Source organism: Phalacrocorax aristotelis, chromosome 4, assembly GCF_949628215.1.
Source record: "Phalacrocorax aristotelis chromosome 4, bGulAri2.1, whole genome shotgun sequence".
Taxonomy (NCBI): domain Eukaryota; kingdom Metazoa; phylum Chordata; class Aves; order Suliformes; family Phalacrocoracidae; genus Phalacrocorax; species Phalacrocorax aristotelis.
Genome location: NC_134279.1, coordinates 12,877,686 through 13,021,864, shown reverse-complemented (window position 1 = coordinate 13,021,864; position 144,179 = coordinate 12,877,686). Strand labels below are relative to the sequence as shown.

Below are 144,179 nucleotides of genomic sequence, written 5' to 3'. Positions count from 1 at the left end.
TGTTAGGTTCTAGGAACTGACTGCTGTGGCCTGAACGCATATACCTATTATGTAGTGTGTAGCTCTAGGAAGCAGAAGGCATGAGACAGGGATGTTACTACTGAGCTCAAACAATGGGGCTTTGTGATGCGTAGGCAAAGATTGTGTCACTTTTTCTGCATCTCATTTTTTCCATGGAAGCTTTCTTCCTGGGGTATTTAGAACTATGTTTCTTCAAATAATACTGAAATTTGTTTGGTTTGTTTCCATATTTATTATTTGCTTTTGAAGAGGTCTACATATCATTCCAAACTATCACAATCTTAAGTGTTAGACTGTATGAAAAAATTGACAAGTATTTCTTTGCCTTGAACTTGATTATTAAAACACATTTGTAAGATAGAGCTAGGGAATTTGAGTACAGTGCCACTGCTGGCACTAGTCAAGACTTCTTCAGAGGGAACTCTACATACTATAGCTTTAACATTAAACGCTGAGATAAGCATTTATGAATCTTTGGAAGATTGTTTTTAAATTGTATATTATCATTAACAATTATTAATTGAGAAATCAGTTTTACTAGCATCTCATATCTGAAACTGATAAAATACCATCCAGATGGCCAATGTGTCTGTCTCTAGGTCAGATTATTTTGTTGTTAAACTTTCTGCTAAAGCCCAATACAAAATATCATTTTAACATCATTTTTGAACAAGAAAGGAACTTTATTTTGTCTGTTAGGCATAGGTCAGGAGTTGCACTCAACAGAGTATGCTGACAGTGTGACTACCTATGGATCCTGCTTGTTCCACCAGTCAAAACTGAATGAAACAAGTCCTGCAGAAATTAGTAGAGTAGGTGTGACTTCTGCAGGCTCCCTTTTGGGGAGGAAGAAAGTTCACCAAGGAGTCAGGAGGGAGTTGTAATAAACTAAATTTTTGCTGAACTGAAGTTGGTGATAACATTGCTTTTTTGACTGACTGCAGAATGGAATTAGTTTGCCAGCCTTGGGTAAATTAACTTGTTGAGACATAATGGGTAATGCTCCTCTTATACCCCAGCAAGAACTAGCTTGGATTTTTCTCCTGCTATGCACAAGGTGCTGAGAGATTCTCATGGTGCTCTTGGCATTTGCTTTCTCATGCTGTGTGTGATGTAAATTACAATACAAAATAAGGAATTTTCCTGACTGTTTGTTATGCTGCTACAAAACCATGAAAATACACATTGGTTTCTACTTCCTGAATATAAGATTTACTTTTAGTATCTTAAGTATTAATAAATAATGTAGTATTTTAGCTACTTACTCAGCACAATAACAAATGGAAAGCTATTCTATGACTAAATAGAAAGTTATGTTGCTGATGAAATATGACGTATGCATCTATTTCACTAATTTGTTATATGGTTATTAAATACATAAGCATTTCCATATAGTTGTAATATCCAGATTAAATAATAAGCTGCTTCTGCTGTGTCCAGTATATCAAATATATTTGTTGTTAATTTTTTACAGTAAATCATGAAAAGCCTATTTTAGAGGCTTTGTAGCTCTTCTCAACAATAGCACCCTGTAGGTGATACTTTTACTACCAGGAATTACTGGGTTAGGAAGTCCCTGGATGTACTTAATATTTCATATGCTAGAAATCTAGGAAAAATCTTCAACTGTTTCAAAAGGCATCCGTTAAAGAAATGTTATCACTTATTATTACTTTTTGGTTCTGTCTACGCTACTTAAATTACTTTTCTTTGAAAGTGCACATTTAAGGAAAGCTCCGAACTTTACTATAAACCCTTCTCTGCTCTCTAACTGTGTGGTGCAGAGCACAATAAATGATTTTGAGCGAGAACAAACACTTAGAGTATCTGTCTACTTATGTGCACTATGCTAACCTGCTAACCAGCCAGTTGATGTGGGTTTGGCTCCCTTGTTTGCATTTGTGTTAGTATGGGCTATAAGAATGCATTGTCCTTTAACAGCTGTTCATTACAGTACTGTTTTTTTCTTGTTCGGGCATTATACAGTTAATGCTGTGAAAGAATGATCTCATTGTAGGCGTACACAAACAAAACTAGATATAACTCAGAAGTACTAGTTGACACAGGCTTCTACAGTATTAAAACTGAATGCTCTTCACTATCACAAAGTTGCAAATATTTCAGATAATTTTAAAATTTCTTATAAATTGCTCTTTTGAACTGTTGTCATGAAGACACTTGTCTTCCACTCATCCAGGAAAAAAACCAAGCAAACCCAAACCAATGCAACTTTACTTCTAGCATTCATTTTCCAAGCTGGCAAGCATTAAATTTAATGCTTATATTTGTCTATTGACCTTACATGGAAATTATGCATTGAATTTTTGGATGAAACTAAGCTCAACAGTTGGGCATATGTTTGCTACCCTTGTCCCTACTGTTAAGAGGCTGAATCTTCGTTTTTCCAAAGATGAATTAAAATAGTACATTCTGCTTGTTAACAGAATTTGTTTGAAACTAGTGTCTTTCAAGGGCATAGAGGTGATAAAGTCAGTCTTCTCTAGAAAACAGCTATAAAATTATGACACCATTTCATAATGATTTGTAATTGTTGTTGTGAAAAGCTTTTGTTTGTTATAGGACACTCAAGTTTAATGTATTCAGTGCTTTCTGTTGAAAGTAACACAATGTGGTAAAATGAAAAATTTTCTAATTCTACATTGGTAGAATATTAGTATATGTAGAATATTGACTAATAGTATACTAAAAATGGCTTGAGTTATTTTTTTTAGTTTTGTGTAAAATAAATACTAATCTTCAGATGATACTTGGTGTTTTCCACTTCGGTCGTTAGTGTTCTGCAGTTTTTTATTTGGGCAATGTGTTATAAGCAGATCCGTATCTCTGATAACCATCTAGTTGCTTAAAGCTAGCTTCTAAAGCAATCAAGTGTTCTGCTCAGCATGCTGTTATGGTGCTGGTGACCTCTTCCTTTAATACTCAGGTCTATGAATAATATGTTCCATATCAGCATGTCTGTGAGTCAACTTCAATGTGCCTTACTTTGAGCTCACTACTGAAGAGAATATAAAGTAAATTTAACAGGGGTTGGCATCACCCAATGGAGTTGCATCAGGTCATAACATATGTTAAAATGCAGACTACTTTCTGGGGGGAGGAATCAAGGAGAAATAAATTTGTGGGCATTTTAAAGCAACGAATAGAGCCAACCTGCTTATTACCATTTCCAACACTTAAAATGAACCATATCTTCACAGGGTGCATATGAAAAAGGTATGTTCTTAGAAGGTATGGAGTAGTAGTATTTTAATCCTACCTGAGCTGGGCACTTCTTGGGTTTTTTGTTCGTGTCCACTTCCAATGTGCAAACCTAGTGGTATAGAAAGTAATGAATTGTATATATTGCCTGCTGATCCTTGAATTTCATCTCATGGTGCGATGAATTTATATATATTTTTGAATTGCTGGTAAACATGGATTTAGGTCTAAACCAACGTTGGTTCATACTTTGCATGCTGTTAGAAAATTATTAAGTTCTGTAGGCCAGGCAAAAGTCTTTATCCAAACTCATTGTCAACATTGTCTATCAAAACAAACCTGTGTTTTTACTTTAATCTTCAGATGTGGAGAAGGAAGAGAAAATTAAAACTTAAACCTTGCCTTTTGTAAGAAAAACTAGTTGTGGTTGATACTAAGGTCTATGAAGAACTGATCTGCAGTCCTACACTCAAGTAGCCTTACTATCCAGCTAGACACATCATGACATACGCTATATTATCTTTGATTCACAAGAAAGAGGAAATTTCTTTCTTTTTTTAACGTAGCAGTTCTAGGATTGCCCAGTTGTGTTTTACTTAGTTTGTAAATATTGAATATTTGTTATGAGATCCTGAAGACTTTCTTTTTGGAGTAATTATGGTATTTCTACAAATACCTTGAAAAGTAGGTCCTTTCTGCATTCTTCTTGACTGCCAAGCTGAATATTTCTGAAATAAGTCTCATCTGTAGTAAGAAACTATAAATATAGAAATGTGTCACAACACTACTTAGTTTCTGGGCCTTCTTATTCAGGTCGTCTCATTTGTAGTGTAGCACAGCATAGACTGATTTTTTTTTTTGTTTCTCCCCTGCCTCTGGAGTAGCGGAATATAGTGCTTGTAATTGGGACCTTGTATCAGAGACAGGTGTACAGTAATTTCTCTTGAAATATAAATAACCCTTTCACTTGTCATAATCAAATGACCGTAAACTTATGTAAGGTCTGTAACATGAGAAGTTAACATTAGTTGACCAATAGTACTAAGGGGACTGGCAACACAAACCTGGAAAAAGCCACAGTTCCTTTCTTGCCTTGCTCCCACTCTCTCAAACACACTTCAGATACAGAACACTTGCAGTTTGTCCTGTTTTGGTCAGTATTTTTACTAGTCTGTGACTGGACCAACTTAAACTTTTGCTTAAATAGTTATAATGCAGGAAGGGCTTCATAAGAGGTTGCTTAAAGGATTTCTTCATGTGAAACTGAAGTGTAAGAGTTCCAACTTGCACTTGGTGACCATGAACACATGTTGCTAAAGGACATACCTGGACCTTTTCCCTTTACCCTCTGTTTTTGCTTTGTGTATCTCCCTAGAGAAGTAGGCGATGTTACTTTGTACATTGATTGATCTAGGTTTGTACTGCAAAATTCTTGGTACTTATTTGGTCAGAAATTGGATTTTTTTTTTTAATAAAGATTGTAACAGCACGGATATCAGCAAAACCCAAGGCAAAATAGTTCGATTTCACTATCAAGTAATTTATTTGACGGAAAGAAGATTAAATGCTTCCTTATTATTGTCATTCCTAAGTAGCTTCAAAATTCTGAGAAGACTAGATCCATGCTTTGTTTTGAAGAGTTGCATGTCTAGTGGTAGCTTTCCTCCTGTTTCTTACATGTTTTCACTGACGCTGCATGGGTGGCTTTCTGCAGGATGCTTATATGCTGTTTCATCATCAAAACACTGGTGTAAGTAAAGATTGCAGTAATTCTTTGTTTAAAGCATTGTTTCAGGTTAGAAAATGTTGTGCTTTGGTATAATATGTTGACAGGTGAGTGTGAGCTCCAAACTGCCTGGAGTGTTTGGTTTGTTTTTTTTTTTTTTCTTTTTGCATGTGGTTTTTCTAAGACAATGATTTCTTTTTCAGCAATTTTAGAAAAGCTTCTTTTGTTTTATAGGAAATTCTTAGAAATTATGAATGCAATAACCAAAAATTATAACTTTCTTATAAATTTTCTTGGGTCCTAGGCATTACTGTGCTTGCTTCAATTTGCTGCAGCCTTCAAAGTGTATATGAAATATGTAATCTATGGAACAGTTATAGGAAGGACATGTAATCTTTGTCCTGACTCAGCTGGTGTTGAGTAGATCCAAAAAATACATCTGATCTCTTCCCCAGCTTGTGCTTCTGATGGGATTTGGTAGTGGGGGGTGGGATCTTGAGATTAATAGTGATTTTCTTTTAAAAGAAGAAAGATATTTTTGATTCTTATCCATTTGCTGTAAAGGTAAATGGAAAAATCTGGATATAGTCTGTGTATCGGACACATAATCCTACCCATTCATATAGTCAAACAAGCTATTAGAAGAGTGTCTCCATAAGGCTGAGATTGAATTCCTGCAAGTTACTGAGCATCTGCATGGGAAATACTCAGTCTTCCTCCATTCCAATTTCAGTGTTACTCAGTATAAGCCTTAAATATATTGGTAAACATGGGAAGCTGGTAAACCTGTAACAAGCTTGTTTTGGACTATATTTCCATGATATGGATTTTATTTAAAAGTTGTATCTTAAAACAATGCAATAAATATACTTTTCATCCTGACAATTAGTGAGTACTTATGCGGTGTATGTATGTAGCAAGTTGCTTATGTTATCTCTATTTTGAAAGTGTATGGTATATATTTTTAAGTTAGCTGATAGAGTAGCTTTTGTGGCAAGAGCAGGCAAATAAGAGTACCTTTTTCTCTTTAAGAAATCTGGAATAGTACCTGAAACAACTATGGTTTAGATCACATCTGCGGTTTTGAGGCTTATGTATTACTACAGGAATCTTGGCAAACACTACACAAACTATGAGCAAGATCTGTGTTTATGTGTATGACTATTAATGGATGTACCTAGCACATGCTCAAGCATGTTAGAAATGCTGCCTCTCAAAATCTGATTTGCAGGTGTATGTAGAGTTTACAAGTTAGACATAAGCAAAAGACCATAAACAGAACAGAAAAGGCTGCTAGTTAGACATAATTATACCTTGGAATAAGGACTGAAGTATATTTGGAGAAGGGAAATATCTGATAAGTAAGGTACTAAATTTGGGCTTTCTTATAATCCTGAATGTGTTGCAGTAAAGTTCTTCACTGAATGAGTAGTATTTTTTTAAGATCACACTTTTTTTAATAATGTGTATCACTAGGAGGTCGTATTTTTCTGTAGAATTTCAGTCTGAGACCTTGGTCTAGACTTAGTTTGGTAGTTTCTACACCTTGAACGTTCTGCTTTTTCCTCTACACCGTTATTGCGCCTCTATTTAGAAGAATAACGATGTATGAAGACACACTTCTGTAAAATACTATCTCTTTATGAAAGACATGTTCACTTAGTATAGTCTTTTCTTTTATCTTAAATGTCCTCTGTCTAGCTCAATCAGTTTCCTAGAAAATGGAAGGCGGCAATGATATTTGAGATAACCTTGTTCTTTGTTCTTGCTATGACAGTCAATAATGGTCACAAAGTTGGGTTTTCTATGTTATCAGTCTAGATGGTGGGCTGTTCAGGATTCAGTTATTTGCTGTTTACATACTTCTTGTGTCTGGATCTTTTTCTTTTTCTGGATGTCATTAAGATCATTGCTATCTGCTATAATTTAGTTTTATGGTATTTTATACAACTAATATGAGCATGCATACATACAAGGAATGATTTGTTTCCTAACTTGATACTTGGTCAATACACTTCTGTAGGCCAGTCAAATGACTGCAGAAACATGTACACATGATAACTGAGCCACATGCATTATTTAAATGCATGCAATGCTAGTGCTTCACTGCAACTAACCATTATAGCTGACTCCAATGTTTAAGAAAAGAAGATATGTGTGTGTTGCTATTAATCTTGATCGTGACTTCTCTGCTGCTACTGCAACTGCTATTTCGGCCATTCAATATGAATTTCTAAGAGCACTGGCCACTAGCAAACTGTTTAAATTGTTCATTGTAATCCTGATATGCCCTTCTAGAGGCTTATTGTTGACTGTGCTTGAAGGTGATTCTAGGAATTTTAAAACAGCTTGCTCTAATTTTGTCTGTTTCTCTGAAACGTTTCAGTTGTCTCATGAAGAAGCAGAAGAAAGAGGAACACAAGTATAGTTTGGTACAGTACCCTCTGATTATGGACTAAGGGCCAGATTTTTATCATGGTGATTTATAGATGGAACGACAGATCTAGCGCTAGATGGAGAGCTCTGAGAGCATGGCATAATAAAGTAGTATATGGTATCTCATTCTGAGAAGTATCCTATGGGGTGTAAGGGTGGAAATTAAAAAAAAACCCAAAACAAACAAAAGTATATGTTTAGTTAAAATTCGTGAAGAGGTAGGGGGTAACTGTGAACAGAATACATCTCTAGAAAGAAGAGGAAGTAACACAGATAACATGCTTGACATTTTTCCTAGCAAAATTCTTCTAAACTACTTTTATATAGTATGCATAAAATGTGCAGTCTAGTATTCCTTCATCCTTGGAGCCTATAGTCTATTCTCGGAATAACAAGCTAGTAGCATTGAACACTGAACATCTTCAAACTGCCCATTTGGACATGCATCATCCTTATGTTTGACTGGTACACCTAGGAATGCAGTGAGTGTTCACTGTTTGAATTTATCTGGCTCTATGAGAGTAAAAGAATATATTTTTACAGGATCAATTCTCACTGCTAGTTGTGGTGATCTAACATTCCTTGTGTCTGTTTCAAGATCATGTCTCTTCTGCTTCCCCACTGTTTACTATCTGTCTGTTTGGCTGTCAGAACTGTAAAATCTTGAAAGGATGTTATGCACAACAACCATTATGCAAATTGATTAAGACTTGTAGCTTTTTGTGGAAATTCTAATTTTTCATTTTTTCCACACGCTTTTGCCTAATAATAAAGTTGTTTCCTCTTTTTGTTTCTGGTATGTTTCTACTTCTGACCCGGGATGGAATCCCACAGAGCAAGCTGCTGAAGACCAAGAGCCAGACAACTTTCATGCAGCCAGATTACTTTTTTTTTTGTAATCCAAGTGGTTAAAGTATTTAGATAAAATTGCAAAAGTATCTTTGCCTCCCTCCCCTTCTCTGCTTATTATCTCCATATTTGTAACTACACACCTTTGGGAGTTTCTGTCAGTATAGTCCACAAATTTCTTGGGTTTCTGTTTTAAGTTCGAGTCAAGAAGATTTGAGGGGTTGTTTCAGAAACAAGTAGACCATCTGAACTGAACGATGAAAAGTCTGGAATTTTTGTTGTGCTAGAGGGAATTGAAAGAACTATTAATCGCTGTTTGAAAGAGCTTATATAAGAAGGGAGAAAGATAGCAAAAGTTCAATATGGAGAACTATGAAGTATACTTCAGTTCTGAGTATGTTCTAGTTTTGACTTAGAAGGCTATATAAATGTAAAGTTAATATTTCTTTGAAACTAATTTAGAGGATAGGCATGCTTTTTGATAAATAACTACATTTAGTGGTCAAAAAAGCAAGACCTTGCTACTAATTTCTTGCAGTTATCTTTTATTTCAGTACTGACCTGGAACAACCTGCTTTTCTATTGCTGGTCTTTGTGATTGGAAAGTGCCAATAAGACAAAACTGTGCCAAATTATGAGGTTTGAGGTTGGTATTTTCTTTTTTCCTGCTGAAAAAATATCCGTGGAATACTGTTTTATAGTTAGATCTAGTGCTTACTGCCACAGGTGGCAAAATGTGCACCTGTTCCTTGTTAGCCAGGGTTCTGCCCTGTGTTCTGCACTACCTGAATTCATTACTACTGCTAAGGCACACTTTCTCATTTCATCTTATGATTATTCCTTCATAAGTCTGTCTAATTCAGCTTTTGACATAAATATGATGGCAGAGGTCAACGTTCAATTAAGATGCATCTCTTGTTAACTAATGGTTGAATTCTGTGTTTTGTAGTCAGGTCTTTAAAGGTTTGAGATGCTTTAGCTGCTCTGTCTTAATTCCAGTCACCACAGCTGTTTCTCTCCTTTGTCTTTAAGCCTTTGCTAAGCCTTTCTTAGTTTCAAGTGCAGTTTTGCCCTTGTGGTTGAAGAGGGGCAGAACATACCCTTGGCAATGTAGATCCTCGTGTCTTTTGCAGTGTCTGTGTCACTGCCTCCTTCAGTGTTTTAATACCACTTTTTCTCACAGGTCTTTGTACCAATGAAGTAACTGGTTTTTCAACAGTTCACCTCTTTTGTAAAGAATGTCAAATATTTTATGTCATGGGAAGTATTGCCCATTGAACAGAGCAATTGGAGGATTTCGGGTTACGACTCATAAAGATTTGAGTGCGTTTTAGATGTGACTTGTTAGTAACTGCACGTACAGGAAGGATGTATGCCTAAAAGAGGAGAACGAGCTGGTGACTTCTTTTGCTGTCTCAAGTTCCTCAGTATGATTATCATTGTAACATCGTATTGGTAAAGTAACCCAAGATTCTTTTGCTGTTCTAATTGCTGTTAAGATTAAGTCTTACTGAACTTCAAAATAATGGGAAGGTGGAGAGAGAGAGGGAGTCTGAATATTTTTGTTAAAAAAAATTTTTATTTTATCTTTTCCTGACTTATTTTAACATCCTGTCAACAGATTGCTCCTGCTGATCCTTACTTTCAGTAAGACTGGACTTCAGTGTCCTATATGGGAAAGTTTCACTAGTTGGAAATTTAAGTTTTAAGTTCATAGAAGTCAAATATTTAACAGCATAGTTGTATTGAAGTTCAAGTTCTGATTTACAATAAATCAATGTAGTGGTGTAACACATTACATGTGCAGCCCTGCCACTTGGACAGATCCTTGTACTTTAGCATAGATTGTAGTTAAAGTTCATTAAGTTTCATATCTTCTCAAATGAAGTGCTCTGTTATGTGTACTAATTATTTTGGATTTTTTGCCTTTTACTATTTAACTTGTATTCTAATACAGTGATGACAGATCTCGGCTTGAGGTATCATACTTAATCAAATGGATCCATTTGATTATGTGGGCACACAACAGTAATGTAGAATTTTCTGTAAGACTGGCTGTAGGTTCTGCTGTCAAGATTTTTCTGTGATGGTGTTAGACTTAATTAAAAACAAACAAACAAAAAACACCCCAAAAAACACCAAACCTATTCTAGGCTCTCTTATAATTAGTGGCTCCAAAAAAAATTTTGGGACTACTTAATTAAAGAAGAATAGGATCAAACTTAAGCAAACTGCTGAGATGTTTTTTAGATGTTTGAGCTATCCATAACTATTTATGTAAACTACAGTTTTTAAGTGTCCATGCTTTCCCGTCTGAAATGCAGCAATCAATAAGGGAAAACGAGTTTTCAATTGAATTAAGGAATAATATATTAAAATGTCTCCCGGATGGTTTTTAAATTCCAAATCTTGTGAGGATTATTTTCCACGGAATAAGAAACACCTCATATCTGACTTTTATTTCCTTCAGATCTATCTCAGTCAAGGCAACTTTTAACATGGGGGAAAAACATGCCTTAAGTTCATGTAAATCATACATAAACACACTTAGAAATTCAAGTTTTACCATTGTTCTCTGAAACATCCAGCTACATTAGTTGTTTGGCTGGGTTAGAGAACTATATTTCTTTCTCTTTTAAATTCTTGCAGTGTAGAAGTCTGTATTTACTGTGAAGCATTTTAGTGAGGGATGAATGGATCATTTCAACTCTGTCAAGTTTTTGTTGTTTGTTTTTAGGTTTGGGCTTCTTTTATCACTCTAAAGTATTCTTTCTTGATCTGTTAGGCTTCCTGATATGGAGTCCTTCGTGTATGAAATTGGGATAGTAAATCGGTTTAGACCTATGTGGAGGCCTGAAACTCTAGTTTGTTGTTATTTGCCTAATAGCCCTAGTTATTTCTTCTCCAGTAATGAGTTAGCACTGGGTAAATGGAAGGAAAGGGTTTTTCTTTCCCTCCCTTCATTCTTTGGGTATTGAGGAGGCACATTTTATGGCCACAGCATTTGTCTTCATGTCTTCACACAACTTCCAGTACCATGCTCAACTATGTGAAACTAAAACCAGCTTACAAAACGCTTTTTCCTTCCATAACGCAAGTGCTCACAACATCATAGTACACATGCCAAAAAGACCCTGTGTGATTGCACTAGTACTGAGCCAGTTCTAACTAAATATGCTTTCTACAAGTTGCAAAATCCCAGGTTGGAAGGGACTTCAGGGATCATCTAGTCCAACCTTCCTAGGAAGAGTACAGACTACAAGATGGCCCAGCACCCTGTCCAGCCAAGTCTTGAAAGTGTCCAGTGTGGCCGAGTCAGCCACTTCCCTGGGGAGATTATTCCAATGGCGACTGTTCTCACTGTGAAAAATTTCCCCCTCATGTCCAATCGGAATATCCCCAAGAGCAACTTGTCTCCATTCCCCCTTGTCCTCTCCATGTGATGCCTTGTAAAAAGGGAGTCTCCATATTTTCTAGGGGATTATTATTATTCCCAGTTAGGTGAACCACAGGCCTTCTTAGGTAGAAAGGCAGGGTTCCAATACTACACTTGAACAATTGGATACTATTGGGTAGAAGAATTATCTAATAAAATGCATTTGTCTCTTGTGGTTTAATATCTATCAGAAATGCTTCTTTGTTTTGTACTTATATGTAATGTATGCCCATTACCTGCTTTTTTCTCCCTAAAAATTTCTATAAAACTTCTGAGAATAATTTTTCTGATTTTTTTCTTTGTTTTAATTGAATTGCTTAGGCATAGGTCTGAAATTTCAAAAGCTGCCTAGGCATTCTGAATGTCCAATTCCCATTAATTTTAAATCCCTTAAGTGGCTTTGAAAAACTTAGCATAAAGTCTAAGTCACCCTAGGATGACATTCCAAGTCAGCTGAAGCTGATGGTAAGATCTAAATTGACTTGAGTGGGACTCCAGTTTCCCTTACATGGTGGTAGGGATAAGGCTCTGAACTAGTCAAAAGTCCATTCATTTGACAAAATACTGAATCACATTCTTAATATTAAAAAAGAGGCTAATCTCATGCTTAAAGGTAAATACTTTACTACTTTCACAGAATGAGAGACTGAAGTAAAGTCAGTTTTGGTCTCAGTGGTAAAATTTGGTTAGATTGTCAAGAGGTACAGTGCTGAAGTTGTGTGAAGCAAACAGGACTTAAAATTCCTCTTTAGATCTGTGGGGTGTTTTTCTCTGAACATAACTTTTAAGAGGTCAAATCATCTCAGAAGTAGATGTCTGTCTTAAGCTAGGTAGGTAGTGGGTGTGGGTGGCATAACCATTTACAGTGCAAACTTTCAGAGAGAAAACCCCATGAAAATTTAAGCATAATTTAATAGGGAATGTATTTTCAGTTGGAAGTGTTTTGGTTTACACAAATGTACTCCCTTTCAAAAAGTTTAGCAGGCATAACCGAAGTAACTTTTGGAGGGAGCTAAACTATGTTATGTAAACCTAAATGCCACTTTTTATAAGCTCCAGTATGGCACGTATTGTTGAGTAGCCATTTTCTGACAAGTATGGATATGCTTTCTTAACATGCTTTCACAAGACCTAAGGGCCACTGAATTTGATTATCTTCTGAAGTATTAAATAGCAAAATCCTTTACTGGATTTCTCCTCTTTTTAAGGGACATCTATTTATTTGGAAGTTTGTATGTAATGATAGGGGGTTTTTTGTGTCATGGTTTTAGCTGGGATAGAGCTAATTTTCTTCACTGCAGCTGGAATGGTGCTGTGCTTTGGACTTAGTATGAAAACAATGTTGATAACACACCGAAGTTTTGGTTGTTGCTGGGTAGTGCTTGTACTAGTCAAGGGCTTTTCCAGCTTCCCATGCTCTGCCGGGTGCACAAGAAGCCCCGAGGGGAGGGGGCGCAGCTGAGAGAGCAGATTCAAACTGACCAAAGGGATATTCCGTATTGTGTAATGTCTTGCCCAGTATGTTAACTGGGAGGGGCTGGCTGGGGGAGGGAAGGGGCAGTCGCAGCTCCTGGAGGGGCTCGACAGGTGGTGAGTGGTTGTATCATTTGTGTTTCTGTTTTTCTCCCTTTTACCCCTTTTCCTTTTTATTATATTATCACTACTATTATTATTTAAATTATTGTTTTATTGTAATTATTGAACCGTTCTTATCTCAACCCACAAGCTTTTTTGTGCTTTTGCTCTTCTGATTCTCTCCCCCGTCCCACAGGGCTAGGGGGAAGTAAGTGAGCGTCTGCTGTTTAGTTGCTGACTGAGGCTGAACCATGATATTTTGTTAAATATTTTTGTGACTTCTGTATCTCAAGATCGTTGAAAAGCTGAATGGATTTACTGTAAAACTGTCACCCTTTATAAGCTTTTCTGGACATGTTTTCAGTGTCTTGATATTAAGAAATAATAATGAAACACAACCTACCCACCCACCCCCCAAAGCTAACACAAAACAAAATGGACCACACATGCAAAATGAAACCTTCAGTCGGTGGATTTATTGAAGCATAATTCTGTGTCTGTAAACTGAAAGAAAGGTAACAGTGAAACTATCTGAAGAAAAAATCCTAGAATGACACTGTGACTAATGAAAGTGCTAATTTACAAAGATCACAGCCTCCATTAGACTTTTGTTCACACTCTACATTTTGTTTGCTCTGCGAATATTACAAAATCCTTTTAAAAAGCAACCACAGCATATCTCTAATTTCTGTGATATATCTTTATAAGTTAGGATATAATATTGGCAGTGTTTCCATGTACCTACCTCTTTATATTTGTAATTTTTAGAGCCCAGTTTCTCTGCCACACTGCCTTTATAATTTATAACAGTTCTGAATCAAATAAATTAGATTGCTAAATAAAATATTTCTGTCGTCTTGGTTTTAATGTTCATGTAATAGTATTGATCAGTGAATATTTTCTTCTCTTTTAGTATATTGGCCTGGTTAGAAACTTAAAAGGTGTGTTGGGAGAAATAGTCTGGTTTCATTCAGAAGCAATATAAAAGCTTAAAAGAAAAAAGTAAATAAGTCCAATTATCTATGTTAAAGAAACCCATCTTATTTTTTTATTGTACTAGAAGAATTTCCTCATTTTAAATAGCTTTCAAGTGCTATAGCCTTTGCTGTGTTAAAAATGAAATCAATACAACCTGAGTTATGTTTTCATGCTAACATAGTTTCATGATTTAGAGCCAAAAAGGGTATAAGAAAACTCTAGAACAACTTTTTTTTGTAAGCACCTATTAGGAAAGTTTTAGCTCAAATCTTCTAGTTAAAGCTGTCTATATATTTTGTTTCAGCTTGCAGCTCAAAGATGAAATTATTGCTTGAAATCTTTTCTAGACAAATATGAGACATTAAGACTAGATGACCAGTACTGAAATTGGTCTTGCCTCTGTCCTTTTTATTTTAGTTTTTTAATGAAGTATCGGTAAAATACATGGACATGCCCAATTTTTAAGGGATTGAGATGTGGGAATGAATACACTAGCCTACAGATTTTAGTTTCATCTGCATCAGTTTTATGGCTGTCATTCACTACTTTTTCTACAAAATAGAAACCCAGGTGGTTTAGAGCTTTGTGTAATTATATTATCTCAGTTCCACAAGCATGAAGACCAGTCACCTGTTAATTCTAGGAGTGTAGATTTCATTCTGGTACCTGCCTGTGAACTAGGATGTTAGGGGTTTTTTGGGGTTGGGGTTTGGTTGTTGGTGGGTTTTTTGTGGTGTGGTGGTTTTTTTGGCCCCTAATTCTACTCTAGTAACAAAATAGTGCTCTGACTTTTAATTCTTCAATTTATTACATAAATTTTCCCTTTACTGTTGACCTTCTTCCTCGGTTTAGCTTATAAATGAGGATGCTATCGATGAATAGAATAAAAGTTCTTAAAAATGATGGCTATCTAATTTTGTATTGAACAGTTTTAGAATTGAATGGAGCCTGAAAACAATTGAAGTTTAGATGGCTATTTGAAATTTGATGGATCAAGACTGAAGGAGAATATATTCCTTAATGACACTAGCAATGCCATTAGTCCATGTGCCAAATATTACTTAAATTTCTTGCTGAGTGTTTTAATAATTAAAATTGAAATGTAACATAATTACAAATAAGTGTGTGTGGTGACAACTTCATTCCTTGTACTTTAGGATTCACCAGAGCACTTCATCTTATTGGATTTCTTGCAGATCTATTATTACTTCTGAATGCAATACTGAATCTTTGAACATGTTCCCTGCTGTGGAATTAAAGTTCAGTCAATGTCTTATAATGAATCTACTGTCTAACAAGTAACACTTTAAAAATGCAATAAGATCTTGAATTTCTTTATTAGAAAATTATAAGTGTGCACTTAATTGTTAGGGAAGTTAAATGTATGACCAAATGGAACATTTACATGTTTCATGCTGATTTAATTAAACATAGTCATTCCCACGGTTCTGCATGTGTTGCACTGAATTTTAAATATTTCAAAATTATGTTAGCAGTGAATTTGAGCACTCTTGCTGAGGATACTTAGAACTGATCTCAAATTACTAAATCAGAGACCTAAGCCAGGGTTCTGACTGCACTGTATAATAACATTATTTTTCTTATCAAACAATTTTAACTATGTCTTTAGATTAAGCAATGCTTACCTCTGCCCTCTTTCCGGCACATGCTTTTTGTTTAGGTAGTTTTGTGACAGAAAACTGAAAAGGCAAAGAACTTTTTACATGAGAAGGCAGATGGTAATCTCGGTGAATAGGAGACAACATGGTACATACTAGATGCAATTTTAACATTTCAAGAGTACAGTGACAAATGTGCAGGTAGTCAAGTAATGGGCTTCTCTTCCAGCTTATGGGATGTATCGTGTATCCTTGGGTAGATCATTCCTATCTGTAAATGTTAAACCCTTTAGAGAGGAGCTGTGGTCCTGAGATAAACACACAGTGATTCACATCTCCTGAGTAGCCTTCATTCTAAATGTAAGAGCTATTAAAAATGAGCAATATTTACAGCTATTTGCCTTTTAAGACCGTAAGCTGTCTGGAAAAATGACCTCACTTCTCGGAATGTTTGTCAGTGCTTAAAAGGCTGGGTTTGTATCTTGCTTTTTCACATCTCCAGTTAGAGTAAGTGAGCTTATAGGGAAAGGCTTACTGGGTAACAAGTCTGGATCTCTTCTCTCATAGAAATTGATGTTGTGTTAACAAAACTTACCTGCCTACTTAATGTAATCCAACACATTTTGATACAGTTTCTCTTGCTGTTCTAGATCCTCTGTCCTAGGACAGTTAGATGTCACCTTCCAACTGCCATCTCTGTTTACTCCTTTCTAGTTCCTACATGCTTTACCCATTGACAAGATTTTCCACTCCCTAAACTTTACCTTTTGAAGGAATTTAGAGAGGCCAAAACTTTCAGTCTAGTTTATTGTTTTGAAATCTTGTAGGCCTTTTTCAGAGCTTTTTGTTACTTTTTAATAATGCTTTTTCATTATATGTACACTTGGCCCTGTTCCAAAAATTTTATTAACAAGATTTGGTTTTCAGTAGAAATTATCTAGAAAGATAACCTGTCAAACTAGTTAAAAACAAAACCCAAAAGCTTAACCCTTTAGATCTGAGACTAAATTTTAAACAGTTTTTTTCCCCAGGTTCATGATTAGTACAGGTATCCTGGAGTCCTTTTGCACTCATCTCATGATTTAATTCTTACCCTGATTAAGTATTTTATAAAATGAGATTTTTGAAATTCAGCTACACAAATGCTTCCTTAGCCTTGTATTTGCATATTGTATATTGACTGGTTCACTGTCCCTTCTGAGAAGTGCTTCCTGCTCATTTCTAGCTCCTGCTATATGTTTTTAGTTTTAGTTTGTCTTTATGGTAATTCATATACTAGATTATTCTGTATGTGATGATACAAGACGTGTCAAATACCAGCAGATTAAAGAATTTGCTGTGCTAAAGACTTTGTGTTCTGCTGAGAACCTGTTCAGATAGGATGCTCATAAGCATAGAATTATGTTCTTTTGGAAATCTCTAACTAAGTATTTTTGGACAGAGGCCAGTAGATTTTTGGGGTGTTTGAATGTGACTGAGATAAGGAGATGCAAGAGAGAAAGACGGAACAAGGGGCTGCAAGTTACACAAAAGCTGTTGGAAGGCTCATGGAAGACAAAAATGGAGGGAAGGAGGCACACAATGGAATTTAAGAAATGGGAAGAAAAGCAGAATAAATGTGTAAGGGAAAAATGAATAGAAATGCTCAACATGAAGATGTGGACCATGTAACATTGCGTTTCAGTGTTGTCTCTTTATTTTTTTTGCCTGGGGAAAAAAAATGCTTTTAAGTGGCCTAAAATGACACTTAAAAAGTATAAAGGTTAAAAATAGGACAAAAAAATGGCAAAACATCACTTCTATGATCTGCAATAGATCAGAATTTGTCTACAAACCCCAAACTTTCGAACAGAAGAGCTGGATTTGTTTGTTGGAAGTTTAAATCTAATTCAAATTATGCCATCCATAATCACAAAAACAGTCAATATACATCAAAGGTTATATTTCTCTACTGGTGTGTATGAATAGCTTCCATCTAAGGGGGGTGGGGGGATATTTATCGTTGGTTTTTTTTTTTTAACCAAATAGAGAAATATAGTTCAACGTAATCAAAGCTTGCTATGTGGTTTGCCATGAAGCTTTTTGCAGTATGTAACTGGAAGTGTATATTCTTTACAAAGCAGTCATGGTAGCTTAGAGAATTTAAAATTCACCTTTTGCTGTTCTGTTTTTTTATGCTTTACCTGGAAGTTAGAAAATATTTTTGTGAGTCTGTAGTATTTCCTTTTTTTATGCTGGTTTCTGTTCTGCGGAACAAATACATTGTCAAGGGACAGGAATGTAGCTGTACGCTTCTACGGGAGAACTTATCTTGGGCCGCATATCTCCAGGACACAGGGCTGTACCCACCCTGGGGACAGTGATGCACAGACATCAATATGATGGATACAAAATGTCCGTTTATTTAGCTGCGTCACATGCTTATAGCTCTTGCGCTTCCTGTTCCTGCCACTCCTATGGGGAGGAGTCTATCTTTCCGTCACATCCCGTGATCTTCCGGTCGCCGATCTCTGTCTATTCCCCTACACAGGAATATTGCAAACAGGAAAAATTATTGCAGGAATATGTTTCCTTCATCGCTACTTCGTCATGGCACAGAAATACTTGGACAGGTTCCTATCCTGTTTGTCCACTTTCTTCAGAGCAGTAAAGGATGATTACTTTGACAACTAACTCCTTCATGTCTCTGCAGAACGCTTAGCAACAGATGTTTTGAAATTCCACAGTGCTGCATTAGGCTGCTAAGTTACAATATGCCTGCAGAAAGGCAGCAATCTACTACAGTGAACAGCTAACATCGTAGCCTCATCACTGCATGAAATTGTAAGGGTCTAAAAATGGGCATATGCATTTTGGTGAATCATGTAAACTCCCAAGCAGGGACTCCTTCAGAATTAACCTGTAAATGTGTTTTCCTTGTAACTCAGTGTGACAAATCAATTGATAATGCATGGTAAATGAAGAACCTCTTTGAGCTTGCTGAAATGAGACAAACGAATTGAAATAACTTTGCTAATGCAATACAATTGGAGCATATTTTCTTGTATTGAAGGTTTAACAATATCTTCTGTTAAGAGTATCTTCTTGCCTTTTATGTGTAACAGTAGTCATGTTTGAGCACAGCAGCGGCTGCTGCTGTTTCTCCAGGAGGTGGTAGCATCACTCTGCTTGTTCAGAGCAGCTGGGTCCTTCAGCTGCAGCTGGTTGATAACCATCTCCTGTATTACTTACAGGCCTTTATTCATACACACCTTATTTATACTCAAGAGCCATACTTCTGTAGTATATTTTACATCCAAACATGTAAAAGATTTTTTTGTAAGTTCAGGGTTTGGTTTTTGGTTTTGTGTGGGGTTTTTTTTAAAGCTTTAGAAGTTGATTTTTATTAATTTTTCTTGCTCTATAAGCCAGTCTACAGGGATTTTGCTCCTGATTTGGCACTGAAACAATGCAACACATATGCAAAATAAATATAGAAAATGCAAAGCCATGGTTCAACAGTAGAAGTAGTCCCAGAGGACTTTCTATTTGGATTTAGGCTCCAGAGAAGTGTTACTGAAGTGAAGTGCAAGTGAAGTAGTGAAGTGAATTGCTTGTAAGAACGTGATGCATATGCACAGTACTGCTTTCAGTCATGGGAGCTGTGCAGGGGACTCCAGGGCTGCGTAAATCCTGGCAAGGCTGGCAAGGACCTTGCTGTGGGAGGGGGAAAAACTGGTGTGATGTCCCTAAGGCTAGGTCTATTTGCTCAGACCACAAAATTTAAGGTGGTGAGGCTGCTCTCCTGTTTGTTTCCTACCATTGGATTCATCAGTGGTAGTGGTTGTACGTGAATATCTGTTAGTCCTGACAGGATATTTTTGTGTGGTAGAAGGCCTTCCCAGTTGGACAAGCTGCAGCAAAGAAAAATGTTTTTCTTCTGTATTTACTTAAACATCACAAACCTGATAATAAGCCTGATATTTTCTTACGTGGAAGGCTTAAAATGAAAGTTACTTATTTATGTTATGAGGAAGTCATACTAAAGTGACAATATGCATGAAGCCTGTCAACTGATATTTCCAGAGAAGAAAATAAAGAAATAAGAGTTAGAACAGGCAAATCAACGCTAGCTTAATATAATCAACAACTATTATAATATGAGGGTAATGCTTCTCTTATTCTTAGGTATAGACAAATTCAAAGCCAGTTACCTTAATTGATGGGGACTATCTAAGGAAGCAGAGCTCCAAGTGGCCTTTTGAAATGCTGTACTTAGAAATGAAACAGTAAAGAAGGTTCTAGGTTGTTATGAGAGCAGTTTATAGATGAAAAAAACTGTCTTTCAGATTCTTGTGCACTATGTACTTGGGGAATATTAATGTGAATGATTCTTTTCCTTTAAAAGGCCTTAAGAAATAAGGTTCCTCCAGACTCACCTGGGAAGTTATCTCAAGGATGGTGAGCAATGACAAAGAGTAGGCATGAGTGGGGAAGGAGTTGGCTTCCAGTCTGGAGCTGAACCTGTGTACCTTGGGTTTGGGCCTGGTGTGGTTCAGCTGTGTGGAAGCTGTTGTAGGCCATTGCAATGATGATGGAAGACTTTGATTTTTAAAAAGAGGTAGTGCTGGCATGATAATGGACTTCAGGCACTGGATTTCTGTCAAGAAGCTATAGAATCTGGCTTCTGTTTCCCTGCCAGAAACCCAGCACTACTAGCATTTCATCATAACACCTTATAGCAAAGAACTGACTTCCTATATCTGCACAGCCAGAGGGTAACTGTAGTGCAGCACTGCATTCCAGAATAAGTAATGTCAGTTCAGTTGCAAGACTGGGCTCATAATGTATTAAACAAAAGTGTCTGGCCTGATTTGCAAGGATTTTAAAAATTATATTGCCATTTAATATTACAAGGTTTAATATGTCTTGAAATTTAGGCTAGGTGTTTAGTATGTGTGGGATTTTGTCTGCCTGCACACCTTACTACCTACAAATAATAATTGATCAGTCTGTAAATGTTGTTTTCTATACTGTGCAACTGTGATAGCTGTGAATGTTACTTTTTTCACCCACCTCTGTGGCTAAAACTGAAAAATATGTTCAGTTTCTAAATTTTGAACACAGTAAGAGTAACCGCCATGAGGACATGCACACCTGGGACCTCTTTAAAATATAAAATAACATTTTTCCTTGGAGTCTTCATTCTCTTAAACTGTTAAATGATCTGTTACACTGAAACTAATAAATGCTCCAGCAGTTGTTGAAGTATACACCAGATTTTCTTAGTTTTTCCTCTTTTTTTGCCATTTTATTGTTCCCTTGCAGCATGGGTTCAATAGCACCAGAGTCTCAGGTTTTCTATCTAATGGGGCAGTCCACAGAAACAGTTGAAAAACCAAAGCAGGGCTAGGCTGGATTGCATTGTATTTCTACATCACGCTTTCTTGGAAAAGTTTCGAGTCTCTACTGATTGCTGAATCAGTCTTGCCTGCTGAGCACCCCCTACTACTTTTAAGAATTTAAAGATTAAATGAATTCTAACTAATTGTCCTTTCTGTGTCTAAATAGATGTAATGCATTGTAAACATAGGAGCCGGGTGATGTGGAAATCTATTTGATAACATTAATTGTAGCCATTTTATTACTAATGGCTTTAAGACAGACTTTGGTTTGTTTCTATTATCTCTCAAAGTTGGAATGCAAAAACAGATTGAGGCAAATTCTTCATGCATAAAAATCTAAGGGTATCAATTAAACTTTAAAATTTTCATGGAAAAGTGTCTTCAAAAGAACTCAATCTTTTATTGTTCCTCTCCCTCCCCAGTGGATTCCACAGGGCTGCTGAATGCTCCTCTGAATGCCTCCTCTGAGGAGGTAATTCTTTTCTGAAGCTGTATGGCCAATTTTCCTCTAGATGGTGGGACCACTTTAGGCTTCACAGTAGTAACTGAGTTATTGCTGGCCCCTGGTCCCCAGGGTGGTAGTGCCAGTTTAGTCACTGGGAGAACTTTGTGATGAATAACTAGGGAAGGGGTAGGTGAGAAATAGCTTATGAGTCGCTCATATCGAGTATTTACTGAGTAGTATATCTGCTGCTGTGGCGTTTTTCTCTATCTCTAAGCTACTCTTAAGAGATGTTATTTACCGTGGAAGAATACACTGTATCTCTCTTAAGCTTCTCCCTTACATGTTCACAGAGCATGAAAGACAAATTTAATGTGAAATAGAAATTAAATATCTACTATAATCTTTGTGTTACTATGTTTCAAGAAGACCAGGCTACATCAAGGAGTTCTAGCCATCAACAACACATTTCTCATGAGCAAAAACAGCAGTAGTTGCATGTTGTTGGCATATCAAGACATGTCCCTGCTGTTTGCTTATCTTGTACTGTAACAATTCCATACAAGCAGGATCAGAATCACTGCACTGACACAACCTCTTTTTTACCGTAATGACTGCTTGCTTCTATCTTGTGTAAAGAATTAACCTGCTGAGACAGCCCTGGGATTCTGTTGTGAAAGTGGGATTTAAACCTTTTGCCGTTCAACACCAGTTAAAAGATTTAACCAAGAATCTAGTCCTGTTTATTTTCCTTTTATGTGGTGTTATTTTCTATGTGTAAAATGGTGGCAAACAGCATCATCATCTGAGATGCTCTATTTACTCAATACAGTAAATTGGAAGGATTCATTCAGAGTGATAACTACAGTAGCATCCCCATTTTATAACTGTAGGTGTCCTAGTTACCATTGAAGGAGTCCTTTTTTTTTAAAAAAAAAAAAAAATTCTGGAATTATTAGAAGTAGTAACACTATTTGTAATAGCATTACTGCAGGCTGTACCTAAAATAACTACCATTATAATCTGTTTTGAAAAACAAAACAGATGAAATTAAGAAATTCAGTAAAACAATCTGTGAAAGTGGCACAGGAATGCTGAAGTGATTTTGCTAATGTGCTGTTACTAGGCATGAGAAACTCTGAGATTATTTAAATGTTATCCAGGAATTGGAACTCTGCTTTGATTATGGTCATGTATTTGTATATTTGGACCAAATAATGAACTCATTTTCAGCTGATACTTTACTGTCCTTACTAGGATTAAGTTAACATTGACTTTCCTGATGATTGGGCCAGAAGTAATGTTCTGCTTGTTTCTATTTAGCATGAGTTTAGCAGTGGGAGCTTTGTGGAAATTGATAAACTTTTTCCTCAGAGATAGAGTTGAGAAAGTCAGTTTTCCCCTTCCTGACACAGAGAAGTCTATGAAGCATAGAAGTACTTAGGTCTGCATAATTTATAGCTCAGTATATTCTTAAAAGCTTTCCTGAAGCTCATATTTATAGGTATTTCCTGACAACACAAACTGAAAACTATAGTTCCAGTTTCAGTCTAAACCCCCTTCCTGGTATCTTAAACAACAAAATCATGGCTTTATGAAGCCAATTTTCCATGCCACACAGAAAGAAATACTTGTTGCTTCCATAATATAACAGTGGTAGAAGGACCATTTCTGAAACTTTTGTTGCAGTGACTTGCAAGTGTGATCTCATTGACTAGCAAAAAAATATTATTAAAGAATGGCATTAATATTGTTTGAAGTTGTGAATTGATTAATGCAAGGAGGATGAAGATAAGCCTATGTAAAGAAGACAGTTTCAGAACTTTCACATTCATTGTTCAGATAATATTATCACTATTTACTCTTTGCTTATCAACTAAATTAGTGTTTAAGTTGTTTAAAAATGGTTTGTTTTTTATGAGGCCCTGAATAAAATCTGAAAGTAATATGAAGAAAATAGAAAACAATTGTAAAGAAAACTTGCTAAGTCCTCAAAGATGGATGTACATGAAGCACTGTCTTTGGCAAGTCCATGGAAACTCAGCCGTAGCCCTTTGTAATAAATATTTCATACCTGAGGTTGTGCTATGAAAAGCCTTTCTGAAATTACTATTCTTTAAACTCAATGAAAAATCAGACATGAACATCTGTGAAATGTTTCTTATCAAATTCTCTTGTACACCTTTTAAATGCTTACAAATAATATCTGAGACCCTTTTTAAATGGTACCACATAATACAGTATATTTTTTAGTCTTACGCGTTTAATCTATCTTAATAACAAGAAGGGGAGAGGGCTCAAGCATTTAAAGTGGTGTTAATAAAAAAAATTACAAGTTGTTTGGGCTGTGAATTTTAATAATTTAAAGGACAAAATTGTTTCATGGATCTCAAGTAACTGACTAGTCTTCTCTTAGACAATAATTAATAAATCAACTTTTATATCAACATTTAGACTAGCACCAGAGTACTCAATTTGAACAGTACTGTAAGGCTTTATTTCTAACTGATCTATTTAGAAATGGTTGATTGTACAGACAATACCATACCAATGTGGTAGGCTATGACCATGCAAAGAGCCTTGCAAGTGTAAAGCTGTGACATTATTTGTTGAAGTCACAAACTTACATTATAGAATAAGTTTTAATTTTATTTCTTCAGCTAATTACTTTGTAAAGGCAAAGATGTTCCCAGGTGGGTCTGAAAACTGTATGTCCAGCTTTGCAGCTTGCAAGAGACAGTATTGGCAATGACAACAGAAAAATATTTCCCTAAGTTTTCAGAATCACAGTACTTATCCAAAATGTCTGAGACAACACAAGAAAGGATAATCACACTAGTAGCTCACTACCAGGCTGGAGGTGACATGGAGGAGCTCTGTCCTGCTGACACCTCTATTCACTGTATGTATGTTTCTGTTAAATGCCAGCTGAATGTCACTGCTGCTCACCAGCCAAGCCAGCAGAATAAGGGAAAACCTCTGTCCCCAAAGTGTAGCAGGAAGGGCAGACAGCTCCTCAGTGAGCTGCAAGGTTCTAAAGCACAACATGATTGACACCTTGTCACTGGTCATGCTGTGTGTGCCTTTAGTACCAACAGTTACAGGATGTGCTGCGTTTACTTACTGCTGATACACAGAACTTCAGTGAGACTGATGAGAACTTGTGTAGCTTTTTTCACACCTGTGTCTTAGGATTTCTTTCAGGCAGGACTTTCCCTCCTGTTTTCTCCTCCACCCTGACCCCCATCTGTCAAACTCTTTAAGGCTGCAAGCTGCTATGTAGATCCAATTTCCTCCATGGAGTCAGTGGCCATCCCTAGTGTGCGATGAAGCCTATGTTTGTTCTGTTCTTTCAAGTTGAAGTTATTTTACTGCCCTTATTCAGTTTAACTTGTCACCGAGGCAGTTTATGTTCAGGTTACACCATCTTCATTGTTCCAAGGTGCTTTTTCTTAATTTCTTTTTTGGTAAATATCTGCCTGGGTTGCTTTGGGGGCTACAGTAATGTTTGGGAGATGATACTTCCCATGGATTACTTACGCTGCTTTTACAAAGTAAAACATACTGGAAAAGACTCTTGTGGGTCCAAAGCAAATAACACCAAGATGTAGTATCAGTGGGAGGGACAACACCTGGGTCCCAGCTTTGATCCAGTGTTTGCCAAAAGTAGGACAGTATCAATAGGAGAGATAGAACAACTTACAACCTTCACCTTGTACTGTTGGGGGAAATGGGGTGGAGGAGGGAGATGTGAAAAATTATTGCTGTTTTGTGCCACAGGCAGGGTTTGAGATAGAGTTCAGTGCTGTGGCCTTATCTGGCAGGAGCAAATGATCACTGAAACAAGGTCCTTCTTGAGGAAGAGGAATGGCTTCCAGTGGATCTGAAGCAAAGTGTTGCCTTCAGTCAGTGAAACTCAGTATATTTTGGAGGATGGAAATACGTGGCGAACATCTAATGTTTTTTAGACCTTCTAAGCTCATGGGATTTTAATAAAATTGGGCAAATTAAACTTAGTTATTTGATGAAATGTAGCTAAATGATTTAGAAATTAAAATCTTTTTTCAGTTTGATATGATAAAATAACACTGTAAAGGTGATGAGAAAAGAATCTGAGTATTAACCACTCCTAGTTTAAATAATTCTGTTCTTGTTCTCACCATTTCTCTAAGAAAAGTCACAGAAGCGTGACACACAATCTGCGTATCTTTTGGATGGATCAAACAAATTCCTACAAAGTGATTGTTAGGTTCTATTCAATAAGCACAGCTGTTTATTTGTGGTACCTGATTAAAAAATACAAAAGTACAGTTACCAAGTCCTTCTACACATTCTTCTGCACAGTATCTGTTCTGACTGGTGTCACAGAAGTCACTGAAACAGTAGTTGTGGACTTACAGGGTAACATTTTGTTTCCTTCACAGATAGTTTGATTTCTGCAGTCTTTCCTCAAACCAAACAAACCTCAAAGTAATTTTCCTTATTTGTCATGGTTAGAATTTCATACCTTTCTACTCTTCCAGGAATTATAATGAAAATACGAGGTGAAAATGTTGTGGTAGGTTTGTTGTTTTTTTTTAAATCTAAACATTGGCAGGGTGTTGTGGGTTTTTGTTCTGATGATCAGGGAATGATTTCAATGTATGTACCAAGACCTAAATTTGAGTAGAGTTTAGATACCAGTTGTAAGGGAAAATAGCTTAACTGATGCTTAAAATATGCTACTGTAGTCATATTGAAAGCAATGACTTTGGGGGAAAAAATCTTCAGTTTAATATTTTTAGCTCGCCTTTTTATAGAGTTGACTGTAGAACTGCATTAGATGCTTTAAACAGTTCTCTAAAGCTTCTAAAAACTACATTCAAGGACTAAACTCTGCATTTATGAGTGATGCCTTGCTGAAACAAAATCTTGTTCTTGTGTTTCGACAGCCTTCACTGTCCTGTTGGTTTTGGTGTCAGCTGAAGGTATTGGCGTTGATCTATGAGTTGTTAGACTCTTGCAGGCCTGCTTCCTTGTAAATCATGTTCGCAACTTTGGGAAAAGCAGAAAAGTTCAATTTTACTGTTTTGTTGAAAAGATGAAGGCAAAATATTTTCAGTATAGTAACGTAAACTCTAATCCATTCAAAAGGTTTATGATCTTCTGAAGTCTTTGAGAAAGTCTTGAAGGTGAGATGGGAATTATATATTTCAAGAGAAATTAAGTTCAAAGTTAATTTTTAAGTTTGTCTTTACATCCTGAAAGCCTTTAGCTGAATGCATTTTGCATGTTATAGGAGTGTTATAATTAAGAATGTCATATAAACTATTCCATATAATCCTGGATTTAAGAAGCCTCCAATTATTAAAATAAGAGGTTTTTCAGTCCTTCAGATCCCATAAAACATTAGGAGCACAGTAGCTTCTAGGCTATTACAAAATGGTCTGGTGACAATGGTTACCCACTTCAGTATGTTAAGTATGATTTTACTATGTTATGTCATGTATGCTAGAAAGAAGTTAAATATGTAATGACTGAAATGTTTTGAAATACTCTAATAAAGAAACAAACATGTGGGACTCTAGATTAGTAATTGCCAGGTTCTTCTTGTCAGTACTGACTGGATGCCAAACTGTGCCAGAGGTGCATAATGGAAATCAAACAAACTGAACTTTTAATCTGCATTTCAATCACAGGGGAACTTGGAGGCAGTCTCACTGAAAATTATCAGTGTTGCATATGTGTTATATTCTGGGGAAGAATATTGTCAATAGTATGAAGCATGGCACCAAAAGCAAGTAATTTAACTTCCTAATTACCTGCTACCTACCTACAAATATTGTTATACATCTACTATGAATATAATGGAAAATATTTGTGAAGAAATACTTTGTTTAGACAGTGAGGAACTGTTTGTGGAAGTAAGTATCCATGTTGACCAAAGATTCTTATTCCGAGAAGCATGGGGTGAGTGCAAAACTTGTACGTAAAGTTCGGAGCTCTAAATGATGGTCTTTGATTTAAACTGAGTGCAAACATGAACTTGATTGTAATGAACATGTGATTAAATAATGGCCTAGGAACTAAAAAGAGAGATTAGCCTTTATTCTAAAACTCAGTTCCATTTTCAAGGATTTGTTGTTGTTTAAGGGGCACGTCACAAGATGGTTAACATGCTGAACTGAGAGTTACCTTTTAAGTGTAAATCATTGGTCGTTTCGCACCTTGAATATGTGTGTTAGAACAGTAATCCATTTTTCTCGAGCCATTTTTTCTCATCCATTAGTATTGTGATTAGCTAATATACAAATAATAAATTATATTAGAGTAAAATACTTGAGATTAAATTAAGTAGTATGAGCTATGGAATAATTGTATTAATATTTAAATATCTGGTATGGCATTCTTGCTGACAAAATTGTGCTTCCTTAAATCCCCAACCAGTTTGTTTTAAGAGATGAGCCATGATTAGTAGTTCAGATTTTTCTAGAAATCTGCTCTGGATCTTGACTAGTAATAATGGTTTCAGGAAGACCAGAGGCAACAGGAGTGAATGTAGCTTGATGGCTAAATTGTAGAGCCTTTGACAAGAAAGTGCATAGCAAGTGTGTGCTGGTTTTGGCCGAGAAGGGGTTAATTCCTCCTCGCTGTGCGGGGTGTCGGCTACCTTTCCAGCTTCCCGGGCTCTGCCGCGTCGGCGGGAGGCTGGGAGGGGCGGGGCCACGGCGGGGGCGGCTGACCCCGACTCGCCAATGGGATGTTCATTCCATACAGTGTGGTGCCATGACCAGTATATTGAGGGGGGCAGGTTGCGGCTCGGGGGAGGTGTGTCGGCGGGCGGCGAGGGGCTGCGTCGCGTGCAGTTTGTTTCGGCGGTTGTTCATTCCCCTCCGCCCGCCCTTCCACCCCGCCCGGGTTTCGCGCCTCTCGTTGTTCTCCTTTACATTGCATTTTTGTTGTTATTTCTTTTAATTTTAATAATTAAACTTCCTTATCCCAACCCACGAGCGTTACCCTTCTGATTCTCTTCCCCATCTACCGGTGGGGGAGTGAGCGAGCGGCTGTGTGGGGCTGAGCTGCCGGCTAAACCACACCAGTGTCAGCATGCACTCTCTTTACAACTTTAAACAGGTATATGAATACTTTTGTATTTTCTGGGGGTCTGTATAGTTAAAACCACTTGCCTTCTGAGAATCCAAGCGGCCTTCGAGGCAACTTTGATCAGCTGAAATAGTAAGTCGGTTCCAGTCACTGCTATAGATAAGTGCAATAATGTGTCTTAAGTTTTTAGAGACAATGAGGATTTCTGTGCTGAGGTCTGACCTATTTGCTGACCAGATCTTGGTTCTGATCTATTGCTCTCTATTGAAACACGTTTATAAATGCTGGGTGTATACTGAGCAACAGATATCACCATTTTCTGCTTGCATATGTTGACTGGGATAAGCATGGAATGGAGTTGGAAGTGGTGAAAATAAATGCTCAAATGATAATCTTTATTAAATAAAGGGGTGTGTATAGAAATGAAGTTATTACCTGAATGTAGTTGATAGAATGAATATTGCATATCTTTCTGATCTGCTTTATGGAAAACTGTGGCTTAGTAATTTTTAGTAGTTTCACTGGTATGACTGTGCAAACAACTTTGACTATAAAGTTGTCCACAAGCCTGTTGCTTTCTTTAGTCTTGCTTATTTACATTCTAATTGATTAAAAATTGAAGTCTGACCTAAGGTTTCATAATCGAACCCTTAGGATGATATGAATATATAAAGTTTATCACTCTTTCTAACTTTGAGTATGGTTTGACTACTTTAATATACTTTGATATTATATCTTAAATGTTAATAGGTGTTTTCTTCAAAGTGGGAAGTTACTTGGGTCTGTTTCACGTCTTTTTGTGTATAATATTTTGCTGTATTTAAGTCACTTTGTATTTAGCTGTTAGTCATGTGTTTTGATGTTAAGGTACTTGTAAACTATAAGCTGCAATATAACTTCCAAACTATTATTTTAGTAACATTCAGTAATGTTTAAAAGTAACATAAGCATGTAAAATCAGTGGGTTTAATTTTTTTGAGCCAAATGTTCTAGAACATATTAGTATTTTGTAAAAAGAGAGACAACAGTCCTTCAAAATAATTTTTTTTAGTAAATAAATTATGTAGGATCCTTCCAAGGGAACAAATGGGAAATAATTTTTGATAGCGCTTTTTTGTAAGAAAAATATGTACTTAAAGCCGTAGTTCTTCAGTGTATCTGACGGATAACATATATGAAAGAATTAAGAAGTATTTCCTGATCAGATTGTCTTGCTCTCACATAGTGCTACGTAACTTTTTTTAAACATTTGAAGGAATTTTTTTCTTATTTTTGATATATAGTTAGAAATCTTTAGCTATGTAACTGGGAGCCTTATCTAGCTTACATTTATTCATATAGTTTTCCTGTTCAAAGATTCCCAATATACAAAAGCTCATGTTCTAAACTTCATGGAAGTTTGGTTATAATTAGAACTGGCTTCATTTTTGTACAAGAATGTGTTGTGAAATCATGTGTTTTTCTTGTGTAATCACTTAAGATGGATTTTTTGTTTAAATTGTTCTTGTTTATATTCGCATTTTGTAAATATTCAAACAGAATGGCTGTTAAAAATAACAATACCCTCCCTCCAAAAAAAAACTCAAACAGAAAAACCCCACCAAAACAAACACTAAAATTGAACAAAGAGAACGCTTTCTTTGATACATAATACAGTTTGCCTTGGTTTTTCACATCAAAGAGAACACAAAATTAATTTAGGTTAGTTTAACTCTCTTCAAATTGCCTAGAGACTAGGAAATCAATGCTATCTATGTAAGAGAACACAGGAATAGGGCAAAGTGTGTATGATGGTTTCTCCCCGCTTTCCTTCCAGTCTCCAGCTGGTTGCTTCTCAGGGCAGTCTTGACAGGTTTGTGTTTTCAATAAGCTCAGCTGTGTATTTTTTTCCTCAAACATGTTTACATAAAGTTTAAGAGAGACTGGCCTTTTAGCATCAACAAGGCAAACTTTACCTTGGTTTAATTACGCATTACATGAACTCTTTCGGTGTTTCTGGTATTGTTTCCTGATGGCTTGTTTTGGTGCCTTACTTATATTGGAAAAGAGTAAATTACTGATGCTTGGTGAGCCTCTGTGCTACTTGTGATTTTACAGACGTCGTTATATGTGATTGGGTCTTCCTCTGTTTTAATATAGTACTCTACCTATGTTTAACAAAGTGATAACAATCCTCTCTCTTCATTAATTCCAACAGGCAAATGGTGATAGACAAAGGTAGACACCTTTGCAGATGGAGGAGGAGGAGGGGACAAAAGAAATCCCTTTAGGCTCTGCTAATGGGCGTGTGTATAACTAGTGTGTGTGGAGGGAACCCCCAAAACAATCTAACCTGTGACTGTTTTTGTGGAAGCTTAACAGGGAATGAATGAATATTGAACTTCTTCCAGCTGTAACTTCATATATTTTAAGACTAATGTTAATAGCTTTCTTTAATTAAGTAAAGAAGCAAATGTGTTCGTGTGATAGTAATTCTGGGAATAAAATGAGAAGGATTTGAAATCAAGGATACTTGAGGATATTAAAGTGCAAGATATATATTTTTAAAAGAAAGTTTCATATAAATGGTTGTCATTATCTTTTCAGTATGATCCAGTAATTCTGTTCAAGATTATAATGCTAATGTCCTAAAATATGCTTAGCAGCAGCAATTCAGTTCTTGACTTATTTCTCTTCATTCTGGTTTTCTTGCCTTACGAGCAATGTGTAATAGTAGAGCAGTATTACACTTGACCTGAACTTGTGTTCATTTTGTGCGTATGTCCACGCAGCAGCAAAGTAAACTTGACAGCTTAATTCTATGTTAGGGGAATGTTTGCAGGGATAATCCTATTCACACTGCAGGATAAGGATGCCCTGTCTAGTGGCTTTGGCCTATAAAACTATTAGCTTTAAATTGTGTGCTGGCATTGAGATCTTAGCTTGTAAACTAGCTTTTTATTAGCAGTTTATTGGTGAGAGTGGGTAATTTTATGATAAATTTTCGTAGCCTATGCCCGCTTTTTTAAGCATAGTTGACAAATACATCAAAAGCTACAAAATACTTCATATGGATTATCTGATAGAAGACACATGATACTATGTTTTAAAGCTTTAAATGAATTGGATTAAGCGATATGTAATTACAAACAGATCAGCTTGGTGTGGAGGCCTAAACATAATATTTAACAGGTCTCCATGAGTGAAGACAGAGAGAAATAAGGAGACAGAATATATTTTAAGTTTTTTTTGTGGTGGTTTTTTTCCTACCTCTTTCTGATAACTGGCCTACTGAAAGTTAGTTATAAATCCTGCATATGTACAAAATTCACTTCTGGAGTTAAGTTTTTCGTTTGACTTCTGTTTTTCATTATGCTTTCCTGGGGATTCTGGTTGTCAATGGATCTCGTAGAGTAGCTTGATTTTTGTATACTAACCTTAATACAAAGAAATTAGTCTTAAGAATCAACAAGAGTCTGTATTTCATAGATAGAGGTATAGAAAAAAGAATAGCATGACTCTTCCACGTATATTGATACTGTGTGTTCAAATAGATCTACTTTTGTTTTGCTCCAGGATTTATAAATCCTTATTTGGAAGAGCAAGTGGTAATAGTATATTGTCTTTATATAATCAAAAGCTGAAATGCATTGCTTCATAAACACCAATGATATAACTGAAATCTTATAGTAGTATGTACCTTCTTAACATCTGGCATGCAGTATGGCTGCATTTAATCTTATCTAGAGGCCATTGTTCCAGTTTTCCAGATGTGGAAGTAACAATAAGAAAGGTTGACAGACTTTTCAGAGTCAAGCAGTAGATGGGGAATCATCCTCATGTCTCTTCAGTATTAAACACTGAGCAAGTAGATGCATGCTAAAGGTTAGATGTTACTTCACTTGGTCTCCAAATGATAGAGGTGAATATGCTGCACCCATGACTACATTTGGCCAGAATGCCCAGTCTGGCCCTGTTTGCACATGTGTGCAATCTCTGACAGTAGAGGGAAGATACTAATAAAGCTTGAGTCTTTTGTGGCCACAGCTCATGGCATACAGTATGTTGCATGTTTTATTGTATTTATTAACCAGTCTAGCTTGTACAGCTATGATCCTTGTATATAGACCCACCACAGACCCTGTTTTTCCTAGTGTAGCTGCAAATTATAATAAAGAATTAAATTTAATTTGAGCCTCCCAGTCAATCTGAATTCCATTTAGGTGTTCAGTGAAAGTGTAAATTAAACCTTCGGCTTCTACCCAAAGTCCAGGCTTCAGTGCTCTGAATCTCACAAGCTCAACAGGAGATTAAACTCTGCAGATCTTATGTACTTTGTGTTAAAAGTAAAGATTCAATTGTCTACTGCATTTCCAAGTGCTTTCTGCATGCTAAGACTGAAGGTTTTTTACCCAGACCTATATTCAAGAGTTAGTTGCATTTATTGGAACAGAAGGTCTGTTGTGGTTTCATGGTGTTGCATGGTAAAAGCCTCTCTGGCATAACGGAAGCTTGAAGAATTGGTAATTAACACAAGAACCAGTTAAGAAATAATCAGTATTTTGCTACTAATTGATAGAAAACCACTGAACTGTGATCAGAGTTAAGTTTTGCCTTGGGATTAACAATTGCCCAATGTCTAGGAAGCTTTGGGGAGTGGAGTGCATTCTAAGATTATTTTCAGATACCCTGCACTAGATAATTCTTTCTTTTGTCTATTCACAGGACAACTGCTGTGGAAATTGGAACTTTCTGCATTGCCAATCTGGTAGTATATGAGAGAAGAAACAGTTATTTCATTAGTAATTCAGCAAAAGTTAGATAAAGGAAGCAGAATTGAGAGATAAGGAGGGGAAAATGGTATGGCTGTAGTGCATGAAATTAAAAACCTAAACAACAAAAAAAAGCCTTTCTAAGAAAAGCATTATGTTTTTTAAGGTCCCCGACAACTAGTTGGTGATGTGCTGCAGGCTAACACTTGCTGGAGTCCTTTTTCCAGTGTGCAGAAACTTTTTATTGTAGTAGTACTGGGATACTTCCTTGGTTTGTGTATAACAAATGTAACCTTTTTCACACTTGCTTTTGTTAAATTTATCAAAGTATCATTCAATATCATGAGTGGAAACTCCTTTCCTGTTTGTGATAGCACAGTATTTTTAAACCTCATGGATTTATGTGGAATTATCACTATGTTGAATAGTTTTGTCAAAGAGTTAATGGCAAAACTGTTTTTTGTTCTTTTGCCAGGAAAAGAATAGTACCTACTTATTTTATGATGCATATACAGAAGTTGTTAAACAAGTGTAGTCCAAACCCAAAATAACTTGGGTTTGCCATGTGGCCTGTTTCAAAATAAAGGTTAGGTGGCAGGTTGGTGTGATTTATCCTGGTTTACAGTGCATAATAATGCTCATTATGGTAGATGGCGAACTATAAGCATGGTACACAAACTTTCAGTGAAGTGCTTATTTTTATTCAAATATTTCAGAAGGCTAACTTGCCTCCCCTCAGCTCAAATTTTTTATAAGGTCAAATAAAATTAACGATATTCAGCAAGCATTGCCAAATAATACTGTAAGAGTAAAAACCAGAAACATTTAAAGTTGCATATTAAGATAATTGACATTATAGTATAAGACAAAAGCTCTAATTGGGTGACATGCCTTCTATTTTATGTTTTATGGAAAGTGTGGGAAAATGTGCTTGTGAAAATAAAGGGAGGAACAATGAATCATGCTTAAAGTACGGAAGCAATTTTTTCTAAATATGAAAATAAGGCAAAGACTTTGTTAACACGAAGTAAGAAATAGCTGAGAAGAAATATAACCTTTTGTGCTAAGGACCCAGACTTTGTTTGGGCCTTGTGGACATGAAGAAGGTCCTAAGGAGTCATCTGCCAGTGTTAGATCCACATGTGAATGAGGTAGTATAAGAGAAAAAGAGGTGGCAAAGATGATGCAGTTTTTCCTCCTTTTGTACGAACTTGCATATCTGGTGCATGTAAGATTCTTCTCCCTTGAATAACTTAGCAAACAGTTGCAGAATCCTTTAAAATATGTTTCCAGCTCTCATTGTTTCAAAGTCAAAATCAAATGTCAATTAAGAGCTAACTGAGTGTAAATCAATACTGTGATGAGTGGTTTGCTGATAGGTGTTCTGTGCAATATGCTAGCCCTAATGGAGTCAGTAGAAGACCCAGATAATCTAGTTAAGTATGTCTGAAGTCAGTGCAGAGCCCATAATGTCCATTTCCCTTAATTATTTGTTCAACAGAATGGCAGTGCCTAAGAAGTCACCAATGTCTAGGAATAAAGAACATACTTTCTTGGATGAAAGTCAACCTGTACTTGAGCCAGCCATAGCAAACATAATCAGAAGAGGGTAGGTTTTCAGAACCTGGGGTTAATGACAAATATATTTGAAAACTTTGTAAGCTACACAAATTTTGGACATGAATGTGACTCTAAATGTTGCACAAACTCTTGTGTAACTTAAAAATGAAAGTGTATAGTGCACAATGGGTAATATGGATATACTAATTTAATACTCCCCATTCTCTTTCTGTAGTTTTGTAAGTAATCAGAAATAACCGCGATAGCTTCTGAGAGGCTGGCATCAGTTTAGTGGCTTTGGAGGTATAATCCTTTTGCTGGTGAGGTTATATGTTTGGTAGACCAGTTTTGTAATCCTACCTCCAGTAAATCAGTTGCACTTCTATGGATTTTAGAGCACTTGTGTCCAATTTGTTTTATATGGGAGGAAGATCTGCAAAAATCTGAATGGTATAAAGATGAACTATCGAAGCATTTTGGAGAAATTTGAATTTTCTCTAGACAACTGATTTTCCTTGTCTAGTACTATGAGTCCCAAAGTGAGACTGATTATACTGCTGATGGTCTCCTGTAGATGTATAACTTCCACCTTTTTTTCTTGTTTTGAAAACAAAATGTGTCCACAGCTGTGCTGTTTCTGATTGCAGTACCTAAGGATGAATTAGGTTTATGTTGATCTGCTGGCTTGCTTTCTGCTTTGGCTGGGTGCTCTCACTGTTTACCCAGCATCAGGTCTGGCATTTGCCAGAGTCTTATGATCTGATTCAGCAGGCTAAGCTGGGAGTGCAAGGAAAGGCAAAAATAAGATGTACCACGCTCTGGCAGAAATGACTGGAGTAATTTGAGCAGGAAGTATTAAGCTGCTCTTGAGGAAGAAAGCAAAACTCTACAGCTCGGACTGAAGGAGTAGAGCAGAAGCAAGATGTCCTGTGGCTGTGATCTGTTGATTACCTCAATGGTCCTGGAGGACCTTGCCTCAGAAATGCCATTTCGTTTGGCAGGGGCTGCTGAACATCAATCTGTCGGTATACCACTGCACCTCTCCTCTTATCAGTATGGGTTACTCACCTTGTCTCACAGAGAGCAAGTGCAGAGAGAAAGTTAGAGAAGGGTTAAGTACTTAAAGTTATATTCAATTTTGACTTTCAATGTTGGTATACATACACAGTAGTTTGACAACTGAATTAAGCAGTAACAACCAAAGAAATGAACAGTTTGGGGGAACAGAGTGATGCCTCTGTGGTTCAGAAGCGTCTAAAAGATGTCTTGGCATGAAATGGCTAAAGGGGAAGAGGCTATTACTCCTGTATATAAATCATACTGCTGGATGAAGGGTTTTTTTTTGTGTGTTAGCTTTGGTTAAACTACGGGCCATATGGGTGAAAATAGTTACTTGATAGAAATCTCTCTGAAACAACGGCTGCTGCCTTGTGGGTAACACTAATTGTGTGTGCCTAGTATTTTCTTTGATCTCAGTCAAGGCACCCAGGCATTTGAGGCAGCATGTGTACAAAATGAAGGTGAAATGTATTTACTGACCAGAAGGCATATGGTGGAGTGGTCTGACAAAGGTGCTCTTCTCGATTGCAGTAACATGTTTGTGACAAAAAATTCTAGTCTCCAGATGCTGATTAGAAACTTACTACTTAAGGGTATCTTACTAGTTAGAAACAAAAACACCCTGAAAAAGTGAGATTTCAACAAAAATAATGTTTTGATTCTAGCTCCTGAAAAGGGCCATTAAGACCTTTGGTGTGTTACCTCTTGCTCCTTTATGAAGGATTCTGACTTCTCCTATCACAGTACATTAAAATGCCACAGCCTGGTACTGGCAACCAGGCATCAGCAGCTGTTTGTGGCAATGTATTGTGTAGATTACACAGTTTAAAGCTTTTTAAAATGTTATGCAGTGGTATGATTTCATAATGATTTTTTTCCCTGTCAGCTAAATAGGAGTGGGTCACAGTCAGATTTGCTTGTTAGTCCCTAACCCACTGAAAATAGCCTAAGGAGTACAGACATCACTGATTGTGAGTTGGATTGAAGGAAAACTGTAGGTAGAATTTTCACAGCTGCAGATCTAAAAACATATTTGTTACTGAAGTAATCTCAACTACGCTATTAACCTAGTAGCTCCTAATTCCAGGATATTTGTCTAACATGAAAAAAACAGTACACAACATATGCACCAGGGCTGTTCATGATTGAAAGAAATACTGACTTTTATTTTGCCCCTTTCTTCTTCCACATGCTGAGGGGGAAAGACATCTTGTACTGCAGTACTCCATTTATGACTGAAGTGAAACAACTTTGGGGAAGTATGAGATGGCACCACTTTGGGAAGTTTCAGTTCATCTTAATAGCCAAACCCTCTTCTGTTCAGTTCTGCGAATGAGTTTGTTGTTAACCTGGTGCTGGTCAGGTCAGAGCTTCCTGTGGCAGGGAGCCTTACTGTGCCCTAAGGAGTGACTGAGAACTTTTTAGTTTTAACACTTTCTCTTCAAGGTTATTTGATGGTTGGTTTTCATTTGCTTTGGTTGTGTATTTCTGCTGCTGGCTGTTGGGTTTAAAAAAAAAACAACACAACCCAACAAACAACCCCAGCCAACCTCTCTTTCTGTATTCTCCCTAAAATCCTACACATGGTATAAATGGTGCTTTTATTATATGGAGGTGGTATTTTTTTTTTCTTACCAAAAAATAAATCTTTTTAATTACTGTTGTGGGCATGTAATTATGTGTAAATGAACTTGCCAGTAAACCTAGCTGCTTTTAAGGCATAGTCTGTGAAATGTTTGGGATTTTTTAGGGTAAAACCATAATTAAAAGGGTATTACTATCTGTTAGTTTTAACTTTAACTTCACTTGTGCTAACTCTATTTCTTGTGAAATACCACTTTTTCACAGTACATGGATGGTATTTAATGACAATGTTTTTGAAGACTGTTTTGTCCACCCCATGATAATTTCTTGTGGCTTGGTTTCTAGTATGTTCCCACACATAGTTGTATCAGCACAACTGCAGGTGTGAGTGATCAGGACAAGGAAAGTCTTTAGCAATCTTCACTGCTCAGCAACAACAAAACAATCTTAAGAGTATTATATGGTTCTAAAGTGTGATGTCAAAAAAAAAAATAATGTAACAAATCTGAATTAAAATCTGAACATGAAAGAAGACAGTGATACTGCAAGGTTGGAAACGAGGTCACTTCAAAACATTCCAGAAGAGCTGCAAAATATAGTTCTGAACTAAAGCTCCTTAACGGCTCCTGGATTGAGGACTTGTGTAAAGTGTCAAGCAAGATTAAACGTTTTCCTACAGTAGACTGAAATCTTGCAGATTTATTTGTTAATGCCTATAATCAGACAGATTCAAGAAACCCAAAGAGTGGACTGAGATGACTTAAGACCCAGGGTGAAGATAAAGATTATGAGGGAGGCAAAATCTGCTTGTCTTGTGGTGTTCGAGTCCTAGGTAATGTAATTTTAAAGGGAACATCTAATCAATATACTGTTTTTAAATCACCCACTTAAAAAGTTACCTGTAGCTAAATTGTTAAGAGGGTAGGGAGGGGGAAGGCTGGAAGGGGAAAAGAATCATATTTGGATGCCTTTTTTGACACCTACAATAACTGCTTTTTAATGATTAACACTACTCATCAGATCTTTTCCTTTCTGAAAAAAGTATCATAAAGATCTCCTGCTGTTCCCAGCAGTGCCCCACTAATTCAGCTCACTAGCAAAATTAGCAGCAGGAAACAAGCCTTTGAAATTTTCATCGTTTATGAATAGCATTGTTCATTCGGTAAAGGATATGGGCTCCTGCTGTAATTGTTCCTGTGTTAAGAAGGCTGCAAGTTATTTTCTCTCCATCAGTCTTTAAATAAAAAAAAAATATCAATAGAAATAAATACACATACAATTAAATAGTGGATTAAACAGCCAACGGAGTGACTAAGAACTTTCACTTTTGAACTCTTCCGATTTTTTTTTTTCTCTCTGAGGGAGAACTATTGTGCTGCCATTCCTTCGCAAACACTTGATAACGCTAAAGTACTTTGAAGTTGCCATTGGAGAAAATAGAACAGCAGATGGAGCATGAATAAACCCACACTACTGCCTTTTTAATCTGAACAAAAGCATTTTTTCTTGGCAAAAATAGTTAATATTTAATTCCATTTACTTATAGAAGTTTGATCCCAGATGAGAACACAAAAACTGAGGCAGAGCTGTATATAGAGCAGCTCGGTGCATCTATATCCTGGCTTTTTATTGGGAAGATAAAAGAAAACCTTAATCTAGCATGCATTATAATAGCTGTGATCTTGTTCAACACTGATCTGGAGGCCGCTGAACCCAAAGGAATCTATGATTCGGAATCTCAGTAAGATGCTATTACTTTGTGGTTTCCATGGTGCAAAGCAAAAAAACTCTGGACCTCTCATTTAGTATGACTTTTCTCATGTGTAACTGTTACTAGTGGTTATAACTGAGGTTGCCATGCTGGCAGTAAAAGTAGTATTTGAACCTCAGGTGTATTCCCACCATAAAGAAAACAGCTGCGTACTCTTATTACCTCTTTCGGAGTTTCTTTTTCTTTTAGTATACTGTTAAAGATGAGATTTTAATGCCTTGTCTTAGGACATGTTTTTCCACACAGCAAATTTTCTAATAATCTTTATCTGAACAGTTAAAACAGGCTGTTCCTGTTTTGTTGATCACTTTGGTTAAGACCTGGGGACACTTATCTCCTCTTCTTCCTCCTGCAGTGTTAACCAAGATGGATATTACAAATATTTTTGGGGGAAAGCTAGTGCAAAACAAGCTTTTTATGTTTTCTGTTGTAGACAATATAGGATTTCCTAGTGAAATGGCAGCTACTTTCATGCAGTAGCTGGTCCTTATTAACACTCAATAGTTGTGTATCTTCCTTATAAAATTCTACGCTGCCATGTTTTCACTGTGGATTTGCTACTTGGTTCTGACTGAGGGCTTCATGATTGAGTTGCACAGTCTGGTCACTGTTGCTCTTAAGAAATGACTGCAAAGATACATGATGAATTAAGCCCTACAGATTCTGGTGATCATACTTTTTCTCGAACTTGTGTAATGCTCAGGGTTTGAAGGGCATTCCTTCCTAGTTAGCCCTTGCAGTCACGGAGGGCATGCTTGACCTGACTTCTTTAAACTTGGTTAGAGACAAGATGTGGGGGAAAATCAACAGTCGGAAGAGGTAAAACATGAACAGCATGTGCAAGCTAAATGAGTTTGGATGAAGACACTGATGGTTCATAAAAGAAATGTAGCAGGGCAGCATGAATAAAAATAATTTCTGTTTACATAGGGTTTGTTAGACATTGCAGTACCTAATCATAGGAGCAAATGAAACGGGTTGCCAGCCTGTAACAAGTCTCTATGGCTAGACCTACTTTCCAACATACTTATTCAAGTGTCATCACATCAGCACTTATCCAAGTTCTGCACTGGTGTCACTGTTGATAGAAACAAAGGAAAATAGTCTGTTATAGAGCAAGTTCTTTTGAGAGAACCATAGCATGTGGGTTTTTTGCTGAAGGAAATGGCTTTATTGCTAATGATGCAGTTCACGCTAACTGGAAGTGGAGGACACAGCTGCATGCATGTTGTGTGTGTTAGCTATGCTGCTACAAAACTGACATCCAAGTCTTTTATAAGTAGTTACAGACTAGCTTAGGCAGAGCACTAGTCTTCTGGAATGGGAGGCAATATGTTCAAACTTGTGTTACTACTTTCTTCCTTAATTTAAGCCTTGAAAAGCAGCTACAGAAGCACTTCCAACTTTGGAGAGAGATTGTTTTAGGCTTTTTTCTAGCTAGTAGTTGTAACTTTTTTTATATTTAAACTATGCATGGATTATAGTTGCTTACTCAAACCATCTTCACATTCTTCCCATACTTTGAGAGATTTGGTGACCTTTTGAGTCTTTTCTGCTCTGCCTTTTGAATCCAAATATTCCTTTATTGCTCCATTTTGCCGGGGTGGGGGAACCATCAACCCACCCAAAACTCTAATTACTGCATTAAATCAAAATTTAAAAAATGCAAGACAGGAGAGGTGCAATCGTGACCTGACAGACTAAACCTCTGGCTGGTCTGCCAGCTCAGGAACTGGCCTCAGTATCTGAATGGACACCTGTTTCAGATAGCCTGGATTTGTTGACATGCAATGGGACACTGACACTGGGACAAGGACGTTGGCACAATGCCAGCGCAAATAACCCTTAAGGATGTGGTGCATGCCCAAGGTATTCCAGATTGTTACATATACTATGAGTGCATGTTAAGAGGGAAAAATAATGCTACTGAATCAAGCCCTCAAAGGAGAAGTCGTCTTTTTGATATACTGTCATGTGAAGAGGGGAAAGATATTTCAACTGGAGTTGGACTAGATGATCCTTGTAGGTCCCTTCCAACTGAACTGCTCAATTCTGTTTCACTAGCTTAACAGAAATTCAATGCACATTTATTGCACCCACCTTTCTGGTAAGTCTTCAGAATTCAATTAAATACGATATAGTCCTGCTGTGCCAAGATAAGAATATCAGAAATTTGAGGAACATGAAAATGTTATCTACACAGCATGTGTCTTGTTGTTGTTGTTGCTGATCTTAATCCATTTTCAGCTTTCTAACCATTCTTTCAATCATTTCCCCTAGAAATACATCTAGATCGCTCTTCAGCTAATTTATGTGCTTTGCAGCCACTGCCTTCCTCTAAAATTTACTGTTTCTGCAATAAACAATTTTGTTTTGACCAAATATATGACTTACTCTCAGCTTTCTTAAAGCCATTGTTAATTAATGGTAAATTTCAAAAATTTTCTTTAACATTTAATGAAAATCTAACTTAATTTGAGGTTTATTACTGCCTCTTAAGTATCTTGGTCATGTCAAAATTTGCCCCTTTAGAGAAAATGTATTTTTATCCTGGTGCTAAGACTTGGATTATAATAGGATCTTGTCAGATGTTTGAAATATGAAGCTATATTTTTCTAGCTTCCCACTGAAGGAAAACTAAACACATATATGCACTGAAACAGCATGGTGAAACTAATCTAAACAAGGCTCTCGTTCACACTTGCTTACAAGTGACCTCAATATTAAACATACGATCAAGGCAGCATCTTCAAGGAATATTTGTTCTTTAATGGACTCATAATTTAGGTCCCCAGTGTTACCCCCCTCTTTCTAAAGATTTTGGAAATCAGTCAGTAAGTCTGAGTAAAGTCAGACATTTAGATATTTAGAAGTACGAATCTTATTGAAAGTCAGTGGAACTTTTAATGTCCTGCATGCCAAAACTGTATGCAAAGAAACTTCAGAATCCAAAGTAATTTTAATTACTTGGAGATTTTGTTCAAGGCCTGTAGCACAACTCTAAAGCTGAGATGTGATTGCATTGTAAAATGCTGTAAAGATAGTTTGATATTACTTAAAAATTAAGTTCAGGTTCTAGGCTCAGACTGCAGTGTTTTTCAAATTGAGGGTTATAATTCACTTTTTGTGGAGTGAAAAAAAAACCTGGATAATCTGTTTGTGGTACTGTCTGCCTTATATAGGAATCTCCATCACAAATTCTAGTTGCTCCAAAAAGCAGAAAATAATTGTATTATTCCCTAAAAAATAAAACCTACTCAAAGTATTAATGTTGAGTAAGAAAAGTTTTTTAAAGTTTTCTTTTAAAAGGTAATCAAGAAATGAGGCATCTAGGAATTATGTTTCTTTTTAATTTCTGAATATTGGAGCATGGTTTTGTATCAAAGTAAATGGCAAAATATCCTTGTGGATACAGATATATCGTGAAATAAAGTACCAGACAGGTACTTTCTATAGAGCCAGGACTGAAAGAAAAGGTTCCCATTACACAGTTTCTCATACTATTGATTCCAAAATGTTCACGCCTTGTTGCTTTCACTGTGACTGTAAATTATGATCTTATGACTATTTGCAGGTTACATCAATGAAATAGATTTTCTTCCATCTTTGATAGTAAATGTTCCTTTGGGAAATACTTTTTTGTTGCACTGAATGTTAGGTAATCTTCTGTAAACTGAGTGTAGAACAGCACTCTGAATTGTTTAAATTGCTGAAAGGCCTTAAAATGGCAAAAATTATTTCGAAATTAGGAAGTCACAACTGAGAAAATTCTGGAAATCATACCAGTAAAAAAGAACAACTTGCACTTAAAATGAGTTATATTCAGCTTAATTTGAATAATTATTTTGAGGTTATAAGTTGCATTAAAAATTTCAAAAAGACTAATACTAACAAGGAATCTTTATATTACAATTCATTTATTATAAGACCGGAAGCTTTTTTAGCTTATTTAAAAGCTTTACAAAAGTACAGTAAATAAAACTTTCCATTTATGTGCTGCATTACACACACGAGTGTAAATTCAGAGAAAATAAACTGGTCTTTTGCCATTGCCTATTGGTGGAATATCCATAAATAAATAGAGGCTTTTCTTAGACCAACATCTTTTATCGATATTGAAGCAGAAATTACAAGGAGACAAACAGAATATCATTTCAAGGTGTTCATAATAATAATGTTCTTGATGTTGAGTATACTTACAGGAGAAAGCTTTTAGAGTTATGAAACGTGAGTTTCACTTTGCTTAATAGTACTTTATTTTTTTCTTGTGCTCTTAACTCTGAATTATTCTTTAAATAACTGTTATTAAGTTTTAAGATCTCCTTTATTTTAAGACAATACTCTATGCAACTTAAAAACCAGTGAGTTATTGGAAACATATTTATCTGAGTACATACAGGTGAGCCACTAAAAGATAATCTGGTTGCTAAAGAATTGTAATCTCAGACTGAATTTTTTTTAGTCAAATTGAAGAAAAGAAAAAGAAAATAGGGACGGGGGAAGAACCTAAGGGAGTAAATCAGGTGTGGAAGATGCAGGGGAAAGGAGGGATTCTTTCCTAAAAAAAACCCAAAACAAAACCAACCCAAACAAAAAACCAAACAATCCAACCACATAAAACTCCAAACAACCCTCCCCTGAAACCTCTATCTTTCCTTCCCTTTTCATTGCTTCTTGAAAAATCATAAAATAGTAAATAATGTAAAAAATTATCTTACGCCTTAAGATTCAGTTTAGATGCCTTAAGTTCTTAAGGATAGTTTCCTGGTTACACAAACTTCCAGTGATGAGTCGTGGCTTTTTCTCATGAGAAAGGAAGGAGAAAAAAAACCACACTGGCTATAACGTTTTAGAGGTAGAAATTACTTAGTTTGGACTGTGGGGTTTAGTAGTCACAATCCTCTGATAGATACAAGGTCAGCATGTTAAGAAAAGCACAGGGGTTTGTTAGAGGTTGTATGCAAGGTAAGTATATCTGGTAAACACGGGGCACTCTTCTATTTCAACTGTATTCCCATCGCCTTTCTTGAGGGTTAAATCACCTGTAGGAGAAATGATCCTACCTGGCTGTGTAATGGAATTTAATTTATCACAAAGTATAACATGCCTTACTTCAATATGGAAGTGCAGTTATCCTTTGATTTGGCCATTTTAGTTGCCTTTCATGCTTAAGCTTAACTTTGAGTCCTAAATCATGATGTGACTGCAAAGTTCAGCTGTCAGTTTTAAGCTTTTCTTCCAACGCAAGAGGGTCGTAGGTTCCTAGATACAAATCCAGAGAAGATTTTTACAAAGAAGAGATGAAGTTCTGGATGAAGCCATGGGGTATAAATTTTTTTAGGAGGTTATTGCAGTACTCTCAAATTTGGTAACATCTCAGATTACCCTTGAGTTTACTTAAAAACAGATTCTTATACTAAACAGAGCACAACTGTAGAAAATAATGTATGGAGGGATTTGAGTTTTTGTCTTCCTCCTCCATTTTTTCCTAATGAAAAACAATTTTATTGTTAAGAATCCCCACATAAATATTACATAACTTTCTTGTAACCTAACTTTGTATCTTAAACAGGGTTTTTATTGTATTGACTTTTTTGTAATGAACCTGTCTAGAAAGAACTATATCCTCAATACGTGTATATCTTAATTCAGAGAATTTTTTTGGTCTGTCTTTTGATGCATGCTGTTCATTCCAGTGCACTATATATGCTTTAGAATAGCTTTGAAGCAGCACTTTACATTCATAAAGTATGATATTATGGGTCCTCTGAACCTGAGGATTGCAGAAGTTGGTTTTCCATTTTAATTTCCCCTTTAGGAGGAGTAAACTTCCAATATTTCACAACTGTGAATTCTATATTAATAATTAAGGAACCAGAAAATTTCAGTTAACTCAGTGTCAGTGACTAGTATTTGTCTCCTGTGATGCTCTGCTGTTCATCTGCAACAGTACCTGCAACAGTCAGTGCTGCTAGAGCCACCCAGTGTGGCCCAGGGGACTGGGAAGATTTTGGGAATCCTTTCACAGGTAATGGAGAAGCGTGCCTTCAGGTCTTGGTTCCTCCAAAACTAAAGTGCCTCGGCTTCCTTGAATATACAGGAGAACAAGACTAAGCCAATTGCTTTCCAAACACTTTCTTCAAAACAGGAGTAAAAGTCCTGCATAGCCCCACTGCTACTTACTGGGTGTTACTCTTTGTGTGGGTGCATGTGGTTGATGCTTGGCCTCTTTCAGAGCAACATGGAGTAGGGGGAAGTTCACTGATGCTTAGTAAATCTGGAACAAAGCTTGTATATGAATGAAACAGTTTTGTCTCTTACAGTACTCATGCTTAAGAGTTTGCAGATACATTTAGACATGCTTTAGGCCTTTCTTCATTGTACAAACTGCAGTGTGTTTTTGTTTACATGTCTAATATGAAAAATTATATAAATGGACAACAGATTCCGGTTTCAAATTTCAGTAGCTCAAAGGAAAATAATTTTACACCCATAGAGTAACTGTTTAATTTTTTAAAAGTTTTGTTTATTCAAGTGTTAACTAGCAAACAAAAGTATTGTTTTACTTAAAACCACAAAAACATGAATATGCTAATATTGATTTGAGATCTACATTTTATCTCTGCATATAATTGTGTAATAGTCACTCATTTCCCTTTAAGCTTTTGTTGTGAATATTAAGGAAAAAAACCAAACCACAACCTGAAAACTGAACGTTGAATGAATGAAATGTATTTACACATCAGTCATTTCCCTAAAGAAAAATCTCATAATTTTCCAGTAATACAAACTATTGTTTTTGTCAGTGTTTTTCTTGTAATATCCTTTCTAGAAAGAGTCAGCACTTTTGCTGCAACACCAATTCTACAAATATGATCAATTGAGTTTGAAGCGATACCCTTTTTTTCATTTCTCCAGTTGTAGTCGACAAATATTTACCAAGTGGTGTCACCATTAAGTGCAGTTACATTGTCATGTTGCTGGAATGTGTGCTCAGTCGCTAGGAAAATCTTGTATACTTTGGATCCACTGTTCTTTATTTGCTTTTCACATAAGAGTGAGCACTCTCTGCTGGCTCTACAACTTTATTTTTAACTGACTGGTAAAAAGGACTATTTCTGGGTCATCTAAATATGTAGCCAATTATATTATTTTTTTGTTAATAGATTTTTCTGGCTAGCAGTTGGAATTATGACAGGTACGTTAAAAATTGAAGAAAAAAGCACAAATTTGGAGATATCAAGACTTTTGGATAACTTTTAAAGACATTTTTAATCTGTCCAAATTTGGTAACTTTTGTAGCTTTAAAATTAAAGAAACAAGTGTTCTGGATGACTGAAATCTAGCCTTTGAAATGAGAGACGAGAAAGTAATAGGAGTGGCTATGTTGTTTTATGAGCTGTTACCTTCAAGAGAAAAAAAAGGCAAAAAATGAATATAAAGACTGACCCACAAGGTGTCCAGAAGCCAGAAAATGGCTGAGTTAGACAAGCAGAAAGCTCAATTTCAAAATTTCTCTAGAAGTTTTTCCTACCTGACTTCTCTTTCCCTCTTGTGGCTCTTTGCTTTTCTTTCCAAACCTCTGTTTCTGTCCTACTGCAAGACTGTTGTTCTGACACACTGGCTTTCAGAGAAAGAGAGAGGAATAAGGCTCAATCAGAGTATTACATAGCTTTAAGGCAATGGATTGAATGACTTGAGTAGAACTCTAAGGCTGTGCTTTACAAGGTCAAATGGTGTTTAAATATGGATTTTAAAATAGATATAAAAAATAGACTTCAGTCACTGCTTGTACAAAAAAAAAGTGCAATGGTTACTTAAATCTAAGTTTTATTAATATTACTTTTTAAGACTTGACCAAGAGACTTGGAACTCTTAGTGTTTTTTTTATTAGAGAAGACTTTAACTTCCTGTGGAAAGTAAAACCAAACTTTAGCCTTCTTCAGAGGGTTGCTTACAAATAACTAATGGTGTCAAATTTATCTTCAAACCAAATGAACTTGCTTTTAGTACCATCAAAGTTCCACAGGAATAAATCTGTTATTTTCAGTTCTTATTAACTAAAATGTAGGATGATAGAGCAGTTTTCACTTGAGTGAAAATGGACTGATTTTTCTACTTTTCTTTTCAAATTATATTCATATAGCTACAACTCATTATTTCTGTTTTTCTTTTCAAATGTGTTGAAAAGCTTTACAATTGCAAAATAAATTCTGACATCTATATCAGGATTTCTGTCTGATATCTATAAGTTCAGGTTCCTTCTTTTAAATAATGGGCATGACATAATGTTTTAATTTGTCTAATAAACACAGAGTAGGAAACATGATTTACTTCTACCAATTGTCCATAACTTACGCATTTATGGCATTGTTTTCTCCTTGGTTTTATACATTTTGCATATGAATACTTGCCAACAATTTTTAAAACTGTTTAAAAGCAGTCAGTCTCATACTGCACACAAACAAGGAGTGACGGGAAAAATAAATTATTTTTTCTGAATATTTCTATAAGCAAAAAAAACTTGTAATGCAATGCTGAATAAACCAAAGTAACCTTCAAATCACCACCTTCTGATGTTCTAGTATGTATTTAGAAATTACTTTTATCAAAACACAAGATGAGTGATAAAACTGCCTGTGTGGCAGTGGTATATATGTCAAATAGCAGTCAAATGTGGCATCTTTAATTCAGGTTTTGCATTGGATTCGATTTAGATTAGTTTTTAAATTGATCTTATAATGCCTGCTTTTTTTTTCCGCCCCCTCCACTTTCTGTTCTGGACTGGTACAGATGGGGAGAACTGTTGTGCTGTGGGCATGCAATAGATGTAGTTTCTGGTCAGCTAGTTTTACTGTAAATGATTTTTGGTTTCACTGAGGTTGTAACTTAGTCTTTTTAAGGGGGAAAAAAAGATAAGACCATGAAACCTTCTTAGATAAATAACAAAAAGAAGGGTAAAGGAAGGAAAGTGGTAAAGAGTTCAGGCTTAGCAAGCACTAGCAAGTGTCTGGCTGGTGTAGTAAATGACCTGAAGTGGTGTTAGTTATAATCCACACAGATTACCTCATTTCTATCATTAGTTCTCTAATGGAAGGTGTAGAAACATACCCATATGTTGAGGCTGTTCATGAGGAAAACAACATAAGATCTGTCTTTGGCTCTGGAAAAATTAAGAGGTCAAAGCCATTAATTTTTTATATTTTCCTGGTTTTATACTTTTTTCTTAACTGGAGCTCAGGCATTAGACTACTGTCTGTAATAATGCCCACAAATTTTTCTTCTTTGATATTTAATGTTGTGGAACGTTTTAGCAGGACCAGGCATGAAATGATTAACAATTCTTAACAAGTGTGTTTATAATTTGGTAAATGTCACCATGTATTAAAAAAAAACGCTGTCTGATTTTATGCACTAAAAAAACTCCAACATGCAATGTGGTTTTTATGACTCTGGATTATGCATTTCAAGACATAAGAAACTGGGTTTTTTTCCCGATCAGCTTTTTAATTAGCCTCATAAAATTCTGTAAAATCAAGTGGAAAATATAGCATGTGTATCTTTTGTCTGAAATAATCCTAATCACTTATTTGCAAAATACAATTGTATCCCAGAAGACCTAAAACTTTCTGTGGCCTCCCACATAACGTGACATTGTTGACTTTAATTAACAATGTTTTTCTTGATTCTTGATTTGAATGATGCGAAAAGATTTTTAGTGATGACAAATTAGTTCTTGTATTGGGTTTGCGTGGCAAGGTTTTGGTGGTGGTGGGTGGTACAGAAGCTGCCGGATGATTCTACCATGTCCAACAGAGCCAGTGCCAGCCAGATCCAAGATAGAGCTGCTGCTGGCCAAGGCCAAGCCCATCAGTGATGGAGGCAGTGTATCTGTGATAACATATGTGAGAAGAGGGAACAAAATAAAAAAAAAAAAAATCTGTGCAACTGAAGCTGGAGAGGGGAGTGAGAATATGTGAGAGTACCTGCAGACACTAAGGACAGTAAAGGAGGGGAGATGAGGTGCCCCCAGGTGTCAGAGCGGCGGTTGCCTTGCAGCCTGTGTTGAAGACTGTGGTGAGGCAGGTTGTGCCCCTGCAGCCCATGGAGGTTAACGGTGGAGCAGATATCCACCTGCAGCCCGTGGAGGACCCCACACTGGAACGGGTGGATGCCCAAAGGGGGCTGTGACCTCATGGGAAGCCCACCCTGGAGCAGGCTCCTGGCAGGACCTGTGGACCCATGGAGGGAGGGCCCCACACTGGAGCAGGTTTGCTGGCAGGACTTGTGACCCCGTGGGGGACTCATGCTGGAGCAGTCTGTTCCTGAAGGGCTGCGCCCCATGGAAGGGACCCACGCTGGAGCAGTTCGTGAAGAACTGCAGCCTGTGGGAAGGACCCACAGTGAAGTTTGTGGAGGACTATCTCCGTCGGAGGGACCCCACGCTGGAGCAGGGGACGAGCGTGAGGAGTCCTCCCCCTGAGGAGGGAGGAGTGGCAAAGACATGGTGTGTGGTGAACTGACCATAACACCTAGTGCCCATCCCCCTATGTCTCTTGGCAGGAGGAGGTAGAGAAATTGGGAGTGAAGTTGAGCCTGGGAAGAAGGGAGGGGTGAGGAAAGGTGTGTTTAAGATTTGGTTTTATTTCTCATTACCTTACTCTAATTTGATTGGTAGTAAATTAAGCTAATTCCCCCAAGTCGAGTCTGTTTTTCCCATGATGGTAACTGGTGAATGATCTCTCCCTGTCCTTATCTTGACCCATGAGCCTTATGTTATATTTTCTCTTTCCTGTCCAGCTGAGGAGGGGAGTGATAGAGTGGCTTGGTGGCATCCAGCCAGGGTCAACCCACCACAGTTCTCTGGAGTAATTTCTTTGAGCAAGTTTGTTTCCAGATTTTCAAATGTTTTATGCAGGTTCCACATACATATTCTGAGTTGACCATCTTAACTTCTCAAATCTTTTAGATCTAATTGCAAATTCCATTAAACATTTTATATTTGTTTTTCACCTGTGTAAACCATTGACGACTAGTATAAAATGGCAATAATTTCAAGTACAGAAGAACAAAACGTGTGAGAAATCTTTTGGTTGTGATCTTAAGAGAGTTACTGCAAAAACCCATTCATGGACTTATTCTTTTAAACATGACAAGCTTCTTAATTTTGTTGCTTGTAGTTTTTGTGATTTTTTTTTTTTTAATTACTATTCACCTGAACCTCCTGAAGTGGCAACATTCCTTCCCTTACCCCTAAATCTTAGGTGTTAGCAGTGATAGATTATACTTGAGAGGTATCAGTTCAAGCTCTTACATGAAAAATGGGTTTTATCCTTGGCAGCAGTGATGAGGCTTTCTGGGTTCAATCTGTAGTCAAAAAATTCTTCTTAAAAAATAAAACAAACAGCTCCCCCACTCAACCCTCAAAACCTGCAGCCTGTAGGTATGCATGAGGGAAGGAATCTGGGTATTGCCTTTAATGGAAGACTTTTTGTTGTTAACTGGTGTAAAACAGATTATGGGTTCATTCCCATTTTCTTTTGTACAATGGAGTGTTTCAAACTGTTACCTGTGCTTTGAAAAAAATAGCTTCACAATATTGTGCTATTTCCTTCTTAGAAAAGCAGATTATAATGCCATAGTCCCTATATTTGTTGTGAAAACAAACAATGCTCTTAAGAGTTTATGCCAATTTAAATGCTGGTATAGCATTTTTATGCCAAGTATTGAAGGCAGCTTTTCTTTGAGAGATAAAGCTTTTCATGGGGGCCTTTTTGTGGGTGTTATTCCTACTTTCTTTTTTACTCTTATTTTGTGTTTTACTATCTCTTCTGTATGTAAATGCTTTGCCCTTAGACAGAACTCAAAGAACTTTTGGATTAAACAGCTGATGACTTTCACTCACAATGTTACAAGTGTGTATTATTTTGCTATCTGGCACTACTTTGATGTCAACTTCCCTCTTTTACCATTTCACATCAATGATAGCTATGGAAGAGGATTTATTTTTCACTGTCCCAAAACACGTTGCAAGGTGTAGAAGTCATTGTCAATTGGGTGAAGTCAATTTTTCTAAAACATTCAGAATTAGGTTCTCAAACAACAAATGCCTTTGCTTAGTCAGGAAAGAGTAATGTTTCTTACCAATGGTGAAAACTTCCTTAGTGACTTTTATGAGAGTCAGTAAAACCTGGTACTGACAGACCTCAGTTGGGACTTGAAGGTAATCTGTCTGTTGTGCCACATATTAAAGACTTAAACAGTCTGCTAAGCTTGAATCCTGGTTGTGATGACACCATTTTCATGATGTGACTGATTCTTGCCAAGGTATGAATCTGTGAAACTCATTCTTTGAGGTCATCAAACTGAGGTAAATAGATGATGTTTCTTCATCTCCCACGGGCTGGACTTTTTCAAACTGGAATTTAGGCGAGGAAGGTTGTCAGTCCCTTTACAAATTTCGGACCCTTTCAGATAGAAATTGTTTTCATTACAAGAAGGGATTAAAGGGAATACTGAAGTCCTGAAAAGTTAGAAGGGTGTAGGGGAAAAGGTAGGTTTCTCTTTGCTTCTGAAATAGTTTTAAAAGGTGTCATTGCAACATAAAGAAATCTTTGACTACTCTAGCAAGCCAGTTTTCCAGCTGCACATAGCTTTATTAGCTGAAGGTTAGATTTCATGGGATTTCCACTTTTAACATAGATATGTTGGTGCTTTCTGCTAGGTGCTAATATGAAAAGATGCTGCCATTGCTTTCAGATTACTGTTCACATTGGTTGATTCAGGGCCTCTGGATCTTATTTTCTGAATATATGTTTGAGTATCTTGTTCAGAAACCATTAGCAGGGCTAATTAGATATTAGCCAATGAATCACCTGAGACCATTTATGTGCCTAAAAACAAATGTCACAGTAGTCCACATATTTTCAGTGGTGGGATTTCATTCTTATCCAAAATACATTCAGAAATTTTCTGCTGATGGTGAGATCTGTAGACAGAGCTGTCCAATAAAATTTTTATTACTTATATTGGCTGAATGCATGTATTTCTGCCAACCTACTCTTTGAATCTTTTAATTTTATATTAAACTGCAAACTGTTGACTTTGTTAACAAAACTTTCCATCTAGAGTATGCCAAGCTTAAACCAAAAAACAAAACACAAACCAAACCAAAGAAAACCCAAAAAAACCTACAACCCAAAAAACCTAAGTAAAAAAATAAAAACCAAAATCCCAAACAAAAAATATCGCACAAAAAACCACAGAACAACTCAATAACAACAACCACAAAACCCATCTTCTGTATGACAGGTACTAATTCAAGCAAGACTTATCAATATATCTGCTAACAGCCTACTAAAAGCTGTTTTCACCTGCAAGTAGTACTAACAATACTTTCTAATTTTATTCAAAATATTTTTTCAATACAGCGTAAGCCATAACTCAAATTTTGTGACTCTCAGAACTTTTTTTTTTTCTGTAAGTTGTTGCTGTTCTTCTGAAATTTATTGCATAAAATTAGCTCCCATCAAGAAGAGATGGCTGCAGTAATAAGTGTGACCTCTATTCCCAGGAGTCTTGCAGTGGATAGAGTTCTTCCACAACCACTTCAGTATTACCCATTGGATAAACCACAAAAGTTAATATATTAATTTTCAGAATGAGTACTGAGCCTGTTGTTTATGCATATAAGACTATCAGTGGATAAAGGGCAGAAATAAAAAAGGACAAAAAAAAAACCACCTTACAAATGGGAGATTGTAAGATTAAATTTCCTGCTCTTTTTTCGGGTAGTAGGAGTTAGGGGGAAAGGAGAAATTTGTCAACTTTGATGGGTAGTATGCCCATGTTAAGGACACTAATGCCCATACTACCCATGAGGTAGTGTGCACATATTAAGTTTTATATAAACTTAATTATAGGTGAAATTGTTGTTAAAGGTATACACCTGAATATACTTAAAGCCTAGGTTGAGTTGTCTAGTATCTCGGAAATTTTACATTTCACCTGGTCATGGAAATATTAAAGTCTGTGCATATTTTATATACCAATTCAAGCTGTGAAAATAATTTTGTGCTTTCCTAGGGTATTGTTTAGGTGTAGGCAAAACTCAAAGCCATCTGAAAAACTGAAAACAATACTAATTTTTAATCAGATAAAACCCCACCATATAATGCACATAGTTTCAGAAAGGTTACCTTTTTTTATAATTGCTCATGGCCAAATGATTGTCCAGTCTGACATACAGTCTACAGTCTATTTTAACTGGTCTGTTTCTTCCTGTATGAAGAAAAAAGGTGGCAGCCTAACTTCAGTTTTGTGGACAGATTAAGTCATTTAGTACAACTTAATTTTAGTCTGTATAATAAATATCTTAAGCTGTTTGGACTCACAGGTTAAGATAGACAGGACATTTCTATTTATGATTCATTTGAATTTATCTTACTACTTTTACTCTGTTTCCCTTCTAGAAATCCATTGTTTTCTCTTCCCTTTCTTGTCTTTGTCTTCCATACTAGTCAAAGTATATATAGAATTGTATAGTGATTTCTTACCATGTCTTTAATTATATACTGCTTATTTGCTGTGCTGTGTTGCTCAGAGTTTTTAATTTAATTTTAATATGGTTTTTTCTTTAAGCATTGGATTCTACAGTACTCGTGTAAGGACAGGGAAGCACAGCTATCTCTTCATGGACTAGGATGATGGTAGTCTTATTATTCAGGACATCTGCATACTAGTAATCAGTGATTGTCTTATGATAATCGCTGGGTTTTTTGGCAAAACTATACAAGAATGAACAAATGGTAAATTCTACTTGAAACAAGAGACTGTAAAAATTGATTTTCAAAACAGAATTTATCTTACATTGCTGACATTGGTAACAAACTAGCACTGGTCAGATATTGTGAAATCCCAAGAATGTCAGTCATTTGCATGTCTGAACTGTCTTGGTTTTATCACTCAAAATATTTATTAAATTCAGAATAAATCACTGTGCTTTTAAAAAAACTGTATATGTGTAATACACGATACTTGCTGTTACTCAGGGTTACAACTATATATTTCATGAGGAAGTTAATCATGTTAATACTGACATAAAATGTATATTTCAGAAACATATTTTGAAAACTCACTTCTGAAATGCTGTCTTTAGTGTACCCTGACAGTTAATATCATTTTAACTATTTGTTAATTTATCTTAGAGGCCAATGTTGCTTTTTATAAGTAGTTTATTCATCCCAGGCTTGGATTGAGAAAAACTTTTTACCTTTATGTCCTTAAGTACTGTTTCCTACAATATCTGTATAGGGCCACTCCTGAAAATGAATGAAGTATTATTAAAAAAAAAAACCAAATAAATATAATCACCTGTGCCATACTATCTCTAGTACATGTGCATAAATATTACAATATGGTTATTTATTACGTGACACAGTGTTACTTCCATGGGATCTTTGCCTCATTTAGTATGCAGATTGAACTGCATACTGTTAATGATGCAGCTGTTCAATATTTATTTTTATTTTCACTGTTTAATGAGTGATACCTCCCTCATTCATTTGCTGCAGTCTCAAAGATCATGGTGAATAGGCTTGGGGAGCACTGGTTCCCTGTCTCATTCACTGCCTATGCTCTTCTGTCTATTGAAGCAGCACTACATTGATGTAAATGTAGATTTCTGATGTTTACAAATTATAAATCAAAGGTGTTCATTTTCATAGTCACAATTTGGCTCAGAGTAAAAGCAGATCAAAAGATCCCATATTAGTTTTATATCCATGTTCTATTATTCGTTGTTGCTCCATTAAGTTTGATTTTGCAAGTTGCTGAGCTCTCTGAAACCAGTCTCACAAGACAGTTATAAGTATCAGAACAATCATGATGCTGTCCTTAATTTTAAGCCAGTGATTATCCCCCCTAGAATCAACAAAAATCTGTGCTACTTTGCAAGGCTGCTCATAAGGGCTGACTATTAACAAACTTGAGAAAATTACATCCTTTGAGTGAAGCTGAGCTTCATGGAAATTGGTAGAAATGATCCTATTACAAACGCTCATGAAGGTTCCTCCTGCAAAATCACCTTTGGACCTGAGGAAGTTCATAACTTTCAGCTCTGAAACTGAACTAGGCTCTTTCTGCAACTTGTATTTGTGTTTACAGAAAAGAAAGAGTAAGATAAACTGTTGAAACAAATTTTTATTTGACTTTGTGAATTAATGGAAAGGGTTTAATACATACGTTTCCATACAAAATACAAAATTTATCTGAAATTACACATTTTCAGAATTTATTATTCCATAAATAATTCTGTTTTCTTCTTCATTAATGAATGTTGGAATTTATTATATGATGACATTATAGAATCAGTTATGATGATATGCCCTTTAGCATAATGCTCGAAGTATTTTTAAAAAATGTTTTTTTATCATACAAAGTTGATTTTATTGATATTGTATTATTCAGGTTTTTAGTGGTCATATACTCGGAAGCAGGAAATATGGTTACCTTGCCTTCATTGCTCTATGTGTGTGACTGTTCTTTGCCAAAAGTGAGAGAAATGTCCTTTAGTTTGAAGAAGAGTTATAGTTTGGGGACTGCAGAATCTGAATTATATCTCCTGTTTTGTTAGGAACATTTTATTAACTCCAAATTGCGATGCGTGTCATGAATGTATTTGTTGATTAAAGTTCATGTTTATGCTTGGGTTGACATTGCACCTGTATTATATACTAATCTGTACATATTCAAGGTGATTTCCATGTTGAAAGAACAAAGAGAAGCAAAAATAATTTCAATTTATCAGCACGCATGCACGTATTTTCTTTAAGAGTGTGTGTGTGGGTTTTCTATATCTTGGTTATCTTTGCTATCACCAGGTAGATGTATCAATACCATCCACAAAGTTTACTTTTTCAGTAAGAGTTTTATATTAGATGTGGCACTCCTATTTGGGATAATTTCCCATGTGTAGCTATTGATTCTGCCAACAGCGAAATTTCTTCAAATCCTATGAATTACTTTTGACATTTTTACACAGGCATAAAATTGTGTTACACTTCTTAAATGTTAAACATCAATTAGTTCCATGTACTCAATCTCCCTGAAGTAATTATACTTGTGTAAGAGAAACTCACAGAACAGCCAAGGGCTGTGCGTACTGTACTGTACAATCCAGAGAATAATTGTCTTACATAGTAGTGTCAGGAAATGTTAAGTGATTCCAAGTTGAATGTGCCTGCTGATGTTATTTTTTTAAGTATTTCTGTAGAGGGTAAGGAAAAGCATAAGGCTGATAGAGAGACAAAAAGAATCTTGGCAGTTCCTGTTTCAGTAGTTAAAAAATAAGTAAATGCTCTCTTCCATAAATATTATCCTTGGAAGTTCAAGCTTACATTTTCTTAGGGTACTTATACATGCTGTTAATACAGATTTAAGATAGTGGCTACCCAAGAAGTCATGCATTGATGTACAGAGTTATATGTAAAGAGCACTGACAGACTCAGGTAAAATAACTCAAATTTTTGGTATTTTCCACTACTTGCAACAAGGTGTGAGAAGAGTTCTTGGTTTTCCAGTTATATTCTTTATGATTTTAGTCTAAGTTGCACATATGCCGCCATAAATACCAACATGTGGGGTTTTTTGCATGTACTTTAATGTGCAAGAGAGCAGGTTCCACAGTTTTTTATTGCCACCCTCACACCTGAGGTTTATGTAACATCACAGTGATATTAGAGCACTGAGCTTGTTGCTTGGGTACATACTTTTCAATAATAATAATTAAAAAATGTATTCTGAATAATTGTCATACTCCAGCTTGATATGATATGACTTTTCTCATAGTTCAATAGACCAAAGAAATAATATTGTATTAACATGGATGTCTGAAGAAATTTAGTGCCAGATGTCAGCTTGGAATATTATGCTGCCAGTAATTTTAATAATGATATGCAGATGCTTCAGACTTTATTATTAATCTTTACTAAAGGTTTGTAGATGTACTACTACTTGGTTTCTGTGAGGACATTGATTTTACCCTTGGTAGTCATAGCCAAAAGGCCTTTCCTTCATAGCAACAGAAACACTGGCGCTGTTAAGAAATAATGTCTTGGGAAGCTCTCTCTGCTTCCTTGGATTTGTAATGGGACTAAGACAGCACTCTAATTGGACAAAAGATGACCACTGCCTTCACTATCTAGTCATCAGAGCTGAAGTAAGGAAATCGTATGTAAATATGCAGAATACTGAAAAAGTTAATTTTAAGGGTAGTTGAATCTCGTGGGCTTTCTTTGACTGCTAGAGAGTCAAAGGTACTCATTAACATAGCCAGCCTGTTGTGCTTCTGCATCTCCAGGCAGGAGCAGGACTGTATTTGCAGCATGTAGGTACAAGCACATATGTGGCTTCACGAGGTAGCGCAGCCTTTCCTGACACCCACATAAAACCACTGACAGCACATGAACAGAACATCCCAGTCCTGGTCCTTCTCACTGGCTAAGAGGATGCTGAAGCTCACTAAGACATGTGTGCATATGCTCACAAACACCTCTCTGACAATCCCTCTCCTGTCCTCTGTAACCTCTTGGACCTTCAGGCTCTCCAGAATTCATAGGCAGATGCTGGCCCTGCTTATTCAGTCTCCAGCTCAAAGTCTGGGTGACTGGCTCAAACCAGATGCTGGTCTCTTTCTGGCTAGTCTGGTTAAAGCTTGCTGTAGTGAATCACATGCACCTGTACAAATAGAGAACAGAGGCAGTTGTGATAGAAATTGGCTAGCATTAAAGCTTAACAGCTGGTATAGACTGAGCTGGCTGGGTGTGGGGCTTGGTCAGGTAACTGTGCTGACCAGCAGCTTTATTAGGTGTAACATTTCACCTTTTATCTTTCTTCTCTCAATTTTCCCATGCTTGTTCCTTACTCATTCACCGCCATTTCTCCTCTCCCTGTCTCTGGCTCTTCTTCTAAACACTCTATAATAAGTTATACACAGCTCTATAATCACCTTAACGTTAGTCTTCCTTATCTCTGGTTTTTGGGATTTCTGTATCTATCTGTGGTTTATTACTTGTCTGTCTCTTGCCTTTGGTTTCTATGATCATAAATAAGATATCCTTATGCCTCAGATATATATGTACCCTTACATTCCCCATATCCTTACAGTTAAACATACAGATGTGTCAGTGAGTGTTCAGAAGAGGAAAATCTATAGTGAGGTAATGAATTAAAATAGTTAGAGTTACAAAGAAAGATTAAAGATAACATCTGCATTGCTTGAATACAGTTCCAACTTTTGAGCTGTCCTTAATGATGTTATTCCCTTCCCAGTAGTACTAATATAAAACTGCATACTTTTTGTGGACTGTAGTCTGAATTTCTATATCTTAACAGTCTCAGAAAGCTCAAGGATTAAGTTTTTACATTAAAATTTATGAAACCAATTAAAATGATGCAGTAATGTATTTTTACCTTCCCTGACCCTTAATGCTATATCAACAGTACCTATTATTTCCCTGTCTTGCCTGTTTTAGGGATCTGTCTAACCATCTACTAAGTGACATGTGCATTTCCTTTAGCTGTCATAATACCACCTGTGGTAACTCTGCAGCCCTAATATTTCATTACTGATTATAATATTGGACTTTCAGTATTGTATGGTTTTACATTTTTAGCATTTCCGTGAGGATGATTGGATGTTCTTGTAGTCTTATAACTTCCTATGAAAAGTAATAAGTTTCAAAAGAGGGTTGAGGAAATTCAGGTGCAATCATCACATTATAATAATATAAATCTAGAAGCCTTACTGGCACCTTAGTTTTTCACAACAGACCTGTCCATTTATTTGAATAACAAGAGCAGAGAGTTATAACATTAAACAACAATTATAAAGAAAACTCTATATATGGATTTTTAGTAGTCATGTAATTCTCCTCTTCTATGGTGCAAACCAGTATTGGCTGAAAGCTGGAATAAAACTTTCCCTCGAGACAAGGTATCTCATAACTGCCTATTGCTTTGTCTTCGCCTGATATTACTGCATACTTCTAAAGTGGTGAGCCCAGGCCACCTGATGTATGTTAATATCCCTAGATTGTTGCCTAAGGCACCCTTAAGACTCTTTCACATTATTGCTATGTCACAAAAGACAGCCAGTAATCAGGCTCTGTTATGATTATGGAAATGACCAGTGCAATAGGTAAAAGTTAAATATAAAATAAGCCAATACCTCTTTTCTTTAAGGAGGAATTATGGGAACTACTTTAGGGAAAATAACTAATGAAGGTCTAGCTCCACTGCTGCAGTCAAAGCACTGCCTGAGGAGCCAGTCAACTATTTTTTCTTTTGTCTTCTGAAAATGGGGCTGGGAGAGGGTAGGCACGGCATCCATCTTCGTAACGGAGAGCATTTAGATAGCTTTGTTTTCTAAAATGTACGTTGCTTTTAATCTTTATTTTTCAAGTGATTAGAAGCTTCTTGTTCTATCAAATTCATTTAATTAAATGTATTTTTCCTCCCATTGTTTTGTAGCATTAAGCCTCTGGAGTTTGTTTTACAGAGTTAATACACTGCAAATTGAATTTTTTGATCATTGCTCCTAGTATGGAGTTTCTTGCCTAGTGGGGAATTGTGTGTATGCAGGTAAGTACGTTGCAAAAGGGCCTTTTGTCATTGAATAGCTTTTCATCAATAATTTTCCCTCGTAAAATGGAATGCTTCTCTACAGTTTTAATTTGGATACTCTTAGAGGTAGAAAGTCTCTTTATTTACTGTCACTTTGTGACGTTTTGTGCAAGAAACAAATATTAAAAGCCTACCTGCTGTTAGATTTTGATAAAAAATGACTAATATAAACACAATTTTCCTTTCTGGTTTTCCTTGCTTGTTTTCCTTATGCACACTTCTATCATCCTATAGAACTTGAACGTAACTCTGAGTATTTATTACCCTAGCGGGCCAGAATTGCCCATACAAAAAAAAAAAAAGTATTTCTGGAAATAAATGATGCAAAGACTTTTTAACACCACAGTGTTTGAAGAATTTGAAGTAAATGCACAAATATCTGATATTTCATTTCTTTTGAAAAGGAAACGTTATAGAAACACAAAAGTAATCGTGGTGCATAGCAAATGCCCAGAATTTTTTCTTGTGTTTGTAAAAGCTCTTATGTGCCCAAACTAACTATTACTTGTCATGTCTTCAGACTTCTCACACGGGAGGCCTACCAGGTACAAAAGGAATTGGAATGTGAACGAAACAGCTTTGTGTGTCTTGATAACATGGGGTAATGACCAAGTGAAGGTATTTGCAATTACAATGGATACCAATAGAAATAGATGATATGAGAATGCTTTAAAGATATATTTTTTAAAAAATTCTCTATGACTCAATATGATTTCTGCAACCTGTGAGTGTATAACTGGTGCCCCATTGCTCTACCACAAAACCTTCCAACTTCTTTTAACCTATTATAAACTAGGTTTGTGCTTTCAGCAGTTATATGTATTTATAATATTATGCTGTTTTGGAACAGTCAATCAAGTAATACAGAAGGTAGTCCAGAAAAATGGGGTGAGTGGTGTTGGAAAAACTGAGAAATTAAATACAAATACGATGCAAAAACATAGTTAGTTAATTCATTAGTTGATTGTAAAGAATAAGTGGCATGCTTTTTTTGAGTGAGAATATTAATAGAATTAATGAGATAATTAGCTGGAGTTTAGGAATGTTAACGTTTGTAAAATTTAGCTGAACATCTTTCAATACATGAAATAGAATGTTACAAAATATTTTTGAAGTTTGATTACAATGTACATCCACCTGACTATGTAGTGATTGGTCTTTTAATATTATTATTGCAAATTTCTGTTTTTATGAAAAAACCAATGTGGTGATGATTGTTTAGGATAAAAGATTTACTTACAAAAGAGTTTGTGGTATATGTAGCATTTAACAAGTTGATAAAGGACTTAAAGTTGTTTTTTTTCTCCTCAGTTTATTAAACATAGGAAGTCCTTTTTCTTCAAAGTTTTGGTTTTTTAATTACTTTCATCAAATACCCGAGCGTGAAATATTAATGTTGTGTGGAATACTTTCTCTCCCATATTTCTGTCTGCACTGCAACAGAAGGTAAGATAGTGATAATTTAGTCCTCATCTTTGGATTCAGGTCAGACTTTGCGTTTGCAAAAGTTTGTTGTATTGCTGTTATAGTGTAATTACAAGAACATTACTGTACCGCATATTGTCTAGACACTAACAAAGACACTGCTTTTGTCCTTAAAGATTTTATCACTCAATAGGTAAAGCACTTTACTCATATGTGTTGCAAAGAACTGGAAAGAACCACCTCGGTCATCAGGTTCAGAATCTTGCTAACAACTATATTTAAAAAAAGTCCACAAGAACTCTTTGCCCCTACACAAAAATAATTCTCTTTAGTACTTGTAACTATTTCACTGGTGGTGCAATGTATTTACCAGTTCTTAGCACTGTTCCATATTTTTCACTGCAGTAAAGGTCAGTATTGTGTTGGAAACAATATTAGTGACTGGCTGAGGGACAAGGTGTCATCTCTCTGACCTGCTTGGAGAGGAAATTCCAGTTTTGCTTTAAAAAAAATGATTTTAGATGTAAATCTCTTAGAATTTGAAAGTTTGAGAACTTGACACACAAATTATTAGATTGGGTGTGACTTATGCATATTTGAAGATGGCTAATCCAAAGAACAAATGGAAAAAAGTAATGGAGTTACAGATCTAGTGATGTTCATTCTACTTAAAAAAGCTTTACTTCTGTAAATCCATAGACATGAGTGGAAAATCAGGCCCTTTTTGTAAAAGGAATAAATGAAGAGGGTACTGAAAACTTATTTTTTTAATTTTTAAAGACCTTCTTAACAGTTTTTTGTATCACATAGTAACCTTCAAGAAAAATACATCATCATGAAGTAGACTGGATTTATTTTATACACATACAAAAATTATTACAGTATGTTATAAATTAATGGAAAAACTACATAAACTTATTTATGTAATATATATTTTTTAGAAGGAACACTTGCACAAAAACAAACTTCATTTTTTACTGCTGTTTTTCTGCCCCTAAAATCCTTAATGCCTTTGTTTGTGCTGCAGAGGGACTTTCAGGTCAATCAGATGGTACAAAAATGTATATCTTTCACATGGAAATTCTGATAAACTCAAAAGAAACTGGGCAGTTTTTATCTGAAATTCTCTCACCAGAATATCAAAAAAGGAAGTTACACAAGGCATTCTTTCTAAGGAAAATGTCAATTTAAGTGCATTCCTGGAGGTGTAGGCGTTCTGTGAAACTTACGGACCAAAGACTTACCGATTCTCTTGTTTCATTAAAAACCTTTCATAAGTCTGTATAGTAACTCCTGAGTGTTCTTCTCCTGCTCATTACTTGCATTTGGAGTTATAAAAAGCCTCTATGATGGGATAAAGCTAGCTTCTACAGTACTATAGAGACGTTTGCTCTGCTTTAGGAAAAACACAAAGGGGTTTTTCAGTTATGTTTTGTAGGCTACAATAGTGCTACTAGTAACATGGCTAATTTTATTTATCCTGAGTCTTCCAGGACCTGTTAAATGTGCCATGCAACAGAAGAAATGAAAGAGTTCAGCAAAAATATTGGCCATCTAATATCCTAATCCAGCAACCTTTCACGTTTATTTGTATTTTTTTATCTTTTTTCAGCTGTGTTTGAGTACTCATATAAACAGTTACACATGTGAATGATCATTCTTATAGCATGCTCCTAAACTTCTTTCAAAGATCTTTCAAGTCAATGGAAATACTATCCAAAAATACCTAGATTAAATCCTTCTTTTCTCTTGCTGCTTCAGACCAGTCACAGGTGAGCCTGGCTGGTGAGAGGTTCTGTCTGGTTCTGGAGAGTCAGTTCTATGCTTTGAGGAGCTTTGGGATGCCTGAAGCTCACATTGGCTTTCATCAAATTGAAGGCATCTTAACTTGTATGACCTTGTTTTAAGGATAATTTCATAAGAATTGGCAAAATATTGGAGATAAACAGAAATGTTCTTGTACATTTCATGAAGAATATAGAAGTCCTTCATAAGGTATAACATCTAGTAATAGTTACTTCCAGTGGCTGCAGTCTGTTGAAATGACTACATCGGTAATAGTCTGTTCACTGTCTTTCAGTGTTACTGCACAGATACCTATGTTTGTTAGAGCAGCAGAATAGAACACTGTTTCAAGCATTATCATTAATGGTACATGTGCTGGTTTTGGCTGGGATAGAGTTTATTTTCTTCATGGTAGCTGTTATGGCCTATGTATTGGTTTTGTGCTGGAAACAGTGTTGATAACACAGGGATGTCTTTTGTCACTGCAGAGCAGGGCTTACACAGAGTCAATGCCTTTTCTGCTTCTCACCCCACCAGCGAGCAGGCTGGGGGGGCACAAGGTGTTGGGAGGGGACACGGCTGGGACAGCTGACCCCAAATGACCCAAGGGATGTCCCACACCATATGATGTCATGCCCAGCATATAAAGCTGGGGGAAGAAGACTGAAAGGGGGCGACATTCCGAGTAATGGTGTTTGTCTTCTTCAAGTAACCGTTACGCCTGATGGAGCCCTGCTTTCCTGGAGATGGCTGAACACATGCCTGCCCATGGGAAGGAGCGAATAAACTCCTTGCTTTGCTTTGCTTGCATGCACAGCTTTTGCTTTACCTATTAAACTGTCTTTATCTCAACCTATGAGTTTTCTCACTTTTACAGTTCCAATTCTCTCCCCCATCTCACCAGGGCAGAGGGAGTGAGCGAGCAGCTGTGTGGGGCTTAGTTGCCAGCTGGGGTTAAACCATGACATTACAACACAAAGTTTTCCAGGATTCAGTAATGAAGTTAATCTGTGAAGTGTCATGCAGACACCAAAAACGGAAATAGATAAGACTGCTATTGCAGGTACCAAAAATGAAACCCTTCTGAAAAGCTTGCTGGCAACTCTGAGCAAATAAAGGACAAAAAGAGAGGAAATGGGAAAGGGGCAAAACTAATCAGTTTATAGTGTTGAAACAGGGAAAGTATGTGTGAATGAAGCTGGGAAATGGGAATTTGACAACATATGGCTTGAAGAATGTAGGTTTGTTTCAGAAATGATTATACGTTATTCAAGATATAGAATAAGTTTTGTCAGAATAGGAGGGTAGATGTAAAAGAATACTGTCAGTCTGCTAGGTAGGGGCTAAGCTATTATCAGGAAGAAGGAAAGGTGTTCAATAGGGAATGCTATGAATGAATAAGCAAACTATCTCTACTGAAACAGTTGAAGATTTATTTCAGAAAATATTTGAAGGTAACCAAATACATACAGCTTCATGAGTTTTTTGTTTGAAAGCATTTCAGGAAACTGAAAGAAGCTTATATGGGGTAGCTGGGAAGAGAAATGCTGTGCAGGACACTCTCTTTTTCAGATGGAGGTTTCTGGCAGTCTACTGCTAACAAGCCTCCTTCAAGTGTGTCTTACCTGTGGAGTGGGGTATCCAAGATGAGAAATGACCACCTCTGAGGGGAGGGGAAGGTGGGTTACTTTTTTTCCCCAATGGTGATATACAATTTATTTATTGACAAAATATTTAAAACAGTAGTAGTTCTATATAAGCCTACCAATGGTGCTCATTTAGGCAGAAAGCCAGCATAAGACATCCTTTTGGTGAAATGCCCATTGAGTAAGGGAAGCTTTTTAATTCATTGAATAGGTATAATCCATTTTGATTTTTAAATAAACTTCAGAATAATACTTTCTGAAGCCGAACAGATCTTAATTTAACAGGAGCTCTCAAAAGTTAAAAAAAAAAAACCAAAACCCAAACAAAAAAATTCCCACCCAGCACTTTGCCAGCAACACTTAGTTTTTCTACAAAAAGCAAAGTAGTTTGTAAATAAATTTCTTTTCTCTAGACTCGAGTGTGCTCTCATTTTATTTGTCTTCAGTAAATTAATTAAATTCCTAGTAGAGGAATGTCTGGGCTTCAGGTTTATGTTTCAGTATGCCAACAGGATATGATTTTTTTTTAGAGAGTATCCCACATAGTTCTATAGCTCTACAGAATCTTCTATTGTTCTAAAGTACTATCCTACTATCCTACAAGTTTGTCCACCAAAATAGATCAGAGTCGCTCTGTCCTAAAAGATTTGAAAGAACTTGACAATAGTTAAAATTTTTAAACAAAAATTTTTGTAGAAACTTGATAACCAGAAAACCTTGCATGTTGTTTTCTTTTCAAGCAAGAGAGACAAAAAAGCACCTGAAAGGAAAAATTCTGTGTACTGGCTTAAAGACGGACAGCAGTGCAGTGCTTCTGTAAGAGGCAAAGGGTTGACTGTAGTCTGAGTTTACCTTCAGTTTGTTGGGCTGTTGTTGAAAACAGTAAGATATTTTTTACTGCTATTGTTTTAAATATTTCAAAACCCGTTGACTCCTTCCTGCTTTGCCCTGAGTAGAGAAGGGGGTGAGCCTCCACTTCCAAAAACAGGAGGAAAGGGCAGAACAGAGTCACACACTGTACTTTATCACAGCTATGTAGGGAAGCAATGAGAAGAACTTTTGTGCCTTTGTGCACGCTTCCCTTCCTCATTTCATCAAGCTTAGAAAAAAATTCTCTTGTCTACTTTCAATTTTCCTTTTTCTACTCTGGTGCCTTTTTTTCATTTGTACCTTCTATTCACCTTTAAAGCAAATAAAAAAGAAAGGGAAGGAAAATGTGAGAAAATGGCAACTGTCATGTTTTAATTCAGAGGAGGTGACAAACTAAAATATTCCTCTCACGTAGGTGCTTTTTGTTTGTGTTAATGTCCTTGTTAAAAACAACTTAGGGTGGGGTGGGGAATTGTTTGTTTTTAAGTTTTCTTGTAGTCCAGTCTAAGACGATGTTCTGGGAAGTTGCGTGTACCGTAGACTCTCTATTTGATATCAGATTAAGTAAAGTGATAAAGGTGAATTCATCTTTTATTTATGCAAATTGAATTTGTTTATTTTATTATTTTTGAAAGTGATGCAACACAACAAATCAGAACTCCATTATGCAACACAGTAGGTTTATTACCTTCTATGTCAGAATTAAAACAATATTGTTGTTTGTATTTTTAAAAAGATTACTGGAAGCAATACATAAATTTGTACATTTTGAAATAGTATCTGAGCAGTTGGGATATTCAGAGATAATGAGTATCATGTAGAAGTGTCTTTGCTTCAGTTCAGTGACTTAACATGTAGGGTTAACTCTTGGTCTTACACTCTTGTCTAGAACTCCTTTTTTTGAGTAATAACACAATACACTTTAGGATGTGGATTCGGATTGTTTTATGAAATGCAATTTTCTAATGGGTGTATTCAAAGGTTTCTTTTTTACTTGTTATTTTGTTTAGATTTTCTTTTAATAAAAAACTCCAGCTCACAATGATTCTCTATCTTGGTGTCTTTTACTGAATTTAGGTTATTTCCTGAAACCTGACACTCTATAGCTGGATGTCTGATGTGCCAGGTGATTCAAAGGATTTTTATAGGAGCTTTGACTCTTTGAATGCTTTTTTGATTGGTTCCTGTCTTGACTTTAGGGCTAAAATGTTTTCTTCATGCTTAATACTGCTGTTCAGTAATGCATTCCACTGCAAAAAAAAAAAGGTTTTAAAATTTTCAAATTTAATAAAGACTGCTTTTGAATGTTCAGTTTACTAATAAGCACAATTAAGACTGTAACCAATGAGCAGCTACTGTTCTTCAAATCATATAGTCAGGTCTCAAAAGACATTCAGCAAGCTCAGGAAAACTTTTTAGATCTTATTTCAGTTTCTTTTTAAAGAATATGCAGCTACAAAGGTCTCCCATGGTGTATGATATCCATGAAGTGTGATAAAAAACCCAACTTATTTACTTACTTTCAACACTAACTTTTAATAAGCTTTTAATCTACATGCTGGAGCAATATGGACCACTAGAAGGAGGGAGAGCTCCAGTTTGTAAGTGGATGCAACACAGAAACCATTATCTTAAATGAAAGTTTTAACTAGATCTTTAACTGTAGGTTAGTAGCCTTTTTGTATTACATCAATTAATATTAAATTATTGCATTGTTATGACATGAAGAGGTTTATTCTATTAGGAGTAGTGAACTCTTTGGTTATTCTGAATGTAGCCCACATAATGGCCATCACCTTTGTTTTAATTCATGTTTCTGTGCTCTCTGTTTACTGCTGATGTTCTCCTGATTTTTGTTTTGTAATGCCATGTGTGTAATTACTGTGAAGACTACATGGGATTTTTTTGAACTTTAAGGAAGAAGTGAGCAGAGGATTTTGTTTGGTTGGTGGTTCTTTGGGGGGTTTTTTGGTTTGGGGTTTTTTTTTGGTGTTTTGGTTTTGTTTGTTTTTTTTTTTTTTAAAAAAGCCTTGGGCATTCTAATGCTGTTAACCACACATCATTGAAAAGTGCATGAAATACACTGTGCTTGCACATGCAAAGCCTTTAGTTCACATTCATAGAGATGTTCATTAAAATAGCAGAGTTATTGCATTTATTGCTTAACAGTATCTCTAGAGAATGTGGTATATGATCGCAGTAGTTGTCATCTTAAATGGTCCTGAAATGGTGGACTTCTTAGCTCAGCACTTTATTGGACAAAAAAAAATGTACAAATTACCTAGGAAACCTGGTTGGGACCCGAGGTGTGAGGTATCATGCTGATCTTACCTGAAAATATTAATGTAAAATGTAGATATAAACAGGACAAATGCATATTATATATTCAAAGCTATTTATATAGCTTTGGCTTAAGTTGCAGGGAGGGGGAAAGCTGTAGACTTGATGCTTGCCATGGTTACAGGAGGATGCTAATTCTCGTTCATTGGAGGAAGAACGGTTATCCTGGGGATTGTATTCTGCTAAGAAAAGTATATTAAGAATTCTAAGGGATTATTTTCTTTCACAGAATTCATGTAATCTCTCTTAATATAAATGGAAATCTTGGCCGTCTGTATTAATGGAAGAGCATATTCCTAAAGCAGGTAATTTGTTTTTCGGTTGTTTTGGTCGTGTGTGTCCGTCTGTCCCCCCCCCCCCATGTCTCAAGGCAAACTAGCCTGAACCATAATTTAAAAATTTATTTGATAGAATTCCCCACACTAATACTAGAGAAGTAAAAGTACAGAGTGGATTATTAAGAAATTTAAATAAAATTCAACTTTGGTTGTATTCTGTATTGCTAATATTACTGCAGTATGACCTTCATCATTGCTTGAATTGGTACTATTTTCATATATGCAAAAAAAAAAAAACAGGCTTTGACTTTGCACTGGTCCAAAAGCCTAAAAATATACCGTGAATGATTTAGAAAAATGGGACACTAAAAGAATGGGAAGGAAGAGGAGACGGGTATATGGGGGTTGGGGTGTAGAAGGGAGTGAGACTACTGTTTGGATAGTCTAAGCAAGCTTGATTATAATGCACTTCTCTATGATAATATATGGCTTTGTGGAGGTGACTTGCTTTAGAATTTTTGCAAATACTTTTTTTGCAACCAACCTTCAAATTAACAATTTTTATGGATTTTAATGCTAGCATGCTTCAAGTTTAACCCTTCTTAGATTACATATTATACAGTAGTCACAGATCATGAAAATATTTCTGGAAATATACACTGGGTCTGAAAGGAAGCATTCCTTTTAAAAAAGCTTGAGAAAGGATTGACCTCAAAGACATTTGGGGAAGATTGGATGTAACTAGAATTCAAGAGCAGGCAGGAGAGTAAACATGGTAGTAGTGCAATTGGAAGCAGAAAAGCAACACAATGTAATGTAATACCCACAGTGGTGGGTATATTACAAAATTTACTTGAAATCAATGTATTTTTAGGCAGAACACACTTTCTTCTTCATATCTTACGTGTGTATAGCAGTATTTTATGCAATTGTAGAAAACTAATGTAGGTAAAAATGTGTAAGAAAACTGCCTAAAAGAACCCTGCTTAATTGTTTTAGGCTGGATCTCATACCAAGTCCAAAGCTGAACCCTGGAAAATACAGATATATACAACAATCCTATTTTGGTAAGACATGAAACTGGCTCTTATTAAGCACCTGATTTGTTTGAAAGTGATAGCATGCCCTGCCTCCTATGGACTAGGGTGTTTTAGTCTCCTGTTGTTACTCTTCAGCCTTATTTTTCCTCTAGTGAAAACCTCCACCTCCCAAGAAAACAATACCAAGTGGAAGCAGAGCACATTAGAATGAATCCCATTAAATATAACCTCAGGTTGTGTGCTTCAAACGAGATGGGTTTTCCAACCCATCATTAACGCATGCTATGACTTAGATCAACATAATGAGTAGCAGTGCCGGAGGCTGTGTCTATCCTAATACAACAGTGTTGGTCTAAATGTTTTTGTAGTGTTCTCATTGAATCTGGCAACTAAAGGAGTATAAATAAGAGGTAATAAGAATTATACATTAATTCTCCTTCTTTGTTTAATGCAAACTAAAGCTAGTTAGGTGATGATTCAAATTAAGTCAGTTTGTATATGTTTGGGAAAAATGTATATTTTTTTTTACCTGTGCAAGTGTGCTTTATCATTCTAGCAGAAGTTCTTTTTGGTATTTGTTATCATGTATTATGAAAATTGTTTGGGGTCTCATTATATAAAACCAGCTTCTATTAAATGGATGTATGTATGCACACGTGTGTGCACATAGATAAACTCATTCTGAGGATGCTTGAAAAATAATCTAGGATTTGATGCAGTGCTACCATTTTGTTCCTCAGTCCAGTTCAGAGCTTACATTGTTTGGGATAAATGGAGAACAAATAATTCTGGTTTAATATTCGTGGTAAGTTATTTGAGTGCAATCAAAATAATAAAACTGATGATGTTTAAACTGTTTTTTAAATCAGTCTGATAAATAGCTTAATTACCAGCAAAGGTAGCATGCAAGGTATGACAATGGAGACTATAAGAAGCCCATCGTCTGTCTAAATTAATCTCTATTCATATATTTCTTAGAGATCAATGAAAAGCAAGTTGTGCCTTTGCTGAACTGAGGAAGCTAATAACAAATAAAAAAAAAAAGCAACCCACAATCCTGACTTTCTGTAAATGTTAAAATCCTTTCTGTCATATCTATTGCATTTATATCACTTCAGCCAGGGTGAAAGTTGGTGGGTTTGTAACCTTTGCTTTTGAAGATTTTGAGTTAAGAAAAAAAACCCTCTAAGTTTTTCAGCAGATGGGTTCTGTTATTGTTTAGTTCAGATGTTGCCAACCAGTATACCTCGGTAAACAATTGCATCTCCTTAAACTATCTTGCTCAGGAGATCTGGCTTCTCCAGATCTTAATGGCAGCCTAACTCACTAACAATAGATATTCAGATTCTTAAAACCACTTGTTTGAGTGAATATTTAATTGTTTTTCATATTAATAGAAATATAAATACTGGTTTTTTTTCTTGTATTTTCCTTATATCAAGTAAATCAAATTCTACTATGATTGCTTAGAATTAACTTAAGAAGGCCCGTAAATGACAGGAGAATTTATGAAATTATAGGTTTATGTATACATATTCATTCAATCAAACACAGTTCTCAAAATATTCATTTGACATGTCATCTACCCAAGAGACTTGTGAAGTATGTGTAAACGTATATACGTGTGTATATATATGCATACACATTACATGCCACAAGAGGGACTATGGGAGGTACAGTTAGGATTTGTAGGAAATACTTTAAGACAGGGTTATTTTGTTTTGCTTATGAAAGGAATAAAATAATGTGGTCCAGCTACTAGCACTCAGCAAGTGAAACTCTTAACTTTCTGGGATGGAGTTGTATTGACTATATACACTATATTGAAAGAAAATGTGATCCAGCCTTTTCCATTATGAGAAAAAATGGAAACTTTTCGAGACTTGCACAGAGATGTGATGCATCCGACAAATAGCATTAAGGTGTGTTTTCATGTTGAGAATACTGTTTTAATCTGCATATAGATAAGTTAAGGTAGTGCCAAGACTGGTGTGGGCCATGATGAATAATAAAGTTATTAGTTAGGTACTCTATCTGATATTAAATGATATTGCAAATGTAGTATGACTTTGTTTTCAGGGGATGAGAGAGATATGGTAGGAATGGACAACAGCTTAAGTTACAAATAAATATATCAATGAAAACTTAGCCAAAATTTCCCAATTTTTTAATGAAGTTATGGATCAGAAAAAGCCTAATTTGGTGTTTATCTTAAAAAACTATGTTGCTTGAGATTTTATAAGAAAATGTGTTTGCTTCATTCAAGTCTAGTAAAATTGTCAACAATATAGGCTGTTACCAAGGTTTCTGGTAGACTTACATATTGGAATTACTATATCTTTTTGTTTGTTTCCTTTAGCTGTTCTGCAGAGGATCATATCTGATGCAGTCCTGATGTGATGTACAGTAAAACTGCTGATTTTGTTTAATAAGGTTGGTCTGTTTCATCTGGAACATCACTGTTCAGATGTTCTATTCTAGATGTACTATTTCTACTTCTTGAACATGGATTTACTCCTGCAGTAGAATCTCCCTAGAAGCTTTGGGAAATATTTTTTTTCTTCTCATTTACACTGTCTGCATAATGTGAACTTTCTGGTATTTATCTTTATTCCTTTGTGTTTATACCAAATGAAGAAGGGATGCCTTAACAAAACCCTTAAAGCCTCTAGTGATAAATTTAAGTACCAATCTTGTGCCAAGACGGCTGGCAGAACTTCTATTGGCTTTTCCCCAGTTGGGTTTTTTTTGCCTTCTGCTCATTAGCAGCTGTGCAAGCCCTATATGTACTCAGCTATATGTAAGTGTAAGAAAATAGCCACTTTAAAAATTATGTCAAAGTCTTGAGATTTTTTCTATAAGTTCTTAGAATTTCATGATTTCTGTTTGGAAAATGGAATAAGAATGGGCTGGATGTGTTGCCACATCTTTTCTTCTCACATTTTTATTGGAAGGGTACTAATTATTTTTTTCTTTGCAGGTTGAGGTCTGCCATAAATTCTGAATGTCCTACTTAATAAGTATGTAAGTTTATACAGCAACTCCCATTGGGGGATGAGAAAAAGAGGCATAGGCTTTATTAGTCTTCTGCATTTTGAATAGCAACTGACATCATCCATGTTTCTGTGAACGCCTTTTCTGTTCAGTAGGCCTGATCTGATTTTTTTTTAACTTCAGAATTTTATGAGAACAAATGATAACCTTAGTGGGATATATGTTTAGTTGTTGTCTTTCTAGGTGTGTTGCTAGAGGAACGGAACCATATTTGATTGGAGAGAGAAAGTTTTTCTTTCATGGCTTCATGATAGTATTCTAAATGTATCTGTCAAATGTTTTAATGTTCCTTCACGGTTTTTCTTCATGCCATTGTAAAACCGTGTACTTCAGATAGCGTATCCTTCTGCTGCTGGAGTAGTTAAAGTCATTGTCTACAATTCTTTTCTTTGTCAGACCACCTGGTAGTTAATATATTGGTCAGATTCTAACAGTAATTGCAATTGGCATCTCTATTTGTTTTTACAATTGCTTGAAATAAGTCACTGTTGAGTCGATAGGGAAGGTATGTTACTTATCAGTAGTGCATTTCATGAAATTCTGAGACTAAATGTAATTTGTCAATGCATCTACAATTGCGGTTTCTTTTATAGTGGTATATTTCCTTGTTTTCCAGCATTCTGTAATTTTTATTTCCAACCTCAGAAGATATGCCCATGTGTGCTTTAATGGAACGGTTTTCTGATCAGTCTTTCAAGTGCTTTATTGTATGACGCACTTTCTCTTAAACTGCAATATTAAACAAAGCCTGAGAACAGGTTACTACAACATATTCCTATCAGGTATCAAAAAAATCTGTCCTTAATTTTATATGAAAACTCATAAGTAACCTAGGGGAGTGCTTTTGTCGGGTGGGGGTGGTGGAAATGGGGAAATGTTGTTATGACAGTTCTTCTGGAACTCCTATCTTCAGAGGTTGAAACAGCACTTTACTGTAGCTTGAAGAGGCTTGAAAAGAACTTAGTGGAGTAATTGAAAATTCCTAGGAATTATTCCAGTCGCTTTATGCTTTCTACTGTAGACATTTGTGTAATAGCTTGCATTTTTGATGCATTTGGCACCATGCCATCTCCAGTGATTACACAGCCAATATAGTTGAGTTTAATTTGCAGCTGGTTTATTGAATTTAAACAATCTCTTCTGATATTTCTACAATCTGTCAGATTTTCAGCAAGGTAATACCATCTATTAGCCAAGTAATATCATCTATCAGTAGTTAGATTCTCTTTATATATTGTATTGTAATTGCGTGTCTTAAATTCTTGTTGTGGTTCTTGACATCTTGTTTACTGCAGCATAGAATGTGATTTGATTATGCTCTACCCATGGCTGGTTTCTTTAAACTATTGCTGTTGTAATACTTCCTATTGTTGATGTCACTTCCAAAAGAAAATGTTATTCTGAGAAATCATTTATCATATATACAGTTTATTTTCACAGTAAATCAGACCTCTGAGAACCATAACATCTTAATAGATGATTCAGGAACTTATTACTAGGTTTTGCCACATTTCTAAAGTGCGCAAAATAAAACAACAAAAAAGTTGTACAGAGAAAATGAGCAGCGGGAACAAAAGTCACATCTTTTTTTGAAAGAAAGTTACAGATGTCAGTAATATCAGTGGTGGTTTCCATAGTAACTAATCTTGAGCAGAGACCTCATTGATAATGACAAGCCATGACTGATGCTGGTGAAAATAGGCCTGATTACTTCTCCAAATAGCCTTCGCTCAAACAAGTATGACATAAACAAGGCAAACTATGAGAAAGAGAACATGGAATGAAAATAGTAATTTATAATTAATCTTGCAATATAGCTTCAAAATTTTCTTTTTAAATTCTTGACATAAATACCTAAAATCAACCAGTAACAATAGGTAACATGAAAATGTTTCCTTCTGGCATTATTGTCAATTATTAAATATCTATTCTGCAATGTGAATGACACCAGTTCAGAAATCCTTTTAGCACCACATTACATTTTTTCCCAGATTTAAAATATATGACAAAAGCACATTTTAAAATGGGTAACACAAACAAAACGTTTTTAATAGAAAAACTATGGCATATAGCTATGTGTATGTCCAGCTCAGTACAGAAGGGAATTTTGCAATAATTTCCTCAAACTGGAAAACTTAATCCTGTCTGAAGAAGTGATCTCACAAATTTTGTTGCCATCAGTATTGGAGTAATTATGTTTTGCATGCATTTATTATCTGTTTTTGTATCCAAAACCAGAATGTTATTCTTCACCAAGAGAAAAGAAATTTCCCTTCAAACTAATTCTTCAAATTTCATTTTTTTTTAATCTTAGAAATATAATTTTAATTGGCAGTGAAATAGAAATTAACTGGAATAGCTGGTAGTTGAGTCAGAGGATGTGTCTTACTCCATCTCAAACAACTAAGTAGCCTCATGACAATATTTGCCTCCAGCATGGGATATTCTTTGCTTCCATCTGTTAAATTTGAACTTTTTTATAGTATGGGGGAGCTGAGCTACTAATCTGTTTCGGACTTCTGTATTGGCTGAGTAGCTTCTTTTCAGCTTCAGAACTTTTTTTTCTTTTCAAAGCATTTATCCAGAATTCTTTTCCTAGCAAAAACAATTTGTTGAAAAGCTTTTCCCTTTGTATCAATCCATGACTAGGAACAAACTGAAGTCTCTCCAATGGCAAATCTCAAAATAATGATGATAATAATAATAATAAAATTTAAAAATATCAAAATGCAAATAATATCTTCCAGTGGTTCTCACATTCCTTCAGAAGACTTTTCTCACAGTATCTATTCAACCTACAAAAGCTTTAAGGAAAGCATATCGTGCTTTAATGCAACAAACACCTTGTTGGCAGAGCATAAGGTTAATTTACTGTAACTGATTATTCTGCACTGGTTAACACCATATGTTTAACAAACAGCTTGGCAAAGGTGAATAGCCAGATATGTTCTGCATTTTTCCTTATATATTCGTGATATTCAGTTCCTGATATGTTCAGTCATATCTGTTGTATAACAAGTCTTTCTGGTCCATATTTACTCTTGTACTTTAGTTTACACTTGTAAAATTAGGTTTCTGGCATGAAAGAAATGAAAATGTTTTGCTGGGTTGAGTACTAGGTATTATTAGCCCTGGAGAATCAATTTTTGAATAGTCTTTTCATTCCAATGTATAGAATACAAATTTCAACATGTTGCCATCTTTATATTTCATGTTAATTTGATATTTAAGGTTAACTGCCTATCATACTAACAATAACCCAGCACGCATGAAATGATTGGAGCTCATCCCTGAATCTCCTTTCTAGTGAAAGGTAGACATGTGTCATGAAACAGGAAATATCAGAAATACCGAAGTCTTTCAGAAACTCATACTTGCATATACTTTCCCTTAAATATGTTTGCTTGCAGTATGGGCTTGGAGGAAAAGAAAAGGTTATTAAACTCTCTTGTTTGTAGGAAGAATGGTGAATAAATAAAAATGTCTAATAGAAATAACTCTAGTATCTTTTTCAATTTAGTATCTCTATACCTCTGCTATTTTGCTTGATTGCAAAACCTTTCTCATTAAATGTTGAACATTGTTTTCAAGTTCAAGTTGCAAACTGTTGTCATGTACAATTTTATTTGCATGTATTAGTTTAAATGTGAGTGTTCAAAAGTCAGCTTTCCCCTGTAACACTGCATTTAGCACTGGGGAAAAAGTGTGCAGTTTTTTGTTGAAGTAATTTTTGATATGCTGGGATCTGATTATGTGAAAGAGCAAGAAATGCTTTCACCTACTGAATTAGGAGAGCTTAAGAGTCTGGCCCGCGCAGCCTTAAATGTGCAAATGAAAGAAAGGCAGATACAGATTGCCATAGCCTACATTTGCTTTAACCACACGTTGTCACGAAGGATCATGTAAATTATTCTTCTTTGTGTAGGAAGTTCAAACAGAAAAATAAAAGGGAAACAGATTACTTTGCAATCTTACCAGCTAAGTAAAGTGCTTTCAGGAATGTTTATTACTGTGGTAAATACCTATTGTCTGGATTAATCTGTGTATTGTTATTTGTAATGGAATAACCTGTTAGACACCCAAGAAAAAATATTTCCCCTATTGATATATTATGTACCCTCTTACGTTACACTGTTATGTAAATGGTGTGGTTATTTACTCTATCTGCCCAAGGAATAGAAAAGATGTGAAAAAAAATCACCTTTGGGTTGGTCTAAAACGAGGTCTTTAATCCTTTCCCCTTGCAGTATATTTCTGTGGAATGTGGTCTAACATTAATTGCGCTCTTTCTGTATTTACCACAGTAGAATTTGGCTTGAGCGCTTTTCTTAATTTTTTTCTTTTTTATTTGTTTTTCTTAGCAGAAGAATTAAAGCTAGGAATTTGCAACTCTACTTTTTAGGAACTTCTACTCCTGTAAGTGCAAGGCACAAATGACACCAGATAAAGACATCCAAGACTTCATTCTCACTATTTTTCGTACTGTTCTCAAATTTTGAAGAGATAGCTTTTAAAAGACATTGTTTGGGGCCAGAGAAAGAAGTGGAGTTTACATCAAGACATGAGAAAATATCCTTTATATTTCCAAGAATGCAAGTTTTCAGGTTGTTTTCTAGCTACACTAATCTGAACTTCTGCAAGTCAACTTAATTTGAAGTAGACAAACACTAGTGTATTTGGCTACGTGCTAAGAGAAAGTTGACACTTTCTCTGGTGGTGTATTTCATGTTATTCACTTTAATTTATCATAGTAAAGCATAAGAATACAGCACAGGAGAAACGTATTTGTCACGAGCACCAAATTTACAGAAACTGGTTGACCTTGTCCGCTAAGGTAGTAGAAAAAGAACTGGAGGGGGGAAGTGCACAGTGACGCAGGTATGGGCTATTGGTAAAACTGTTTCCTGGGTTACAGTGACTCTTGGGTGGTGGTTGTTTGTTTTCTCGTCTTCTAGGGCAGGACGCAGTTGTTCTTCCCTGGGATTGTCTGTGAGAGGGTGAGAGAGCACACTGGCAATAGCTGGTCTCTCCTGAGCTTTTTCATGCTTCCTCTTGTCTAAAGTCTGCATGGAATTTTTGGTAGTGTTTTGTGGTAGCTCTGAGCTTTCATAAGCATAAAGGCTACTACTTCATCACCTGACTGTCTCAGGATAGAATCAGTACCAATTAACCTTTATCCTTTTTATTTTATGTAAAAACACTTCTTTTATAAATGTTTTCGAAGAGTATTGTTCCATTCTTCCAAGCAAGCTGTGGTTCTTTGAACATCTCCCTAACTAAGCATCCAGAGAGATTACACTAAGAATGCACAATGGAAAATAAGCTTTAGTTTTCAGCCTTCCTGAATATCTTGTTATTGTGTCTCAATCCTAATCTGGATGCTTTTTTAAATTCTTGACCACCTTTTTTTTTTTTAATCTTCTTTGTCTAATCTTGGTGGGATGGTCATGTTCTTTTGAATATGCTTAAAATTTGTTCTTTCAAACATTTTTAATATATCAAGTACTTTGGTCTCATATCAGAACTAAATAGTAGATGGAGGATGAATAAAATGTATTTAATTGCCATTAATCTATATTTCCCTGTAGCAAATCAGGCTGACAATAAGTCCTATCATGTCAGAGGTCAGTCATTCTAAGACCTGTACATTACACAGTTTGTTGATTTCTCATGCGTGGTTAAGATCTGTTTCTAGTATCTGAAACAATACTGCTTATTTTAAAGTAATTTTATTCCAAATTCTAACATTGCTATTTTTCCTTCATTTTGTTGTGAGGGCAAGTATCATCTGAAAAGTCAACTTTGCACATGGGATTTCAAGCACAGATAAGCTATTTGAATTAGCTGGGATCGTACAGGTCATAGTGGAGCAAGGGCTTGAACCCAAGATGTTTGAAACAGCTGGCTAGAGCTAACATTGGCAGATGACTTATTCCCAGTTTTGTACTTTTATGACTAGCTCTGAGGAGATGGAGTGATTACTTCAGCTTACTTATATTTATGGACATAGATGCTATTTTTTAAAGTATTTGCTTTAAGGGTACAATTTTCTTCCATATCAAGAAGATCAACATGGAATGACTGAAATTTGGGTTATCCTTGTTTATGTGCTATTGTAGAGCTTTACAGTTTTCAAGGTAATTTAGTAGTTTTAATTTTAAGTATTGAAATTTAAAATCATTATTCTCTTAGTAACTGGAGTTTATGTTATAGCACTCTTCAGTCATCTCTTACTGGGACTGTCAAAATAGAACTAATGCTGCATATGCTTGTGTTTATTTTCCCAAAACTAGCAGGATTATGTTTTTCATCCATCATTGTGCTTTCTAAATGTTAGTAGGAATCACCTTTTTTTTAACTTGTCTATAATATAAATCCATTTTTCCAAGCCAAATACTCTGTCCTTCAGATACCTGCATGCCTATCTGAATGTTTGTGATTAGCTTCAATATGGTTAGTGAATTAAGAAATTAAAAATCAGCATATATGTTTGCAGAATCAGGATCTCGTTATTTCAGGGCATCCTGCAGATACTTGGATAGTTCAACGTATGTGTGCAGAGGAAATGAGGAGTCCTTGTTCCATGGCAGATCTGAATAAGTTCTCCAATCTGAATGAATTCTACATCATGTTTTCAATCTCCTTAGTACGACTAATAATTATTAGATATGATAAGAGAAAGTACTATGTATGACTAGTTGCTAATAACAACTGAATGTCACAAATGACATTCACTTTGCTAGCAATGCAGGCAGGCTGAGGTAGAAAAATAAGCTTATAAACGTTACACAGTCTCGTAAATCTGAGCTGCTTAAGAAAACCGTAACAATGGCTTATGATTTACATTTATGTGTGTTCTTTTCTTCCCCACCACCCACACTGAACTTAAGTCTCTGGACATTGTGATACTTATATGAAAATGCTAACCTGTAGCAGTAGGCTATTTTGTACTACTGCTTGAGTACAGACTTTTTGTTCAGCTCTTGTGATGACTGGAAGAAATTGTCTGCAGGATCAGCAGGACACTCAAGAAATATTTTAGATTTTTCATTTTGGCTTATTTCCCATTAGTAAATGATAGTCCTTTTGCCTTCTAAGTAAATGACCTTTTAAGAACAAAGTTTCTATGATTAATTATATAACTAAGATTTGACCCATAGGGTCTACTTCTCTAAAGCAAAATTAGCTCCTTAAATGTTTAATCCTGAAAATGGTTTCTCAGGAGTGGGAAAAACTGCAAATGGTAATATGACAAAAGCAAGTGATGCTGATGAAAAAGCCCTGTTCTGCACAGGTATGTGTGAAGAAAGTGTGACTGAGAAACATTTTTAAAACTTTGATAAAGGGCAGAGTGATTTTATTTTCTTTTTAAATTTCTTTTTTTTTTTCTCTATAGGAAAAGCTTGTAAATTTTTTTATCTAGTTCCATGAATGTTTACCAGGAATTTGTTTCTGGTGTACAAATTTCAGCTGATTCAGAACTATAACCTAATTTTGAGTCACTGTTTCCAAATATGTCAATTTATGGTAGATAAGTGGGTGTTCTTATTTAATGAACTGTTGTACTTTGGATTAAAGGAACTTTTACCCAACAATCTGCTATTGTTAATGAGGTGCTGGATTTCACAGTACGTTTTTCCTTCTTATGCTCCTGGGATCACTGCTAACAGTGACTCCACGCATGGAACAGAGCACAGAATGCAAGTTAGGGAAGATGCTGCATTCTTTATCAGATTTCATATTTAGTGGATTGCAGGTCTGGTTGGCTTCACTAGAACTCTGCAACAATTCTTCTGAAGTTCTTTTGCTGTTAGCTATTGAATCAGTAGATCTCTTTCAGGACAGATATACTTTCTTCTTTTCTTCTGAGTTTACCAACTTTTAAATATTCAGGAATAACAGCATATGTAAGAATGGCATACAGTGCTGACAGGAAGGTCTTTTATGGGAAGATGATGTTTCTAGCTAGCTTCCTTTAATCTTACTGAAATTTTATTACATGTTAATTATTCAAATTAGTGAGACTTGGGTCAGTACCAACATGTGTATTGATACTACAGATGCTTAAGATAAAAAAAAGTTAATGACAATAATTTTTATCTATGAAATTATAAAAATAAACCTTAAATTCAGTCAGTTGTCAAAGTTTCTGTTTACCTATGTATACCAAAACTTTTATAAAATTGAAAGGGTTCTTCTACATTTATTTTACAATATACAAATTCAAATTCATTTGTAGTCTGAAAGATCTAAACATGTATAAAAACAGCAAAGCTGATGGGATGAAAGTGCATCCTAAAGATAATGTAAAAAGAGGGGATAAACACATTACTTACAGTTCTTCTGGGAGAAAAGTGTCACTTTTCTGTGTGCTAAAATGGCATCTGTAAAAACACTCTTCCAGCTAACTTAGCCTTATAGACTGATAGAATAAAAGGAGAACTGCCTTGTGTAGTTTTTTTGTTACAGCTATTAAAAACTTGAAAAAACAGATAACAAATGAATAGCTCATTCTTTTATTAAGTGCTAAGTATTTGGGCTATTGAGGCAGACTGAGTCACTATATAGCAGACATAAAGTATAAGGTTGGTAAAGACCAGAAGAAAATCGCAGGTCACTTCCTTCATTTCCCATTGTTTTATGTTCTTTGTTGCTCACAACAGTTTCTGGTTTTCCTGCCCCTTGAGGACAAAGTTGCTCCCAGGAATGGGTCTGATTAATGATGGAAAAGTCTCACTTACAGATTATCTGTGTCACAGAGGCTGAAGGCAGCTAGGCATCCCCAGCCAGGGTCCCAACTGTCTGGAAGGTCTTGTGCAGAGAGACTTTTACAGAGATGCTGCTTTTGGGTCGGTAGTGAGTTGGGCTTTTGCCTTTGTGTTTTGTTTTTGTTTTGTTGTTTGGTTTTTTTTAATACCTTTTTGCTGTAGATACATACAAGGGGGTAGGACACTAGTTGTTGCTGACTCCTGTATTCCTGGGAGGTCAGTTTTTTATCAAGGTTTCTTTGTCCTGACATCTACTCATCATCAAGGATGTTTTGGCTGAGCTTACCTGGGATGTCTTGGGACTTTGGCTAAGAGATGTCTTTCTCTGTCAGTACATTTACCAGATCACCTTTGTGGAGGGGCTGTCAGAAGGCAAAACTAGATGTTAAGCTAAAGAGGTAAAATGATTCAAGTAAGGTTCTGGATCTGATTCTGGCAATGACTACTATCCTTTTGTTAACTTCAAGTTTGGATGTCTGTGCAGATGATGACTGAGTCTAAGAGAAGTTGTACTGTGTGTAGGATGTTAACTGAATTTGAGTCTGCAAGTGGAAAGTCAGTGCTTGGTGCTAAAAAGAAAGGAAGGAAAAAAGCCCACAACCAAACAAATACACAGTAAGTCAAGAAGAATCTACCAGCATGGGTGAACAACAGTTGTGGGGTGCAACCCAAGCATGGTAAGTTAAATAATCATTTTGGTCATAGAAAGACCTGGACCTGGATGCAAGATGGGTTCTAGAAGAAGTACTACCATCTCCTACTATTTTAATCAAGTCCTGCAAAATATGATCCCTAGACTAAGATCAAGCAAGGTTAGGGTTGAATTTTTATTTAGGGCTCAATTTCTGGGAAGCCAAATTGAACTAAGGTTAATTCTTGATTCAGAGAAGTTGCTGGAAATCAGTTAGTTTGTGTGTCTGCTAAGGGTTCCCAGGCTAAACTTACTAAGAGGATCCAAACCTGAAACAAAAGACTATTTTATAGCTAGATTTAGAAGGGGAGTTTAAGGCAGATTTTAAGCCTTGATGCCACTTGTAGACTCCAGAGCACATTTAGGAGAAGTAATTGGTCACCAGGCTGAAGCTAGCTTCTGAATCAGTGTTCATGTCTGCATCCAGGAGACAATTCACTTTAGCAAAGGAAGCAACATCTAGCTCTAGGCATGGCAGGAATTCTTTTGCATTGGGATTAAAAGATGTAATAAGTTGGCATGGCTCATTTCTGTGTCTATCCCTTTTCTAAATGAACTCTTGAGGAAGAGCTTAATTTGGAGTTGCCAGTAGTTCCTGTAGGAGCTGCTGCTGAATCCCAAGGCTGGCAGCAGATTTCCATCTTTCATGGCTGAATCACTTTTCTAAGTTAACTTCCGTCTTAAAATGTGAAAAGTTTTGTCAGACAGATAACATTAAGCTTTTTCTTTTTCTTGTCTTAACTTCAAGTTCAGGTAAGGCACTGAATTAAAAATATTTTTACTTTCTACAGTATGAATAATGTAAGGTTTCTAGCCTTACAGAAAATCAAAAGAATAGCTGTGGCACAAATTTCTCTGCCTAGAGTAACTTAACTGACATGTTCTGTACTACAATTTTGTGATGATTTTTCTTATTATAAAAAGAAATGAATCTCTCTGGATGACAATGTCTTTCAAACTCAACTTTTTAACAGGCTTAAAATATGCAAGAATTTCTTTAAAGATTTTCTTTGCATAATTCATATTCATTATTCTACAGCAAATGTTTCAAGAAAAAAGGACTTAAGGGAGAGTATGTTTAGAAATTATTACTAAATCTAACAAATTTAAATATAGATGTGACCAAATGTGTTCTGAAACTTCAGGAGCTTCTGAATGTGAAATGGATTAAATTGCTGGCACGTTTTCATACCCGTTGAACTACTACATAAGTGTCTAAGTCTTGGATTTCTTTTTTCAAAAAAAAAAAGCTCTTGTAGTGAAAGATTGGTTTTGCAACTTCAAGTGCAGTCTGAAAATGAAACAATTTCTTGCTCTGTGTAGAAAAGCTCATATTTTGTCTGAATTGTTTTACCTTCCCTTTATATTTTTGTTCTTTAAAACTCCTTTTCTCAGTCCTTTTCAGTACTTGCATATGATACTAGAAATGCACTCTTTTCCATGCATTTCTACATCTCCAGTGACTTACCCTTCCCTTTGCAACTCTGTAGAGAAACCTCTTAATTTTTACACCATTGTCTTAGTGTCTTACACTTTTTAAGGTGTTATAATGGAGTTCTGTACTACTTGAGAGTCTGCAGTAGAGTAGCAGCTAGCAAACTCCTGGCTTACCTTGTAAAAATGTGTATTTTATTTTTCTTTATTTACTAAAGCTTCCACTTCTGAGAATGCAAAACAATTAACGAATTTTAATACATTTTGCAAAATCATATTGGACAATACAATTAAAAAAAAATTGAAATATTAGAAAGAATTACAATATATTCTAAGGTGGTTCATTCTAGCCAGAATGAATCATTTAAGCATTTCCCTATCTGACCATGGATACCAGGGTGGAAGAGTATCTCCCTGTTCCCCTTGATAACTAGACTTTTTTAATATGGTTCTTTTATAACTTAACTGATCTCTTTTTTTTTTTTTTTTGGTGTGGATTGTTTTAACCTGAATCTGTGTACTATGCATTTGCACTATAAAGTTATATTACAAAAGCAAAAATTTTGCTGTACTATTGAAAGCAAGAATAGGGTGGAGGAAGCTGAGAAGGCTCAGGTTCAAGGTAGATTTTTCTGTGGAGCATAGAGTGTGCCCGCTGTCAGACTTATGTACCCCAAATCTATATAAATATAAAGAAAAAAAATTTGGCAATTAAACTCTGTCCAGGTATCAGTGAATCTCTCCTTTTTTTCAGGTATGTCTTAGCATGTTCTTGATTTTCATATATAGCTAGGGTGGTAAGGCAGACCAGGAAAGCCACTAATTCAATAATGTGTAGTAAGGGAGTTATGTTCAACTCCTGAGACTCATGCAAAGGGAGGGTAGGAAGTTAATAATTAGTGTTTATGCGGGAAGATTTTTGTAGTGTGTTTTAAGACAGATGACTAATGCACCTTTTGGCTATGACAATATAAAAACATTCATAGGTAAGCATTAAGAAAGTAAAAATTATATCACCTGTTTGTATTTTTGATTTCTTTTAACTGTGCAGCACATGCCACATTAATAGGTTAATAGAGAAACTAAGCTTTTTCTAATGACTTCTCATGTCAAAACTTAGTATTTAATTTAAATGGAAGTTTGATAATAATAACAATGAATCCACTGTAGTACTCTCTATATTTTTCTGTATATGTATCTTAGACTATAATCAATATTTTTATTAATTATCAGAAGTGTTTTTAATAGATTAGATAATAGTCAATGTAATTTAATAATATTCTTCTCTGCTGGCTCAGTGAAGTAAGCTTTCAGAACTTAAGAATATTTTATTCAGCTGCCTTGTGGTTGTTCCTAAATACATGCTGTCACACTTGAGTCTGCTCTATTTTTTGGTGTGAATTTCAGTTTGTTATCAGAAAAGCTGAAAATGTCTTGGAAACCATGGACTATTGGGAAAAAAGGAACTTCTTTTTCTATTCATAGTTTGTCCTCATCAAAGATCTGTTCAACAGAATCAAATGCCTCTGGCTTCCACAATCTATTTATGTGCATTTTGGCCTTGTCTGTTATAAAGCAGTTTGTTAGAGGCCTGGAAAAACTAGAATTTTATTGGATTTCAAAAAGTGAAGAGAATTTATAATACTATACTTACAGGCATGTATGTAGATATGTAAAAGATATATAAAAATATAAGTACATGTTGGAAAATACGCAGTTTTCTTTAGCACAGATTCATAGCAGTCAGATTCTAACAAATACTAATTATGTTTCTTTTCCTTGCAAAAGATAGATTTTTAAAATATCTTTAAGGCTTCCAAAATAGAAAGTAGAATAGTTACGAAAATGAGGAGTTAAATAAATAAAATCTGCCGTCAGAAAAGAGGTGGGGTGGTTCTTCTATTAGCATTTTATTTATTAGTTTGTATTGTTCTTTTGCATTGAAAATTCATCCCAGTTTGTCAAGCTGTTTTTCTTCTAAGATATAACTTGGGTTTTGTTTCATGGTTTTTTGGGGGTGTGTTTTGGTTTTGGTTTGGTTTTGGTTTGGTTGTGATTTTTTGTTTTGTGGGGTTTTTTTTGTATTTTTCTATAAAAACATAATAAAAGTTAAAGCTTGCCTGGTAAATTCTACCACTGCCTTGAGGTAGTGGCTGGAGAGATGTAAATTAATGCTATGGTTGGCTGTGAAATCACAACTTAGTTGAAAATTCAATTGATGCAGAAACAAGGCAATTATCCATTTTACTTATTCAATCTCATAAATATTTTGAATCTGTCTTCTATCTGCCAAAGGGAATAAAACCAAAATTGACACACACGCCCCCACACCCACCCATGCTAAAGCCTACAAATGAGTTTTCAAAGTTGCTGTTAAAAGCAGAAAAACAGTTTGAGAATCTAAACGTGTTAAAAGGCTCCCTGATCCACAGGTACTCCCCCTGACCCCAGCTTTGGATGGAATTTCAGCCAGTCTCTGCCTGTTGCCTTTTGCTCTGAAGCGCAGTGTGTTCCTTGCAGTTTCACTAAACAGGTAACACGCCGTCCTTGCCCACTTGGAAACCTCTGTCCTTACCCTGTCTCTAATACTAGTTTCATAAAACTGTTTTTTCTGAAGATCAGGTACCAACGTTCAGGTCATGGTGCTAAGATAGTGTTAGATGACAGTAAGGCATGTGGTTGGCTGCTGATAGCTGATTGTAATTGCAAACAATAGGAATGTAGAAAGAGGGATGTGGTTTTGTACTTTCTATTATAAAGCATGCCACTGCTTTTATAGCAGTAAAACAAATGTTGAGGTCACAGGAATGTCAATTTTGAGGCCAGACAGTAAAAAAATCAGTGTAGGGCATTATTGCCTCTTGCCCTACTACTAGCAGCAAAAGCTCAGTAGTTGGCTTTACAAATTTGAATAAACCGTGAATTTGCATATGGAAATATCTTTTTATGCTGAAAGAAAAAACCACATTAACTAATTTTTACAGCCTCTGACAAGAAGAACAAAGACCTCAAAGGTTTCGAACATATCATGTGGACATATGGCACAAGTGAGGGGCTGATAATGCAAATGACGCTACAGTGGTTTTGTAGTGTTCAGCTAGAGGCAATGTATATCATCTGCATTCATTAAAGTTTAGGGTGTCTGTATCTATCTGAAAATAAAAAGTAATTTTCTGGGTGAAATATATTTTGGAAGGACACAACCCAATAAAGGAACATTAGAAAAATCTACCTCTTGCCCTGCCTCATCCACTCTTCCAGATAAAAGGTGTTATCTAATTTTAACGTTGCCTATCAGCTTTTATCTAGTGCTTGCTCACACTCTCATCTGGTACCCTGGCAATTGGAGACTTGCCATTGTCTTTCTCAATTTTTCCTGACAGAAGTCCTTGTATTTAAGGTTAGATGTCCATTTTAATACTCTTTTTTTTGTTGTTGTTTGACCTTAGTGACAAATTTTGAGCAACGTGTGAAATAATTGTTGAACAGCTTCATATCTGTTCCATTATTTTTATGGATTCATGTCTCATTGAAATGGTGGGTAGAAGAGGAAGTATGCAAGACTAGCACTTTCTTATTTGTTCCCCTATCAGTGATTCAGTCCTTTACCACTTCATTATATTCACAATACAGCAAAGTGTAAAGATCTTCATGTACTATGCTGGTGTAGTGCCAGCAGAATTTCTCCTTCATAGCTAGTCCCAGTGAATGTAATTATCTAATAACATTCTTATAAATAAATAAAAGGTGCTTCTTTAACTGTGGGGTGAAGAAACATATTTTGTTATAAAGTTGGTCTTGACCTGTGTAGCTAGGAAGACTTTGAATTGTAGTCATTGCTCTGTGGACTATTCTGAGTGAAGTGACTGTAACCTCCAGGCTATGTGATGCCTTTAGACTCTACAAAGTCAGTGAATTCATGGACAGCATGTTGTGCAAATCAGATTGCACTGATTTTGATCACTCAAATTAAATTATGTCCTATTACCAGCCAAGTAAACTCACTTAGTAACAAGTCATATGGGCAGCCTAGAGATGAAAATTTCTTGCAAAACTGAGAAGCGTTTTGTTGCGTAGGCCTCACTGACTTTAGTTTTGTGAAGCTGCAGATTAAATGAGTACATGGAATGATGCAGGGGATAACTCTTCCAATCTGTGTTTGTGGTCCGCAGCCATCAGTACAGAGTATAAATGTAAAGTTTGTGCCAGTAACAAACATACTGGAGAGACCCCAGCAAAGGACTCCTAAGGTGATCAAGTGACTGGAGCACCTTTTGTACAAGAAAAGGCTTGAGAGAGCTGGGACTGTTTAGCCTGGAGAAGAGAAGGCTCGGGGAATTTCATGAATGTGTACAAATAACTGAAGGGAAGGTGCAAAGAGTATGGAACCATGCATGGCTTGAAAAAAATGTCACCTTCACAATTTGGATTCTTCCATGCTGGTGTAATGTAATGTCTTAGTCTCAGAAGTAACTAGTAAATCATCTACCCTGACACCTGTTACTGTTAGCCACGGAACCTCACCAGAAAACCCATACGTGGCTCAGAAGTCATTTAATCTGAAGTAATTATCAGTCTGAAGAGCAGATTAAGATGCTTCATATTTAATTTGCAGCTTCAGCTTCAGCTGTGTCATTTCTCACCCTGGGGAAAAAAAGATCTAGAGAGTAATAATCTTAAAGCTGGCAAATGTTTATGTTTCACCTCATGGCTGCTCTGAACCAGAACCCTACAATCCCTAATTTAAACTAATTTTCGAGACAATAGGATTATTCCTGGACTAAGGGTGCTGGAACCAATACAAATATTAACATTATAAATTTCATTAACAAGAAATTAAAATGAAATTAACTCAGGAATATGAAGTAAAAATATCTGAATATAGTGTGTGTATGAATATATATACATATATACACAATTTAAAATTTGTGCTTATTAGGAATAAAACTATTCACACTTTTCTATGAGCTATGTTCTGTATTTAACTGTTTTCATGAATCTCTTCTAGTAATGGGTGGGTTGGGATTCAGCATTTATCCTAGTAATTCAATCCCAAAATGATGATGTCTCAAAGCTTTATATTGTACAAAAAATTAAATTCAATTAAGCAAACCATGGTTCCTGAATGTTCTCTGCCTGAAATGAAAATGAGACAGTTTACAGATCAGATTTAGATTCTTAATGCAAAAAATAAAGCATCATTAAACACATCTTTCTTTTAATAATTAAAAATCCATTGTGCAAGTTTACATGATTGCATAGCTAATAAAGGCAATTCAGGCAATAAAGGCAATTTCAAATAAATGAAATATTTACTTTACTTTTTGAAGCAAAAGTTGAGGAAAATAAGAATTTAGGTGGAACAATGAATGCTATTTAAAAAATGTTATTAAAATCAAGCCTGGATTTTAGTCCTCGAGTGCATTTATAACATACGTTTTCATAGGTCAGACAAGACTAATAGAGCTGATTACTTTTCAACAGTGAACATCAACAATTTTTGCATCTTTGTTTATTTATTTTTGATTAAAGAAGGAAACTTAAATATTTTGTTGGCCTGTACATCTGTCTGCAAAGGAAACTCTCAGGAGAATCAGACAGTAAAGAACAAACTAAGAGTTAAATATCATGCATTGCAGCACAGTTTGTAAAGGCATTAAAGTAAAAGAATTAGAAAATGAACAAAATTAAAGCTTTTTTTTAATTATATGTCTTTCATTCAATCCTTTTACACGCTTCAAGAGAAAAGATGCCTAAATACAAAGGAGAATATCAGTTCACTGAAAAAAATGATGTGCTTCAGTGGCTCTTCTCATTGGTTGCCAAGTTGTTTAGATGGCAGCATTTAATAAAGAGAAGTGAGGAGAGGCTGTAGAAGTTTGTGGAAATGGAGCGTTTGTTACCATTCTAGTCAAGAAGGCATTGCTTGATTCAGAATACTCTCTTGCCTATGAATTCACTGAGTTTGAAAAGTATCATATTCACACATTTTATTGTTTTGTAAAAATGTAAGCCTGTGTATGGAACAAAATGGCCCAAAGTTACATTCTTAAAAGCTTTGCGGTTAAGTATCCAGATATTTTAAAACCTTTTTTTATAAACTCCAATTGTTAGAGAAAGTTTATACTAAAGTGTTTGGTAAGTAACAACTAATTTGCACTATGTTAGGGGGGTTGTAATGCGTGTAGATATTGCCTTTGATGTGAAAATTACAGTTAGAAAAATCGAACTGGAGATTACTAACCCAGTAACTTTTTTTACTGGATTTTTACTGGATTACTAATCCAGTAACTGCAGGACAAGATACATTATATCCCTCAAAGGCACAACAATTTTTGAAGTTCGAACTACTGTGTAATGACAAGATGTAGAACTACTTAATTTTACTAACATTTATACCTGAAAAATTAATAACATATCAAAAACATGCATTTTATAAGGGCCTAATTGCAAGGAGTGGCCAGCTCAGTATGCAAAATTTAGTTCTATCTTACTGTTACTGTAAAATATGAAAATGTGACAAAATTTTTCACAAAACTTAAAGGAAATAGGTTGAATGTATAGGGCTTTTTTTTACTTGTGTTAAATTATATGGTATCTCTCATGCAAATATGTAATATGTGGGAAACTGGCAAACATCTGTAGGACCATTATTGAATATAGTGACAAGGAACAGAGGAGTAACTTTTCTTAACTTGATTCATTGCTTAGTTGTATTTTTGGACAATGTGTGTCTTTTTTTCCTTTCTCAGGTGTATATTTCCTTGAGAAGACTTCCTTCAGTCCCCGTTCATCTAAATTTATTTCTGGCTTGTTGCTTTTTTTCTTTATATGAAATATAAAGCTCTGAGAAGAAATATCTCTTTCCATTCTGTAACTGAAAGAGCACCAATTTCTTTCTTTGTATTTGCTGGAATATACAGTCTCTGACATCTCTTTTTCAGATTTGGTTTTGCAGGGCATCAGATTCCAATGCAAGACACACTTCCTTGCCTTGGACATCTGCAAGTTCATAATTTACAATTAGGGAAGGTAGGGCTGTTTTCCTAGCTGTGATGGGGGAGTTGAAGAAACTAGATAAACTCATAACCCGCTTATTTCAGAGGGAAAATTTTCAGGTATTCTGAGCCACCAAAGACACAAAGCAAATGAAAAGTACTAAAGCTCTCTGCACATGTTAGCTGATTTACTTGCAATAGCACCAAAGTAGCATACAAAGAAGACAGGGCACCACTTAAAGGCCCTGATCTCACCTGCAAGAGCAATCTGAATTGAGAAACCATAGTTCTGGCTTGCCACTGCTGACCAAAGGCCAGCTGGACAAAATAGGCTATAAGAAGCCCTAAGGGTTTTGATGAGCAGTCCTTCCTGTATTGGTTCATTTGAATTCCTACAATCCATGATGATGTAGCACTAAAAATGAAAGCAGAAGCTACTGATTATTTCTGAAAATTATTTCTGGGAAATCACATATGACTAACAAGGCAGGATATACAAATTACATAGGAATGGGATGTTTCTTTGCTGCATCCTATCTTATTTTTAGGATTGAGACAAGCCATGTGGTTTATACAAGCCACTGGTCCTGATGTCACAGTGCTATATACAGAGAGTTAATCTCAGTCCTTCATTTCTCACAGTGTGTCATTCATAGGTAGCTTGATCTGCTCATTGTTCAAAATAACCAGAAACTATATGACCACAACAGCAATGTCGAACATGAGTTAACAATCTGTGCTATGAAACAGGGCTAATAACTTGGGTTCAGAGCCAAGATAATGCAGTCACAGAGCTCTCCAATATCTGTCAGTATGGCACATACTCTTAGGCAGTGAGTTAGAAAAATGGATTTTTGTAACTTGTTCCAGGAGAAAGTGATGATTAAGTTGGTTATTTTTTATTTCTGATTTAGATACCGAGATCAGAGAGTTGAAAGTTATTGTATCTGGCAAATCTGTGCTAACACGATCCTATATAATTGCTGAGTCTTTTTTGTATTTATATACTTCTTTAAATGTACGATAGGCCTATGGTAAAACAAATTTATTGTTTGCATCACACCTTTGATACAGAAGTACATAGCAAAGTCTTGTAAGGCGTGCAAATTCTTGAAGTATTGAAAACCTCATGATGGTAGTTCAGAGAAATTACTTATCTGATACAGTTACTATAGTTTTTCACACAGGCTGTTGTTAGGATATTCACAGGTCCTGTGATTTTCCCAGTGGGGATGTCTCCCTGCCTTTTCTTCTAGAACTCTAGTTTATTAATTCCTTTATGTCCTTAATCAAACTGCATTTTTAAAAGGAAGTTAGAAATTGTCAGGGCTATTCTGTAAGGTTAAATAATATTGTATTGTTCATCTTTTCATTGATGGCACTTGAAAAAAAAGCAGAGGTGGAAACGTATCAACAGCTACTTTTAACGTCCAGTCTTAAACTTGTGCATTTTTATTCTCTCTGTGCCAGTTTGACAGTCTTCATTGTTTATCCAAAATCTATGTCAGTGTTAGGTTCTGTTGTGGTTTAACCCTAGTCGACAGCCACTCACTCACCCTCCGCTCCTCCCCCTTCCCCGCAGTGGGATGGGAGAGAGAATCTGAAGAGCGAAAGTAAGGAAACTTGTGTTGACATAAGAAGAGTTCAATAACAGAATAAAACTAGTAATAAAAAATTGTAATTAAAAGGAATATAACAAGAGAGAGGAATAAAACACAGGAAAACCAAGCAACCACTTACCATCCACCAACCAATGCCCACCCAGTCCCTGAGCAGTGATCACTGCCCTACCCGGCCCACTCCCCCCAGCTTATATACTGCACATGATGTCATATGGTATGGAATATTAACTCTATCCCAGCTGAAACCAGGACAGGTTCCTTTTAAAATCATGTAGCATCAGATGTGGAGGCATTTGGCGAGTTCAATAGGTAAGATAATTTTGTGGGTAATACCACTAACTGCATCACATCATTTCAGTGATGACTCATCATCTTTCTTGAGAGCAGTTCCTCTGGATTTTAGCTGTTAGGTAAATTACTTTTAATTATTCATCTACCTAAATAACTTGAGCCCACAATTAGAATGGCTTTATGCTGATGTTCATGTTGTGAAGGTTATTTTGAGGTTATATTTATCTTACGAAGGTTATTTTGAGATCTATGAAATCTACTGAATGTGTTCAAAATATAGAATATTGAGTCCTGTATAGCCTTTCATGGATGCAAAACTAATCATCTCTATTTCTTGATCTGCTAGGAATCTTTTTTTGTTAAGTCACCTAGAACTTTTCATTAGGTTCACACATGAGTTTGTGTTGCTGTGTGATATCATTTGGTGGTAAGCAAAGGGGAAAACCAGCTTTGGAGTACTCTGGCTAATTTTCTTTTTTACTCCATAGCATATATATATTGCTCATTCCTATTTAAAAAATAAAGGAAAAAAATTCTTTAGCTCTTGAGTACACAAGAGAGGAAATGTTGGAGAAAGAAAAGTAAGGATGAAAAGAGTGACAGGATAGCTAAAAAAGGTGGCAAATAAGATGCTTGGAGAACCTGCTCTTACAAGAATAGGAGTAAAAAACAAACATAAAGAGTTGGAAAGCCAGACTAACATTAAAATTGGGGAACTGAGCTCTCTGTGGAGCTCTGTCCTGTAGGCATCAAGAGGTGCTTATAAAGAATGGATGACATTTCAAGGGAGCATTCCTGGTTGAGTAAGGAGGGATACACCTGACATGAGGAAAAAAAAAAGATACCTTCAGTAGGTGAGGGCTGAGAAAGGTGGCACAGTCAACATGTGCTGCCCTTGGAAAATCCTGAACTGCTTTGCATGTTGGTCTACTTACCCTGTATGTTGACCTTCAGTTTATAGGCATGTTTTCAGATTGAAACTTTGTGCACTTGAGCAGCAAACAAACAAATATTCTATTACTGCTGTTAAAACTGTGGCACCTTTTAAAACCAATGCTGTTAGGTTAGCTAAAGAGAAAGAAGAAATAAAATGAGCAGCTTGATAGACTTTCATACTTATTCTTTTCTATATTTGCAGTCTTTAATCTGTGGGGACTCCTGAGAGTTTGACAGACGTATTTGTATGTAAAATCTGGGGATTACTCATAGATTGTTTGAATATATTTAGAAAATGCAGTGAGCAATCAGTGCATGTTTTGGTTTTAATTTCTGTTCTATAATGTGAATTAATGACCTTTATATGTTACTTTGTGTCTGTAAGATCTTAGAAATTTCTCTTACGTCTTTACCCTTTAAAAATTCTATAAATAGCCTTAAACATAGAAACAAAAATTTTCTCTGATTGTACCTCTACATAGAAATGCCTTATTTCTTCAGCTATCAAGTTACTCTTGGTTTCTTTCTTACATCTAGTGATCGTTCTGCAGTTGGGATCAAGTATTACATTTTGTCAGTATTTGTAGAACATCTGAATACTGTAAAGATCTTCTACACAAAGTTTAATCTTAAATTTATATTGATCTTTTATACGTTTATGGCTCTAATGAGCTTACTTGTCAAGGCCTCCGATACGAAGTTATTTAAATAGAAGTTGTATACAGAAAATATTAAAAAATATATTATGCGGGTTATGTTTTCTAATGTCTTTTAAAAGGTACTTATTTTTGATGTCCCAAAAAGTAAATAGCAGTGTTGTGTAAGACACCTTTAAAAATGATGCCATAATGTTGTGATAGTAACATCTTTGCAGTTCTTGCTGCCCTAATTTCATTGACAATTGTTTCTCAGAGCTGCCTTTACTCCCCTTGATAACTTGTTTGCTCTTTGTTTAAAACTGCTGTATGGAGGAAAGGACCGATTGGACGTAAGAGGCACAATATTCAGCTTTGAAAGTGTATCAGCTCAATGATTTTCATCTAGACATCTCTAGATACATTTTTGTGGTGCAGCTTACAAAGTTTTTATACGTTACTAGACATGGTACAGGCCAAAAAGTGGGATACCTCTTGGGTCACCTCCTGAGAGGAGAATGTTTTCCCAATTACTTGCATTTTATTCCAAGTGGGAGAGTAAGGATGTAGCAGAGGAAAGATTGGTAGTGTGAGAAGTCACACAGGGAACCAGTGTTTGTGAGACGCACTTATATTTTAATGTTGGATTCGGGGTAATAGGTTGCTTTATTTTTCTGGCCACTGTCCTTTCCTGAATAAATCACGATTCCAGTTGGTCATTCCCCCAGCCTGGGGCAGGGGGAGGAAGAGGAAAAGAAAACCCTTGTTATGTTGTGTCACAGTTGTAAAACTGTATTGAAAATGTGAGGCAAAGCAGATAATTTAGTCAAGCCTGTTTAAATATTTGAAAAAAATTTGTTTGTGAGGACATGGATTTCAATTATCACAGATTTTTCACATGAAATGTCAGTGACCATTATACAGAGGTAAGTGCCTGTTTTGGAGCTGGTAGTGTTCAAAGTTGTTGTTATGCATGATTACAGATGTCTCTAACTGTATTAACCAAAAGGCAAACAAACCCAATTACTGAGCTGGCGAGCAGTGCTTCCCCAAACAGTGTGACCAGTCCCCAGTTACTCATGCCCCATCTGTGCTGTCAGCTTTTGCTGATGGATGTTCAGTTTGCTGTCACTGTCCCTAGGTGCAACAAGCACCTGGGAGGCACTGGCGTTGCCCCATGATGACTCTGGTCCAAGTGTGAAAGGCAGAGCAAAAAAGATGCCTCTGCATCACCAGCTCCTGAAAGATGTGTTCTGCTGTAGAGGGGCAGCCGGTCCTGAGTTCTTTGGACGCAGTTCAACATAGCCCCTAATCACTTGAACAGCCTTGAAGGATTAATACTAATGAATTGGTTAAGATTCAAGCTATTGAAACTCATGACAAAAAGAATTTTCTTTTGTCTTTCCTCTGAATATCTCTGCTCTGAAATGCTACAGTGCATTTCACTCAACATTTCAGCTGAGGTCAGTGGAGACAAACATGTCTAGCAAGTGGTACGCTCTACCATGGTCCAAATTGCATCAGTGAATTTTTACTGAATTCCCTGAAGGACGTTTTCTGGGGGGACCTGAACTTCAGTGGAGTTCCTCGAGGTTATAGACTATAAGATGAGTAGTTTTCCAATGGTTTTGTTTCCTCATGAGACAATTGTGTCAATGTTGCTGCCTAAAAGAGATTCAGGTTTCTTATGGAAAACTAGGAAGAGACTTCTCCTTAATTAAGTGTTTTGCTGCAAACCAACATCTTTATTATTATACAATTGTGTAGATTTTCCTGTTGTTCTTGAAAGGTGGCATATTCTGCTAAAATCTGCTAGCATTCAATAACAGCACAAGTAAGAGCATTTTCTTTATGTGGCAAAACTCATTGGTTTTTATACTTCTAAATTTCTTATGATTAATAGCATAAGAAAAGTCTTCACCAGAGAAAACATTTTATTTTAAGTTCTCTTAAGTTATTACTAAATAGCAGAATAACTGTTTGGAAACGATAAATCTGCCACTGACCTAAAAGCACAAGCCAGTTTTTCAATAGCTTTCTTTAAGTCTAGGTTGTTAACAGAAAACTGTTACAATAAATTTTTGCTCTGGTATAACTCAAAGCATTTTCAGATTGCGATGGGCTTTAACGCTTGTGTCATTTACCAGTTAAGTATTTCTAAATAACTTGCCATCTGGTCCTTACTGGAGCATTCAGAAAGGCTGTCCCCATTGAAATGAGTTAGATATCCATAAGCTCTTGAAAAGTGAACTGGAGAAGACTTAACAAGAGCCGTGGATGCTAAGAGCTTATGAAAGAGGCTTTCAACTCTTTTTTTTTTTTTTTTTCTTTCCCCTATTATTTTTTGTTTTATTTCAACCTCATTTGAAAGCATATACAAGTTAGTAACAAATTCTTCAAATCTCATTGCGGTCTTTACCACAGGACATAAATATTAAAAGTGCAGCAACTGTGTACCATCAAAAAAGAATATATCTATGAATAAGTTTGTAGCTGCCAGGTAGAGAAAAATATAACTGTTCTTTAGAATTTCAGAATTATTAATCTGCTGTTTACCTGCCTATATCTTGTTTTCTTTTAGACTTTGAAGTTTATGATGTTTCTGCTACAGGTTTGTACTTGCATAACTTCTTTTATCTAAATATATTAATATTCTTTTGGGGGGTGGAGGGGTGGGGTTTGGAGTTTTTTTGTTTGTTAGTTTGTTTTGCTGTAGACCTTGCAAAGCTCTGGGATGTAGGGAAACCTCTGCACTTCTGCATGGATACACAGAGGAAAAGAAATCATGCATCTTAAGATTTTAAATATTTATATGTATATAGATCAATAGCAGGTATTCTTTCCTGTGTTAGGCTTGTATTTAAAATGTGAAAGTTTCTCCATTTCTAAGTGGCCTTCAAGGGTAAGTACCCGTCATGTTTGTATCTCAGGATTTAATCTGACTGTCATAAGTTGATTTTTTTAAAAGAAACATAATATTTGTTTTAACAAAGAATTGCTTTAAAAAAAATCGAGCACAGATATTCAAGGTAGGGATAATTTCTTGTGTAAAAGAGCAATGGATCTGAAAACAGCGATTGCCGAAGATTTATCAAATATACTGTGAAGTTTGTATATCTGAAAGTCTCTTGTGAGATTATGTTTGCTCAGGTGTACCATTTCACCAAACAGATCTGTAAAGGATAAAACTATTTGAAAGGTGGGAAACAGATGTAGCTGGCTGAAAATCACTTAAAATATTTGTTGGCAATGGATGTAATACAGCAATAATTTTAGTGATTTCTATTTAAACTTAATATCAATTTAATATATTCATGTTCATTTTTATATTTTATAAATATTTTTATCAACCTACCCTAACTTTCCAGAGATTTATTATGTTTTATCAAGTATCTCAACAGGTTCTTCAGAAACCTTTTAATAATACAATTAGCAAGCAACTTCAATATGGCTCTCTAGTGTATTCAGAGTATAATGGAGTACTTAATCTTAAATGAGTAGAAAAGATATGGAATGTAATGATAGATAGAGCTTTGATCCTTTAATGTTGTTCAGATATGCACATTAAAAGAAACCCTGAAATCTTTTCTGTGCTCTAATGTTATTGTATTTATATGCCCACAGTGAACTCAAAGCTTTTAGAGTGTCCTTTCCCCACCATTTCTGTCAGAAAGAGCTGAGATTTAAAATTAAAATAAAAAGTTGGTAATCTAATTTGAGGCAGTTGACTGACAAAACTAATTAACTATTCAAAGACAATCTTCAAGGATAAAGACTTTAGAACTTGAGAAAACAAGACAGAGTTTCTCTGAATCCTAGCATTGTCATAAAAGCACTAATATTTGTCAGACATAAATTCTGGATAATATTTTCCATTTAAAATTGCACTTCCATTAGAATTTAAGTGTGAAAGCAATATATGTAAATAGCCTTTTATAAAAATGTAATATTTAGAACACACAAAGTTTTAATGATTTGCCTGCCTCCCAAGAACCAATTAACAGCTTGACAAAATGTACTCTCTCTAAATCCATTAAAAAAGAGAAGTCCATTTTGCTTACTCAGATCACGTCAATGACTAATGAAATGAATATTTTACTAATTGTTGAAGATATCACCTACAGGTTTCTATAGTACATCCTTTTTAATCTTTACATCTAAGGGGAAGAAGAGTCCTAACTTGTTCAATATCTGTAAAATAATTTGTGACAAAGAAATACATAGGCTTTTAGACCCGCAAGTGAGACAAAGGCCATAGTACAGAACAGAATGAGACTGGCTGGTTGTGGTTAGTATTAAACGATATCCTTTTCTTCCATGTACAGTTTCTGTAATATATACCTCTACAATATTACAAAATAACAACATTTTGTAAATGCAAAACCAGATGTACTCAGCTAGTGACCTGGTAAAACCAGGCACACAATGTTAGTCTCCTGTCACAGGCATCCCTCCTCCTTTTGCCTCTTAAGTTAGCAGCCAGTGAAATAATATCTTTCAGTATGTGTATGTTAACAACCACAAAATGGAAAATAGGAGAATCACCAACTGACTTTCATCTTCACCAGTGACTTGAAACAATCTGCTTAGTTTTGCACTAATATAACTGAACACCATTCCAGACCAAGGAAGTCTTTAGGCTGTAGAATTCTTAATAATAGCATTTCTCTAAATGTTTCCTTTCCAAAAACAAGTAAAATATCTCTTTTTTCCTCCCTCTTAAATGTACCATAGCTGGTTCTAGTAGAAAATAATTATAGTAGTGTAATACAACAAATATTAAATGTTTGGTTGTTTAAAATTATTTCTGTGAAAATAATTATTAGCTGGGTGTCAGGATAAGGCTAGTAGAAAGTATTATATTTAAATTAATCCCCAAACTAAGAAAAAGGAAAATGTTCATTCAGTAACTTGTTGACATTCATATTTCAAAATCCCAAGACCTGTCAGAAATTTCTTATCTATCCAAGAATAAATGCATCCTGAGGTGCATTTTAATTGGTTTGTTCATTAAGAGTATTTACGTTTAAAAATGGTGGCACCTGATGATCTTAAGGGTCCTTTCCAATCTAAATGATTCTATGTTAAGACCTATACAGTTAAACAGCATACATGCGACTCAACCGAAAGAATGTCACAAGTGTAACTGATCATAAGACTACTGTAAAATGATGGGGTTTAAAATATTAAACGTGTCTTCTGCTATCTGGTAAAACTAATGTTAAGATTAGGAATGCTGTTCTTACTCTAGAAAATAGTGAATTTTCTAAATAAATAAACTGCACATTCTTGTATGCATTAATTTAGTTTCATGATAGATAAACTGGATGCTTAAGATATGGAGGAATGCTGTACTGGTCAGACAACATGGGAATAAATAGTTTAGTTTTGGAACAAAGTTATTACTACATATAGACAAAAAAATCAAGTGTGAATGAAATAACTCTATCCAATTATTTGTCATGTGCCAAAAATTGGGGAACAATAGAAACTAAATTTTCATAAAAGATGACAAACATTTGTATCGTTGAGATATAGTGCACATCTGTGCTTTCTATTAAAGTCATATTTTGTATTTGTTAAACTGATAGGCAATATAACCACTTGAAGTGGGAGAGGTCAAATCAATTTTTCATTATTTTAATGGAAGAACTTGGAGATGAAAATTAATTGTTCAGTGTGGCTACTGTATAGATGCATATATACTTATTTATAATACATATGCACAGATTTTTATACACTTAGCCACAACAGGGTCTGACAGATACTGTAAAAAGAGCCATGGGTCTAGGTGCGCACACACAAAAATATATAGATATATTCACACCATCCTTTCAGAAAGCAGTCAGAAGACAAGGAAAGTATAAGAAAGACACATAGGAGGTTTTGGGATGGGACTGTAACAAAGCAGTGGGTATGTGTTTGTAACTTGATAACTAATATTAAGAACAGGAGGGAATTTTAGAATCTGATCTCTACCAGGGTTTGTAGTTTCAAAATTTGCGATGTTCAAGGCAACAGGGTAGGTGGCTAATACATTGAAGTAATTTTTAGTATGGTATATTCGCTTCACTGTATTTTTAACAAGATTAACCAACATCAGCTATGTAACATGAAAGCTCGATGTCCTATTTATTTACATAGTAAAATAAAGACAAGTTTATTAGGAATGAAATCACTTAGTAGCTGCATTTACAACTAATGTTAATTTTTTCAATAAATGAAAATTAATACTACTACTTAAGCTCACCCATTTATTTTACGTTTTAATGCTTTCTGGACAGGGGCTGGTTATTTTAAACCCACCAGGATACAAGGAGAGAACAGGGGCACGGGAAATAAGGATAAATCATATTAGTTTAGAATCTTACTGCTTTAATTACTCAGCATGACCTTGTAATGTTGTTTTTAAGTAACTGTCTGGTACAGAAGCATTAAAAGACTGAAGTTACAGGACAGAGAATCAATGATACTAGCAAATCGTACTGATTTATCGCTTAGAAAAGAGCCAGCGTAAAGTTGTGACTTGTGAGTAATGGCAGAAGGACAGGATCTACCTTAATGTTAATGAAACTACTTAGGCAGGTTTTACAGATCAAAAAGGTGTTCAAAGGTTGCAGAATGACTGGGTTTGCTGGTTTGGGGTTTTATTTATTGTTCTTTCTAGCAGCTGTGAGGAAGGGATTCCTCAGGGCTCTGTGCCTTGGAATCCACAGGCCTCTGGGCAGATCTTTGTGCCTCTGCAGCCACACTGAAGGGTTAGCAGCTCGTTTTCTTGCAATAGCAATTGACAAAGGTATGTAGGTGGATTTCGCGGCTACTGAAAGACCTGTTTTCTCATTTTCCCTTTCCTCTTTGTGTGCAGATTGCCAATCAACTTCAATATATGCAAGTAAAAAGATTTCTGCATTTAGAAAAGCACTGCATTACACTTTTTGTAAAAGCATTTGGATTAGCCTATCACAGAAAGTGTCTTTCAGAGGCAAATCTAAACAAAATTCATCTACGTACACCTATTGATACTCTTTGAACAGAACTGTTCAAGTAATTCCTTAGGGTTTTGTCGTTGTTTGCTCCTGACAATTTTGGATAATATTCCACCTTGAGGATTCCACCATATTCTGGAGCACTTTGTGCTTCTGGAGAAAATGTTTAACTGATGGGAAGCCCTTAGGAGGAGGCAATTTCATTTTCAGTAAAAATAATGCGTTGTTTATGTGTTATGCTCACCAATAGTAATCTAATTTCTTTTAGACTACTGATTAATTTTCTGAGAGTTCCAAATGATCAGAAACTTAGAATAGCCTTTTTCCCTGTAGAAGAGAGAAGACTGCTAAAGGCAGGGAGGAAAAAACAGATGATTTAACTGGCCTGGGGGATTAGGAAACTAAGATTAGCATAGATACGTAGGAGGTCTGGAAATCCACAGATGCCCTTGCAGAAAGATATGCTTAAGGACTAATTTAAATGTTCTCTAACTCAGAATCTAGCCCTGAAGCAGTGTCTACATGTTTGTCTATATATTTTATTGTCTCACTTTAAACTATCAATTTATACCAAATGCTGATGAGAAATTTCTCGGTATTCAGTAATTTTTTTTTCCTGCTTGTTTCTATATTGTATTTACACACAAATCTGTGATATGAAAATGTGTATCCTGTAGCCACTGTGTCCTTAATGCAGTTTTAGGGATCTACTACATGTCAAAGATGATCTTTCACTAGTACATAGTGTTAATTTCCTAGGAGAAAGATCTTGGTGGTGGGGGGAGGGGGGAAGGATTAAAACAAACAAAAAGCCCTTCATGCTTATATATGACCATTTACTCACACTTACGAGCTCTATACCAATGTATTCAAGGACAAAGAGAGAAAAACAAAAGGAGCATGTCCCAGCTCTAGCTCCATTCCTCCTTTTCATGGGAGCTGATTATCTGTGCAAATGGCTTCAGCCCAGTTCAGGGCCAAGAGAAAAGGACAGCATAGAAATAGCAGAGCAGTGCAGGGGCATGTAAGCTTAGGCTGGTACTGTGGGTGTAAGCAATACTGATACCTAACGATTTTGGTATTGGATATATTTATGATTATAATATATTTATGTATTGGTATATCACTTGTCACTGAGTCAGATCTTTTCTCTTAATATTCCTGTTGTTAAATGCTGTGAAATTATAAATGCTAGTTCATGTTCTTCATGGGTTATATACTTCCAGTATATATTCACACCAGAAAAGGATTTATGCCACCGTTGTTTATGTAGAGATTTCTGTGAACTCTTCAGTAGTTGAACTAGATGGTAATCAGTAATAAAACAGCCTGAATAAATTTTCAGGTCCAAGTTCCTGAAAAAAAGAAATTCCATTTGTTATGAAGTTGTGCATGCCTGTTTTGCAATGATGATGATACAGTGAAGTGCAAACTATGGAAGCTTTCATTTTAATGAGAAATCCAAGCATTACTAGGGTGTGCAAAGCTTACAAATTTAGTAAGTGTTTTATAAATCTTACCTAGATGAAGGCTTGGGTTTTTGTATTTTACATTGACTTGATTGTTTGGATCTTCATATTTAGCAGTATGTTCAGTAACTTCTACAAAATGTTTTTTCAAAAAAAAGTTAATTTTTATTTTTCTTTGAGCATATTGCTTTCCTTCTGAAGCTGACCCAAGAAAATCTTGGCAGACTCTTGTGTTTGAAAACAGCAGATTTGCTTGCTCTCCGAGGTGAGCCTGGGAGAATACACGAGCTACTTTGAGATTTATATATATGGAATACCTATATTTGGGGAAGTGAAATTATTTCAAGCAACAATAATTCTGTTGAAAACACTTCCTCATTTTTGCTCTTGCTTCAACAACAAGCTGAAGGAGAGCTTAACAAGCCATTATTTTCTCTGTCTCTGGAGCCTGTTTTAACAATAATGCTTAACATTTTTTAGTTTCCCATTCACTATATAAACACGACAGGTATTTAATTTTCATGGAGTTTAGTTTGGTAATTTCACCTTCTAGACATATATTTCTGAGTGTGCATACTGTTTTCTAGTTTATTTCTTGTATTTGTTCAGGCTTTTTATATGTATCTATAAACAACAAATATCTAAATGTATCTTTACACTTATTTGAGAAATCTTAACTGTTCAGAAAATTATCTTTCCGGCTGAAGAAGGTATTTGAAAAAGAAGAGTAGAATCTTATTTTATTATTGAAGTAAAAATACTTGAACCTTTTTGGGATGCTCCTAGTAAGTCAAAGATCATTCTTCTAAGCTGATAACTTAGCACATTCCATATTGAAATGGGCATTTGTACTATATTTCTAGCAATTTAACATTTTTTCCTGTATTGGTGCTGACCTAAGCCGTTATTCTGGCAGCTTTCTATTACTTCTATTTTTTGTGCTCTAGTTGTTATATTAGTGTCTACAAGTACAGATAACAATCTCATTTTTTCTAGGCCTTTGTGAGATATATCAGATTATCTACCATTTCAAATACGCTTTTTTCATTATTTTTCCAAATTCTTATTACAGTTTACTCATCTTACCTTTGCCTCACTTTATAAAACAGTAACTTAACTAAAGTGAAGATTAAATAGGGGATGATTAGACTGATACTGAAGAATAATGACAGACCATGTTGTGAGAATGCTTGCAAGGGCACTGCCACAGCCCTGAGAATTCAGGGACCAAAAGATAGGGTCATCTCAATGGAAAAAGCAAGTCAACACAGGTAAATAGTCTCCAAAGGCTTTGTCTGCCAGAGCATGGAAAACAGATTCCTAGAGCTCTCTTTCATAGAATCATTAAGGTTGAAAAAGACGTCTAAGATCTTCAAGTCCAACTGCCAACCGAACACTACCATGTCTCCTAAACCATGCCCTAAAGCGCCATGTCTACACGTCTTTTAAAAACCTTCGGGCATGGTGACTCCACCACCTCTCTGGGCAGCCTGTTCCAATGCATGACCACTCTTTCAGTGAAGACATTTTTCCTAATATCCAATCTAAACCTCCCCTTGATGCAGCTTGAGGCCATTTCCTCTCGTCCTGTCGCTTGTTAATAGGGAGAAGAGACCGACTCCTGCCTCGCTACAACCTCCTTTCAGGTAGTTGTAGAGAGCAAGAAGGTCTCCCCTCAGCCTCCTCTTCTCCAGGCTAAACAAACCCAGTTCCCTCAGCCGCTTGTCGTAAGACCTGCTCTCTAGACCCTTCACCAGCTTTGTTGCCCTTCTCTAGACATGCTCCAGCACCTCAATGTCCTTCTTGTAGTGAGGGGCCCAAAACTGAACACAGCATTCGAGGTGCGGCCTTACTGGTACAGGGCATGAGTACAGGGGCATGATCACCTCCCTGCTCCTGCTGGCCACACTATTGCTGATCCAACCCGAGGTGCTGTTGGCCACCTTGGCCACCTGGGCACACTGCTGGCTCATGTTCAGCTGGCTGTCAACCCAACAGGCTTGTCCTTCTCCACCGGGCAGCTTTCCAGCCACTTTTCCCCAAGCCTGTAGCATTGCATTGGGTTTTTGTGACCCAAGTGCAGGACCCGGGCACTTGGCCTTGTTGAACCTCATACAGTTGACCTCAGCCCATTGATCCAGCCTGTCCAGATCCCTCTGCAGAGCCTTCCTAACCTTGAGCAGATCAACACTCCCACCCAACTTGGTGTCATCTGCAAGCTTACTGAGGGTGCACTCGATCCCCTTGTCCAGATCATTGATAAAGATATTAAACAAGACTGGCCCCAACACTGAGCCCTGGGGAACCCTGCTTGTGACCGGCCACCAGCTGGATTTAGCTCCGCTCACCACAACTCTCTGGGCTCGGCCATCCAGCCAGTTTTTTACCCAGCGAAGAGTATGCCTGTCCAAGCCATGAGCAGCCACCTTCTCTAGGAGGATACTCTGTTCTTTTTTTCTCCACTTCAGGGTTATCCTTTTGGTTAACAGCCTCTGCCACACCAGTGATCTGATTTAGATGGATTTTCATGTTCAAGGCTGTCAATTAGTGAGTTGAAAAAGACGACAGCTATGACCAGGAGATAGAGAGGAACTTCAGTGACAGCAAAAATCAGGATTAAAGAGAACCCATTTCCCAGAAATCTCAGAGCCCTCACTGATGTCAGTGGAAATGTCTGTGTAACTGGAAATATGTTTTCCTTTCAAAGAAAGAGGGAGTAATTTTTTTATAAGTTCCTCCATTTTGTCCATAATCTTCATATTTTGAGTAAGATGAAAGAGCAGAATGGGTCTGCTAGGCTCTTGTAATTATCAGGAACACAGCAACACGTGCAAATTTATAATACTATTTTTATCAATGAACACAAGAGATAAAAGGAAAGAGATGGATATTTCCCATTCTAATAAGATGTTAATGAAAGATTTAATTAGCAGTAGCAGCATTGTTGTAAAAGAAATCAATTAATCTGTCCTGCCCTTTCCCTTGTGAACCTTTAAAAAACCACACAATTAATTGAAACATTTGTCACTTAATCATTGCCCTACAACCCTGAATTATCCTGTGATGCAATAGAGTAAAAGTCATATTTTAGATACATGTGGGAGAACCGTTCTAGCTTGAAATAATTTACAGTGGTCTTACAGAATAATTTAGAACTGACTCTTTGCTGTTTAGTTTGAAATTTGAAGGGACCTTCTCACTCACATGCTTGTTGATGAAGATGTATCCATATATAAATGCACATAACATATATATTGCAACATATCCAATATGTAGTTCATATAAGAAGAATTATAATGTAACATAATATACAACACACACTTTTTCCCCCTCCTGTTCATCTTGCAGCACCTGTCCTTTGTACCTCAGTATTGCTAATCGTATCACGGGGGAAAAACGTCTCTGCTGGAATTGCTTGTATGAATGGGACGACACTGACTTGGGCCAGTTCCTTAACTCTGGAATGTGGTAAGAGTTTAGCTGTATTTTACCTCATATTTCTCACATATCAAACCACAGTTTGAAGTAGAAGACAAGTGCAAGACTTGTCTTAATGCTGCACATTCAGAAGATAATCTGTTTAAAGAATGAAGCGGGGAATAAGGAGATGAATATTTGACTCTGGCTTACTACAGGATTCAATGTGTCCTTGAGCCACTTATCTTGAGCTACTACATCTATAAAAATAGGTCAATAAATCATCGAAGTTAATTAGGAGGTGTCGGATAACTTCAGAGAGAAGATGTTGTTATTAATAGCTATATTTTTATGACTTACCTTTATTCTTATTTAAGGATTAACATGCTAAACATGTAATTTCATATAATACTGAAGGTCCTTTCCACAATTACCATAGCCCTGCCTGAAATCCTGACACCAGAGAACTGCAGCCAGCCTCTCCCCAAAGGTCAGCAGATGTTTGAAGTACTTTTTTACCATTAAGGTGACAGTGATTATACTTTGTGCTGCCTGATTTGGGGGGGGGGGGGGGGGGGCGGGCATTAAAATGCATTCAAATATAAAGCTAAAATTCAGAAATTAGTAATAGACGTTTATAAGAATTTCATATTGTTGGCAAAGTTTGTTTTGCTGACACTGTTTATAAAAGCACAGGTGTGTCATAAAAGCTTTTTGGTTGAAAGAAATATGGTCCTTAGTTTTGACTGGGCCATTCTTTTCTTTTTCTTTTGCCTTTTATGAAGCACATTCCATCTTTAACAAATTATCTACTCAAAATAATCAAGATAGTCTCAAGCATTCAAGTTGCCAAAAGCAATCCAAAGACTTTCTGCTTGTCTTGGTTTTGGTTGTTGTCTTAAAAGGACAGAACAATTTTTCACTTCACTGTAGTAAATATATTTTGATTAATATTGTATGCTGCATTTTTATACATAGATTTCAGACTGTGTTTTAAAATCTGCAGTGAGGAAATCGTGTTTGGAAGGTCTTGGAGAAAGGAAGATTGATGCTAGCAAAGAACTAAACCAACAGGTGCCACGTTAACATAAGCAAGCACCTGAACTCTTCTGTGCTGGTTCCAAAGCATGTCCTCCTCATGTCCAACTTGCAGTTTTCTTGTGGGGAATGCTGTAATAGAAAGTAGAGGAAAATCTGTTTGATAAAGGTGATTTGACCAATATTACAAAGGCCCTTCCTTTCACCACTTGTCTAAATGCAGTCATGTCTTTGCCAAAAAGGTTTGTACTTTACAATGCGCAGAGTGCCTCTTCCAAACTAATGATTACTTGGAAAGGAATTTCTCCAGAAAGACTGTCTAGAAAGACAAATGTTGAAAGGGACTAGATAAATGAGCATCAGTGTTGAAGTAATTGGGTGACAGGACTCCAGCAATGCTGTTGACCTGGAGTAGCTGGCAGATATGGACAGACTCTTAGCTTTTATGTGGAAGAAAAGTTTTAAACCTAGTTCATCAGGTTGTAACAAACCTGTTTTCTTCTGGTTGTCAGTGAATCAGAATGGTGCAGAGCATCTGTGGTTGTTGTATAAGAGATTTGCTAGGACTGCCAAGCTGAATTTACTTGAAAGAGAACGTGCTAAAGCCTCATTTCTGTCAATCTAATTCTGCACAAGTTTTTTTCAATAATTTATTATTAAAATGTAAACTTTTTTGGTAAAAGTTGATCATCTGTTTTCGCAGGTGGTTTTGTCCCTTAAAAACAGGAATTCAAAACACAGACTGCTACTTCAGCTTCACATACTTATTATAGCACTTCATACTTATACTAATGTGGGCATTTCTCAATGATGAGAACAAGGCAATAAAAATGGAAGTAAATCATTATAAAATGAAATGGCTTTCAGACTAATTGACTGACTTAAAAGCAATGCATTAATAAAAATACTAAATGACAGTTGACAGTTCAATTACTGAAAAATGATACATATGTAAGTAAGGACAAAGACTTGGTTCAGAAAGGTGACAGCAATGCTTGCTTTAAAAGTTAGATATCTTCTTTATTTTTCTTTTTTTCTCCCCACAAGAAGGCAATGTTAGGTTATTAAATATGGAATTGCAAGTTGCCAAATTTAAGTTAGTGATCTTAAAACAATATATTAAAGTTTCATAATATTATTTTCTAGAAAGCTTAAAGCAATCTGCTGGGCATTACCCTTGTCTTAGTAAAAGGAAATGCAAACGATTAGTGTGGGGATAACCAAGTCAGTGCAATCTGGGATATCCTTGAGAGCTGAGAATAAATATGAAACAACTGAACCATTAAGGAATCTGTATTAGCCGGCATAGGATTTTTTATTTTTTTATTTTTTTTTACAAGAAGCTTGTGAGCCTGCTGTTTTCTATTCTTTGTGGGTTTTTTCTTTAATTAGCTCTGTACTACAATCACTAAAGATACTGAAATAAAAATGTTGCTAAGCAGATGTGCTAGAAAATAGGTCCAGTTCATTAAATGTATTTGTTTTATTTAAATTACTTACTATCACTTTCAAAAAAAGGTCTAAAAACCCCACAACTGCTACAGATATGTGAGTTTATTCCTCCTAAAAGCATATATATTTTGTTTATTAAAATGTAAAGCTAAGATACTGACGGTTAATAAATTATAAGCTGCCTATTCTTTTTGTACGCAATAGCAGTCCTTCTATATGAAAATTCATGAGGTTTTACGGACAGTAGATACTACATAAAGTTATTGGAAAAGGTGGAAAATGGAAGTACTGAATTGCAGAGGCCTGCTGTCCTGCCTGATTGGTTTACAGTAACTTCAAGACAAATGCACCTTTTTCAAATTTGGTTTGAGGCAACTTCCTCCACTTTTGTGAATCCTTGCTTTCTCTTTTACATGTCTGAAACTATGGTCTATTTTTTTTCTGTCGGATGCTTAACGTTTTTATTTAATCTCTTCTTTGCTATGGTTTTTCATAATGCTTTGAAATATTTTTGAGTTATTCTTGAAGACAAATCAAATTTGGTGGTCTGTACTACAATATGGCAACACTGAAAAAAGCTATGAAATGGTATCCCACGGACTTAGCAGAGAGCCACAAAGCCTCTAGCCTTCGCTATACTGCTTTTATGTCATAACTCCCTAATAACTCCTGCTGGAAGTAGAGCATGGATTTAACGAATGCAAATAGTACTCAACCAACCCAATTGACTTCTGTGATGAGATGACTCACTCTGTGGATAAAGGGAGTGCAGTAGATACTGTTTACTTTCATCAATGTACCTGCTCTTCATTTAAGTCTCACTTTGAAATTTTACATTGTCATGATATTCAAACTTCCTTCTTTGCAGAAACCATTCTATGAGATATTGCAGGGAACTCTAAGGAATATTTTTAATGTTTTATGTAATTATCCTCTTGGCCTTTTTTTCCCCTTTCATTTTCTGTGATACAAAACCTGGATTATCAATATTCATACCATTGTTCTTTAATTTTAAGAGCAAGTTTTTGTTATTATATGAAGGATGCTGCTTGAAATTAATTTCTAATGAAGTTTTCTCTAAGCAGTTTTCTCTCTGATAAATATTAACACCTTAAAAACAGCTCATTGTTGTCTGTATGCGGTAGGTTATGAACTAATGTAGGCCCCATAGGATAACTAGACAGAAGCTTGTGTAAGTCTGAACTCAGAAGGCACTCTCCAATGTGACCGTGAGAGAGCTGGAGAATGTGTGTTATAGTCTTATCTCCTTTTAACTATATATTTTTTTAAACTCAGTTTCCTTCATTAAATACTTCATTAAACCTCTGAATCTAATTCACAAACGTGTTTCTATTCACAGCATGTGAGTGCGGAGATATTCCATGGTAATATGCCAATAGGCAGATAGATATATATTTATATGAAAGGATAGGACAGCTGTAATGTCTTCCTCTGTTCTGAATTATCCAGGTACTCAGGTGGGGAGCAAATCAAGCTGTTCTCCAAAGTAATTTGTTATATATTCTTCATTTCTGAGGGAGCGAAGATCTTCAGAAGTAATTTATCTGTATTTCAATGGCTATGTGCTTATTATATATTTGGATGGAAAGTGGCTTTTAGTCGAAAGAATGGTGAGTTAGTGTAGTGCATAGTAGTCTAGAGCTAGCTCTCAGATCCTAGGCTTCTTGTACCAGATCTCTCTTGCTCCAGAGAGCATAAATATCTGACTTTTTTCTTCCCCGCCCCATGTGTGTATGTAGATCTTCAGAAAAGTTCTTTTTAACTGGTTGTATTTGCACTTTACTGTGCAAGACAAATGTGTGTTATTACCAAAGGGAGTGGCATCCACTTCAGCTGCTGCTGTTCAGTTTGACAGTGATCATGAATCAAGGCCATCAGCTGTCACAATTCAGGCTGGTGCATTAAGTGAAATCAATGGCAATTTACATTAGTACATTGAGCTTTGAATGGCAGCAACTAAAGTGATCAAATTGTCTTTTTTTTTTTTTAGTGAGTTTCTCTACCTTTTGCCAGTAACCTCGGGCTGCAAACCTTTAAATCGAGCCAAACTTACATTGCTAGGGTTTTCAAGAGCCATTCTGATCTGCCATTCCCAAGGGCAGAAGATTAATTCATTTTTAATAATAGCAATAAGAATAATAGAAAACTAATCTGGGGCTACCATGGGACACACAACATGGTTCAGAATATTTTTCAAATAAGAAAGCTGTTTCTGTAAAATCTGGAGGGCAGGTGGTTCCTAATGGAATCTAAAAAGTGATTATTAATCCATCTTTTCTAATAATAAGGCCAGCTGAACCTTGTATGATAGTGATTATAACGGGCATAAAATGCCACCAGAAGTTACAGTTTAGAGTTCGATGCTGAGCACAGGTAAGAGAAGCAGTAATTTTTTTGTGTGTGCATTCAACTTTCTAAATATTGAAGGAACATTATTTAACATAAATACTATGCCATACCATTAAGTCTGTGTATGTGTTCCTCTTTATTGCTTCGGTAATATCCCTTGATATTTTTTTTTTTACTTTTTAACAGTACATTTATGAAAGAAGTATTCCTTGCTGAATTAACTATTTCCCCATCTCAATGTCCAAACACTCAATCCAGTTATAATGATATGTGGGTGTGTGTATATATATGTGAGGCATCCTGCCCACATTCTAGCAACTCATCTTGATTCCATCATTTTTATTGTCACTGGAAGGAGATGAAAAGGCACAATGTGATTCCAATGGTATGGATTAACACTGCATATTTTCAACTACACTGTTACTGAAAACTGTCACAGCTCTAAGCATGCTACATAAATATGAAACTAAACTGTTAGCAAAATAGCTTTATTTTACATAAAACATTTATGCAGTTCATTGCTGGATTCATCTGAGATGCAGTGAAATAATTAGAAGCAGTAATTTATCATTTTTAAACTCCAAATTATAACTTCTAATGTTTAACATTTACCGTTTATTTGCCTATGTGTAAATTTTGGATTTTGTCTATTTACGACATCTCCAACATTTTTTCTCAAGTTTTCCAATGTCCATTTTGAAATTTGGTATTATTTGTCCATATGCAAAGAATAATCATACATTTATAAACATATACAGTAGTTTACTTAATTTAGCTTAAAACAACTTCAAAAGATAGAAAAGTATTTTTCATAAGGAAAATTAATATATTGTGGTGTCAATTTACTATTGGAAACTTCACTCTGGACAGAATAGTTTTGATGTGCCCAGAAAACAAAACAAGCAAACGAAAAACCCAATCATACTGTTGTTGGAAAGAATAAGTTCACATTAGATTTCAGCTTTTAAAATTCCTTCTCCACATCTGCCCTGGATCAAATCTGTTTTTAATTTCTTTTTGGATGCATTCCCTAAGATGGATTTCTGTTCAGATTTCATTTAACGGTCTTTGCATTAGTGTTAGAGGGTTTTCCGTACTTTCCCTCCATTCCTTGTAACAACATTGTTTGGTTTATATATTGGCTTTGGTTCAGCTGATTCTTCAGCAGTACTTGTTCATATTTATTTTGTACGTATCCACCTGCAGATGCAATCTAAAGCCTTGAAATCTAATTTACAGAAGAAATTCCTGCTGCCTCTCTATGAATAAGAGGCGACCTTCCTTATTAGTCAGTCTTATAACAATAATTCTATATTGTAGCATGTAACTAACATGTATATTGTAAATAGCATACTCAATACTTCATATTATTTTTCTAAATACTATAACTCATGTTCTGTTGGTAAAATCCTTTAATGCATCTTCTGCATAGCCTGTTTTTTTACGATTTATCTATGTGATAATCCTAATTTGGTGTCTTGCTGCATACTATAGACTATGATAAGAGCAATTGTTTTAGCAAAATTTAAGTGTCCAGAAGAATTAGACCACATTTGTGAATGGAGTAATTGGTCATTTACATCTTAATCATGATGAAATATTAGTACACAAAATAAATGTTAAAAGAAGTGTTTTCTTAACCTAATTGCATCATGTAACTAAATAACTAAATACTGATTTAACTCTTATTAGTGACTAGCAGAACGTAGCCATTAGTTACTAAGTCAGTTCTTTTTTTACTTCAGGGAGGCTTTTATGCTAAAGCCATGATTAAACACAACTTCCATCTGTTCTAGCCTAACCTAATTATATCTGACCAAAACAAGAGCCACTGTGAATGTCTGCACCTGCTCATGTAAGCACAGACTCTGGCCCAATGTATTTACTCTTACTGTGGCACCCTATCTTTTCTATGATATCAGAATCCTGACTAGAAAAAGTTGTCTGGAATAGTAAAAGGTATAAATGACTTTCCTATTTAGTCCTACTTCTCTGCCAGAGTAATAAGAAATAAATAATCCTACTCCCTGCTTTTATGTAATTTCTTCCCAAAAGCATTTTTACACGGTAGTTTGGAAGGACTTGTACAATTGCTCATGAAACATGCCCTGAATGGTTTTAAAACCTGCATCCTTCCAAGTTTTGCAAGTGACAACACATCTGCAAGCTTTACCTCATTTGCATTTAATCTTTGAATTGAACAGATTCTAATGCTGGTCTCTTCATACCTGACAGGTGAAAAAAAATTCTAAATTGTATTGGGTCAGGTGAAGTTTGATGCTACAAGGTGGTTTTGTATCACATAGTTGTTCAGGATGACAGCCCAGACTACCAGAGGGCATACTGTGCTGTTATGTTTCATGACACCTTTGGCCCAAAGATTGAATAACTCTGTTAGCTTCCTTATTCCAATATCTTTAGAGTGAAACAATTTTGGAGTCTATCACATTGCCTTGATCAACATTTTTAGCTGTGGTAACTGTTTCATTTCATTTAAAGGTGTGGTGATAAAAGACTTCAAGTTTTAAGAAATAAAATACATTCTTCACAAAAAGTCACAAATGGAACAGCCTGTTGTTCAATGTGAACGGAGATAACCAACCTTTGATTTCATCCCCATTAAATCCTATCATATATTATATTGTTATTTCATGTACTATGTAATTATTTTAAGTGATCCTCAAGTATTTCACCTATTTATTCCATTTATGTTTTTGTATCTCTTAATGACTCTAAAATATTTTTCCCCTCTGCTTTGCTACACTATTGCTGCTATTGAAAAAAAAAAAATGGACTCTGCAATTTCTTCTCTCGTTCCTATGCATGATAGTAGCAATGAAAAGATTCGCATAAAAAATCAGGAGGCCTTCTAAAAAGTTCCCTGTTCCCAATAATGCTGTGTTTCTTAGATAGTTTTTGGTAGGTTAATAAAGCTCGCTTTGTTTTTCAGCAAAGTGAACATCTATAAATACTTGAAGTGGGAAAATTTAGTATGGCAATGATTCATGATGGGAGCGTTGGTCCTGGGAAGGAAAAGCTGTTAGAAAAGACACTGTCCGGTTCTCACTGGGTGATGCAAAAAAAATTGCAGTTGTGAGAAAATTGTGTCCTTTTTCTCATTGCTGTTCCATGGAGTCTGGCATCTCACACCTACAGGAGACATTGTTTCACATTTCCAAAGGGAATGGTCAAAGTCCAGAATCTTTCCATTTATACAGTCCTGGGGGGTAACATTACCTTGAAATAAGATATTAAGTTATCAGCAAGGTAAAGTAGTGACAAGCCAGATGCTATCAAATTGCTGAATTAGTTAGGACTGAATAAAGACAAATAAAAAAACCCCATGATTTTTAAGTTTGATGTGGAAACTGTGCAAGTTGTTACTTTTTGATTAGAGATCACGCACCAGAGAAAAAGAATTTTGTAGGAGCAGCCAATGTATTAAAACCCGTGCAAGTTATGAAGAGATCTGTAACTGTCAGTGAGTTTTGTTCATTCAAGCTTCTATATAAAACATAAAATTACTTGTAGACACAAATAAGATTAATCTATCCTCCTTTTATTGAATCGGGGATGGATAATATAAATTTTGAGGGCTGTGGAAACTGAGGGGGAAGAAGGACAAGGAACTTCAATTAGAAGAAAAAATAGAGGAAGGCAGGCGCCAAATGTGGAGAACGAGAGGAAGGGGTTCAATTTATTCCTGGAAAGTTTTAATCTTCATGTTAATTTAGTAATTTGTAGGAAATTGCATATTGGATCAAATAAGTGACCTAGTTTGCTGTATGCTTGCTTTGACAGTTTTCAGTTTAGATGACTCTTGCAGACAAGCCTGGAAACGAAATCAATTAGAAGTTGATGGATGCCCTGAGTCCTCATGTCCCTTAATTAAACCGGCATTTGCAGTTATCCATTGCAAGTTTATATAAATGTATTTCATCTATATATGTGTGTATGTATATCTATATAGGGGTGTGTGTATATATATAAAAGGAGTGAACAATTCATGTAATCCTGATTATAAAAAAAAAAATGGAAGGTTTTCAGGAGTAGTTTTCTGACCTCTTATGATCTCGTAGGGTACTAAAGCAATGATCAATTATCAGACTGAGTTGATTATTGCACATTTCTGCATTGGCTGAAGTATGGTCTAAATTTTACTTTATTTTTGTTTGTGCATGCCTTCTCTGTTCATTCACTATACCTAATACATCATCTGTAAACTTTGCATCACAAACATGAAAAAAATCAGTGGGATGGTTTTACTAAACTGACAAACCATTTCCCTGGAGTTTTCTTGTATAAGCTTCTACCTTAAAATGACAGTTCTAAAGGTAACAGAACACTACAGTAATTAGATATAAACCAACTTTTTATGTCATTTCCTTACCTACATGAAATACAGTATTAAAATAGAATCGAAAAGGCAAAATGTTAGCTTTTTTTTTAACTCTGCATTGTGTTCACTTGTATTTAGACTGCTTTTTTCTTACTCCTTATTATAATTCACCCAGAAAATCAGCTCTCTGCAAACCAAAATATGCATTGTTTGTGGGATTTGGATGAGTACATATTTAAATAAGGAAACATAATATGGGAATGGGAAAACATTCTTTGTTTGCCAGTAAAGGACGAGGGCAGTCACTGGAATATATGGAAATCCTTATTTGATTAAAAAGCAGTAGCTACATTTTATTAGACTGAATCAAGAAAAGCTGGTGCTTGGAAAGCTTTTGGATTGGGTCTAGCTTCCACTGCTCACATCTGTTAAGTTCCTGGTTTTGAATGCTGGACTAGGTGGGCCATGTGTAAAACAGAGAAACTTATGATTGGGGTCAGTAGTAAAAGAGACATAGTAGTTGTGTTAAACATGATTTGGTAAAACCCATTTACTAGGCATATTCCATCTTTGTTGCTTTTCCAAGACTGTTGGAATAGGCTCGATACCTCTCACTGCTGTGGGACTTACTGCCTTAAACTAAAGAGAGTTGTATGTTCTGGGCTTGGCATGAATCTACTCTCTTTATTACATGTATTTTCCAGTTTAAAAGACAGTTCCCTGACAATAACATGCAGGATATGATATCCCTAGTAAGAAATAGAAAAATAGTGACTAGAGATAGAATAGGATTGCTTTTTCTCAGTCTATGAAAACTCAGTAAGGAAAAAACATGCTGTTTGCCAACTGAACTTAAAACCATGTAATAATAATGAATAATAGTGATATAATAAATTGGACATACTGCAATTTGTATCATTATTTTGGTGAGATGACTGATGTGTGTGCAATGACTTCCTCTGCTGTCTGGTATTTCCTGTCAGTGATGTGACCGTTGCAAGGCAGGCTGACAGCTTTGTTGGAGGTGAATGTCTAACCACATATGTAATTTCTTCTTCCATATGGTTGTAAGCACACAATTATTCAACGTATTAAAATTAGAAAAAAGAATCATGATCATCTTACCATGCAGTTTCTTAACTGTCAAGAAACTAAGAAAAAGAAATTTGTGCAAAACCTAAAAGAAAAAAATGTAGTTTACTGTATACAGATCTGTAAAATACCATTCTGTTCCTAGGGCTGGGTGGGGAAATTTGGTAATGCACACAGAAGAATAGTCCTTATTAATGAAGTTTATCATCAAAGCAGTGAGGAGTCAGGCAGGACTTGAATTATATTTTTTTTCTTCCTTGCTAGCTGTTCAGCTACCGGGCAGGGCTCTGTTTCATGATCTCTGTAACATACAGCTTCTTTCTAGCTGATTAGAATTACTGCTGTTTTGAGAGAGATTAATAAACTAGTGGACATTGAATAAAACTCCTCTTCCCATATAACTTACCAATAATAGGCATGTCAGTAACTCCAGGTGAGCCAAAACTGTTATTTTTTTAATTCTTAAATTTCCGAGATCTTTTTACTTCAGTCCTATCATCATGCTAGGATGTATCTGTATTTTTCTGTAAGCTGCAATTTTTCTTTATAGGAAGAATCTACACTGTAAGTCATGCATAAAAATAAGTGGATACATTCAGGGCAAACTGTGAAAATTACTTGTTTTTATTTATTAGATGTAGCCCACAGTCATAAATATTTCAAATGTTCATAAGAGTACTTGTATTTGTAGGTACTGCACAGTCCACTTGAAATACAGTTATCTTGAAATACAGAAGAAGCTAAAAAAGAGCTAAAACACTTGAATATTCATTATTTCCCATCTTGACTATAAACAAGGTATGAATAAACGGCTGTCCAAATTAATAAATTAATTATACATGCCTACTGAAAATAATTAACAAGAATATGTTGGTTAAGATGGATTAAATCTCAATCTAAAAGCATATTTTATCTGTTGTTCCCTGTTGGGAGATCACTTTGTTCAAAGTTCAGGTACCATTATCTTTGGGGATAATGCAAGCCAACAGGGCAGGGGTGTCATGCATAGACATGTATTTTTAGCCTGTCAGTTTATTACTGTATGTTTAACTTTCCTTTGGGAAAATATTCTTTCTTTCACCGCCCTTGAGCCAGTCTGTATCAGTTTTATTTATATTGAATAGTGATAATTTATTCCGAACTACTCTGGTTGACGCCAAGGATTGTTCACACATTAACTACTTCACGTATTATGAACGGTGATGTATGGATATTTACTGCTTTTGGCTCAACTTGGGGAGAGAGGATTAGTGTCTTAATTTAGAACAAATCAGAGGTACTAATCACAAAGACTTTAATTTTGATTTAATTTTTTTGTTTTTCTGATTCAATCAATGTTTAATAGCTTCATTTAGGAATTGGTAATAATAACTGTTCTAATAATGTTTGGGTCCAAACACCTTATTTTCAGTCTAAAACTTCCCTCTTGGCCCATTTAGAATTATAGACTGCTTTCTATATTTTCCTTTAAATCTTTCAGCAATGTTCAGGGGGTTCTTTAAAGAATCTGCTGGCAAAAGAGGCACAATGACCATCACAAGTTATTTCCCTGGCTCTTCAGTACTATGATAAAGAAGTGCTTTTGTCAGCAGATCATAACTTAAGAAAGTACAATCTGAGCAAAGGAATATGTGTTTTTACATACTTGCCTTTGTTTTTACAATAATAGTTATCTAAATCTACATATATTTTTAATGCTGCTTGTAACTAGAATTTTCAAATTGTGACAAAGAAGCCACCTGTGTCTGACTGTGTGAATTGTTCCGATGCAGAAGGTTGCTACACACACTGCAGTACAAGTTGTTATGTGGTGAGGGACAAAATTTCTCTTGTCCTTGTCACATGTCTCTTGTTTAGAAGCAGATTGTGTTCCTGAATAGACGGCACTATTATGTTTCTCTCACGTGGCCTTGTGGTTGTTAGGTGGGTCTGGGATGTTAGTCCTCATTAAAATACTGTGACTGAAGAGCAGACACTGCTCTGTCTTATAGGCGAGATCACCGATTAACAAAAAAAAAAAAAGTGTGTTATTTAATTAAATTATTTAGCTAAGAGCTGGGAAGGAATTGTCACAGTACCCCTGCACTCCACCAACATGATGAAACTTTGCAATTTAAATTATGTTGTTGAAAGTTCATGGGGTGGGGGGTGGGGTGTTTTTTGTTAGAAAATTCTAGACTCTTGCTTTTGAGGCAGCATTGATTTCAATCTACTCTCTTCTTCAACTTTTCCAATATCTGTTCATTTTCCAGAGTGTTGCTTCCCTGAATAACACAAATGTAAGATGTTTTGGTAAAATTTAAATTCCGTAAGAATTGATTCATAAAGCAATTTAGGTGGAAAACTCTTGTAGATTTGTTTGAAGTTACTTGAATATTTGATGAATTTCTATACCAGTGCTAAGAGACTGTATCTTTTCCTAAAAATGTCTGGAAAGAGTGTCAAAAGTAGAGCATGGCAAGTTTGGAAATATGCAACTTGGAGCTTGAGTAAAAGCTGGAGTGTGTTCACAACTCGCTGCCTAATGCCTCAATTTTTTCTTTGTTGAGGATTTAGCTTTGATTATTCCAGAATATTCCTTTGTCTTTGGAATAATTAAGTAGAATAAAATATTTTTATAATTAATTTTAAATAGCTGCTGCATATATTCTCTCCATTTCTTTATAACATTATTTATAGTGTATAAATATACATAGGCTTATAATGTATAATGTCTTTTTTTATAATGTATACATTATACTTATGTGATGTTCAGTGTCCATAGTGCTCAAAAGCTCTGTTCTGGATAAGAATTTCCTTCCTTATGTTAGTATAAGGCAATATAATATTCAAATACGTTTGAAGAACAGGTTGTTTTTAGGACCTGCTAAAGCAGGTTAAATTGTTTTAATTGATTTAATCTTGCCTTCTAGATGAACTGCTCTTTCTTAGCTGGTCCACAGTTAATTTTCTGTTCAGTTTATAGCTTCTGTGAGGTATGCTTGGAGTTGCACATTGTCATTGATCACATTATATCTTCCCTTATTTCCTTCATTATTGTTGTTTTGTGTGCATGTTCATGCATGCAGATCATTGTCAGTTGGGTCTCTGACATTTAGATGTTTCTGTCTCCTGGAACTTATCCTGAAGTTGTAAACTTTGGCTGGTGCACAGCATTTTATGGGATTTGTTATGATTTGTGCGTGTTTTAATGTCTGACAATTTAATAGCTACATGCTACTTCTTTTCTAGTACATAACCTTGAACAACAACTACACTTGAAGGTTTGTATTTTCTGCATGTTATTAAAAGGAAAAGTATTCCTCAAGGCAGTTTGTAATAATTCTGCAGTCAAAGGCAGAAATCAGAAGGGACAAAACCGATCTGACACTGCTTTGGCTTACGTGAAAGAGTAAACGTATTAACTTTGGTTCATCTGTGAAGCAGACATAATTTGGGATTAAATATTACAGCATATGTAATCAGACTTCTTTAAACAACTGGAGCAGTATTGTTGAAAACAGTGAACCATAAAAATGCTGAAAACATGCTGCTGTTTGGGGGTTTGTTTCCTTACTCTTCTGACATTCAGTAGAAGTTGTTAAAAACATAGTCTCATTGAATTTTGCTCTCGCACAAAACGAAAAGGGTTTTTTATCTCATTTAAGATATAATATGTTATTACAGTTATATATATTTGACCTATCAAAGCTCATTCTGGTAAAATTTAAAGTAAAATAATCCCATTGGATATCCTTGAATTAGAAAAATTCCCGAACATTTGCTTGGTTTGGAGGATGCTCTTGAATTTACATGACTACGCTAGAGGAATGTTCTGACCACAGGGTCTTACTATTCAGGAAAGAGTCTGTCTATTTCCTCCTTTCTTTCCCATTTAGCTCTTCTTTTCTTTGGAGAGAAACACACCCATATGTGCAAGTCCTTTTGTAAGAAAAAGGTGTTATGATATTTTTTTTGTGTGCAGCCTTCCATCTTTCTCCCCTTTCCCTAGGGTACTTCAAAAGTCTATTTCCAGTACACAGCTTGGGGGTTCTTACAGGCTTTTATATACACTCAACCCCCACCCCCCATTATACAGCCTTAGTTTCAGTGATCTGGCCTTTTCAAGGGGAATATTATTCCTCATGAGAATTTCCTATGATTTCTACTGCTGAACTCAATGAATTTAAGATCTTTCTTGATAGCAAAATGGGGACTGAATACCTTTGATTCTAGCCAAGAATCTAGGAAAATCTAGCTTTTTAAATAACTGTTTGCCTAACAAACTGCCTTTGGCTTTAAGCTCCATATGTAATGAAGTGGTTATTTTGGTCTTGGGCCAGGAGCCTCTGCACTGTGCACAATCATATTACTGATTTGCTCATGTGCCATTATTTCTCATAAGGCTAATGTCATAAATCTCTTCATACTTTACCGTAGATAACAGGTAGCAGACTCCCTTGACTCTTCTCTTAAAATGGTCAGCAAAAAGTTGCAGAGTCCCAGGACTCATTTGGGTTTCCTCAGTGACATCCAAGCTTATTCCCGGAAAGAGGAAATATCTTAATATCTCCAGGATCCTGTAAATGCAAAAGGAAGTACATAACATGCAAGCTGCTGTCATTTCAGAAAGTTTCATATATTTTTTATACTTAAAGGCTTGAGCAGTGATTTGGTTGTGCAGTTTCACCTCCTGCATATTTAATGGCCAGAGGGACATTAAATTGCTCTTTCCCTATGCATTAAGCTCAATAACTTGTGTCCTGTTGCCTTCAGGAGCCTCTGGAACAAACTTATTTTTCAAAACTGAATGTCTAGAGTTTATTTTCTAAACTCTACAGTTAGGTGTGAGTTGCACACCTAAATAATGTGATCCTCCGAAAAGACTAGCAATTCAGCAATGTCGTCTGAAATAGAAGCAGCATCTACCTTAAATGTACTGGAGAGCCAAGGCCACTGCAGATATTTGCACTATATTTTTAGATTAAAAATAGGGTCATGCTATAGAAGGGAAAAAAAAGTGTCAATTTCTGAAGTTCCACCTAGCAGTGAAACAATCCTCTATTTCTTCTCTCTTTTGTAGGCTATTACTCTCTCTCATGACTGTCAATACAGCTAGCCTAGATATAAAATCACACAATTAGTTGATGGAATATTTCTCACCTGACATTCATTCTACCGTTGTTCCAATAACTGAAGAACATTTATATAAGATTAGTCTTAAAATATAATCTTTGTACCCACTTATTTAACATGAGAGTTGCTGACTTCTTGTTGTCTTACTTAAAACTAATAGTATGTGGAAACACTTTTAAACTCTTCTAGAAGTCCAGTCCTGTTCAGAGTAACATCAGTTAATTATTTTCCTTTGATATTAACAGAATGTGAAGCAGGGTTTTCCATCAGTTTGGCTGTGAATCCTTTTTGCCAATGAACTACTTGTAGTTTTTAAAAATTAGTAAATTAGATTTCCATTTTAAAGTACTAATTACTAAAAGGAAATATAGAGAAATAAGATATTAATGTCCAAAGAATTCAGTGGACATAGCAGTTTTGAGTGGTGTTTTGCTTCCTTGCTGGCCTTATTAGTTTGTGATGTTTCATGACAGATCTTTTTACTGATTATACTGAGCATATAGATGTGTGACAGGTTATACTGTCTCTTATACTTGTCTTATACTTGTTAACATCTATTTTACAGGTTGGTTTTTTTAAATTCAATTCTGGAATACAATGCAAGAATGCATTAAGAATGCTAAGTGTTTTGGTGGTAATTATAATTGTACATGATAGCGTGGCCGGAGTTCTTATTTTTTGGTGGTTGCTTTCCTTTCCATATACAAGTTTTCCTTCTGTTTTCCTTCTTTCTGTTATCTCTTTTCTTTCATTCCCAGTGCAATAAGGACGTCGTCATTATTTTTTCCAAAGGCTTCACTTGTATGCATTTTGGATATGTTTGCAGAGTACTTAATGTTAACAGTTCTGACTAGTTTTGTGAGCTTGTCAGCTCTACATATAATCCTGCATAAAAACTAGCATTCAGTCCTAATCTCTAAAATGCTACCAAAAAAAAAAAACCCCAAACAACCAAACCCCAAACCAGTAAGAAGAAGGCTTTTTATGGGTTTAGCTTAAATCCATTTTATGAAAACAGTTATTTTTCCCTTCCCTTTTTCTTGTTTTGATTATGGATCTTAAAAATGCTGTTGTTCTATTAGAAAAGATAAAAGATAAATACATTATGAATCTTCTGCTCTCTAGTTGTACATTTAGAGATGAGAACTCAATTTTTGCAATAGAACTCTGCTCACTACTGATAAATTAAAAATGTAATTAATGGGGGGAAAAAAAAAACACATAAAAATTGTAACTAGATTTTTCAACTCCATAAAATGTTTTGCGTTCAGCACTTTCAAAATAAAACCATGTTGAAATTATTCAGAAAAATGAGATGGATACGCTTCAGATCATTTGCCTGATAATTCAGGCAGTCACCTATGATGAGGAAGAGTCAAATGATAATTCTCTATTCTGCATGACTGTAGGCGGTCCAGAGAAGGGATTGGTTCTTCCACAGCCTAAATGAATAATGTAACTGCTGGCTTTATAAACTCAGCCTTTTTCTTCTTGGTCCAGTGAATATTGAGGTATTTGAATAGTTTTCTGACTTGAGAGACTCACTCAACATTGAATATTGAGATGGGTCGGAGTAAGAATTGGAACATCTGCTCTACTTCCAGGGTTCAGACCGTTTACTACTGTTAAGAATTTTACCATAAAAATCTCTTCCCCAAACCTCACAATTTTTTTGCATTAAAAATTCTTGAAACTAGTGGACCTTTCCTATAAGAACTTTGTATATCAACAGATCATGTTTTCTGATTAAAACAAAATACCCCCCCCAACTTTCTGTTTTATTAAAAAAAGAAAAAATACTGTTCTGAACAGCTGGGGAATTTATGAAGCCACAAAGACATGATGGTTTATCTTATAATTTTTCTTTTTCTTTCTTTTTTCCTAAATCTTGTAATTAAAATAAATTATACAAATTTAACAGGTGGTCAGAGCTATCCATAGGGAAATTCTTTATTGCTATAGTATTCTAATATCTTGATAAGTTTTTATATATTATGAATCTTTTTTAGACTCCATCTGTCTTTGCTAAGGATGCCCAATTGTGAAAATATTACACTTCCTAAAAGCTCAAAATACAAAATGGGGGGTGGGGGAAAGCAGCCTGAAATTTTAGGTGTGATCTTATGTAAAAGTGAAACAATCCTTTTTTTCTCATGAGTACAAACAAACATGCTAATATTGGATTACTTGCAGGCTGGAAAACAGTGAATTATTTCTTGGAAAAATCTGCACTGTTTTTAATGCTCTGTTACCATGTACCTATTAATAGCCTGCCAGCTCTGATCCCCAAACCAAACCCTAAATGCATACAAAAAATAGTTTTTAAAAAGAGGAATAGCTTTCTGTTGTATTAAATTACATTAATTTCACTCTACTGGGCTTTAAGTTTTGTTCCTTTAGATTGCGATGTAACAAGGCACATGAGCCATTGGGCCATTGAGAATTTTATTTCTGCTGATGTCAAAAGAATTTATATGTGGGGAAACTAAAAAAAATTGCTGAAATATAGTAATAAAATACAAATATGCAAAATTAGGTACATTAAACTCTATAAATCATAGTTAATTGGACTGGGGCTTGCTTTAATTTAATTAGATGTGGTGCTTTGGCATTAATGCCCAGAAAATGTTCTGGTCTTAAGGTCATTGTTTGTATAAAATTTTGATGTTCTAAAGGTTTTCTCCCACTCCAACTCTCAGTGCAACTATTAATTCCTGTGTTTTATAGGGTTAAACACCAGGAAGTAGAAAACAATTTGGGAGTCCTCTTATTGTAAGCTTTGGCTGGTAATAAAAGTTGTGAGTTGGGTACAAGTAACTCCCATTGTCTCCCCTGGAGAATGAGATTCCATGTTACCCAAGTGTTCTTTATCCCAGAAATATGTTTCAATAGAAAAAAACAGTATACTGGTCAATCTATTTTTTAATTTAACTCTCCCTTTCTCACTTACTCTAATCAGATTTTTAAAGTCTCTGAGACAGAAGCTGTCTGTGTAAATAAAGCCCTAGTAATAATTATGCCTCTAAAGATGATGGCTATATTTGAGAGTATAAAATAACAGCAGCTCAAATAAGTAACATTTTTTTTCTTTTTTTTTTTCTTCTCCTTGTGTAAGGGAACAACTGCCCCTTGGAAAGAAGAGGTATTGGTTACGTTTAATTAGAGTGAATGTAAACTCCTTTTTGATCAAGCATTGTTTATGTAGTGTTTGATGTTTTAATATTTAACCTAAGTTTAAAGACAGGGTATCTTGGCCATCAGCATTATCCATTTAATCAAGGACAAACATTCACTCGGGAAGAAAATAAAGGAGAGTTGGCAAGAGAAAACAGCCTTGAGTTGTCCTTAGGTGACATGCGTCCATGTATGGATAAAAAGGGTTAGGGTATTTCACCCGTGAAGACCACCAAGGACCCCCAAAGAAAGGAAGTGCACTGATGTGAGCCAAGAGAAGTGACTTAATGCCATTACCCCATCTATGTAGATTAGAAGGAATGTCTATTAGATAGGCAGAATATGTATGAATTTATTGTGTAAATATGACAAAGGTACTAGCTTTGTTGTGCTTGATTTGTGGAAAACCAACCAGCACCCAGGCTTGCGCAACCCTGAAATAAATTGTCTCCTGAGTGTGTGATTATTGGCTCATTGCACATCTGGCAACGAATCTGCTTTTTGGACAACATTTGTCTTTTTATGAAGTATGACTTCCATTTAGTGTACATTAAAAAAGAATATTTTTCTGCTAGTTATAGCTGGTGTCATGTGTACACATCCAATAAATGTAGTAGGATGAAGTTCCCCCAGTATGAGCGAGTTGACTAACATATTAACGTTTGTGAATTGTCATGATTTCAGCTGGGATAGAGTTAATTTTCTTCACTCTAGCTGGTATAGTGCTGTGCTTTGAAATTAGCAGGGAAAAAAAAAAAATCCTGTTGAGATAACACACAGATGTTTAGGCTGTTGCTGGGTAGCGCTTATACTAGTCAAGGACATGTCTAGCCTCCCATGCTCTGCTGGGTGCACAAGAAGCTGGGAGGGGAGGGGGCACAGCTGAGAGAGCGGATTCAAACTGACCAAAGGGATATTCCGTATCATGTAACGTCATGCCCAGTATGCTAACTGGGAGGGGCTGGCCGGGGGAGGGAGGGAGCAAGCGCGGCTCGGGGACGGGCAGCGTCGGTCGGCGGGTGGTGAGCGGCTGTATCGTTCGTGTTTCTGCGTTATTTTTTCCTGTTTTCCCTTTCCTTCCTTTTCCCTTTTATTATATTAACATTATTGTCATTATTATCATAATCATTTATCATCATCATTTTATTGTAATCATTAAACTGTGCTTATCTCAACCCACAAGTTCTTTTGCTCGTCCGATTCTCTTCCCCATCCCACAGGGGTGGGGGGGGGATGTGAGCGAGCGGCTGCGTGGTGTTCAGTTGCCAGCTGAGGCTGAACCACGACAGAATGAAGTAGAAAACCTAAAAATTTCCAAAACTGGTTCCTAATACTGAAGATGATAGAAGTGGAAACATCAAAAATAGAGAGAGATACCATAGAGTGTACTGTTTCAAGATGAAAACAAACTCACCTGATTTCAATTTTGTGCGGTATTTCTTTTAAAATACTTTGATATTTTGGAAGTAGAATTGGAAGATTATCTTTACAGAAAAATAAAGTAAATCTTGCTTGAAACCTGCCAGAAAACCTAAGCAATTGCATGCTAAGGTATATAAACAAGTTTTTCTATAACTTTTGTTTGGCAGCTGTGAAAGTGTGGGCCTAAAATGCTAAAGCAAACCATGTTAAAAAAACCCCAAACAACCCTCAAATTAAAAAACAACAGTGGACATTCCATGTTTATTAAGGACTTCCAGATACTCATTTCTCAGCTAAAAAATGAAAAGGTTATTTAGAAACTTATAATCCTGCACACTGTTCTAGAACCTAACTTTTAAGTACACACAAGGGCCCTAAACCAATAAGCCAAGTTTAGCGACTCTTAAGACAGAATAAGATCCAGAACAGTTACTAATAAATACTCTTGTTCTGTAATTGTAAGAGCTATGGTCCGGTTCAAAATGATCAGCAGATAGAAAGTGACTGGAATTTAATGATTCTATAGTATTGTTCTATGGTATTTTTCTTCATTTCCAGTTTACAATTTCACTCTTCCCATGCTCTTTTCAGTAAAAGCAAATAAAAAGCAAAGCTGTTTACACTTGACATTTCGAATAATCCTTTTGTCTTGGGCACAGATGAAGAAATACAAGATGCAAGAGAGTGCCGTAACTGCAAAATGTAGCTATTAATTCTTCTGGGAGCTGCCAGTAGTTTATTTGGGGAGGTTATAATTTCTTTCTTGCAGCTGACATCTGTTTCTAGAACTTTGTGGACGCCCTGTTGCTTTTCCTTAAGAGAGCACAGAAAATGTATGTTTGTTTGTTTAAAAATTATACCTAATGTTGTAGTGTCCTTCCTCCCAGATTTATTTCTGTGGATCTTTTTCTTAGGTCCACTACAAGTCTACTATGTCTGAAAACCAGAACATCCTTAAGGAGAGCACACTGGACTGAAAAAAGTGCCAACACCAGGACCTTCTTCTATGCCTAGGTTACTAGAGAACTTGACATCTTCTAGGTAAGCTTTTTCCCATATAGAGCGAGATATATATAGAGAGGGATATATAGGTGTGTGATGGTTTTTGTAGGTTAAAGGCTGACATTCCTTTTCTTCAGCCATTTGTCTTTTTTTTTTTTTTTGCCTTGTGAATAAAATAGTGTTTCATTGTATGGTATATCATTAATTTGACACAGGGAAATTAACACAAAGCAAAAGAAAACAAATCCTTTTAAGTACCATTTCTTCCAAGCTGACAAGTGCTGCTTTGTGCCCATTCTTACCTGACTGATCTGCCCGGTATCAGAACTCTGTCTCAGCTGCAGCAGTCTCCAAGAGGCACACACCTTGGCAGAGGTGGGAAGTGAAGAACTTGGAAGTCCGACTGTTGGAGAGCAGCTCGTTGTTGCATTATCTCACGTGACCTTCTCTATGATATCAATGTCAAGTGCGGTCAAGCTGTAAAGAGAAAGTTTTTTTTAAAAGACTGGTCCCTCTAAGAATGGGCTAACTCATCATTCTTTAATTCCTCTGGCAATGGTGGAACTGTAGTGGTGAAGCGTGATAGTATGGGAATATGAAAATCCTACTGCAAATATAGACATCTAGATCAAAATGTGCCCCCTTACATAGCAGAACTGTCTTCTGTGATAACTACCAATGTTGAGGGCAATTATGAAATAAGCATAAATATTTAAGCATAAACACATACTTTGAGAATTAAAAAAACTAAAATAATTGTAATATGAATATGTCTATTTGCTTTCCTCTAGGTTTTGAAACTGTACACAAGAGCATTGTAAAAATATATGACTATCATTAGTTCATTATGGATGAAAATTATTTTCTAGTTAGACTGAACAGCAAATATTATTTACCTTCATCACAAAATGGGCATTTGTCTTCATGTATAAAAGAGTAAAAAGTAGTTAATGTGTTTATGGTCATTGCAGCAAATAGTTGTAAAGTTTTGGTTTTGTAGGTTTGCATACTTCTATTTCATTTCAAACTGGTTTTGATGGTAAAGTGAATAGCTGACATAAAAGCCTATTCCAGTAGATCTGTTGCAGTAATCTTATATAGCAGAGGCAGGTCTTTAGACTTTCACAGTCGTCGTTTCATTCCATCATGACGTTTAAACACACCATCTCAACAGAATTTTTCTGTTAATATGATGAGATTGTTGTGACAACTACAAGTCCCTAAACTTCTGAACCCTGAAGTTTATGGGAAATTGGCATTCGTAACATCCTATAAAGGGACTGTGGTATGCTCTTTGTGACTCTCTTTAACTCACTGTTACTACTTTGGCCACCGTGCATCAATAGCACTTAAAATTGTAAATAAAAAGTATTTCAGTTATTTGAAAACTTCATTCAGCTCATCAATATGTCTAGCAAGGTAGTCCCTACAGATCTGTGATATTTGTCCTGGCTTCGGGATTTTTTTGTCTTAACTGAAAAATGGGGCAAAAATGAATGTGGTATTTAGAGGAAAGTGGTGTAACACTTTGGAAATGGATGCATAGAGCATCTACATAAGGAATGAGCAGTGTAAATTGAATAACAGATGACATTCATCTATTTGCTTTTCTAGGACCAGATCTGAAGAGAAGCAAGATCTACTTCTACCTTTTTGCTAAAACAAGCCTAGTTAAAGAAATTCCTGAAAGACTCAGAAAAGCTAGTAGACCTAAGCAGAATATAATCTGTATGCAGCTGCAGCTCTGGAGAAAGCATGTTGAAAAGAGTTGTAAGTAAATCTCATTATAGTGATGCTGATTTGCCTGGTGGGCCCCAAGTTTAATGTTTATTCTCATTCTATAATTTAAAACCTTTCTAGATTGCAATTCACTCTGTGCTGGCTTTTCAGATCCTTCTTGGACTTTATTTTCATACACTTTGAAGACTGGCTGTCCCTTGCTCCTCTAACAGTGCTTTGGGTTCCTGCTTTATCTTCAGATACCTTTCCTGTCTCTCCCTGCCTTTCCTTCTTGTCCCCTTCTATTTCCTTGGATCTGTGGGACATGGGAGCAGATGCTTCGTTGCCCTCGGGGAAAAAGCAATGGCTTTGTGTTTTCAGGTGCTACCTAGTGAAAAGCAGCTTATGCCCAGCTGTAGACTTTAAGAGAACCCATGAAACAGTGGCATTTGGTCACTGTGCACAGTCAAGTACACTAACTGTACTGTGTACCTGGTATAAATACAATCTTTGATGTTGATATCAGCATCACTCTAAGTTAATGAGTTCAGGTTTAATTCTAAAAATTTTATAAGGGTTTTCTTTTCACTCCTATCAGCTTGCAAAACTGAAGCTTTTACAAAATTTTAAGAAGTGTTCTGGGCTGATTGTCTGCTACTGAATATTGACTTCTCTGAAATTCAGCCCTTTTCTACTCAGGGAGAAACCTTTATTTATATATAGAACAACTGAAAACTGAGGTCTCCATCTGAAAGAAAATGCTAATGTTTTGAAATAGTTACTATGCTTAGTCTGAGGCTTAAGAGTGCTATGTTTAGAGGCTGTGACAGAGCTGATAAGTTGATTTGTTATAGAAATCAGGCTCAGTCCCAGTGTCATCCACTGACCTGCTCGTTGAACTGAAGGCAGATGGATATGGTGTTAGTCAGTTGTACGAGACTGGTTACAGGCACTGATGTACATTTGGCGTGCTGTCCTTACAGTTCCTGTAAGCTGTTGGAGACCTGTGGCTTTGATTTCTGTCTTGAGTTTGCCCAGTTCTGTTGCAAGAGAGAATTCTTACTATTAACTCTAAGGGGAGAAGGTTTTCATATTTACATTTTTATTCAGGAACATTACTTTCTAGCAGATAGCTGCATTAGAAAAAAAGTGATAAAGTGATTTATATGCTTTGGCTGTGGATTATTCTACTGCAGTACTGGCTCCCAACCTGATAAAAGGTCAAAGCCATTATAGACTGATCCATTTCATCCTACTAAAATCAATGGAAAGACTTCAATGACTTTGCAGGGAGCTTAGCTGGCATAACAAAGTCTTCCTGAGAAGTACTATGTGGCCTAGCTGAAACCCACCAATTATACTGTGTTTTGCTGCAATGTCTGGGTAATGTTACACTTATACTACTTCTTTATTTAAGAGCATGCTCCTAAAATTCAGATTGTGTCAAGTTAACACCATTTTCACTAAGTTTAAAATAAATAACAATTATCATAATAATTTTATCTTGTTTAACAAATGAGGGGCTTATTTTGACTTGACTTCTCATTCCACAGTAGTAGAGATTTGCATTAGACTATGATCTTTGTCCCACAAGTACATAATCATGTAAGAAGTGTATTTAAGCACTCTTGAGAGGAGTCTGAACACAGGTTCTAGGATAGTCACTCTTACAAAGACACTTATGTCCTAACTCTTTAATTATTCTGCAGCATCCTGAAGTGATGATCGTTTGTAAATAATCTACTATCATTTTCTGTTTCAAACTAGTCCTTTCCTTGGTTCAAGGGCCATGGAAAATTTGTCATTCTATTGTCTGTTCCTCCTCCCTAAGACTGTGTGAGATATATTTGATTTACTTTTTTTCTCGGGGTGTCCCTGCCTGGCAATAAATAAGTACATCTCTGTGTTAATGCTATTTCTCCCCTTGGGTGTCTTTTAAATGCTTTTAACTAGAAAGGATCTTGCTGGAGTAATCCATCAATGCTAGTAAGACCTCGTTCAAATTGTTGGAGGCCAGTAATAGCAGCATGGCTGGCTCTGAAGGAGGTTAAAAGAACATTAACCTTGCATAAAGCCATGTCTGTTTCCCATGGGGATGTCATCTAGGTTTGACAAGTTTAATTAAAGAAGCTGTGCAGAATTTGGAAATGTTCCCTGAGTTTCATAACAGTTGGGAAGCGGTTTGGATGTAGACAAAAAGGTGCTTTAGTTGCAGAGAATGAAAATGGAAACAAGGAAGAAACAACATATCCCCCTCTCTTCACTCACCCACCCCCAACCCTCCTCCCAGAAAAACCCAACCCAAAACCAAAAAATAAACCAACCCTCTTTTCTGCCATTATCTGCAAAAGAGACAATTATTAATGCTACTACAAAATTTTGAGGCTTTTTTTTTCTTTCTCTTCAACTGATGTGAAGATAGAAGGCAAAGCCAAGTATCAGGCAGTGAAATTCATGGCGCTCTGCAGCTGCCAGAACTCTGATTTTCCAGGTTTAGAATGGGACAGTAAACTCTTATAGATTCATGCAGTGAATTACTATATAATTTTAAAAATAATAATTTAAAAATCTGATACTGAAAAGTCAGTTCAGAAATAGTTCATAGACTTCTGAATAGTTCTGAAGGGATCAGTTATTGTATCCCTTAGCTATAAAACAGCTAAAGTGGAAATCTGAAAATGATAAATATTCTTTTGCATGTCCTTCTTGTTTCATATGTAATGTGTTTTATTTTCCCTATTTTACACTAGTACTACAGTGGCCATTGTGCCCTGGATATTTATGTACAGCTTGATATATGTGTATATTACTACTATTATTTATTATATAAGAATGCTTTTCAGCCATTTTGTAGCAATAACAAGACTGAACAGCTGGACACACTAATAGGTCTTCTAAGGAAAGACAGTATTTCATTATAAGTAACTTCTAGGTATATAATTACTTCAAGTTCAGTATCCTATTGTTTCTGGAGAGGCTTAGGTGCATATCCATTACACCTTCCAAGTCAGTGCCAGGCTAGAGACACCTGAACTAACTCTGAGGTAGTCAATATGTCAAGATGCTTTACTGCAGCAACATGCAAGGAGAATTAACTTTTGTCCAAGAAGTAGGACCTAGTTATTCCTGTGTCTGAATAAGTGAACTCTTCCTTGTCTTTGCCCTGAAAGAAAATGATGCAACCACCTAACCTACTAGTGTGGTCACTTGCCTGACACAGCAGAAACGTCCTACTCAATCTGAGTGATCCCCTTACTGTGTATATATTTCATAATAATGTGTTGCTTCATAAAGCAGAGGGAAAGAGTGGACCAGAGGTGTGAATCTCCTTGAAGAGGTAATTAATTCCAGGTGCGATGCTGTTCTAAGCATTGCCTAAAGGGGAGCATTGATTTTCAGGTGCGAGTGCTTGCTGGTGCAGGTGCTGCAGGTGGGGGAGGCAGAAGAATGTGCAGTCTGTGGCCTTTCATGCTTTGCAGGGCATGGAGTGGGTGCTGAGCTGCTCAGGCTGAAGCGTTTCTGAGTATTTCCTGACACAGAATTTGAATGCTAAATTAAAAACACTGGTGCCTGCAGATTCCTAAATCTCCTCTTCAATAACAGAGAGAATTCTCTGGACATGCTTTGGTGTCTGGACCCCAGGATATGCTTTGGTGGTAGGAAATCCAGACCAGTGTTGTTTGGCAAAGATAGCTTGTGGAAACCAAACAGTGGACACTGGAAATGCTGCTTCATTGTTGACTCTGTTGAACGTTTGGGAAACGGAGGAGGAAAATGACTGGGAAATGAAACCATCCTTCAAGTTGGTGAATTTCCCTTTTTGCAGCTGATTTTATGATCTTAGGCTGAAAATTACAGCCACTATGGTAAATCAATCCCATTGTAATTGGGGAATTTTTGGCATTAATTACCTCATTTCTTTTTAGAATCAAAATAGATCACAGGCAATTCTAGTAATAATTAGTAACTATTCGGATGAATAAAAACCTTGACATACGGGGGTGTATCACTTCAATCCACTATTTATAAAGTGCTGGTTTTACTTAAATAATGAAATGTGGTTATTCCCATGAGAGGGTTTTTTTTCTACTTTAATGTTTTAATTAATAGACTTGAAATTGCAATTTGTTAAAATGCCAACAAATTAAAAACCTTTCTGATAAATCCCACCTGTTAGTAGACAGCCAAGAGGGACTTAATTTAACTGTTTTTCTGTAAAAACCCTGTCAACACCTTAAAACCACTCTAATACCCACACAGCCCACGCTACCACATTCCTCTGTCCATTTTTTTAAAGGCAGTTCTGGGACGAAGGCTGGGACTCAGCCTTTGAAAATACCTGTGTTTATGTTTAAAGACTGGGAGCAGAATAAAGATACTGCCTTAAAATGTCATTCTCATTTCAGCTCCCATGTTCTTCTGTAGTATCTTGGAACACTTAATTGGATTTTGTGGAACAAAGAGTGTTTATACTATGCATTGCAGGCTAATGTGAGCTGGCTTCTGAACCAAAATAATTCTGAATAACTATATTAGTGTGGCACTGTGATAAAGGATAGTGAGCCCTGCTGTGAGGTTATCGAATGTTTTGCAGTGGTAGCCAGAATAAGGGCATGCATATACAAACCGCCTTTCCTCCCTTCCCTCCTCATGGGTTCATCTTTTGGATCTGGTGGAATACTGTGGATTTGCTGGTGCATGTTCTGAGGAGGAATGCATCAGTGAGTAATTCCTATTGCCAGGAGGTACCAGTTTTGGCGTCATCCTAGGAAATATTTATCCTGGTTCTAAGAATATTTAGTCCTCCTATTAGCTAAATTATTTGCTGTGTCCCTAACACGTGAGGACTTGTAGATACCTACAGTCATGCAAAATACTGACATAAACTGCATTTTTAAAAGTATTTAACTACCTGCAGAGGTTCAAAGGACTCTGCATATCTGCACGAGAAGCTATCCAAGGCACACATTGTTTGTTTCTCCTATCCCCTGAGGTAAGGAAAGGCAAAAGTTTTGTTTCTGTTTTGGTTTTAAACTATGCATGATTGCAGATTCATGCCTGTGCCCCCTCACTGCTTTTTTTTTTTTCTGTGTGCTTTTTGTTTGTTTGTTTTCATGCTGAATGAAAGCCTGCAGACCAAGGTACCCTATAATTCTGGATAATTGGGTTATTCATTTTAAAACCCTTAGCTGGTAGGAGGAAATAATTGCTGTGCCTGTATGAATTAGAAAGGTGCCATTCTATTGAAACCAAGGTGAGACAATTTGTTTCTGGAATACCAGCGAGAACTGAGCTGTTGGAGAATGAATGCCTTTTGAGATAAAACTAGACTAAACAGCTTTAAGCTTCCCTTTACTTGTTGGTGCCTGCAGTTCTGAACATTTTAATTGAAGTTTTTCTTTTGTTCCACGTAAAAGAAAGCTTTGTCTATCTGTTCAAAATGAAATGTTATTTTGTTTGAAAGAATGCATTTTGACAGCTGAACTGTAATGCATTATTTTAAAAGCATTTGGTCATATCCTGAGTTGGTGTAAAATCAATATCGATATTAATAAGAACTATACACCATAAAAGAATCTAATCCATTTACCTCTTCCATCACACTTAATTTATGAGAGGGCCAGCATTTACTAATATCCTAAGGTAAGCAAGGCAATTTTAGTTAGCATAAGAGAAATTGTATCTGTCTTTTTTGATCTGTGAGATGTAAAGTCTTAGATACAAATTAAAAGGTCTGGCCTTGAACATGAGGTTTCTGCTTTACTACTTCTGCCTGCAAAATAGAACTGTATTAAAGTTTTTTAAAAATTGTTTGTATAGTTATTACAGAGTGGAATCCATAAGTCTAAATACCAACTATTGTTAAAATACGTCTACTTGAATTACTTGGAATTTGAGCATCGCTAAACTTCACTACATGTTGAAGAAGGCAGTACACAGACAACAACATTAAAGCTGAGCATCTAAAGATTGGCTTTATTAATAAAACATTCTGTCACCAAGCAACTGAGTAAGTTTTAACATCCTTTATCAGATGTCCAAGGAAAGTGGTGAATTCTGAAGAAAGTAAGATGATGTTCTTACTGTTTTTAATAAAAGACAAATACTTTAGGGGATATGTTTCTTTTCTAATAATGACTAAGTTCTTGCACAAATGTACAGAATGTAATGAGCTATCAGAGGGCATACAAAGCTATAACTACAGTCATTGAGCACATTTACTTATATATGAGCTCTCTAATATTACACATAACTGATCATAATTGATAAAATCTTAGGCTAAGTGAGATTTTTCTTTGGAGTTGGTCAGTAGCATTGCTCCTGATGAATAGTTACTGACCATAAGCAGCTTAAGAAAAATGGCAGAAACAAACCTTTAGCACATGTAAGGAGCAAAACCAAGAATAAGAAAAAAATTGACACAGGTTTCCTTAATTCAAGGAATAGTCATTACGTAATTAGCAAGCTTAAAGAGGTTTACATTAGTGTGTAGTATTTACTTTGTTAGAGTGAGTCCTAGAAAATATATTGTATATAATTATTGTTATTTAATAATGAGTACATTGAATGGTGTTACCTGTGGGCTGACGATAGTAAGAAGGCACTTAACTTATTCATCAGCTATGAAGGAATGATAAATGGAGACATTTTAAATAAGTGCTAGGTAAATCTCAGGTAAAATATGTCTAATCTGAGAAAATAAAAATGGAATATAACAATATAGGAAGGATGAGGCCCTCAAACCTGCACCCTCTCTTCATAAAAAATATTCTTAATTCTAAAAATTCAAAAAAGTTTAAATAAAAAACTTAAGAATTTTAGCTATTCTAAATAAGGTTAATAGGGGAAACAAGGTCTTGCTAGCACCTCATGGCAATTACCACCTGCAGAGCACCTGACTGCATAATCCTACTCCAGGTCCATTTTCATTGAAATTTAAGGAAACTTTGACTAAGTTTTCAAAACACCTGTATTCATAGAGCTGGCTGATTAATCTGTTCCTGAAATGATGTATACTTATTTATCACTTCATCTTAAACTAGAACAAAAAGTCATAAAGACTAAATATATTTTAGGAAGAGATGTCTAGAAATCATTTATTTTGGAAAAAATATTGCCCTCCTTTCTGGCTGCTCAGCTGGAAAACTTTTGCTGAAAATCAACGAGTTAAGGGTCAAAAATACTTTATATTGCCTCACATGGGACTTAAGAGTACATTTCAACTGTAATTTGTTCTTTGACTGAATTGTTTTAAGTAGCAAGAAATACTGAAATAATCTCTTAGCGTAAGTTTTCAAATTAGTATACCCTTCCAAGGTATATATATCTTGCTCTCATGCTCTATGGCATAGATGAGTCTGAATTATTGTACTATGTAGTAACTCCAAATGAATTTAATTACTGAAAATTCAGGGACACAATGTGAGAGACTGAATGTTAATCTGAGAAAGGGAAAAAATGTTAGAGACGACAGTAGCGTGATAGAAGAGCCAAAGATGGGCAACAAGATTTGGTGGCTGAGAAAGAGATTGAGGGAGACTCAGCCTGTCTCCTGTCTGAAAATATGCAATGGGGAGTGAGGAACGGTGCCAAGCTTACATAGTAACTGCATGTTATTGATTCATAACACCAAATTCCTTTAAAAATTGAATTATCATTTATTTGTTGAAATGTCTAGACCTCATATAAAGTAAAACATCAGAATGGCACCAGTTTTGGTGCCATATTGCTCTGTGGTGCCACATTACGAATTTGCCATATTGCTCTCATACTTAAAATTTAGAAACTTTTATTAGGAAAAAACAGTATTGATTTCAACATCTGTAAAAATACTGGAGAAAAGGAGGTAATAGTAATGAAACTGGGATATTGTATTATAGACATATTTCCACTTACAACATTCTTCTGCATTTTTAATATTCAGTAACGATGGTGACCTCACTTCTGCCAGAAACAGTAGTCCATGTGCTGATATACCTACAAGCTCCAGAAACCAATCCAGGGAAAGATCATGAACTGCACAGTTTCCTAATTCCTGTTCCCAGCTGCTTCTCTTGCAGATAAAAGTGAGTATATATGATATTTCAAACTTACCAAGGTTAAATTTGGATCTCTTAATGATATTGTGGCGTTTCCTCAGGTTGCCATTATGCATGGGACTTGTATAGGTCCCTACAACCATCCACCTACTGAGGCCCGTCTACTGCTTGATGTATGTGATTTCAGTAGTAAAGTTCATATGGTTAATATTTGAGGAATCTAAGTAGATCTCTCTTGTAGTCTGTTTCCTGTTTTGCATCACAAAAAAAAAAATAATCTTAATATTCTTATACTTGATGGCTTTCTTACTGAGAATGATTCTATGAGGAAGCAATTTGGTGAGATCTCAGTTCCTGTGGATTTTTGCCTCATGACTGAGCCCTATGGTGTTTAGTATGCGGTGAACTACAAGAGAAATTTTTCCTCCCGTTACAAAATTTATAGCTCCTCTTGGTAGCTCAACTAATTTGATGAAGAAGCCAGAGAAAATACCTTTGCATGGTTTCACAAATCTTTAGAAATTTAGATCTTTTGAAAACTAAGATTTCTCTCAAATTAGACTTAAGTGTAACAGTGATTTCAGAACTTCTAGGGAAAGAGGCGATGGAATGATTTACATTTGAGGAGTGTGATAAAATGTTTTATATCCTGGCCTACTGTCCAATTTCATGCATGTGCAAAAGTCCTGCTGATTTCAAAACCTGGAAAATGCTCTAGGGAGTTAGTTTCCTTACCTCCAAATTTCAAGTCACTGTAGGAGATGAAAAATGGCATTTCAATGCAAACACTCAGCAAAACATGGGAAAGTAATTTAATAAGCTAATTATTTTCCTATTAATTAAATATGTATTGATTGTTGCAAGAACAATTATTGAGTTTAGCAACTATGAAAGAGATTAATCTAGTTGCAACCTAATTAGTTCGGAATTGCATAGGCAATACAAATACATAATTAGAAGGAACTGCACTTGTAGGAAAGTTAAGGATTTATTAATGAAAAATGCTGTAATTGTATGAGTACATATTGTAGTATTTACATAAGAATTCAGGGAAGTAACAGTTTTAGAAAACTGTTAGTTTGCTCTTTCTAGTTGCCTGAAGATTGCACTTATATGTGTGAAGAACACAACAGTGAGACAGGTACCAGTCATGCTTATAGCCTAAGTCTGTATTAAAAGTAATTTTATTAAACAAGTAAAAAGCAGTTTACTTACTGCCAAATGACTGAAAACCTGCTATAAAGAACAACAAAAATACTGGACTTCCAGTAGATGGCCAAAGGAGGAAACAGTTAAAAAACTGCCTGTCAGTAAAACATTGCATTCCCTCTTGCAGGGTAGAGGCTGTGTAGCAATGGCAAGCACAGGGCAGCTGAGATCCATTCTGCCAGGGTATCTATGCATGTCAAAAGTCTGAATAAAACAACCCACTGAGAATGTGTGTGGAACAGAAGGATGAGCGGTGCGGGCTGAATGACACCTTTTCTCTACACACATACACAGAGAGCGCTCCTGAAAAAGCTTACACTGTAATTCCTAAATGTTACTAAATTTAAATCGTATCACTGACAGGGCTGAATGATTTTTATACAGGGATTTTTAAGGAGATGGACCATAAATTTTAGCGATGCTGGGCAGTATTTTATAGCTCTATAGGCCGAAAGAGGTTTGTGGGTCATTTTGAAGCCCTTGCTAGCTAAACAAGCAAGGAATGTGCTTAACTCTATTGTCGTTAATGGGAAAGGAACTGTTGAGATGTGTCTCATAAAATGCTTAGAGAAATTTGGTGAAGCATTATGTTTAGAGCAAAACAAAATCAATCAAGGAGAAAGGATGAATTAATCTTGTTGCTGCAAGATCACACAGAAGGGACTTAAAATGTCAGGTAGTTTAGAAGAGCTGTAGTTAAGCATTTAAACTTTTCTAGGTGTACTCAGACAAGAGCTAGTATTACAAGATCAATTTTTTTTTTCTGATCAAATTAACCTAGTTGTCTGGTGATCAGAAATGTAGAAGTAAAAGAAAGTAGAAAGGAAATTTTTAGGACATTAATGAAGGAAAAAGCCTTTACTCAGATATGTGGTATAGAAAAATAGTGTACTTGTGAGAGATAAAATATGATGGATATTAATTGGAAAAGACTTTGCTTGTGTCTGAATCCTGAGGGAAATTTCTTCAAGATTGTATTTTCATTACTGTTTTAAAACCAATATTGGTTCATAAAGCTTTCCAAAACGTGTCACAGAAATTCGTTAGCCCTGTTAGTAACTGTGTTTCAGAACATACAACAATAAAATGGCTTGTCCAAGGTCAGAGTGGATCAATAGTGTCAGTGGGGATCAAATCCTGTGAACTCCTGTTTTAATTCTTTGCTTTTGTTACTAAGCTGTTTCCCATCAATTTCTACAGACATGACAATTCAAAGCAGTCAAATAGCTGTGCATATTTCATCCTTGCTTCTCCTTTGTACTCTCTTCAAACATATTTATTTTGTGAAATAGAATGAAACTCTATCTGTCTCAATTTGTTTGAGTTCTCTCTCCTTCACACTCTTCCTGATTAAACATTCTAGGTCATGGGCTCACCACAGATTACCAGTTCCTTGCCCATGTCTTTCCTCCCCATTTACAGTTTCAGTGTGGTGAGAACAGGGGGCAATTAGCAGCCTTCTGCAGCAGCTCTTTCATCCACTGAAGACACAGACTATGCATTACTGGCTTTTAGAGTGAGAAACCCACTAGTGCCCCTTGACCCATCATTCGCATGTCAATGAAAGAAGCTGAAACAGTTGTTTCTCAGAGGACAGCAAATATATCAACAAACCACTCTGAGATAGCAGCCTGGCGCAAATCTAGTCTTTGTACCTATATGTGGCAAATAAGGGCTATTTTAGGTTGACAAATATATAATAACTCATGTGTAGAGATTTGTAAAAAGCAAAGTTTGTTCTGCACAACTTAAATCTTTTCAATGCATAGGGCCTAGGAAAAGTTGGTACTCTTTTAGGTCAAGGAGGTGTGATTTGCAATGTTTTCTCTTAGGGTAAACTCTGTGAAGGAAGGTAGAATCCCTCTGGGATCCTCTGGAACTGTGTGTCCTGACAGAGTTGCTGCTCTCTCTTCCTGTTTCCTCTCACTTTTTTCCTCTATTTCTTTTTCTACTTGTGCTTTTTTGTTTATTAAACTAAACTAACTTTTAAAAATTCTCCTCAATGCACATTTCTGCAAGTCTTATGTTATACTTAAAGTTTATATTCTTTTCCAGGTATGGCCACAGAGTTGTGGGCTTGCAACCAGATGTTCTACATGTAGGAACCTACATGCCTTTGTGTAGTTACTTTAGAAGTCACACCAGAGGGGGAGCAGAAAGTACTACTTTTCAAATAGCTGTATTCTCATATTCCTACTAATTACTGGGACATTCCTGGCCTAAATTGCTCAGTGCCATTATCTTCCTTTCTTATTTGATTGCATTCCACCTTAGCCATCGCTCGTCTAGACTAACACCTACACTAGAAAACAGCAATATTCAAAGGATGAGAAAGCAAACTATTCAACATTCAAAATGTATGTATTTGTAGGAAAATGGATGAGTAAGAAGGAATAGCTAAGCAAACTACCACATTCGACTGTAAATACTGTAAAGTATTTAAAGCAATACTGTAAATATTAACCCTAGCCAATGCATTAACTATTAACAACCCAGTGCTATGTATTCATAATATAATTCAATGAAAAACAAGAAAGGGATCTTGTGAGTATCTGAGGACAAATATTGCAATGAAGGAAAGAATATTTGATTCTCTTGCCATGTCTTTGAATAACTTGTTTAAAGAAATCAACTTTCAAACTTGATTGATGCTGTATGGTATGTTAAAGTAATAAAAATGTATGTTCAACATGTGTCCACCTGCAAAGATCTAGATCCAATTTTTGTATCATTTTGAAGCACAAACTCTTCTAAACCTGTTTACCTAGAGATAGGTTATTTGATTCATGAGTGGTTTTGCAGATGTTTGTAAAGGAAGAAATGAAATTAGAGACTGAAAGGTGTGCGTTTCACAGCAGGAGTATCTTGTAAGGAGGTAAGAAGCTGTTTTTTAAATGTTGTAGGTAGTCAACGTTTAGCTAATATTAACAAGGAAATGTATTTCTATTTCCAGTTTCCTACAGGCACAGTAGAATGCTGTAAACCAAGGTCATTATATCCTAGTACAGTCTATAGATTACAGGAATTCTGTATGCTTCAGCTGGGAGTTATTATAAATCACCTATTGTTAAATGCGATAGCTTAACCATTTTTAAAATCTTATTTGTACTCCCCAGAGCCTGTGGTGCTGATTTAGACTAACTGTTGAACAATAACCATGCATATTTTTAAACAAATTAAATTCAAGCTGTAAAAACAAACAGAATTATTTACAAAGCAGCTGGACAATAGAAATCTTCACTGTACTACAATTTTTACATTGCAATAGAAGGTCATATTGTATGTGATTCATGGCATAAATGGTTTTTATATACCCCTTCACCTTTCAAGACTTCTTGTCTAAAGTGTTTAAAGATTAGGAAAGCTCACTAGAGTAACAGAGCCTATTCATCCTGAAGACTTTCTCTGGTTGGGAGAACAGCTGAATATATAGAAGTTTCAAGAACATGTGGAAGGCAGATTAAAGCCCCAAACGTAGGTCATACTGAACAGTACATAACAGAGCTATTCTAGTCCAGTCAGCACCACACCCTGGGAGCTATAGTAAGTGTATAGCTGTGAAGAAAGATCGAATGGGCACATGTCTGAAGTAATGATTTTGGATCTCCTAGTTTAGACATAGCTGATGTTGCCTATCATTTTCTGTGATACTGTGGGAAGTATTTGCAGGATTCAATCCATATCTCAAAAATTGAATGTTGATTAAATCTATTTTTGACACCCCCCCCCCCCCCCGTTATTCTACTTGTGTTGTTGAATGTGATATCATGAGGCTACAGACTGTAATTGTGTAGTTAAAGTGTGCTCTGACTTAAGGAGACAGAGATAAATCCTCTTTCTTGACTGTCGGAAGTTGGTGTGCTGCCCTAGCACTGGAACCGTTCAGGGCTATAGGGTAGGAACACTGATGAAATGATAAATAAAATGGGCAAAAAGAGGATAATCCTTCAAAGGGTGGAGAGGAGACAGAAGATACTAATTTTTTCAAATATGTTTGGCTAAATAAATCCTCACAGGATTTCATTTTGGCCCTAAAGGTCTAGGATATATTTGTTTGGGGTGGGGTTTTATTTTGTTTTGTTTTGTTTTTAGCAATGTGTTCAGCTGTACAGAATAACTTTGTGTGGTGTCCTCCCCAGAAAACAGTTTAGGTAAGAAACAGAAAAGATCAACATTGCATGTGTAGCTGCTACTGCATATTTGTGCTGCTTGTCTGATGTGTACTAAATAGTGACTTTATTATGAAAATACCTAGAAAAATGCCACGGTAAGCAGTGCAAAATATGTTATTTAGAATCAAGAAAATAAATCAAGCAGAATAAAGCAGACAGAAAGAACATTATATTTGTGGTGTAACTAAAGGTGAATACATCTGCAGTTTAAGTGGTAATATTAGTGTTTTAGGAAATAAATGAGTAAAAGAAACACCGTTAATGAAATATGTATGATAGGGACTATATCTCCCTGTATTATATTCTCACTAATATAATCATATATGTTCAGTAAAAGACATTATCTGTCACTGGATTTTAGAGTGTAGTTTTAACTATTAGAATGGGAGAGTAGTTTTAAGACCTTCTTCAGAATGATCTGATGAAAATACAGCAACTAGGTAACCTTTTTTCAAAGTATCCCTCAACTTACACATAAGGTGTAAGAACTGATTTCTATAGTTACTGCCCTCACTCATACAGAAAGAAAAAAATGGTTTTTTCTCCACTCCAGTTGCTATACTAGAAATTGCTACCATGTCAGATGTTGTTTTAGGTAAAACTGTTCATTTTTTCAAATTACTTCCTACACTTTGAATGGGAGCTGTAGTCTCTCTAGTTGACTTTAGTTGCCACCAGAAGAGAAACGCACATCATAGTGTAGTACACCTTGCCTGAGCATCCATCACTACTTAAAGCTTCCGTTTAGGTTGGTGAGATTATGGATGATGTCTTTTGAATGCTGCATGTCTAGTTCATCACAAACATTGAGTTGGATTTTATATGTTCAGTTATGTTTTTAGCAGAACTGTCTGCTGCCTTCATCTCTGCTTTTGATGTGCAACATTAACAAGGAGAGTATTTGTGAAATCTATTGCCAAACAAGTAGTTTTGAAAATAGATGCTGACTGCATAGTCAATGCAGCTAACAGATGGACTTGTAACACATTCTTTTGAATTGCTAAAAAAGAAAAATAGATTCTCTTGAGCTTCTTTCTCTCAGCAGACGAGCTCTATGACAAACAATAGAATCCTGCTAGTTCCTTAGTCAACTGAAAAAAATATATTGTCTGCCTTGAGAAGACAAGGAGAAAGACAAATATCCTAGGAAAAAGAGCCCGTAGGTGACATCTGCTCTCTTAGTCTAATTCAGCGTTCCTGAGAAGAAAAATTTAAGGCTATAGCCTTCAGTACACCTATACTATTGCAATGCTAGGTTGTTAATGCTTTTTTTATTTGTTGTTTTGAAAACACTGATTATTCCTAATCTCAGTCTGCACACAATTAATCATTGTCAGCTGGCAGATGGCAGATGAGTTTGAAAAATATTCTCTTTATAAACATTTTATTTGGATACATTCATATTTTCTATACTTTATTGCTTTTTCAGCCTTCAAAAAGAAAATTAATACAAAACCAAGATCTTTTCTTTTTAAAACCTCAATCTCATATGCTGTTCATAGCCTGTGGCATGAACAGCTAGTTATTGTGTTACAAACAGGATGACAAAAAAGCTGGATCAGCAAAAGGAGACTATATAATGAATATTCCCTGAACATAATTTTTCCTGTACTGAACCCCATGAAGTGACCACGAAGCAGTAGCCTTCTACAAATGAGTGTCTGATACATTGTGCTTTCATAATACTTCCTACTCACTTTGCATATGTGCCAGCAAGCTCTTCAGTGACAAAACAGATTTTGTCACCTGTTTTGCTGCTTGGTAAAATCTTTGCGAAATAAGCCTGTCCAGTTATTTAAGTGTGCTCAGTCCTGAGATCGTTTGCCAAGTCTCAGTTTCTCAGATACTTAATAATTTAACTATGGCTTAAGGAATGCATCATTTAGGCTTTTACTTTTGTATGCTTCTATTTTTAATAGAAGAAATAGGACTTTTGGAGACTTCTTTCACTCTGAGGATGGCATCTAAACTTTAATAAGCATGACTTTCAATAATATTCAAACTGATCTTAAGGAGATGGATGACTTTCAGTTGATTAAAACAAAAAAAAAATTGATAACTGGGTTATTAAAGATGTCATTTACTAATGTGGAAGGGCTTTTAAAAAGCACTATATTTAACAAGTCCACCTTATTTCTTTTCACAGACTTGGTTAGTGAGCTTCATCCATGTATCA

The 144,179-nt window shown here is 35.8% G+C and overlaps 1 long non-coding RNA gene across 1 annotated transcript; it reads left to right on the top strand.

Annotated features, from left to right (window-relative positions):
- The first annotated feature begins 28,489 nt into the window (after nucleotides 1-28,489).
- Nucleotides 28,490-138,429, top strand: LOC142056073 (uncharacterized). Its single transcript, XR_012660202.1, has 11 exons — nucleotides 28,490-28,798; nucleotides 68,471-68,546; nucleotides 69,519-69,586; nucleotides 71,919-71,992; nucleotides 72,540-72,583; nucleotides 85,939-86,039; nucleotides 96,570-96,599; nucleotides 105,792-105,911; nucleotides 126,777-126,903; nucleotides 128,479-128,634; nucleotides 136,508-138,429. It is a non-coding gene; the product is annotated as an uncharacterized LOC142056073 (long non-coding RNA).
- The last annotated feature ends 5,750 nt before the right edge of the window (nucleotides 138,430-144,179 follow it).